This window comes from Arachis hypogaea, chromosome 16 (assembly GCF_003086295.3).
Source record: "Arachis hypogaea cultivar Tifrunner chromosome 16, arahy.Tifrunner.gnm2.J5K5, whole genome shotgun sequence".
Lineage (NCBI taxonomy): Eukaryota > Viridiplantae > Streptophyta > Magnoliopsida > Fabales > Fabaceae > Arachis > Arachis hypogaea.
The window spans coordinates 134,193,976-134,338,154 of NC_092051.1; the positions used below are offsets into that span (position 1 = coordinate 134,193,976).

General features: G+C 35.9%; 7 protein-coding genes, 2 long non-coding RNA genes and 1 other non-coding gene across 12 annotated transcripts in view; 7 read left to right on the forward strand and 3 right to left on the reverse strand.

Annotated features, from left to right (window-relative positions):
- The first annotated feature begins 2,696 nt into the window (after positions 1-2,696).
- Positions 2,697-4,236, forward strand: LOC112757615 (uncharacterized). Its single transcript, XR_011874567.1, has 2 exons — positions 2,697-3,155; positions 3,900-4,236. It is a non-coding gene; the product is annotated as an uncharacterized lncRNA (long non-coding RNA).
- A 4,222-nt stretch (positions 4,237-8,458) lies between these two features.
- Positions 8,459-10,114, forward strand: LOC112755098 (cytochrome P450 94B3-like). The gene has a single exon (XM_025803000.3). The coding sequence runs from the start codon at positions 8,550-8,552 to the stop codon at positions 9,990-9,992; it is 1,443 nt and encodes a 480-aa protein (XP_025658785.1). The 5' UTR covers positions 8,459-8,549; the 3' UTR covers positions 9,993-10,114.
- Positions 10,115-10,243: 129 nt separating this feature from the next.
- LOC112755097 (ATPase family AAA domain-containing protein FIGL1) lies at positions 10,244-15,895 on the reverse strand. Its single transcript, XM_025802999.3, has 13 exons — positions 15,471-15,895; positions 15,241-15,379; positions 14,772-15,155; positions 14,169-14,407; positions 13,719-13,846; positions 13,498-13,616; positions 13,323-13,415; positions 12,943-13,044; positions 12,502-12,604; positions 11,362-11,445; positions 11,179-11,274; positions 10,883-11,010; positions 10,244-10,792 (listed from the first exon to the last, which is right to left on the reverse strand). Exons 1-13 carry the CDS (start codon positions 15,803-15,805, stop codon positions 10,691-10,693), a joined length of 2,052 nt encoding a protein of 683 aa, XP_025658784.1. The 5' UTR covers positions 15,806-15,895; the 3' UTR covers positions 10,244-10,690.
- A 14,913-nt stretch (positions 15,896-30,808) lies between these two features.
- On the forward strand, positions 30,809-52,334 carry LOC112755099 (DNA replication ATP-dependent helicase/nuclease JHS1). Its single transcript, XM_025803001.3, has 34 exons — positions 30,809-31,538; positions 31,942-32,109; positions 32,182-32,406; positions 32,587-32,655; positions 33,245-33,454; positions 33,551-33,610; positions 33,690-33,751; positions 35,010-35,142; positions 35,847-35,957; positions 36,102-36,198; positions 36,362-36,444; positions 37,142-37,207; positions 37,582-37,737; positions 37,867-37,922; positions 38,022-38,079; positions 38,161-38,271; positions 38,358-38,414; positions 38,881-39,015; positions 39,139-39,375; positions 40,637-40,711; positions 40,912-41,027; positions 41,126-41,198; positions 41,403-41,507; positions 41,613-41,780; positions 42,302-42,371; positions 42,452-42,603; positions 47,628-47,705; positions 47,787-47,879; positions 47,976-48,113; positions 48,600-48,639; positions 48,719-48,792; positions 48,963-49,100; positions 49,237-49,356; positions 51,938-52,334. Exons 1-34 carry the CDS (start codon positions 31,080-31,082, stop codon positions 52,094-52,096), a joined length of 4,152 nt encoding a protein of 1,383 aa, XP_025658786.1. The 5' UTR covers positions 30,809-31,079; the 3' UTR covers positions 52,097-52,334.
- A 1,826-nt stretch (positions 52,335-54,160) lies between these two features.
- On the forward strand, positions 54,161-54,873 carry LOC140180253 (uncharacterized). Its single transcript, XM_072220707.1, has 2 exons — positions 54,161-54,168; positions 54,258-54,873. The coding sequence occupies exons 1-2, from the start codon at positions 54,161-54,163 to the stop codon at positions 54,871-54,873; spliced, it is 624 nt and encodes a 207-aa protein (XP_072076808.1).
- A 4,889-nt stretch (positions 54,874-59,762) lies between these two features.
- Positions 59,763-60,856, reverse strand: LOC112759150 (uncharacterized). Its single transcript, XR_003179968.3, has 3 exons — positions 60,676-60,856; positions 60,173-60,363; positions 59,763-60,050 (listed from the first exon to the last, which is right to left on the reverse strand). It is a non-coding gene; the product is annotated as an uncharacterized lncRNA (long non-coding RNA).
- Positions 60,857-90,933: 30,077 nt separating this feature from the next.
- On the forward strand, positions 90,934-97,848 carry LOC112755100 (uridine/cytidine kinase UKL1, chloroplastic). Its single transcript, XM_025803002.2, has 14 exons — positions 90,934-91,324; positions 91,431-91,522; positions 91,838-91,907; positions 92,537-92,655; positions 94,444-94,540; positions 94,828-94,907; positions 95,299-95,493; positions 95,767-95,850; positions 95,951-96,011; positions 96,156-96,216; positions 96,463-96,556; positions 96,657-96,729; positions 97,183-97,265; positions 97,356-97,848. Exons 1-14 carry the CDS (start codon positions 91,129-91,131, stop codon positions 97,500-97,502), a joined length of 1,452 nt encoding a protein of 483 aa, XP_025658787.1. The 5' UTR covers positions 90,934-91,128; the 3' UTR covers positions 97,503-97,848.
- A 10,947-nt stretch (positions 97,849-108,795) lies between these two features.
- On the forward strand, positions 108,796-108,903 carry LOC112761442 (small nucleolar RNA R71). The gene has a single exon (XR_003181837.1). It is a non-coding gene; the product is annotated as a small nucleolar RNA R71 (small nucleolar RNA).
- A 22,053-nt stretch (positions 108,904-130,956) lies between these two features.
- Positions 130,957-138,223, forward strand: LOC112755103 (uncharacterized). Of its 2 annotated transcripts, none has more exons than XM_025803004.3 (15): positions 130,957-131,308; positions 131,397-131,511; positions 131,585-131,696; positions 131,838-131,882; positions 131,979-132,046; positions 132,150-132,204; positions 132,300-132,379; positions 132,482-132,565; positions 133,053-133,166; positions 136,093-136,211; positions 136,299-136,416; positions 136,785-136,918; positions 137,000-137,159; positions 137,247-137,326; positions 137,925-138,223. In XM_025803004.3, the coding sequence occupies exons 1-15, from the start codon at positions 131,109-131,111 to the stop codon at positions 137,998-138,000; spliced, it is 1,560 nt and encodes a 519-aa protein (XP_025658789.1). In that variant the 5' UTR covers positions 130,957-131,108; the 3' UTR covers positions 138,001-138,223. The 2 variants fall into 2 exon arrangements, with proteins under 2 accessions (XP_025658789.1, XP_025658790.1); XM_025803005.3 differs by having other exon boundaries at positions 137,006-137,159.
- Positions 138,224-139,115: 892 nt separating this feature from the next.
- LOC112755102 (uncharacterized) overlaps positions 139,116-144,179 on the reverse strand; it is a 6,212-nt gene continuing 1,148 nt past the window's right edge. The window contains exons 4-15 of one of the 2 annotated variants that reach the window (XR_003178916.3): positions 144,009-144,171; positions 143,805-143,915; positions 142,308-143,324; positions 142,067-142,219; positions 141,892-141,991; positions 141,706-141,800; positions 140,936-141,124; positions 140,768-140,824; positions 140,586-140,657; positions 140,188-140,446; positions 139,952-140,083; positions 139,116-139,824 (exon numbers count right to left, since the gene is read on the reverse strand). Coding sequence is in view for 1 of the 2 variants with exons in the window: in XM_025803003.3 (XP_025658788.1) it covers positions 139,495-139,824; positions 139,952-140,083; positions 140,348-140,446; positions 140,586-140,657; positions 140,768-140,824; positions 140,936-141,124; positions 141,706-141,800; positions 141,892-141,991; positions 142,067-142,219; positions 142,308-143,324; positions 143,805-143,915; positions 144,009-144,171 (2,518 nt within the window). In the remaining variant the exon portion in view is untranslated. The remainder of the gene's footprint in view (positions 139,825-139,951; positions 140,084-140,187; positions 140,447-140,585; positions 140,658-140,767; positions 140,825-140,935; positions 141,125-141,705; positions 141,801-141,891; positions 141,992-142,066; positions 142,220-142,307; positions 143,325-143,804; positions 143,916-144,008; positions 144,172-144,179) is intronic. The other variant, XM_025803003.3, reaches the window with a different exon arrangement.

The following is a 144,179-nucleotide window of genomic DNA, read 5'->3' on the forward strand; positions in this document are numbered from 1 at the left end:
GTTTTAAAAAACTTGGTTTATGTTTATGTTTATTACATATTTATGATTATAAAGACTTTAATGTTTGTAATTTAGAAATTATAATTTTTTTATTCTTTAGAAATTATAAATTTATTGAAATAGTTAAATTTATTAAAAAACTTTAAATTTATTGAAGATGTTTAATTATATGTTTTGGATAATGTTAGTTTTATTATTTTATTTTTAAAAGCTTGATTTCTGATTATGTTTATTACATATTTATAATTATAAGTACTTTAATATTTGTAATTTAGAAATTATAATTTTTTTTATATCTTTAGAAATTATAAATTTATTGAAATAGTTGTAAAATTATATATATTTTTAATATTTAATAATTTATAAAAAAAATTGACAGGCTTAGCCCGCCAACCCGACATTAGGCGGAATGGGAGAGGAATTTAAGACTGCCTCATTAGGCGGGACGGGGTGGTCGGACTTTTTCGTTTGCCACCCCTAATGATATCCTAGCTTTAAATTTTATTTTATTTTTACAAAATTTCAACAAAGTTTTTCTTTAAATTAGTGATCTATACCAAATAATATTTTTACTTTCGGTAATGCTATGGAGATAAAAAAAACAGACAAAACTTATCTTATTTAGTATTTATTAATTGTTAAAATAATTAATAAATATTAGGATAAAGTATACTTTTGTCACTGAAATTTGACAAAAATTTTAAAAATACTCCTAAGTTTTATTTTATTTCAATTTTGTCCCACAAGTTTTCAATTTGCATCAAACATATTCCTAGAAGCTAATTTTTCAAAAAAATTTAGGATCAATTCAATAACAATTTCATAACAACCTTCAACATAAGCAAATCAAATATAATTGGCATGCATTATTATTGGATTAGTCATAAATTTTTTGAAAATTTAGCTATTGGGAGTATATTTGATGCAAATCGAAAACTTTTAGGACAAAATTAAAACAAAATAAAACTTAGAAATATTTTTGAAAAAGGTTAAGTACGATTTTGATCCCTAAAGTATAGGCCAAAAAAAATTTTTTGTCCCAACCTTTTTTTGTATACAAAGTCGTCCCTAAGGTCTAACTTGGTTTTAAAATCGTCCTTTTTACTTAAATTTTAAATTTTATTACCAAATTACCCCTACCAAAAAATTATAAAAGAAAAAAAGAAAAACAAAAGAAGAGAAAGAAAATGAGAACGGATGAGAGGGAGAAAGGGAATCATGCGAGGGGAGGGAAAAAGAAGGGGAAGGAAAGAAGGAAAAGGAAGGAAAAGGGAAAACCGGAAAAGGGGGACGGCGTCGACAAAGTTTGGAGTCGTCGTCGCTATTAGGAATCAGAACCAGAGGGAGAGAGAGCTCGCAAGGGAGAGAGGAGACGCGATTGCGCCGAACTCGCCAAGAAGGTCCAGCTCCTCTGTGACAACCTCCGCTCCGTCATCCGTGCCGCCACTGCCCAATCCCTCAACAAGCATCCACTCGACTGCACTCTCACCCTTTTACGTCGTTGCTGTCGCAAGGGTGGCGTCCTCCGCCAGGTCTTCTCTATCACCACCACCGCCGATTTCTACAAGGTTTAGGAAACTTATCCTCTTTAGGATTCCAATTCTACTTTTGTTTCTAATTTTGTTAATCAAATTATTAATCACATTGTTTCTGATTCTGATTTTGTTAATCCACCCATTTTGATTCTGCTTATGTTTATGTTTATGCTTCTATTTCTATTTCCAATTCTGCTTCTATTTCTATTTCCAATTATGCTTATGCTTCTGCCTCTTTTGATTTTGTTTTTATTTTTGTTTCTGTTTTTTATGTTTATTATATTGTTTTTGTTTCATTGTTATTGCTGAAGAAGAAGAAAAAGAAGAGATGCTGCTGTGACGGAGAAGAATAGAAACTGTATTTTAGTGAAGAAGGAGAAGGGTATTTTGGTCCGAATGACAATTTTAAAACCATGTTAAACTTTAGGGACGGGTTTCGTATTCAAAAAAATATTGGGGACGAAAAAAATTATTGGCCTATATCTTAGGAGACCAAAATCGTACTTAGCCCTTTTTAAAATTTTTGTCAAAATTTAAGGACAAAAAATATATTTTACCAGTTTACTCTAAATGTTAAATAAGGTAAGTTTTGACTGTTTTTTATTTTTATTTTTTTGTTACTAAACATTTTTATTTTATTTTTTACAAAATAAATAATTTCAGTAACAACCTAAACATTAATGATATCATAACTTCAAAAAATTATTTCAAAATTTTGGTAGAATTTTTTTCAAATTAGATACCTCCACCCAATATTATTTTTTTTCATAAAATAATCAATTTCAAACAAATATTTCATTAAACATGCACTCCTGACCTTCCTATTATGCCCCCTCCCTCCTCCGAGTGCGATGCTCAATTCTAGGAAGGCTCCTTGAGGACCGTCTTAAGGAGCGGACTCCTGAGCACAAGCGTTAATTCGAATGCAATAATCGTTAAGAACTATAAAAAACATGCATAAAGACCAATCCAATCGAAATTCCAATTTCGTAAGACCCTTTTGGATGTCATGGTATCTCTGCCACCTTTTTCAATTGGTAGCATAGTGGTAAGAATAAGATTGGACCGACCGGTTCGACTAGAAAATCTATAAACTAGTTATTTAGACGGTCCTGTTAAACAATATAATCAGATAAAGAACAGAATAAAAAAGAATTGATTGAACCGTTCCATTTTGATAAAAATCAGAAAACCAACGATTTTTTTATCACTCAATCGGTTCAAAACTTTTTTTTTTAATTTGACAAAACGACGTCGTTTTGGATTTTTAGGGAAAAAAAAAGAAACACTCGAATACCCAATACCCCATCCCCATTCCCCTTAACCTTAATCCCCTAAATGGTAACCCTCACCTCACCTCACTGCGACACCGCCGGCCGTGTCGTCTTCTTTGTCTCGCCGGACACAGTGCGTCTCTGACGACGTCACCTGCATTGCAGCTCCTTCATCTTCTTCGTCGCTTCTCCTTGCTCCGCTTCGTCGTCGCCGTCGTCGCGTTCTCTCCGTTGTCTGCGTCCTCTGCTCTCTCGGACAGGTTAGTGGTCTCTGTCGTCTGCGTCCTCTGCTCTCTCGAACAGGTTAGTGGTCTCTGTCGTCTGCGTCCTCTGCTCTCTCGAACAGGTTGGTGCTCTTCTTCTAATGCAGTTGAAATAGTTTAAATTTGAGCATGACTCTTGAGATTTGAAAAAAGATGGGAGTATGAGTATGCTTCATTGATAATTTAACCAACCATTCTAGTATACATGCCCTTCTTCTGTTTGATTGTAGTTTCGCTTCCCCATTAGTAGCACTGCCTTCATAGTCTTTTAATAAAGATCCAAATGTTTCTGGCTTTTTGCTCTTATCCACAGTCCCAAATTGCCTGTGGTCTCTCTTAATTTCTTGAATTTGTTGAATTTGTTTTTTGAATTTCTTGAATTTGTTGAATTTTTTAGTATGAATCTGTTTAGGTTAACTTTTTGAATTTCTGAATCTGTTGAGTATGAATCTGTTTGTTGAATTTTTTGGATTTCTTGAATTTGTTGAATTTTTTAGTATGAATCTGTTTAGGTTAATTTCTTGAATTTCTTCAATTTGTTGAGTATGAATTTGTTTGTTAAATTTTTTGAATTTGTTGAATTTTTTATGTCTTTTTTTCTGATTATTAGTGTCTATAGTTGTTTTTGTTGATGTTGCTGTGAATTTAGAAGTTGATGCTTTACAAAATAATCTTGCAAATATGTCTCTTCAATCACCTTTAGATGATTTAGGTATGCTTTCTTTAATTTATTTATAAATTATGTTCAACTATGATTTTGGCATGCTTTATAAGATGTTTTATATTATTTTTTATCTTGATTTGTGAAACATTATCTATAATGCTAGATCAATTGGATTTGGAAGATGATCGGGACGATGATGGAGCTAATAATTCTATGAAAAATGCAAATCAAAATGAAACCAATCAGGATATAACTCCACATTTGTCAGATAAAAAACGATTTTTCGACTTTGAAATCACTCTTTGGATATAGTTCATGGATTGTTATTCTTATTGTGTCTAATTAAGATACTATTGTAGTAGTATTAACTAATTTTATGTCTATCTTTGTATTAATTATCTTTAGAATTTGAGACTTGGTTATTTTTAAAATGTTGGCAAAGATATGTATTTTGAATTTTTTAAGTTTATGACTATTTTATATTTTTTATTTACGTGAAATCGATTTTACTGATTCAACCAGTAATTTATTGATTGAACCAATAAACCAATAACTTAATCGGTTTAATTATCGATTCGGTTCTTACAACTATACTTGATAGTTAGTGAGATACTAATGTCAATTGCTGTTTAGGGAAAAGTAGTAGCAACTGATAGGTGAGAAATTTATCTCGGCCTATAGATTTTCCAGGCTACTAATCTCAAACAAATAAAAAATATGATATTTATATTGCTCTTTCATTTTTATTTTATTTTTTTCATGTTCAATGAGTTGCTATATATAAAAAAAAATTTTAAATTCTCGACAATTGTTTAAGCGAAATGGTAAATTAACCACTCAATCAACTTAAATTGGTTACTATTAACTACAAAATTAGAAAAATTATCATTTTAGTTGAACTCATTAATATTAATTACTATCTAAAGCATTAATAACATAAATAAAAGACAAAAGTACTCTATAAAAAAGTGAATTAGTTGACATATTAATTTATACTTTATATGTACATAATATATATTTTATTCTAATGTAGTAACATGATAATAAGGTGAAATCATACTTAAAATATCATATCTAAAATAAATGAAAATATGTAAGTAAAAAATAAATGAGAATCAAATTCTAAGTAATAATTCTTTTTTTTTCGATTTATTTTCAAATTTTATACTTTTGCAATATTGTGAAATTTTTTGGTTGAACATGGTAATCTTGACAGATCAATGACTAATTCGTTGTGAATCTGAGCTCCATATAAGAGTCAGTTGTTGACCAATAAATTATTGTATGCACAAGGCGAGATTCAAATCTCTGACACTTAGTTAAGTAAACAAATAAGTTGATCACTCTAACCATCCAAATTGATTAATGCCATGAAATTATAATGATAACCATGGTTCTGAAAATGGCTCGAACCGATCGATCGGACTGGTTGAACCGTGAACCGACAAAAAAAACAATTCGGACAAATGGCATAACCGCCTATTTCAAAAACTGAAATTAGACTGTCGGACCGGTTAGAAACCGATCGATTGGACCGAACTGAATTAGACCAATTTTCACATTTCTGCCCATCGATTTGAATTTTAAATTGAAGAAAAAAGAAAATTGAAAAAAAAAAACCCTCACCATCACCCTCTCTGTCTCTCATTTATCTTCCCTCTCTCAAAAGAAAAATCCTAGCCTCCATCGCTACTCTCTTCTTCAAGTTGTCACCGTCGTCATCCTACCGCTGCCGTCGAATCTGATCCATCCGTCTCTCCACTGCTTTAGCATTGTCTCCGCTCATCTCTGTCGTTGCGTCGCATCGCATATGCTCGAAGCCGCCGTCCCACTGCAACTCATCTCGTGTCGTTTCTCTGTTGGGCAACCTCTGTTTCACCGCGTCGGTTCTGTTCCACCGCGCTCTAACCCTCCTCTGCTCCAGTTCCACCACGCTCCACCCTCCTTTGCTCCAGTTTTGCTGCGCTCCACCCTCCTCTATTCTAGTTTCGCCGCGTTCCACCTTTCGCGGCTCCAGTTATGCGACGGTCCAGCCACCCCTTCTCCAATTTCGCGACGGTCCAGCCACCTCTTCTTCAGGAATCCTATGTCTATACCTTCATCATATAATTGTTTCAATTTAGAAATGAATTCGTATGCTTCACCCTTTTACTTCTGTTATGTTGTTGTTTTGTTGTCTTTAATATTTTTGTTTTTATTGTGATTTTTTGTTCTTAAACTTGTTAAGTTAATAATTTGCTAAATTATTCGGCTGTTGTGTTAATTTGTTAAATTATTAGGTGGTTGTGATTTAATTTGTTGAATTTTTCTATTTAGATTTTGTTATTATTTATTTGATAAATGATTGTTATATACATATTATTGTTCTTGAGATTATTGGTTGTTGTGTTTTTTTTAATTGTTAATTTGTTAATTTTTTAAATTGTTATTGTCATTTTTGAGATATTGAGATTGAGATTGTTTTCGTTTTTTATTATTAGATTGTTAGATTTTTTATTAGAATCTTGCTCTTGTTAATTTATTAAATTATTGTTATTGTGAATCTTGCTATTGAAATTGTTCTTGCTGATCATTTTTATATATAAATCTAATAGTATTAATTTGGATGATATTTTAAAATTTATGTTGATCATTTTTATATATAAATCTAATAGTATTAATTTGGATGATATTTTAAAATTTATGTTAGACTATAACTATATTTTGGTGTGTTTATAACTATATTTTGATGTGTTTATAATAAAAGACTAGAGAAAATAATAACTAGTATAACAAACTCTAGCTAAAATAACAAATTTAAAACAGAAACAACAAACTTTCCTTAAATAACAATAAGTATATAAACAAGGAAGATATCTAAGAATTGGTATGGATGTTGTAAGCTCTCACTCTTCCCGTGAAATTACTCTTCCTCTGATATTCTTTTCTCTTGAATTATTCTGATAAATTCTCCGTAGCTCACCTTCTCACTAATTTACTCTTCTTTTTTTAATTGTTTTGAATTTACTTGTTTCATTGATTGTTGAATTATTTATACTACTATACCTCATACTTCTTCTTATTCAATATAATTGTTGAGTTTGTATATATTATTAGATGATATCAGTTTATTTGTATTTATTTATTATTTTATTATAAAATAATTTTTTCAATTAAATCATAATTGGATCATTGAATTAATAAATTAATAAATTAGTAGTTAAAACGATTTAATAATCCATTCGATTGTTAAAACTATGATGATAACAATGACACGTACAAAAGAAATTTTATATCCACTACAAAGAAATATTATATTTTTATTAAACGAGTATTCACGTTGAATTAGATTCACACTTCTTATTAATTTTTTTAAAGGGTAAAGTATACTTTTTGTTTTTGAAGTTTTGCAAAAGTTTTTAAAATATTCTTAAGTTTTATTTTGTTTCAATTTTGTTTTAAAAGTTTTCAATTTGCATCAAATATATTCCCGACGACTAAATTTTTAAAAAATTTAAGACCAATCTAACAATAATGTATGAAAACGATGTTTGATTTGTTTGTATTGAGGGTTGTTCTTATGAAATTGTTGTTGAATTGGTCTTAAATTTTTTGAAAAATTAGCCCTCAAGAATATATTTGACACAAATCAAAAACTTCTAGACAAAATTAAAACAAAATAAAATTTAGAGATATTTTTAAAATTTTTCTCAAACTTAAAAAACAAAAAATATATTTACCCTTTTTCAAATTTCGTTTAGTTTTTACGCTCATACAGTTTTCTTCTAATCTCACAACACCACAATTTTACTACTCGTAGTCGTCCGTGAATACTCGTCGATAGCCAATTGACACGGCTGCTACTAGCCAACGGCCACTCGCCACCAACAGTCTAACCAAAAATTTAAATAAAATAAAATATTTTTGTACTAAAATCCAACCATTCTTATGTTAACACGTTTTGTTTTTAATATTTACGATATTTTTTAAATATTCATAATATTTAATTACATTCAATTTGGTCTTCAACGTTTTTAATTTATATTAAAATTATTCTTAAATATTAATTCTATATAAAATGTTAAAAATAAAATTAAAAATATTTAAGAATGATTTTGATACAAATAAATAGAGTACTGCTAGAGAGTCAATGGCCTAAGCGTATAATGGGCTAAATTTTTTGTCTATTAATAAAATGAACATCACCCATACTAAAAAAGATCATGTCATGAAACCACTCATCCTAAAAGTATAATCTAATAGAACAATATAACACTAATGATCATATCTCTAATACTTTTTAAACCTTTATTGTACACATTGTAAGCTTATGCTATTGGCTCCCTATACTTTCTCAAATAAAAAACATTAGAGATAAAATTAAAAAAATTAAAAATATTAAAAACAAAATTAAATGAAATTAAATATTAAGGATAATTTTTAAAAAGATCACAAATATTAAAAACAAAAAATATAATTACCCAAAGAAAATAAAAATTTTTGTAAAAGAAATACATAAATTTTTGGATTAAAATTTTATATTTATAAAAAAAAACTCAAAAAAAATATTTAAAAGATCGCCCCAAATCAAATCCTACTCTAAATATTCCATCACCATCAAATGTTCAGACATTAACACGCAACCCGACAAATTGAATTCCTATAATAGTATAGCGATCATGCTTATATTATATATAAATTTAAGGATCATGGCAGAGTCAACCCAGAATAGCCAACCAATTTTCTCAGTGCTCTCCATTTATTATTAACTAGAACGGTAGTGCCCGAAGCCCCAAGGGGGCAAAAGGCAAATACTAATAATAATAGTAATAACATGGGAGTTCTCATTCCCTTCTTCCTCTTGTTCTTCTTCTTCCTCCTCCTCCTCACCCACTTCTTCTTTCAGTTCTGGCGAACAAAGAAGCTCTCACACCTCATTTCCTTCTATAGGAACCGTAACCGCTTACTCGAATGGTTCACGGAGCTTGTTGCTGAGTCACCAACCAACACCATCGTGGTTCACCGCTTAGGCTCACGTAGGACCATTGTAACAGCCAACCCTTCCAACGTTGAGTACATACTCAAGACCAACTTCTTCAACTTCCCCAAAGGCAAGCCTTTCACTCACGTACTGGGTGATTTTCTCGGAAATGGGATTTTCAACGTTGACGGTGACCGTTGGTTTAGTCAACGTAAGGTCGCAAGCCATGAGTTCTCAGCAAGGTCGCTAAGGAAGTTCTTAATGTACACTCTGGCGGAAGAGGTGTACGGGAGGCTCGTCCCTGCGCTAGAGGGAGTTTCGTACGGTGGAAGCGTTCTTGACTTGCAAGAGATTCTCGCGAGATTCTCGTTCAACGTGATCTGTAAGTTCGCCATGGGGAGTGGTAATGCGTGTTCTTTGGACCCTTGTGTCCCCGTTTCGTCGCTCTGGAGAGCGTTTGATGTGGCGGCGGCGATATCGGCGAGGCGAGGGGCGGCACCGTTGTTTGTGATATGGAAGGTGAAGAGATTGCTTGGAGTTGGATCTGAGCGGAGGCTTAAAGAATCGATTCTTGAGGTTCACACGCACGTGATGAAACTGATACATGAGAAGAAGAAGAAGACGATGAAAAATAATGAGGATTTCTTATCAAGGCTTATATGTGCTGGTTATGAAGATGATGTTGTTAGGGACATGGTGATAAGTTTTGTGATGGCTGGGAAGGACACAACTTCAGCGGCATTGACATGGTTCTTTTGGATATTGTCACATTATCCCGACGTGGAGGAAAAGATTTTGAAAGAGGCAGAGGCAAATGAACCATTAAATTATGAGTCACTTAAGAGGTTGAATTACTTGAAAGCGTGCCTATGCGAGTCAATGAGGCTTTTCCCACCAGTGGCATGGGACTCTAAGCATGCCTCATGTGATGATATGTTGCCAGATGGCACTGTGGTCAAAGCAGGAGATAGGGTCACTTATTTTCCATATGGAATGGGGAGACTGGAAGCATTATGGGGGTTGGATAGGTTTGAATTCAGGCCGGAGAGATGGTTTACTGGTGGAAAGTGGAGTGAGGTTTCTCCGTACAAGTTTCCAATTTTTCAGGCTGGTCCAAGGGTGTGTTTGGGCAAGGAAATGGCTTTTGTTCAAATGAAGTATCTTGTGGTTTCAATTCTCAAGAGGTTTAAGATCAGACTCGTTAGCACAAATAAGCCTACGTTTGTGCCACTTCTCACTGCACACATGGCCGGCGGCTTAAAGATATTCATTTCAAATAGGGAGAAAAGAAAATGAGTTAGAAGAGCACAATTTTTTATGTTCTTTTTTTTCTTTCTTAAGGTAGTGATTAGCTCAATTCTTTTAAGGTGGCAGATTAGCCCAATTTTTTAATATTAAAGTGTACTAGATTAAATATTTTAAGGGGACAATTTGGAGGCTCACCATTCTTCTTTTCCTTTTATGTTGGCGTTTCGAGACCACCGAGAATGAAAGGGAAATGGTTGGTGTACCATATTACATCGTATTGATTCTATTGAATAGATGGATATTTGCAACATGCATGTACATATTTATTTCTTGTATTACGAAAACGATTAGGAGCAAACAATTCTTACAGTTGTGTTTTGCACAAATAATTCAAATAGAGAAATTAGTTCCTGTAAAACGTGCTTTGTACATCTACGACTTAATTTTTAAAGATCTGGACGGAATAATGCTTTATGCCTGGCGCAATTGATTATTTATTTCATAACCCATGGTTGATCTACGTACGAAAGTGATTTAAATATAACTAACGTTTGGGACCTGCGTAGTTCATTTTTAATTCTTTTTCCCCATCAATGTGTTCCTTAAAGTATTTACCTATTATTAATTATTAACTATACAATACCCGGAGTATGCAGGGATTGCAATTGAAATTAATTTTGCTATCCATTGTCGAATTGATTTTTTCAAAGCCGTCTCCATAGAATGATAAGATGAACCTCTACAGTCTACCGTGATAGGCTTCCAAACTGGTTGTTCCATTCATCGTAGGTGCCAAGTTCGTTAGTGGAAACAGAAGGCCTCACTTCTTTTAGGGCATTCTCGAAGTCCTAGATGAAATTCAAATTAATCAAGATGAGATTTAAATTTTGGAAGAAGAAAAAAAAGTTTTCTTGGTTATTTGTGCTAATTGTGCATACCTGAAGGGTTACTGGCCTCATATCCTCCTTCTTCAACTTTGAAATTTCTATACCCTGTTTTAGGGCCTCTCTTAGGGGACCCATAGATGCATCCTTCACTAAGTTTTTCATGTCAGATCCTGAATAACCTAGTAAACGACATTATTAAGCAGAAACATAACCATTTGGTTAGTCAACACCCAACAGAAATTAAGGACAGAATTTTTTTCCCCCTACAAATTCAAATAGGAATTTTCAATTGACAATAAAAACATTATGCAGAAGATACTGTAGCCAACTTGGAAAAATGTTGATACCTTCGGTTATGTTACATATGATATCTATTTCCTCCCTTGATAGACTGAACAATCCATCTTTCTCTAGTAGGTTACGTATAATCCAAGCTCTAGCTTCTTTATGAACAAGACAAAAGCTTTGTCAGTCAAATGGTGCTAAAGAGTTTGAATAATTTAGAAAATGATAATATAAATAGATAGTACCTGAGGAGGGTAGGGGGATATATAGTCTTTTGGTAAGTCTCCTTCTTGCTGCTTCATCAAGCTCTTGGGGACGATTTGTTGCCCCTATATAATTAATATTATAACAGTACCAAAAAATAAATAATATAACATGACAACACAAGCTATATTTAGAAGCTTACTGCCATAAAGTTGAACATGTCCAAATTATTCTTGTCCTTAAAAGCTCAATTTACTTGCATTACAATTACAGCAGTAAATAAACAAACTCGGGATTATGACTGATATCTGAAAAAGGCGTAACAAGATAGTACTAAAATGAAGTGTTAGGTCCAACTTCCTTTTATTTTTTCTTGTGAACATGATCTTCCATTGCATTCCATAAATTCAAAAACCAACCCTCATATAATTCCCTAGATATTTGTGTAATGATAGACGTGATCTTCCATTCTAGGAAGAAACTAGTTTATTCAGGTATATCCTATAGGTACCATCCCTAATAATAGTAGAAGGAGTAAACTACTTTGATCTCCCCTAAAATTTGGCAAAATTGATAGTTGCTCTTTTATTTGTCCAAGTGATACTGCCTTCCTCAAACTTCTCTTTAAAGAAAGTTAGTTTCCATATGTTCACAGAACTGTTTAGTGTTATATTTCACAAAATACAAAGATACCAAGTGTATTATCAACTAATTCTCAGGGGGAAGATAAATATTTGTTATAGAAAAGTAGAGAGGAGTTGAGTTGAAATTTCCCCCCAAATCTGAAATAAAATGATTGTAATTAGTCCTAATAAAGAAAATCACCTTGCAGATTAAGCAGAGGAACCACTAAACAGGAAGCATGCAAAACTAGCCAGGTGTTACTTATTTTGAATACACAAACAAAATTATTCATAGATTAGGAATTATGACAATGACCACATTAGCCATATGTATGGTGCTTCATAACCCTTTATCTGGGTAATAATGCTTATGAGTTATGATGCTGGTGCACATTTCAACTTGCAAATATTAAATTAGCTTGTTCTTCGGTTCTATCCCCACAGAACTATATTTGAGCCATACCCATGCCATGCATAGATTATACATATTGAGCTAAAATGGGAATACTACCAAAGGAAAATGACAAAAAGGAATCTGAGCCCACTCTTAATAATTACCTATAAGTAGAATCTGTTCGCTGCCACTATCAAAGCCTTCCATTTCTATGAGAAATTGTGTCTTAAGCCTTCTACTTGATTCATGCTCACCATCTGACTTGCGCTGTGACAATACATATACAATAAAATAAATAAACAATGCAGCATATAGTGTGACAAGGCATACACAATAAAAGAATACGGGGAAAAATAATGCAGCATATAGTACAACTAAAAATATTATAAGCAAATTGTAAAAGTTTCAGGCGTTGTGCAGAAATAAAGTACAACTTTCCTAGTTTATTTTATTTTTCACTGCGATCCATAGGATTCCTGTCATGAACATCCATACATATTAGAATGCTACAGTTCAAATTTTTAAAAATACTAAAATGACTTTGGTCATAAACTTCCATATAGCATCAAAATGTTTGGATTTAGTGGAAAAATCTTATAGGTTACCTGAGAGAGGAGTGAATCTATCTCATCAACAAAAATTACTGCTGGCTGACGACAACTGGCAACTCCAAAAAGGGCTCTTACTAGCTTTTCGCCTTCACCAATCTATGATCATCAGTAGATATAACATGTATTCGAAATAGGCTCGTTAGGATATGAAGACTGTTAAAAATACAGTTAATGAGTGAAATAAGAAGAAAGACATTGTAAAACATTCTGGGGTTCAAGTTCAACAATCTAACTATGACTGCAGGAAAGTAGTTAAGATTGTGTTCCAAAATAAGGGAAAAAAAAGCATAAGATATTTAAGTTTTACGAGAAAAATATTAGCTAACCTTCTAAAGCATATAAACAGCTAAAACTCAGAAGAATTTCTAACTTACCCACTTGCTTGTCAATGAACTTGCAGATATGTAAAAGAAGGTTGCCTTTGCCTCCCCTGCTATTGCTTTGCCTATCATCGTTTTACCAGTTCCCTTGTATGCAAAGTAGTACATAAATTAAACAGTAACCAGAGTAATTTTAATCACATCATTAGGAAGAGAACGTTGCATTTACCGGAGGACCAAATAAGAGCAAACCTCTACCAGGTGACCGGCATCCCTTAAATATGTCTGGACGTAGCAGAGGCCATATAACCATTTCAGTTACACATTTCTTGGCATGCTCCAACCCAGCTGCATTATCATCAATGTATAAAGAGTATATTTAGTTTCACAGGGATGCAAATTGCAAGTTTGTGAACAAAGAGAGGAAAGATCAATAGCTAATTATATTACCAATGTCATCCCAACGGACATTAGGATCTCTATCCATAATCTCATTACTAACATGCTCGATGAGGCGAGGTTCCAAATTCCTCAATTTCTCAGGAAGCTCACCATCAGGCCCACACAGCATTTCCAAACTAGAAGCAAATTATGAAACACATTAAAAATTTAATGCATATATCTTGCCTACAACTTTAGATTAAAAAAAAGGGAATGGTGATAAAGGATAAACACTACATGTTTAGAATGTCAATATCGAGGCCTACAAAATAGCGTGCCAAGTTAAGGGTTGATCGCACCAAAATTAAATATTAAGATGCAATCTACGAAGAACTTATCAAGGAACAGTTCTCTTTACACTTTGGAGTGCCTAAAGTTAATGAATTTAGGAGGATGCGATAACTGGTGAACAAAAAGCTAGTAACCTAGTACGATTCATATGATGGTTGTACCACTAACCATCTTTTGGTAGAATCATCTAAAGAATCATCTCCCTTTCCAGCAATTCGTGAAGTCACATTTCCAACATTACTCCCATTGGATTTAATGGGTGGGACAAAATTACCACGGAAGCCACGTCGTGAAATGCCATAGGATCTCCCACTATATAACCTATTGGAAGGATTATTATCGCCTTGTGGGGATACAGGTGCATTGGGTGAACCAACTGCCCCTCTCTTTTGCCTTGCTTCCATTTCCTGTCCAAATTATGTGTCTTATCAGGATTTCTAGACGCAAATGTAATGCATATCACATAAACTCAGATACGTTACAGATTAATGAAAATTGAAAAGAGAATCGTGAATCAAAGAGTAGTTCCTTATGTTTCATCCAGAAATTAATATTACCTGCTTCTGTAGAATCATTTGCAAAAGCAGTGATCATAAATAAATCATTACTAAGAGTTGAAGGAAACGGAATTTAGCACCAAATCAGAGAGAATGCAATGAGAATTCATATGATCAATCATATGAATTAAAACAATTATCGTTCATGCCCCGGATTCAAAACTTGACAGCAGAAGGACAAAGCACCGCAAGCAATAAGGCTTAATAACATTACCAATTTGGCTCTAGCAGTAACAAATCCGTTGCCAGAAACTTCAGGGTTAACATCCTCTTTGCTTGAAGGTGACCTCGAATAACCAACTTTGGGACTATTATTAATTTCCATATGCACACGTTTCTTCCCAAACGAGTTCATTCTTTCTTCCTCTTCAACCTGCAAGAAAGAAGAAATAGTAGAACCCTTTGTATGGCTGTTCTGAAATTGAGGCCTCTCAACAACAACGCATTCCTCAGAACCATTATCCTTCAAATTGAAGAAGTTCTTCGTAGCATTATCATTCCTCAATGCACTCTTCCCATACGCTGACGTCAGCTTCGCTTGCACCATTTCCTTTGACGGCTTCTCGCACGATCCGTCTTGCTTCCCAATTTGTTCACCCTGCAAACAGAAAACACCATTTGTTCACAAAAAGCACAGTCAGATGAAAATAACAGTTCAAGTACTTCGTTATCAGGTCCATCACCAACTGATTCTCGTCAATTTCATTAGATTGCGCGAGAAGAGCTCGAAAGTACTTCGACTTGCGGATCTTGTCAATGTCAATTTCACCTGATGTGGCAAAAACGCGTCCCTGAGACTTCTTTGCTTGTTCAAAAGCTAGACTGAGGAAACAAAAAAAGCATTAAATTAAAAAAAAAATACATACACAGGGAGAGAGAACTACTTTAGAAATTGAAGAGTTGGAGGCAATACCGATCGGAATCAGGAGTGAGGGAACGGCGAGCGGAGGCAAGAGTGGAGAGGGTTTGGCGGCGAATAGGGTGGATGAAGGCTTCGTCGACGTCGGAATGGGAGTGGGAGTCGAGGAAGCCGAGGAGGCGGAGGCCGAGGACATAGGCGGAGGAAAAGTCCTGGGTGGTGAGGGCGTGGTCAGCGCCGAACTGAAGGGACTGGAGGCGCTTCAGATTCTCGTCGACTTCCATTCTCCAGCATTTTTCCTTTGTTGTTTCCTCCATTTTCGCTCTCATTGACGGAGAAGAAGACGGAACAGGAAGAGGCCTTTGCTTCATAGTGTTCTCTCCCGCCATTTTTCTTTTTGTCTGTTTTGCTTTCTTCTTCTCTCAAACTCAAATGTATTAACCGCGCCTCACTCCTATTGTGCAACATATGATTATTTTTGGGGGGGGGGGGGGAAGAAATGATTTTGACCTGAAATTGATAGTTGGGAAATCAAATCGATAATTTAATTAAATTTATTCAAGTCACCAAAAAAAATTAAATTTATTCAATTATTTTATATAAAAATATCTGTAGATTATTTTTATTTTATTTTTTTATGTTTTTAATATATTTGTTTTTGTCCGACTTGACTTTGGATAGCCCGTCTCTCGGGCTGACAATTCATATTCTACCCGCGGGTACCCAACCCGTTCGAATATGGTAGGCTACCCAATTCGCTACGGGTAGGGTAGGGTACGATTCGGGTATAAGGAGACGTCTAGCTGAAAACACCAAAGCCAGAGCGAGCTTCTCTATCTTCGGGTAACAAAGCTCGGCATGTTGTAGTGATTTGCTAATGAAGTACACAGGTTGTTGAATTTTATTCCTTTCTATAACAAGAATAGAGCCAATAGCCCAATCAATAACAGATAGATAAAGATAAAGTGCTTTTCATCATGTTCAGACTTTTGTAAAATAGGAGGTTTCAAAAGAATAACTTTAAGGTTTGTAAAAGTATTTTCACATGCATCATCTCAATTAAATTTTTTTTATTTTTCAATGATTGAAAAAAGTAGAAAGATTTAAAAGTTAAACAAGGTAAAAATCTAGATAAAGTTGCAAGTCTCCCTGTAAACTGTTGAACTTCTTTGACAGTTTGAGGACTCTTCAATTCCAAGACAGCTCAATATTTGTCCGGGTTGGCTTCTATACCTCAGCGTGTAAGTAAGAAACTAATAAATTTACCTCCTTGATCACCAAAGGCACATTTTTCTGGGTTTAGTTGTATGTTGTATTTTCTTATTTCAGCGAAGATTTCAGCAAGATCGGCAACGTGTGATTGACCGATCTTAGTCTTGGTCACCATGTCATCAACATATACCTCCATGTTTCGACCAATTTGCTTGGCAAATACTTTATTCATAAGTCTTTGATAGGTAGCACCTGCATTCTTAAGACCAAAAGGCATGACTTTATAACAAAAGTTACCATATTTGGTTATAAAAGCAGTTTTATCTTGGTCGGAAGAAAGCATTAAAATCTGAGTATAACCAGAATATGCGTCCATAAAACTTAAAGTACCAAACTTAGAAGCATTATCAACCAAAGTGTCAATAGGTGGTAAAGAATATGCATCATTTGGACAAGCTTTGTTCAAATCAGTAAAATCAACATACATGCGACATTTACCATTATGTTTCTTTACCATAATAACATTTTCTAACCAACTTGTAAACTTGATTTCTTGGAGGAAGCCAGCATCAATGAGTTTCTTAGTCAACTCTAAGGATGCTTGACGCTTATCCATGTCAAGGTTCTGCTTTTTCTGTGCTATAGGTCAGTGATAAACCACTATTTTGCGGTTTATTTTGTATTGAATTGAGTGGATTTTATCAATTATACATACACTTATTCATATAATTTGCATGTATTATATTTTCCTTCCTAATTTTGTGCTATGATTGAAAACATGCTTCTTTGGCCTTAAATTTGCTATTTTTAATTCTCTCTTATTACCATTCGATGCCGTGATATGTGTGTTAAGTGTTTTTAGGTTTTATAGGGCATGAATGACTTAGAGGATGAAACAGAAGCATACAAAAGTGGAAGGAACATAAGAAATGAAGTATTTCAGAATCTGGTAGCGACGCGCACGCGTGGCTGACGCCTACGCGTGACAGAGTGTCACGTGCTGCAATTTACAGAAAACGCTGGAGGCAATTTATGGGCTACTTTGGACCCACTTTCAGGCCCGAAAATACTGATTAGAGGCTGCAGAGTGGAGCTGGAAGGGGGAATCAATCATTCATACTTTCATTCACAATTATTAGGTTTATATGTAGTTTTCTAGAGAGAGAGGTTCTCTCCTCTCTCTAGGTTTTAGGGTTTTTAGGTTTAGCTTTTCTCAAATTCAGATTTCTACCTTGCTTTTATTTAGTTTTCTTATACTTTTGTTTGTTCTAGTACTTTGGTTTGTCTACTTCTATCATTGATTCCTTCATGTTGCCAATTTAGTTTATGAACTCTTTTGTTTCCTTTGATCCATATTAATGCAATTTATGTTTTTCATGTTTATTGTTACTCTCTTTAATTGTTAGTCATTAATGTTTGCAATTGGTTGTTTAGATTTAATATTCTCTTATTACTTTTCTATGCTTTTATTTTGTGCCTTCCAAGTGTTTGATAAAATGTTTGGTTGGACTTTAAATTAGATTTTTATGTTATTGACTTGGATTGATTAATTAGAGACTCTTGAGTTATCAAAAGTCTTTTGTTGAATGGTAATTGAGACTTGCTGGTTGCCTTAGGCTTCACTAAATCTAGTCTTTGATTAGGACTTGTGAACTTAAGTTGATTTTGCTCACTTGACTTTCCTTCATTGTTAGAGGTTAACTAAGTGAAAGTAAAAGGCAATTACCATCACAATTGATGATGATAATGAGGATAGGAATTCCAATTCTCAATCCTTGCTAGGACTTTTCTTAGTTGTTATTTTATTTCCTTGTTATTTACATTACTTGTCTCTTATCACAAAAACCCCAAAAATACTTTTCCATAACCAATTATAAGTACACTTCCCTGCAATTCCTTGAGAGACGACCCGAAGTTTAAATACTTCGGTTAATTTTATTGGGTTTGTGTTTGTGACAAACAATTTAAACATTGACTGAGGTTAAATTGTTGGTTTAGAACTATACTTGCAACGTGATATTTTTGTGAAATCTTTACCGACATTTTTCCTCCGTCAGTCGGGCAGAGGAACTTAGTGCCAGTTTCTGAGAAATGACAGAAAGGTCTATGCTAGGCATATCTCCAAGTATTCAAGCAAATGAATATGCATTTTGTTGAAGAAATTCTCGGAGCCTATCTTTCTCACCCCTTGCAAAGCTGCACCTACATAGGTAAACATGTTTGGATCGTTAGTGAAAAAAATCTTTTGTAATTCCTCCATTGGTGTAGGTCGATCTTGGAGTTCATCCCTCAGATCTAACTCGGATAATGCCGAAAGATCGACCGGGTTGTGAACAACATTGATATGGGCACCTATAGTTCTAGCCGACGTTCTTAGACTAGCATTATAACAGTGTCGAGCTTCACGGTGATCATTATGGATGGTAGCAATAAAATTGTCCTGCACATGAAACTTGACACATAGATGAATTATGGATACTATGGTACCAAATTTATTCAAAAAAGGTCACCCAAGTATTAAGTTATAAGGACTAAAACAATTAACAACAAGATATTGAATGTCTAAAGTTTTAGTTAGGGGATGCTCACCCAGTGTAGTTTGTAACTACACAGATCCTAAAACAGGTACACATTCACCTAAAAAACCTACTAAGTCTCCAGTGGATTATTGTAGTATGTGATTGCTTAATTTCATCTTCTGAAATGTAGAATAAAAAAGGACCTTTGCATTGCTTCCAGGATCCAAAAGTACTTTTTGAACAATTAAATCCCCTAATCGGATAGATTTCAACTGGATCATCTATGTTTATGAGAGTTGTGTTGAAATCGGATGGCTTGAATACCATTTTTGGAAAGGTGGAGGGAGGTTGGGGATTACTAACAGCATCTTCTACCGAAAGTCTAGCTCAGTACATACGTTTGCAGGTAGAGCTGGTAAATCCTCCACCAGCAAACCCCCGAGATATGCAGTTAATAACACCTTGGGGTTGATCAGCTTGAGTATGAGCAATTTTGTATTTTTCACAAAAAACTGTCTGGTAGAAGAGTGGTTAGTAGAATTCCTAGTGCGCTTTTGAATGTGGCCACCGATATATTTATCCAAATTCCCCTGCCGAGCTAATCGTTCTAGCAGGTCTTTGGCTACAACATACTCGTCAGTAGTGTGACCATATTTTTTATGAAAGGCATAGTACTTCGACTTATCCACATTCTTCAAATCTTGATCATTTCTAGCCTTCCAAGGATATTTTTATAAGTTTTGCGTTCAGGATCTCCTTGATTATTCTTCCCTTCTAGTATTGAATTGTGTATAAGAATCATAACATGGTGTTAACCGAAAAGGTTATTGCTTTCCTGAGCTTTATCGTCGTCTTTATTATTGTTGCTTTTCTCGGACCTTCGAGCTTATCGAAGCTCTTCAATCTCCATTTGACCTTTAACTTTCTCCCGAAACTCAGCTAAGGTTCATGGTTTAGCAACAGCTATAGTTTCTTGAAACTTTTTTGAGCGAAGTCCACTTTTAATAGCATGTAAATGTACTTCTAAATGGATATTCGGAATGCTCATGGGTCATGGCCACCTTAGTGAATCGAGTAACATAGTCCCGAAGACCTTCATGTTGTCCCTACTTGATCGTGCTTAAATAATTTGAATCATGCAAATAAATAGAAAATGCAGCAAACTGATCTTCAACAGCTTGGCTAGCTCCTGAAGACACGAAATAGATTCTATAGGCAGAGAAGAAAACCAATAAAGTGCAGGACCGTCTAAAAAAGTAGGAAAATAATGACATAAAATATGGTCAGAATCATCGTTTACTAACACCATGGAACGAAATTTTTTCACGTGTTTTTTTGGATCACCCAAGCTATCATAAGAAGTTAAAGTCATTGGTAATGCAAAGTTTCTAGACAATTGAAAATTCATGACATCTTCGGTAAATGGACTATGTTGTCTGATTCTGTTTCTTCATTGAATGGTTAATCCTCTCCTAGTTCTTGAGTTTCAGAAACATGAGTTGGATCGGAGTTTGCTTCCTCATCATCTGGTTGTTTGTGATGAACATCATTATGAGTTATCCATGCATTGGTAAGCTCAACTATCTGATTTGCCATTCTTTGATTTCTTCCGCCATACGTTGATTAGCCTATTGTAACTCCATTACCATCCGAAGAAGCTTGGATGGCGTTAGAGTAAGTTGGTCAACCATAGACACACCTAAAAATCCTGGAGCCCAAAGAAAAATTTTATATCTTTGGTCCCACGGTGGGCACCAATTGTTCTTGTATGACTTGAATTTGGGATTGCTCGTCCCCCGGTGGTTGTCTTCGAACTTTTCGTCAGGATGAGTTATACCTCGGAACTAAGAAAACAAGGAGGTGAGCACGTGCAAAAGGTACTCTGATGCTTAAGTCAGTGTGTGAATAATAAGCTCTGTCTAAAAAGTAATTCTCAAATCCATCTCTTACCCCTTCCTTTCCGCTTATTCTCCTTTTATAATAGGAATAAGCGTCAGTAGTTGTTTTTTCATTACCAGTTTGTATTAGTAACAGATAAAAGTATATCATAATATTTTAATATATTTTTTATATTTAATGGCCGAATTATCATGTATGTAGCTAAGTTATATTATGTAACTGATTTATAACGGACCTATCAATATCAAAAACCATATATCTAAAATAATATATATATATATATATATATATATATATATATATATATATGTGGTGAAGAGTTTATCAATTTAATAGTTGAAAATTGTTATATGATTTGATGAATTTGATTAAATTATTATCAAATAATTTTAAATTATTAATTTCACAGTAAAATAAATTGTACGTAAATTTTTACCATTAAATATATTCTAAAATTATACAAATATCTCTCAAATTTTATAGTACTATAAAAGTAAAAATGATATATTAAATTAATTATTTAGATTTTAATTCAAACATAATATTTTATATGATAAAACACGACTTCGAACTAAGTTAGGTTTATTCAAAATATGACTCAAACTCATACAAAAAATTATACCGAGTAGATTAACAAACTCAAACCTGACCCGACAAAAATGTCAAAATATGCTTTGAGGCCAGGCTAGATTTTGAACACTCCTAATATATTAGGGTTAACAAAAATGCTCGATATAAAAAAAAATACAAAAATACGAACCTAGATCTTTACATTGGACCATAAACCCAAATGGAGTGGGATCGTATCACTTGGGCCGAAGATAAATTTTACCTTTGAAGATGAGACCAAAATTTGTTTAACCAAACAATATTAGCTAAGGTACCAAACCAAAAAATTCTATACATGCTTCCATGGTTTCGGACCTCAAAGAAAGAAGGAAAGGAACGAAGGAAGTTTTGTCATACCAAAACCAGAAAGGAAGGGAAGGGTTGGGTGTCGTGGCTGTTGTGTACATTCCTGTTAGGTTCGTAAGTTGTAGCAAGCGTTAACATTGACAATTAAATAGCGGGGCCGGGGAGTGCTCACTCGTAAGTCAAATTTGATATTGTTTGTACCTGACTCGTGATACAGACTTACGACTCGAGATCTCGAGGATGATTGTTCACAGTCCAGGCCGGGGGGCAACCTGCGATGACACTCCGAAACTTAAGTTAGAAGTTTTCTCTTAGTGTAAAATGATCATGGTCTTACCTGCGTTGGAGCCCCCTGTTTTATGTGCTTCTTGGTTGTCCCTTGAGCATTTAATGTTGGATATACGTTTATATTGACTTTCAGCCATTTTTCTGACCTGAAGTTATAGTGGTATCCTGCGTTATCCGTGTTTCTTGCGTAACGTCGGTAACACATGATTTTGGCATAGTCGTTTCCTTGTTATCAGTTATTGTCCATAACAATGCCCCTAGCTTGGGCTTCTTGTCTTCCCGACTTTTCAAGTGTGCTCAAGCTAAATAGATCAGTCCCGCTCTAGTATTTTTGGAAGGTTTTTCTTTTTTGGGTGCCAAAAATCCTTTTGAAAAGACCGTTTAGTTCCTTTAAGCGATTTATCTTTCCCTTGGTTTTTGAACCGTCTCCTACTCTTTTTTTTTTCTCTTTCCATCAATCAATTGATTTAATGAAGCATTAATCTATCTAAGCTCATCTCTCTCTACTTCATTTACCCTCACCCTTCTTTCGCATTTGCTTCCTGAAAACCTCCCCTTTGCCTTCTAAAGAAAGGATAATAGAGAGATTTTTTCCTCTTCTTCTCTTGCTCTGCTAAAGGCTTTTTGGCTACTTATAGTCTTCGTTCTTTATTTCTTCCTTGTTGCAGCAACTATTGCATTCAGGTAAGAGTTTTTGGTTCTTTCTCACCCTTATTCTTATTCTAATATGTTGTAATTTTAGTGAGATGCATGTAATCACTTTTAGAATGTGATATTTCTTCTAGTGTTTGGTGTCTTTTTGCTACTCGTTGCCTGTTTTTAGATAGTTTTGAACTGTTGTGGTAGTTGTTGTAATATGAGTACCATTGTTAGGTTTTGATTTTTTCCTTTTGAGGTTTTGGATAGTGTAGAAGGTTCTTATTTGTGGGATTTTTTATGATTTAGGATAGAAAATCCTCTTTCTGTAAAATGGAGAAGAAATTTCCCCTTCGTGACATAATAGTGGTGGCCCTGTAGGTATTCCCGAGATGTCGAGGAAGAAGATGGTCACCTCTCGTGAACGGGTTGGGACGTCGTCTTCTAGAGCGACTTCCCGAACTCCTCAACGCGTAGGCCAACAATGCTTTGACCCATACTCATGGGTTTCTGCAGAAGTAAAATCTACTCCTTTTACCATTATGGAGGATGAGCTTGAGGCCATGTGTGTATCCGGGGTCATCTTCGATTCCAACATGGAGAATCTATATATGCTTTCTATTCCTCATCAAAATGATCGAATTTGCCACTTTAACCATCATGCAAGTTTCCGACCTAATTGGTTGTGGATGTACGAAGCATTAATTACTTGTATAGAAATTTGTCTCCCATTTTCTGATTTTCAACAAGATATTTTAGGATATACTGGTTGTGCGCCTTTATAGTTGAACCCCAACTCCTGGGCTACTATCCGGGGTTTCGAATTGTTGTGTTCATTCTTAAGACTGATAGCTACTTATAGGATTTTTTTTCTATTTTTTCACTTTGACAGTGCCTTTTAGTTTCCAGGCTCGCAAGTTTATCTCCTTTCGAGGTATCCCGAATAAGAAGATTTTTACTCTTTTTGAAGAGTCGTATTATGATTTAAAAAAAAAAGTTTTTTAAGATTGAGAGAGTATATGGTTTAGGGTTATTTTGAGTATTTTGAAAACTTGGGACTTATATATACTTATGTAAATATTCTCTGGCCAGTCTTAGTTTCGCAGGTTGAGCTTGGAGTTTGAATATTTGTATCCTTGACACTCTATTCTTATCATATATATATCTATCTTTACCTTTTTCATACGCAAGTAATCATTAACCTAAGCATTGCGCTTTTTTTTTCACGTTTTTTCTTAACCAAACTTCAAAACTCCATGAATATTATATTCGTTCAATTATATTATGTATGTATATTTTATTTTAGAGGTCGTAATACCACACCACCTCTGTTTTACGACTTAAGCGTAAAGCTCTATGTGGTAGGGTGTTACACACCGCCGTCGAGCAAACGCTGCCGCGGAGTTGCCAGAGGCTGCAGCCACTATTATCTGGGTCACGGTGGTCAAGGCAGCCACTGTTGGGGTCTGCCAAAACTGCTTGGAGCTCGTCGCCGTGGCTGTGGCCATCGGAACCACCGTTGGAGCTACTGTTGTTCGATTTAGTAGTTCCTCCTTGGTTACGATAAGCGTTTTCATTTCGAAACCTTTGAAATCAGTATTCTATTATATATGTTAAAGATTCTGAGATTTTGATAACGTAGGGTCGAGTTCTGGTTATTGCATGTTGCGATTAAAGTTGTCGTTGTTGTTGCAGAAGTGGAATGGAACTGTGGATGCAATTGGCGCTATTGTGGGCTGGGAGAAAAGGAATTTTGACGCGTTTTATAGCCTTCGGGTTTCGACTATTCGAGGTAGGGGCTTTACTTAAAACGTTTTTATTTTCAAGAATTGCATGAAAAATATAATTTTATGATTTGGTAAGTTTTATGGATTGAACTGAGTTGTGTGGGATGGATGTAATTGTTTGCTTGATTGATTTATTAATTGATTGAGAATGTTTAGTTTGTGGTTGCTTAATAACGCGATATTTGCATGAAATTGAAATATGAAAAGTAATTGTTGATGTTGGGGTTTGATGGTTAAAGTGGTTTCTTGATTGAGTTAGTGGTTGTTGAAATGGTTTTGCTTGAATTATCGAAAGTGATGGGTTGCTGTACTTTTTTTGTTACATTAATTTTTTTGATTTGGGCATTGGATTAAACTTTGTTTGATGAAGTGTATTTTTGTAAGTTGATTGGATATTATTTAATGCTGGAAATTCTAATTGATTTGGTTCATTTTGGATTACTTTGGGTCAAGATAAATTGAGAAATTATGAAAATAAGGGAACCCGTAAAGGTGGTAAAGTTCGAGTTTTAAAGGAGATATTGCTAAAAATTTTATAAGAATTTGAGTAAAAATTGAGTTATACCAATAATGGCTATGTGCATGATAATAACGGATCTATATTGACGTTTGGATTTAATATGAATTATCACGCTTTGGTTATTCAAAAATTTGAAAAGCAATTTGGATATTGGTTGATATTGTTTTTAGTTGAAAATTAGGAGACCAAGTAAAGCTCCTCTATAAATCTAATAAGTTATCAGAACTTAGTTCCTTATTTTGATGATGAAAATTTGAATGTTTTGATTATATTAATGCATTTCATTGTTTAAGGTTATGTTTACGAGACTTTGGAAGTTTTAAAACTTATTTTGAAGTTTTATCTGGAAAATTTGGATTAAAGAGTTAAATTTTGAGAAGTTTTATTGAATTAACTTATTTTTGGTTAGCAACGAAGAGAAAGAATGAATAATGAAAGATTTCTTGAAAATGGGTTAGCTAAAGTAAAGTTTTAAAAGTTAATTAATTAATTACCTAAAGGTTTTGAGAATAAGAGTGAGTTGGAGGTTTTAATGGAATCAAATATAAGAGTCGAGGAAGTTATTCAAAGAATATGAATTTCAAGTCGGGAATTCTAAGAATGAAATATGAGATTATGATTATATTAATAACGAATTTGATGGAGATGATGATTATAACTGATTTTTGTGGGGATGTTGGTTTCCCACAGTGAGGACGGTGGTGATGTCCCGCTCATGAGATATACAGGGCACTCGACCCTGCGAGGTGCATAGGACACTCAACCCTGCGAGATATACAGGGCACTCAACCATGCGAGGTGTACAGGGCACTCAACCATGCGAGGTGCACATGGCACTCTCCCTGTGATGTGTCGGGTTTTGGCAATTTAACCGACGTGTGAGCTCATGGTCAGTAGGATAGGCATGCATTATATGCATCTATGTGACATTGTTTGGGTGTGCATATTGTATTTGGTTTGTCTATGTGAATATTTCTGATTAACTGCTAATTGCTATACTTGCTGTAATTACTCTTGATTGTGTTTGAACTTCATTATTTGTGATTGTGACTGGTTGATTTGGATTATGGTGGTTGATTTTTGATTGATTGTGTTTGATTATATGTTGGGCCAGAGGTCAAGATTTGATTATATGTTAGACCGGAGGCCAAGATTTGATTATATGTCGGGTCGAAGGCCGTGATTGGCTATGCTTGGGCCGGAGGCCATTATTGGTAAGTTTGGATTGATTGATCCTTTGGTATATATTGAAATATTATGTGATTTATCGAGATTGGAACTTTTTATAAATAAATATATGAAGTTGAATTTTCGGATTATTTATATGCTGATGTTTGAATAGATTCATAAGATGAAGGATAATCGCTGTGGTTGAAATGCATACTCTTCTTTATACGTATCCTCGCTCTTATAATAATTTTGAACTTCTCTGGTGAGACCGTGTGATTAGATTCTCACTCCTCTACAGACTTTTCCTTTCAAGACGGATGAGGAAGCTTATGAAGTTTTCGCTAAATCTTTAGCTATGCTGTTTCTGTTTGTATATATTAGTTATAGTTTCCCTTCGCCATTGATATTATATTTTTATAAAAAAGGATAGGAGTCGTGATTGTTATGTTTGTAAGTTATATGTATAAAGAATTCTCATTATTATATATATATGAAGTGTTGTGATTGGTTCGTATGTATGTATGTACATTTTCACGAAAAAGTATTTCTATTTTTTTCAAAGAAAACAACGACACAGTTTCGAGTTAAAAAGGCTCCTATTTTATTATTAAGTATATGGAAGTCGTCGTAATATCCTCGCTATCAGAGTGGTGTAGCTGGAAGCGTGACATTCTGATAGTAAGGGTGTTACACAAGCTGCTGTGGATGGCACTTTTGATATCGAGAAGAATATGCTGGACCAAATCAAACTTATAACTCCCGACCTGGACATCTCCAATGTCGGGGTCTTTAAGAAAGTGGCAGATGGAAAGATCGTTGACATAATATAACTTTGTAAAGAATTTTTTAAATGTCCTTTTGTAGTTAGGTCAGAACTTCCCTAAGTAACATTTTATTTATGCTTGCATTGTTGTAAGCAACTTTAGGTAGCGTTTGGTGGAGAGACAGAGACGGAAAGACTGAAACTGAGAGACAGAGACTAAGAGATAGAGATTGAAATAAATCTCAGTATTCTGTTTGGTGCAAAGTGGGAGACAGAAACTAAAATAAAAATAAAACTCTAATTTAATTTGCACAAAGGGTAAAATTAGAATTAATTAATTGAAATGAGGATATTTAAATATAAAATGTTATTAAAGTTTCAGTCTCTATCTCTAAAAATTTTAGTCTCCTGTGTCCCTACTTTTTGGAGGTACTGAAATACTGAAATTTTAGGGACAGAGACAGAAATTTTAGTACCAGTCTCTGAACCAACAAACATGATACTGAGTCTCAGTCTCTCAATCTCTGTCTCAGTACCTCAAAACAAACGCTACCTTAGTGTTTGTTTCTTTTTGATGCTGTCAAGCTGGCGCTAAACGCCACTATTCGACATTTAGCGCCAAACGTCTTGTACTTCGTGCAAGCTTTCTATGAAGCTGGCGCTAAAGTGTGCTAAGATTTTGCGAAGGTGGCGCTAAACGCCACTACCTGGCATTTAGCACCAGGTGCCCATAAAAGAAGAGAAACATTTTGTTTTAGTGGCGCTAAACGCCATTGCTCGGCGTTTAGTGCCAGGTCCGTGTTTTTAGGTGGGGACCACATACGCAGCTACTCTCCACGGAAGGGTCACTTAGGTTTTTAATTATTTTTTGAATTGGAAAAATATATTATTAGGTTTTTAGAATTTTAATTTCAAATCCGTTAGGATTAGATATAAAAGGAGAAAAGATTGAGTCCTACGGGCTCTCTTCTCTTCTTTTCCCTCATTCTGCATTTTTGCACTTTTTATTCTAGGTTTTTCTCTGAGTCATAAGAAACTAAATCTCCACTGTTAAGGTTAGGAGCTCTGTTTAATTTAATGGATTAATACTATTGTCATTCTACTCTTAATCAGTGCACTGATTTGAATTCAAGGAATGGTTTCGTTCTTCATCCTAGGAATTAGAGTATAATTGAAGATAACTCTTTTTCTAATTGAATTCTTGTTGAATATTGGAAAAGTTAAATCACCTGAATAATAGCTTGAAATCAATTCCTGATAATTCTCTTATTATCTGGATTTAACGTGATACATGACATATAATCATTTTATCTTTAGGTACTTAGAGTTTGTGTGGCTCATAAACTAGAATTGAACTTAATCTTCTAATTTAAATTAAGTGACCAAGAAATTAGCAGTTGATTGAATTTGAGGAGATTAAAATACTAAGGAATTAGGGTTTAATCACTTAAGGTTTGCCATGAATTGAATCTTTACTTGATTAAAGTAGTTGATAAGAATTGTTAATCCGAAAATTTAAATATCTCCGAACCCTTCTGTTTGCTTTCTTGCATTCTCCAGTTTACTATTTTATACTATTTGAACTTGAAACCACTCAATTTAACTTGTCTAACTAGCCTAATCACTCAATTATTGTTACTTAGTCCATTAATCCTCATGGGATCGACACTTACTCACCTGAGTTATTATTTGGTACAACCCAGTACATTTGCCGGTTAGTTTATGGTATTCGAAATTCCGCATCAAGTTTGCACCGTTGCCTGGGATTAACTGTGATTGACAACTACCCGTTATTTAATTATCTAGAATAGATGTTTTCTTGCTTTAATTTACTTATTTTTATTCTTTAAATTTTTTAAAAAATTGCTTTCTTTATTTTCAAAAAATTTTCCTCTTTTATTTATCTTATTTTATTTTATTTTATTTTATTTACTTAGTTTGCCTCACTGGAAATTTTTTTCATTCTGACGTAGAGATTTCCACTTTTTCCTATTTTCAATTTGTTTATGAGTAGAAACAAGGACAAATAACATTTTCTTGATCTTGATCCTAAGATTGAAAGGATCGTTAGAAGACACCAACAACAGGCTAGAGCTTATAGAGGTGCTGAAAGTCTCAAGGACAATTTTGAAGAGAAAGTTGAAGAAATCACTATGTAGCCAAATAACAACAACAACAATGTTGTTATTCCTAATGCTTCTAGTGCTCCTGAGCAACCAAGAAGGACTCTTGGTTCTTACACTACTCCAAATTCCACTTTCTATGGTAGTAGCATTGTTGTGCCCCCTGTAAATGCCAACAATTTTGAGTTGAAGCCTCAACTCATTACTTTGGTGCCACAAAACTGTCAGTTTTATGGACTATTGCAGGAAGACCCAAACTTGTTCATCTCTAATTTTTTGCAGATTTGTGATACAATGAAGACTAATGGAGCTCATCCTGATGTTTATCGGTTGCTGCTCTTTCTGTTTGCTGTACGAGACTGAGCCAAGTAATGGCTTGATACACAACCCAAGGAGAGCCTAAATATATAGGATAATATGGTCAGCAGGTTCTTGACCAAATTCTTTCCACCTCAGAGGTTGATCAAGTTAAAAACTGATGTTCATACCTTTAGACAACAAAAGGGTGAATCTCTCTATGAAGCTTGGGAGATGTACAAGGTTATGCTCAGAAAATGTCTTTTCGACATGTTTTCGGACTTGGTACAATTGTAGATCTTTTATAATGTGATTACTCAGGTCGCCAGAATTTCTTTGGATAATTTTGCAGGAGGATCTCTTCATATGAAGAAAACTATTGAAGAGATAATATACTAATTGCTCATGAATTCATGCATTTTCTAAAGAACAAAAATTATGATAGCTATGATTTAGCTTTGAAGATAGATTTGTAAGACTTACGATATAGTTGAATGATTTTTTGTTTGAGCAATGATGAGAAAAATGGAATTTTGCAATAGATGGATGGCTTGGATCAAGGAGGGTATGATTACAGTTTGGTACTCTATTACTGTAAATGGTCAATCTCATAATTTTTTTATTTTTTATTCCGCTTGTAGTCATTGTTGGCAAGCTTTCCTTTTTTTCTGTGGGTAAAATTTTTTTATTATGAAAAAGTCTAGAGAACTAACTACAATCTGAGCAAACTCAAACTAATCTTTTGTATTTTTAGTTTGAAAATTCAAAAAATTAGGATAGTGGAAAGTTATTTTTTCTTTTTTGTAAAAGATCTCATATTTTTCAACTAGTTAACTCTAGTTGACTATTCTCTTAGTTAGTTGTTAACGGAACCGATCTATTATTACCCTTATGCTTGTTAGGACCACTCATTTTATTATTCAATAAAATATATATCTTAGAGAAAAAATAATGAAGCAACACAAGATTGAAAGAGATGAAAACCAGATTCGGAGATTCTGCATTTTATTTGAAAGAGATTTTTAAAAAATTGAAAAATTATTGAGATGACGAAGAAGAACAAAGAATCTAAAAACGATTTTGATAAAATCTGATAGATCGAAGTGCATGACTTTTTGCAAATAATAGTATAGACGATTTTTGTTGATTTTGGTTTTAGACCAATAAATTATTGGATCAATTTAGCTGCACTTAACTCCTAAAAAAGGTCTATTAATTTAGAATCAATAAATAATTAAATAAATAAAAAACACCACAAAAACCATTCCCGCCCTGTGGTACCCAGATGGTATACTCCCGCCTAGTCGCTTAACTCAAGACTCAGATTTTTTTCCACACCCTACCAACCGAAAAATCTCCTCCATTTCCTTGTATCATTCAATCACAACCCACACACTCCTTATATCAGAACCCAATTGCTTCTGTTGGGAGCAATGTCTTCCGTTGCTTAATTCTGCAGAACCCGCAACTGGAACAAAGGAAGTACCCTTAATATCGACGCAGCCAGAAGCTATTAACAAAAGGATTTCGGAAAATGCCTCCAAAGAAGAAGAAGAACAACACTTCTTCTTCTTCTTCTGCGTCCAAGAAGCATAACCCTCAACCTTCCAAGTTCGGCATCCAGCACTTCTTCGATCGCCACACACAGAACAACGCTCTCCTCGCCTCCCAAAAGCTCCAAACTAACAATGCTTCCGATTCCGCCGCTAAACCAGTTTCTGATCCTCTCCCTGCCCGAACCAGAGACCCGATTTTCAGCACCGTTGTGCAGGTGACTCCCCAACCGTCGCCGCAAAAACCTAGCGACGACAAGGGTAATACCAATTATATTAGTAATAATGATAATAGAAGTAACAATGGACCGTCCCAGAATACTCCTACTGAGAATTCGGTGGTGCCGGTTGATAATGTGATGGAAGATATTGTGTCTGAGGTGTCCCCAGATATTTCTAAAGCTATGCCGCTTAAGCGCTTCAAATTCTCACCTGGAATGGTAATTGCATTTACTCTTTGGTTTCATTAAATTACTCTTTCAACGTTTAAATTGGTTCATTTTTGATGCCAAAGATCAAAAGTCATGAGCTGTATATCACTATCAATTCGGATGAGTATTCGCTAGTCAATGCTCAAACTTGAGCGTTTTAGGAGTTTTCTAGCACAAGTTACATTGGTTTATTTTTCCCCGGCCTGTGCTTTCGTAAAATCATTAAGTGCGTTCTCTTGACCAAGTTTAGTGTGTGTTTTGGTTGCCGGCAATTCCAAATATTAGTATCTTTGTATTTTGCAACTGGCTGTTGTGTTCAAGTGCAGTAGTTGATTATGGTTCTTTATGCATCATGTTATGTTTGTTCTTCGTGTCTTAATGTTGAAATTTCCGCAATATGTTGTGAGGATAGTTTATAAAGCAGACTCAAGATTATGGGGTTGATGAGGTCACATGGAAGATATCTCCAGTGAACGAAAGACTCCAAGCTGTTTCTAAACATGTGCCGAATGTTATTAAAGCGTTGGCCGACTCTTCAAGACTCAACTTATTGCCATTTCGTAGCTGCTCAGAAGATAAGGCATGTTTATGAGAAGCATTTTCTTTTAATTAAATACCAAGTGAGGTTGTATCATAACAATGAAGTTTGCAGACTTTTCGGGATAAAGATGACAAGGTTGACGAATTGCTTACTTCACCAACTCCCAAGGCTTCTGCAAAAGCTCTACCTTCAATGAGTAAATTAGGCTTGAAAAGGATAAACCCAGAACAAAGTGTGGATTTTGACACCAATCCAACTACTCTGAGCTACACTGGAGTATCTAGCAGACAGAGTCCCTTCAGGACTCCACCCTCTTTGTCTCATTGTCCCGATAAGGTGATTTACTTTCTTTGTCTATTGGTTCTTAGGACCTGATAAATCTTCCATGAGGTTTCCACTATTTGTCTTGTAGGAAAAAAAAGGTCCTCTTCAATGTTTATTTTTATTGGTTGAGTTGATTTTTACTCATATCTAAATGATAAGTTTGACTACCTTTCTTTCATATTGCTTCTGTAGGTGCATCCTATTAATGACATTCAATGCACTGGACCATCTGATCAACTTTATCTCAGACAGCACAAAAAGGTATGGTCCTCTGTTTGATCTTTGTGATAGATATTCTTTCAGATCTAGCTTAACTATTGATTGTTCCATAACTAACTTGCAATTTACTACACCTTTAAAGAACAAGGACCTTTGCAAATTATGAAAATTGTGTGTGTATGTGTGTATAAAATAGATATTAGAAACAGTTGGATGGGGAAGGACCAGAAACTGAATAAACTTTGAATTTATAAATTATTTAACATAAGTGAAACTTAAGTTAAAGGATGCCATCTCAAATGTGACACATCCAAACCATATCTGGAGGGTAAAAATTTGAATCTGAAACAATGGAGCATGACTGTCATAAACATCTGGAATCAATTACTTTGTTTTCTTTGTGTTTATGTGCGTAGGTTTTAACTTGTCATGTGTTAATCAATTTTTCTGTGTCTCTACTCTCCAGTTCCACAGAAAAATTACTATGTATATAATCAATGAATAAAAGGCAGTTTAACTCATAACCATAGCGAAACCATTTTTCTTATTTGATAAAGTTGCTTGTGAGTTACCATGATAAGAGGATTATCAGAGGAAGACACGTATATTGATATGAAATTTTTTTCTCTAGACTTTGCTTGAACTGTTAGATCAAGTTGAAGATGCCATTGCTGTTGATGACGCTACTGTTTGTAACAAGGGAACTGATTCTTTAAAATGTTGTGACGGCATTGCTGATGAGCTCCCTGTTAGAGCCAACCATGCTGAAGAAAGAACAAGATCACATAGTTCTAAAGAGGATATGGTTGCTGTCTCTAGTTCTAGCTATCTGGTTTTGCAGGTATGCTCATGGCATTGTATTCTGTTTTTTAACTAATTTTCTGGTTGAAACATCATGAATTATCATGGGCTTCCTTATATTTACTTTCTATTTTAGGTGTCTGAAAATTCTAGGTCTGCTGATTCATCTGCTGCTGATGCTCGATCCCCATACAAGGTGTAGTAAGGCTTATTTGGCAACTACTTATGGATTCTAAGCATCAGACTAATGTTTTAGTTGATCCACTGCTTTCCAGGTGCTTCGCTTACTAAATGAGCAAACTGGAGAGGAGCGGGCTGTAAACTTGAGGGATGAGTGGTAAGCTAATGTGCTTTAGTGTACTTGAACTTATATCATTGTGTTAAGCTAATGTGCTTTAGTGTACTTGAACTTATATCATTGACTATGTCTCATATTTTTGGCATTTCAACCTTTTAGTATTTGGAATATTATTGTACTGTTGAAAGAGAAGCTGTCGGGTAATTATAGTTTAGTTATTTGTTGGAGTTATTGAGTATAAGTGTTATACATATAGATGCTTAATTCATGCATGGTGCTAGAAATTTATGTGACTCCAATTGTTTGATTTACTACTAAAAGAAAATAAATTACTACTTAACCTTGTCAAATCTTATGCCTTTTTAGTTATTTTACTTGATATACTTGATGGAGTTCTGTTGAAAAATTTTGGAGTTAATATATATTGAAAATTGGATAAGTATCTATTTGGTCCTTGTTTTTTCACCTGATAATTAATTTGGTACTTGTGTTTTAAATTTAGATGTGCTTAGTTTGGTCCCTGAGTTTCATAACTATGAATCAAGTTAGCTATTTCATCGGCTCATCGCCAATCTAATTAACAGGGTATTTAGCACCAAAGGAGTGAGACTCAATTTGGCTTTTCAATGGACTAAATTGAGCCATCTACCTCTATAAAGTTAGCTCATTGAATGGCCAAGTTAAGTCCCTTAAGAAACTAAATTCAGTTCGACACCTTCATCGTCATGTGATTTAGCTGTTAAACTGCCACCGTGGCAACAATTGCACACATAAGCCTTCTGGTGTCTAGATTGGTGATAGAAGGATCAACTTGATTCACTGTTATAAAACTCAGGGACTAAATTGATTACAGGCAAAATCTCAGAGACCAAATTGGGCCTTGTCTCACTGAAAATTGTATTCATCTCATGGTTTTATTTCTTTGTTTATGGTGTTATTCCTATATAATGTATCCTCCGCAATCCCTACCCTATTTTTTGGAACTATTGTTAAACTATACACCCTACCTGCCCCTGTACCGTACAACTCATGCTCATATTCGTGCAATTTACAGTGCCATTAAGTTAAATTGCTGCTAGGCACTATGGAACTCCATTCCTCAATAACTAGGTTTTCTCTATATATCTTTTGTTTATCTATTTTTTCAGTTATTTACTCCGGTTATAGTTAAACACATAGCTGAGTTCTTCGATGAGAATAGTCACAAGTTTTAGTTCTTCGTTTTACATTTGTTCTTCCTGCCAGTCATTCTTCATCAAACTATTATATTTCTAATTTTCTTTCTCCATGATCTCAGGTTTTTCAGTGTAATTGCACCTGGAGATACTGTAAACATAATCGGTCAATTTGATGAAGGAGGAAGTTGTGATATAGGCCATGAAAATAATTTCTTGATTGTGCACCCAGACATTCTGCTGTCTGGAACAAGGGTAGTTATCTTTTGATTTTCTCCTAAATTTACTATATCATATTATTGTTTAGTCAAAATTTAGCAGCTCTCATGTTAAGCAGCTCTCATGTTACAAGATTTTCCTTCATATAAGAAATTATTGATCCTTATATTCTGGGTCTACAGTGAATTATGGTGGATTTATATGATAAATTGATAATCACTAGTCGGTGATGTGGTTATCGTAAACTTCATGACTTTGTTTAGTTTGCTAGTCATTGGTTAATTTAGTTCTTAGTAAGAAATGTAATAGTCTACAAGGTTCGTTTGTTTATACTTTTCCAAACTTAGGAGCAGGGTTTGTTGTTAACTTAACCTGGTGATTCTGGGTTCATCTCCAATTTTAAAGAGAGTAAAGGATGTCCGGTTGTCTTGTTGTTCACGTTATAGTCTCTCTTTCCTAATCTAATAATAATAATAATAATAATAATAATAATAATAATTTTTCTATACAAATTCTTTGAAGTTGTTTGTTGAAGCAGATATCTCCATTGCACTTCATTTAATCTTACAAAATTCTATCAATTTATTTTCATGTTCAATTTGTTTGGTGTATTTATTTATTTATTTTATCCTATGGTGTATTTAAAGCCCTTTCAGCTTTAATTATCTGAGGTGAATGCCCCTATATTCAGAGAAATATTTGTGTGCTTGCTCATATTTGTGTTTATTGCTAACTTCCAGGTTGCTGGCAGTTTTGGTTGCCTTAGGAGAACTGTCTTAGATGAGAGGCTAAAATGCAACGAGTACTCTACTGCAGCATTGACTGGAACCTTGCTTCACCAAATTTTTCAGGTCTCTAAAATTCATGTTGTATCATTTTTATCCATCTATTTTCTCATCCTAATGATTAAGTTATAAAGATTCTGGTTCTTTTTTTTTTTCTTCTTCACATTTAAATTTCTTCTTTGGGTAATGCTTTTTGGTTCATTGGTGTAGGCTGGGCTCACAGAAGACAATCCATCCATTGACTTCTTGGAAGGTTACACAGAAGTGGTATTACTTAGGAACATTGAGAGTCTGTATGCTTGTGGAGGTGTGGATTTGTAGTATTGTGTCTATATATGTATCATGTATTACATTATGCACCTCAAGTGTGGAATTTATCAGGAGGAAATTTTATTTGATGTAATTGTTGAGATTTTGCCACTCGAATACTTCGTGGGGAGTATTAATTTCTCTGCATGTGAACATTGCAGTAAATGAAAGTGATGTTCGGAAAACCTTGATTGATGCTGTCCCGAGAATATTGAGTTGGATTTTACGGTTCACAAATAAGGAGGTATGTCAAAAGAGTGAGTGCTTTCTTTTGAAACTTTCTGCTGCCAAATGTTTCTGACTTAGTATGCCTATGATCAATGTAAGAGAGTGGTTATGCTATGGTGGTCAAAGGAGGTAGAAGCTAGAAAAGAAGTTTTAGGATATTTTGAAAGTGGATTCCCTAAGATGTATTTGGAAGTAAAGTTCATATTGAAGATCCCATTTCATTTTGTATTATTAGATGGATAACAATTAATTACTTGTCGTAAAATTTGTAGCTGTGAATGTAATTGGTTGGATATTATGGCAGAGTATTGAAAGAATATCTGCAAGTATATTAGCAGAATATTTGCTCATTCAAATCTGCAAATTCTAAGGGGTTGTGCATATTTCATTATATAATCAAATTCTGTGTGATTGTGCAGATGTAATTATGTAATTATATCCTACATTAGCTTATCCCGGCTGTAGGTTAGCATCTGAAATTACTGTGTTTACTCTCCCTATGTAGTATATATATCAGAATTCTCCAGCAGGAGAACACAGCTTTACCTACAAATTTTCAAAGTTCTAACCATGTGTAACTCTTCTTTTTCTGCAATAATTCTTTTTATATATTAATTATCTATTTATTTATTTTCTTAGTAAAGTGTTTAATTTCTTTTACTCTCTTTGTTTTTTGGTTAAATGTTGTGACTGATGACATGGAGTTTTGGCAGGAAAATGAAGATCCTAATGTTTGTTTTGGATTTCACAATAGGCCTAACAAAGTTGCCATATCTGAGGCAAGCTCTAATCTAACCGATTTGTTTATTGTGTATTATTATGCAGGCATAGATATGCATGCTGTAGTGGAAGGACCTTGCTAAGTCTCTTGAAGTTCTTATTTTACCATAAATATGCATCTGCTTGTTCAGTTTGTTTATTGTGGAGATTGCCTTATTGTACTATTTTATCTTGTCTATTTGATACACTTTTATCTTGTTGAAATAAAATGTGTGAAAGATGATGTTATTTGACTGAGCATTCTCTTAATCTAAGCATGAACATCAACAGTGTAATGTATTGCATATCAATGATATGCTCATAACTGCCTATTAATTGATATTGCTCATTTCTGGATTCTGAATATTATTTGTAACATATAAGTATAATGTAGGTAATTGATATTGAAGAGATGGCATGGGCTCCTAAATATGGTTTGAAAGGGATGATTGATGCTTCAGTCAGAGTCACAGTACAATCAGTAAAAGATGAACTTGAGGAGAAGATTATGCCAGTAGAGTTCAAAACCGGGAAATCACCAGCTGGCCAGGCACGACTGTTATTAATTTATAATCAACCACAAAACAAAAAACATCAATAGACATGCTTAAGACACTAGTAACATTACAGTAGATTAATGATATTTTTTATTTACAACTCCTGCATATTGTACCTGCAGTCATCAGCAGAACACAATGCTCAAGTAATCTTATACACTCTTCTGATGTCTGAAAGGTGCAAATGATTCATCACTAACAGCATATATGATGAAGAAGTTTTCGGGAAGACGTTTTACTTTTTGTTTTATTTACGTCGTTCTGATCATGTTATTAGGTATCAAAACACCATTGATTCTGGTCTTCTATATTATCTTCAATCAGATCAGACACAGGTAAGACTATATTGGATTTACATACTACATTATCTGCGTCTGTTAAGAAAGCTAACATTGTTTTAACTGTTATGTACAAAGGGTATTGTGGCTCAAAGATCTGACTTAGTTGGCCTAATAATGCGACGGAACGAGCTAGCAAGTGATATTCTTAAGGCATTAACCTCGCAACAACTTCCACCAATGTTAAAGGTACGGCTTTTCCATTTTGTTATATAACGTCATAGCGTGCTAAACAACTCAGGATTCTGATTTCACACTTTATGCTTGAATTGTAGAGTCCTGGCATTTGCAAAGGTTGTCGCCATCTTAATGTTTGTAGCATTTATCACAAGGTACTTCTTTTACCCATGGAGAATAGCCATTTGGTTAATAATAAGTACTTTTGATGCGGATTCTATTACGGCTGTATCTCCTGATTCTTTTTAATTTTCATGATCGACTTAACATGTTCAAAACATAGACGACTAAAAAAAGATTCATTCTTAAATTTATATATATAAATGTTCATTTGGGAATTGCATTTGTAATTCTAAAGATAGTGACATTTTATCCATTAAGTAATGTCTATAGCTCCTCAATTCCAAATCATGATTACCAAACTTAATACCCTTGTCTAATCTAGTAATATCATTTAGCACAGACGTGCATTGTTCACGTGTTTTTGGACACCATGTTAGATAATGTAAGAGAACTACAAATGGAACATGTCACAGTTATTGCACAATGTGTAAGAATTTATTGGTAATACGTTTATTCATTTTTTTTAATTGTTTTATTTGTGGTACTTTACTGCTTTAGTTACATGGTGGAAGCACAAAAAGCAGTGGATTGGAAGATGTATTTGATTCTCTTACTGACCACCTTACATCTTCCCATTCCAAGTTCCTCTGCCATTGGGATCGGCTGATTGACTTGGAAGCTAAGGAGACTGAGGTACAATCTAAATCTGTTTTATAGGCTTTACAATCTGAGATTTAGACTTGATCAAATTTGACATGGTTTAAAGTGTCTTATCTCACTGAATTCCTCTATTTCTCTCTTCATTCATTGCTTCAGCTTTTAAGGAAAGAGATGTGGCGATCACATAGTTTAAAAGCTCCAAACTGTGGTAGCCTTTCTTCTATTGTTCTCGATGCTTCATATGGAATTCCTCATCAGAAATCTGTCAAAGATAATCGCTTTGTTTATCGTTTTGTAAGACAAGATAATTGTCCCTCTGGAGTTTCTGACGGTGATCATTGTAGTACCTATTCAACAAATTTAGATCTTACACTTGGAAGTGGAGACTATGTGGTACGGATAATCTCCTTTTTATTGTTTAAAACAAGTGAATTTAGTTATATGATAACCTTGTATTTGACAAAATCAACATAGTTGTCGAATGCAAGGTGGGGTGACCACATTCAAAATTGCTATAGAAGCATGGTTAATAGAGCAAGTTAAGAACAGCTCAGTAGATCTAAGTTACAAGAGTAGATCTAGGCTTAGTGTAACTGCCTCTGCGAGATATGACACAGACAGACCTATAACTAACTTCCAAGTATATTTCCTGAATTACCCTCACAAGCGACTCTCAGATTTTACATAAGCTGAAAGTGATTCTGTTATGAGTCATTTAATCATAATCACATTTTCATAGAAACCTCTCTCTCTCTCTCTCTCTCTCTCTCTCTCTCTCTCCATTAGTATATGTGCATCACATGAAAGTTAATGATAGAAGGTAGTTTAGGCAAGTTAGAATTCTGTTAGAAAGGAGTTAGTTAGAGTAGGAATTAATAGAATTAGTAAGCAGGCTACACACTTGTATAAATATGAAAACCTCTATCCGCCACAATGATAAGAGTGTGCAATTCACAATGATCAATGAATAAGTAACAACCTCTCCCTCCATCATTCTCTTCTCTCTTTCCCTCTCTGTCCCCTTTCACCATTCTTCTTCAGATTCAGGTTTTTTTACACACTTTTTTTTTCCTGTTTGTTTTCTGTTAATGAATTGGGAGGGACTGCGATAGTGAAGAACATATATATAATAGTTCTTGACTTCTTGGTGACAGTAGAGCTTTCTGCTACGGCCCTTCTCTTGCATCAATATACATATGAAAAAATAAAAATCAAGCTCTTTGAAATTTTCTTTAGTTCTGAATTTTCAGAAACGCTGCCTACAGCTTGATATGTATAAGTTTATGTTGCTAAAGATGTGTTATGCTGACATCTTTGTTGCTTGTGTGTTGTAAAATTTTGCCAAATTGAATAATTTAAATTCAGAATCAATAACTCCACATGTTGCTTGAATTTCTGATTGCATGTTCTTTGTCACCGAGTTATTTCATTTTCATGAAGATTAGCACTGTTTCCTTTAATGGAATTTTAACTGACGGAGGTCATAATGAAGGTGGATTATTGTTTTCTAGCCAGGAAGGGACATTTTTAATATTGCTTTAAATAAAGGGTTGTGTTGTGCAATTTTATTGCTTATTCTCTCTCTCTCTCTCTCTCTCTCTCTCTCTCTCTCTCTCTCTCTCTCTCTATCTAATTTACCTCTTCTTCATTTTAGATATTGAGTAATGACTCTAGTGGGCAAACTATTGCAAAAGGGGTGATCTCTGATATTAGCCAGATTCATGTATCTGTAAGTGATAGTATTTTAATAACTTGTAATAATTGCTCCTCTTTTATTATATGTTGGCCACTTTTGACAAAATATTAGTATTACACTTGATCAGTCTGTCTTTGCAACAAATATTAGCTGAAGACAAGGTAGCATAATCCTTGATTAAACTGTCTTGTACAATGATATGACTAATTACATCTACTTCTTAAAATTTGTAGGTTTCCTTTTCAAAACGCTTACGAATTCCTGGAAGATGTTCCACTACACATGATCTCCTTCAACAGGTTTGGAGAATTGACAAGGATGAATTTGTGACTTCGTTTGCATCTATGAGGTGCTTGTCTGACCACTGATTTTTTTTCGAACTTTAATTTGTATGTTGTTTGCTGGTGTTCAAAGTTGTATGATTGCTTTCTAGCATTTTCCCTGAAGGTTTAATCTTGCACAACTTTTTCTACAAAATGATCGGAGTACTCATCTGCGGAGGATGATTGTTGATCTTGAGGTTAATCATTTACTGCTTCTACATGAATCACTCCCCCCCCCCCCCCCCCCCCCCCCGGCCCTCCCAAGCGCACAAAACAACAACGCGTGCACACACTCCCACCATAAAAGTTACTTTTAATGCTAATGACTTACTTCTTTTCTCTGTCCTGATGGCAATGCTGATTACTTCTTTTCTCTGTCCTTATGGCAATGCTGAATATAGGCTCCTAGGTTTGACTGTGAATCTATAGTCAGTCAGGATCCAGCAATATCATATGTTCGGTCGAAGAAATCTTTGAATGATGATCAATGTAAAGCAATTCTCAAGGTTTGCAATGAAGCTCAAATTTGTTCAATTTTTCCTATGTAGCTGCTTATTTTATGTCAAGTTGAATAATCTTTCTTGTGGCTCTCCTTTATTTCTTGTTGTCAGATACTTGCAGCAAAAGATTATGCGCTTATATTAGGAATGCCTGGAACAGGAAAGACTTCTACTTTGGTTCATGCTGTGAAAGCCTTGCTGGAAAGGGATTCTTCCATTTTGCTGACAGCCTATACAAACTCCGCAGTTGATAATTTACTCATGAAATTAAAAGCACAGGTATTTTATAAAAGAAGACCTAATATTGCACATGCAAAGAGCCATAAACGATACAATTGTTTGCAAAATATGAAAGTAGGTTAAAATTGAACAACAGATTTAGTCGTTTGACATTTTGGTCTAAAATATACTTAACAGCCTAAACTGCTTCAAAAGGAACATGGCATAACCTAAATGCAGCCAATGACTCCCTTCTTTATTTTTAGCTTTTAGTCTCAGTGGTTGTTGTTTACTTTGTATGCTTTATGAAGCGCACAACAGACATCTCCAAGAGTAAAGAATATAGAAGCATTTTTCTTCTCCATTCTGTATCATGATAGCTTCCACCATGCATCCTCCTTTTAATTTCATTTCATCTGTTCTCTCATTGTTCTGCTAAAGTTGGGTGAGAGCTCATGGTATTGCTAGCTCAATCTTTAAGAATAATTGATGCATGCCTCTCCATTATTGAATTGTCTATAATATACAACATTTCCTCGAAGCGTTAACTTTATAGCGCCGTTTTATACAAATGGATTTAGGACATTGATTTTGTTCGGATTGGAAGACCAGAAGCAGTGCATGAGGTGGTCAGAGGACACTGCCTTTCAGGTTTGCCAATATATTCCTAGTGCTTCTCATTTCAATTTATCATTCTGTATAACATCTTATGAAATAAGTTTCCATCTCAGCAACAAGTATACAAAATGTTGAAGATATCAAAATAAGGTTAGGTCAAGTCAGAGTTGTTGCAGTTACTTGTCTTGGCATTTCCAGTCCCTTGCTTGCCAACATGAGATTCGATGTATGCATTATGGATGAAGCTGGACAGACAACCCTACCTGTATGTTTTTTAACTCTTTCATCATGATTCTCATTATTGACATATATGCAGTTATATGAATGTATGATTGAAATATAAAAGATGCTGTAGAACCTTGTAGTTGTCACATGTTGCATGTAGTTTTCAAGGATTTTTTGTTTTTTGTTTCCTTAAGAATTTTTCTGAGAAAGCTAACTGATAAAGCATAACTAATTGAGTCATGCAACTAGGGATATCAACGTTGTAACATATCTAGCAGAGAAACCTCAAAGGAGAAGATGAGTAAAATACTAGAGAAGCAAAATTCATAAGCCTGTCCCAGCTGTTGTCTGAAAACAAATAACTTCTTTTGATATCTTATAGTCCTAGGCTTCAAGGTGCTTTCTGCTTGTATTTGATAGTTGTTGTTCCTTTGGCCCTGTATCTGGTAGTCCGCATTTAGTCCTGACTGCTTAAGCTTGGACTATGTCTTAGTCTCAAAACTAGTAAGTCATTTAGGGATACATGCCTGATCCATACGAAGCTTCAATTCTGTATTAAATCAATATTAATTTCTCAATCTCACCAGGGTCTGCTTCTTTGACCCCCGCCCCCCAATATAGAAGGTTTGGCATCCCAAGAAAGACAAAGCTCCTGATGTGGAGCTGTGAGCTGTGGTCATCCACATCAGCAGCCCAGTCTGCACCACAAAAACCTTGAAGTCCCAAAGATTGAACAGGCCAAACTAGGTGAAGACCATGACTTGAAGTGTTTGAATATTATGTATATTCAAATGTACAGGAAATCATCCTCTTTATAGAGGAATTACAGAAATAGAAATAAGAAAATGAAAAAAATACTAGCCTAAAATAAGGAAAGATTTCTAATCATAAAATTCCTAAAATTAAGCTAAACTAAAAATAGAAAGGATATTATAATTAATTCTATTTATAGAAAAGATTCATGAAAGAAATTAGGAATCTGATTTTGATTTGATCTAAGTCAACACTCCCCCTCAGGCTGGCTTGAAGATATCCTTCATTGACAGCTTGCTTATTATGCTATCAAAGGTCTTCTTGGGTAATCCTTTAGTTAGAACATCTGCTAATTGTTCCGTGGTCTGGTCGGAACATATGGGATACAAATCTGTCCTCTTTCAATCTTTTCCTTTATAAAATGCTTGTCAACTTCAACATGTTTAGTTCTGTCATGTAGAATTGGATTATGGGCAATAGAAATTGCAGATTTGTTGTCACAATACAACCTTATTGATGGATAAATGAGAACCTTTAGTTCTTGTAGGATTTTCTCTACCCATAGTACTTCACATATCCCATGAGCCACTTCTCTAAACTCAGCTTCTGCACTACTTCGTGCTACAACACTGTTTTTTACTCCTCCAACTAACCAGGTTTCCTCCAACAAAGGTACAATACCCAGATGTTGACATTCTATCCATGAGATTCCCAGCCCAATCTGCATATGTATAGGCTTCTACATGAAGATGTCCATAGTTTTTCTAGAGTAACCCTTTCCCAGGCGACCCCTTCAAATATCTTAGGATTCTAAAGACAGCATCCATGTGTTCTCGGCTAGGTGAATGCATAAACTGGCTTACCATGCTCACAGCAAAGGCTATATCCGGGCATGTATGAGATAAATAGATTAGCCGCCCCACCAACCGCTGATATCTCCCTTTGTTCATTACATTTTCTGGTTCAGCTGGCTTCAATTTTAAGTTAGGCTCTATAGGTGTTTCAGCAGCTTTACAACCAAGTAATCCCGTCTCTTTTAAAAGATCTAGAATGTACTTTCGTTGGTTCATAAAAAGCCTTCTTTAGACCTTGCAAATTCAATTCCAAGAAAGTATTTTAATGAGCCAAGTTCTTTGATTTCAAAAGTTTTGACAAGCTTCTCCTTCAAGTCTTTTAGCTCCAAGATAGCACTTGTCAGAATAATGTCATTCACATATACAATTAAGATGACAGTTTTATTAGCTGCTGAATGTTTATAGAAAAGTGTATGGTCAGCTTGGCTTTGAGTATAACCAAGTCCCTTCATCACCATTCCAAGTCGTTCAAACCAAGTTCTTGGGGATTGTTTCAATCCATAGAGAAATTTCTTTAGTTTGCACACTTTATTCCTCCCTAGTTCAGCCTCAAATCCAGGTGGAAGTTTCATGAACACCTCTTCCTCTAGCTCCCCATTCAGGAAAGCATTCTTTACATCCAATTGATGTAAAGGCCAATTGTAATTCGCAGCAAGAGATAAGAGAATCCGCACAGAGCTGAGTTTAGCAACTGGAGCAACGGTCTCTCGATAGTCTACTCCATAGGTTTGCATAAATCCCCTAACTACTAACCTAGCCTTATACTTCTATGCTTCCATCAGCATTGCACTTGATGGTGAAAACCCACCTACAGCCAACCAATTTTGTATTCTGTGGCAGATCTACAATCTCCCAAGTTTCATTCTTCTTGAGTGCATGCCACTCTTCCATCACTGCTAATTTTCAGTTGGGATCATCTAGTGCTTCCTCTATGTTCCTAGGAGTACTAGATATAGAATTGGAATTTAACAGCTTTATGAGCTGCTCAACCTGTTCCTTACTCAAGGATGATTTTTCAGCTTCATGAGCAGTTGGGGTAGCACGTATTTTGGGACCAGATTTGCTGCCGATGTGCTGGTTTTTCATGAATCTTCCAGCAGGTTTCTTGGGTGTGACGAGGTTTATTGCAGTGGTCACACCAAATATTGGAGGGGTGCTTCTGATTTGATGAACTTTTAAGTGCAGCAAGTGCCACTAAGAGTGCGTTAGACTCCAAAGAAGTCTGTTCAGTCTTGCCTTTCCCCATCATCACAGCTCTACGAGTTTCCTCTCTTCTAACCTCAGCAAATACGTCTCCAATTGAGGGTAGGATTGCTCTTCCAATAATTCTGTCACGAACTTCATCTAGCTCCACATTGAGGCCTGCAAGAAATTGAAATATCCTCCCTTCTTCCACTGTTTGTTGGTGGTGTTTGGCATTAGCGGCTGAATTCCACTTGTAGTTATTGAAGTGGTCAAGGTCCTGCCACACCCACTTCAATGTGTGGAAATATTTGGTGACATTGTCACTCCCTTGTTGAATTTCTCTAGCTTTTAGAGTAAGTTCATAAATCTGGGATTTATTCCCAAGATCAGAATACATCTCCTTGACACTATTCCACCATTCTTTGGCAATGGTATAGTACATATAGTTACTACTGATATCTTCCTCCATTGAGTTCACTAGCAATGTCATCACCATGGAATTTTCGGTTTCCCACACATTATATTGTGGGTCAGTGGCGTTAGGCTGACTTCGTTCACCGGTGAGATATCTAATCTTCCCTCTTCCACGAATGTACATCTGAACTTATTGAGACCACCTAAGATATGTTGACCCATTGAGTCGAAATGTGGTGATCTGAACTGAATGGGAGTCACCACTAACTAGTATCCGTTGCTCAGATTTTAAATTTGATGGAGTAGGAGTGGTGTTCTCCTTTTGTTCATGATTGATGACTGAGGAACTGTCAGCCATAGCTATAAATATGAGGCACAATGCAGAGATCTTGCTCTGATACCAACTTGAAGTGTTTGAATATTATGTATATTCAAATGTACAGGAAATCATCATCTTTATAGAAGAATTACAGAAATAGAAATAACTAGAAAATGGAAAAAATACTAGCCTAAAATAAGGAAATATTTCTAATCATAAAATCCCTAAAATTAAGCTAAACTAAAAATGGAAAGGATACAACAACAACAACAACAAAGCCTTGTCCCACTAAGTGGGGTTGGCTACATGAATCAAACGACGCCATTGTGCTCTGTCATGTATCATGTCTACAGAGAGACCGTTTACATGTAGATCTCGTTTGACCACCTCATGGATGGTCTTCTTAGGTCTTCCTCTGTCTTTCGCCCTTTGTCCATCTTCCATCTCATCCACCCTCCTGACTGGATGTTCTATCGGTCTTCTTCTCACATGTCCAAACCACCTGAGACGCGATTCAACCATCTTTTCCACAATAGGTGCTACTCCAACTCTTTCCCTTATATCTTCATTCCTTATTTTATCCAATCGCGTATGACCACTCATCCATCTCAACATCTTCATCTCTGCCACACTCAGCTTATGTTCGTGCTCCCCTTTAGCCGCCCAACACTCCGTACCATACAGCATAGCCGGTCTTATAGCGGTGCGATAGAATTTACCTTTAAGTTTTAAAGGCACTTTTTTGTCGCATATAAAACCAGATGCACTCCGCCATTTTGACCAACCTGCTTGGATCCTATGATAATTAATTCATTTACTAAAAAGATTCATGAAAGAAATTAGGAATCTGATTTTGATTTGATCTAAGTCAACACCATGCTTCATTGTTCCTCCTAGATGATGCAAAATTTGTTTGGCAGCCTTCTAGTGTAATACAAGAGGATTAGCCATGAATTGACAAGCTTTATTCATGCTAAAGGAGATTTCTGGCGTGTAGCAATAGCATATTGTGGAGGTTCTACCACTGAGCTATAGAGTATATGATATAGTCACTCCCATGTTTGGGAATAAGGAATTTATTGGGCATAGCCTCGCACATGCACAACTTAGCTTCCCCGTGAAATTAGGTTTTGTTGAGTTACCATCTCTTGGAACACCCTCAGTTCTTCCAAGACTCCAACAAATCCATTCGTAGGTCCACATTAGTCCCTCCTAACTTAAGTAGAAAAATTCATAACAAACATCTACCCTTTGAATGTGAAGCCTCAAAAGTTCACACTCCGTTACATTTTTCTTGCTTGCCATTTTATGCTTCAAAATAAGAATGAGCTTCGCAGTTTCCAGCAACTTGCGAGAAATAAAATTACTAGAGGTCCCACATCAACTAACAGCATCACTTTCTTACCTTGGGTGTGAAAACACATGTTCAAAGTTTTGGTGACAGCCCCAAAGTTTGCCTATTGTCCTTGCATTGGCACGAGTTAAGAAAATGAACAATTATTGTGTAGGAAAATTATATTGCAAATGTTGCCGTTTCAGGTGTCCTTGGGCCCCCTAGCATTTGCCTCAGTGTTTGTACTTGTTGGGGATCATTATCAATTGCCTCCACTTGTCCAGGTAGGTGATTACTCATGTTTCTTGTGTATAACTCTTACTAGGGTAAACTCTATTAGGAAATTCATACCTGATTATTCTCAGAGCATAGAGGCCCGAGAGAATGGCATGGGGATAAGTTTGTTCTGTAGGCTCTCCGAAACACATCCAGAGGCAATTGCGGAATTACGGAGCCAGGTATGCTCAACCACACATCACATTAGATCACAAAGTTCATTTTTATTCATTTTCCATTTTCCATTTACATCACGTGCGATTTTTGAATATATGCAGTACCGGATGCGTCAAGGCATTATGGACTTGTCAAATGCCTTGATATATGGTGACAGGTTGAGGTGTGGTTCATCTGAAATAGCTAATGTAACACTTGAGTTTTCTAATTTAAACTGTGGCTTGCCTTGGCTAGAAGATGTAAGGCTTTTGATTTCCACATTTTCATTGGCTTAATTGTTTAGGATTTATCTCAACCTTGATGTTAAGTGACATTCAGATCTTGTTGGTAGAGTAAATATGTGGGCTGTGCTAGCAAACCAAAACTATGCTACACGGTTCAATTGCTCTAAAATATCTTGATGATCTTGTTTCACATTTTCATTAAATCTACTATCTTGTATATGAATAAGGTTTCAGATTTAATAAATGGTCATCTAAATGAATGAATCTGATTGGATAAGATGGTGTAGGGCACTAGTTTTGATTTAATTTCTATAGATTGTTAGTGTAAAAGACATTTTCATAGATTCCCAGTCATGCATGATGTATCATCACATCAGCAATATTAACATTTTTCATACCCACTATAGATGGTCATCCATATGAATCAATATTATCTGTTTGTAACTTTGTATTCTATTAAATTATTAAATAAAGGTCTTATGGATTTGTATACCTATGCAGGTTTTAAATCCAAGCAGGCCAGTGATTTTTATTGATACTGGTTTGTAAATATCATTTTTCTTTTTCATCCTTTATTCTAAAATTCACAGCATTGATAGATCTATATTTCTTTTCTTTAGACATGTTACCCGCTTTGGAGGTAAGAGATCAGAAGACTGTCAATAATCCAGTTGAAGCTCACATAATTGCCGAGGTATGCCATTTTCCCTATGAACAGTGAGTGCTAGATCTTGGTCATTTCGAGGTGATTCAGTGATTCTCAATACACGAGTCGAGTGGCAACATATGCAACGTGAATTCTGAAATCCTGTTTTCACTACCCATGCCACTAAATTTTTTTTTTCATTCACTTTATGATGCAAGGTTGCAACGGAATTGGTTAGAAATGGAATTGTAGGAGAGCAGATTGGTGTTATTACCCCCTATAATTCACAGGCAAACCTCATCCGGAAAGCAGCTTCCGAGACTTCCATGGAGATACATACCATTGACAAATATCAGGTAAATGAACAAATGGAATTGTCATGCATTACAAAGGTTTTACAGGGTTAAGCTTCTGATTCAATAGTTTACTACTTAAAAGCTCACTTTTGTTTTTTGATATGTATCTCCATATATTGGTCATTTGTTCGTCCAGGGTAGAGATAAGGATTGCATATTAGTCTCTTTCGTAAGATCTAGTGAAAACCCAACGAACCTTGCTGCTTCTCTTCTCGGAGACTGGCACAGGATAAATGTGGCTCTCACTCGCGCTAGGGTAAGTTCAATCTGCTCCAATGCTTATATATATCTTTCCACCTAACATTTTTCACTATACTACATAATTTGTTAAGCTTTACTTGTCGTGCTATGGTTATTGTTTAAATAAATGCATGGGTAAACTACTAAAATGACACCTAAAAATTTATATCCTGATAAAAATAATTCTAAAAAAAATAAACAGCAAATAAATTTCCAAAAATTTAAAAGTATAACAAAAATAAATAAAATTATCTTTTTTTGCAAGTAACAAACAAATTTTGTATTTGACAAACGTTTATATATTTGATCTAAATTATTGTGGGAATATTTAGTATAAGTATTTAGGAGGTACATGCAAAAAACCGAAGCAAAATCCAATTACCAAACATCTTTTCATTTTTTTTTAAATTTCTGTCCACAAAAAATATAAAAAAAAAGAAATATATAAAATTATCAAATTTTAATGATGAAAATTTTTTTTTAATTATACTTGTAAAAAATTACATCAAAAATTTATTTTTAAAATCTTTTTTGAGAATATATTTTTAATATCTGATTATTTTTATCATATTTTTTTACATCAAAATCTTATTTTTAAAATCTTTTTTGAGAATGCATTTTTAATATCTGATTATTTTTATCATATTTTTAGATCTTTAGAAGTTTTATTTGTCATTAATATCTTTTAGAATTATTTTTTTGTTAATAATATAAACTTTCAAATACCATTTTAATAGTATATATCCTGCATATGCGTTGCATAACTTTAAGCTATCATAATATTTCTTGCTCTGGCAATTTATTTCATACTGAAACTATACTTAACTAGATTTTGACCTGCACATTGCGCAAAAATAAAATGGATATATATTAATAAAATGTATAAATTAATTTAAAATTTAATAATTATATAATTAAAAATTTATATATAAATTTGACTTTAAGTAAAATTAAAAAAATATTCGATTTAAATTTATTTATTTGATTTCATATTATTATCTTTATTTTGTTCTTCTAAAAAGTCATTTTTATTTATTTATTTTTTTAGATTATATTTAAATATTATAGTATAAATATAAAACTGTTAGATGAAATACAATTTTGAATATAATGTTTCAATAGTCGAAATTAAAATTTAATTTTTTAATTTTATTTTTCATGACTCATGATAATACTATATATTTTCAATAATATTACAACTAAATAATATTAAAAAATATAAATGATTGAAAGAAAAAAGAAGTTGGATGATATAATTAATGAATATAATTAGACTAAAAATAGAAAAAAACTAAAAAGACCTTGTAAAAGGACAGGATATATAATTGAAATTAATATCTAATTTTCTAATTTTATTTTCATGACTTACGATAGTAGTTAGTACAATTTTCAACATATTACAACTAAATCATACTAAAAAAATATAAATTGTTGAAAGAAAAAAATATAATATATGAATGATATAACAAATGAATACAATTAGATAAAAAATAAATAAAAAACTAAAAAATTTAAAGGTCTAGTGATTTAAGAATTTATTATCTAATACATATGTTTAGCAAACTAAAAAAAAAAGTTGTGATCATCAACCGAATTTTTTAAATACTTGTGCACAAAATATTAGTAAGAATGGAGGGAAAAGAATAAGAGGCATGATATTATGTGAAAAGAGAAGATAAAGAAGAGGTGTGAAGTGAATGTTGATTTATATAAAAAAAAAAACATAAGAAGGAATAAATATGAAAGAAGAGGATGAATTATATTTTATTACTCAATTTATACCTATTAAAGAGAAATAATATTAACATTAAAACTATATAGTATTCTATATAAAAGTAAAGAGTAAGAGAATATAAAAAGTATAGAGTAATCTAAAGAAAAATAAATGACATAAAAGTGAGAAGAAAAATGAACAAGAATCCTAAGTTACAATTTTATGTAATAATCATAAGAAAGAGTGTGTATAAAAGAGTATGAATTATGTTTATACCTAATAAAGAGAAATAATATTAATATTGAAGGCATATAATATCCTATATAAAATAAAGAGTAAGAGAATATGAAAATTATAGAATAACTTAAAGAAAAATAAATATTATGAAAGTGAGAAGAAAAATGAAAAAGAATCCTATACTATAATAATGATGTAAGTGAGAGGAAAAATAAAAAAAATCTTATACTATAATTAAAAATAATTCAATTAAACACAAAAAATTTAAAAGTAATTTAATTAGATAAATAATAAATAAATTGTGCCAATTAACTACTTATGTTGATATAACATAATATTAAAAAATTAAAAGACTAAAAATGTATTAGAACACTTGGTTCAGCTCTGTTTTAATAAATAGATAACTAGATTCGTGTTTTGGTATGACAAACATTTCGATTGCACTCTTCGGACCTCTAATTTATCTCCTATTCTCTCAAAAGCTGTTGGTGTTGGGTATGGCATTATTGTCATTTTGCATTTTGGAGCATTTGCAATTGTGTTTCTCTAACAATTATCGAAGCCATCGTTTTCTTCGTTTACGCAAAGCATTAATTAAACGTTATTAAGATGATTATAACCAATGATTTATGTTTTGTGCTTGTAGAAAAAGTTGATCATGGTGGGGTCTCGTAGAACTCTTTCAAAGGTTCTGCTACTGAAACTTCTCATTAAGAACGTTGAGGAACAATGTGGAATTATAAGTGTTTCGAAGAAGGATATCGTTCCAAAAGGTCAGCTCCGAAAATGTTCTCAAATGGGTTGAACTAAGAACATTTCCCTCGCATTGGAGGGAAGTTTTGTGAGAATCGAATGTAAATATGCATTCATTTTGTTTTGTTTGAACAGAAAAAAAATTGGCTTATGCAATTTTGGTTCAGGATAGTTCTATAAAGTCTTCCTTATTGTAATATCTCCAAGGTTTAATATGTAAAGACCACAATTTCCTCATTAATTACTGTTATTGAGACAATAATATATAAATATAAATTCGATAAAAACATGTCACAAATATAATTTGATTTGGCTCCTAGATAACATTTCTGGTTTGGTGTAAGTATGTTCTTGATCAATGATAAATTGCTCAAACCAATATCAATGGAGAGATATCATAGAAAGTAGAAACAAAGAAGTTTTCTGTTTTACACGCATGGTTTTGAAAGTCTAATCAAATTGGCCAATTTAATCGCATTAATCAAAACTCATCACCTGACTTGTATGGTTAGACTGAAAATTCATTTGCAAAAATTGGTAAAATAAGGAATAAATTGGTAAATTGTTGAATTGATTTGGTTTTTTGTTTTATAAAAAATTGATTTAAAATTAGTTAAAAAAAATCTTTTTAGAAAATATATATTCTATATATGATATATTAATTTTATTGTATCTAGTTTTTTTTTTTTTCCCAAAGTGAAGGTAATTGTATTATTTTTAAAAGGTTTAATTACTTTGTTGGTCCCTATAGTTTTGCGAAATTTTCAATTAGGTCCCTATATTTTTTTTTAATTAGGTCCCTACCATGACCAAACAGTTAGATTTAACGGAATATTTCGTTCCTGAATTAAAGATTCTCTAACTTTTTCTTAAATCTCTAATTCTCTTTCACTCCTATTTTCTGAAATACCAAAATAACCCTCCCACACTTAGAAGAAAACTGTTCGTTCTCCCAAACTTAGAGAAAAGTCTCATTCACGTTCCTCCCCTTATTCGTTCATTGGTTGCACAGTCTGTCAACTACCGAGATCAACTCCACTGGAATATTGCTGGAGGGTTTCGCTTCTCCGGTGTCACTGCCGTCGTCGTAGGCGCTGGTGCTGCTTCTAAGAAAGACAACTCTTAACCTTGTCCGTCGTTGAAAGGTTTTTCCTTTTTTCACCTGAGAAAATTTGCCACATTGTTTATTAGAGCTTCCTTTTGTTTCTGAAAATAGTTGAAGAGAGATTTATGGTATTGTATTTTCTTGTTTTTGGTATGCAGTTATGGGTGATTCGGATTTCACTATTGAAGTCCACCATGGTGGCAAATTTGTTGACAGTGGACACTGATTAGAGTATTTAGGAGGAATGGTTGTGGAGGATTTACATTTTGACGTTGATAAATGGTCATTGCAAGAGATTGTCAGTAAGCTAAAGCAACTAGGGTATAAGGGTTTCGCCAGGGTATGGTACAAGGAACCTAGGATGGATTTGAAGTCAGGTCTTAGAGAGATGAAGTCCGATGGGGATGCGATGAGAATGGCTAGGTCACTGGTGTCAAGTTCCTGCAAACATTGCGAGGTATATGTTGTCGATGGAGCCAGAGAAGGTAACGGGATTGAAATCACTTCAAGTGATGCTGATTATGTGCCAGAGGAAGGTGAAGACAGTGGCTCTGACTCTGGGTTGATAGAGGTTGAAGTGGATGCTGAGTCAAAGCCTTCTACTGATGAAGAGGTATTTGATGACAGTGTTGATGATGGTGACCATGAGGATCACTTTGGGTTTGAGGTGGAGGATAATGATCCACAATCAAATGTATTTGGTGGATTTACTGGCCCACTAAATGACGAGGGAACTGCAGCAGCTGAAACAGCTGAAGGTGATGAAGGTTTAAGGGAGGGTGATGAGCAAGTTGGAGGTATATCTGATGGATATGAGACTAATGATATACAGTTATGAGGGAGACTCTGATGATATGATAAAAAAGAGGAGGTTTCCCAAATACAATGAGGCAGAGATGAACATAGAGTATGAATTTCAGGTGGGGATGGAATTTAAATCACTAATTCAATTTAAAGATGCTGTTAAGGAGCATAACCTATTGAATGGTAGGGACATTAGATTTCGAAAAAATGATAAGGTAATGTGTAGAGTTGTTTGCAAAGGAAGAAAGGGAAAGTGCAAGTGGGTTTGTTTTGCAAGTAAGGTTGGGGGTTCTGACTGTTTCAGGATCAAGACTTTGAATGGAAAGCATACTTGTGGAAGGAACTATAGCGGAAGACTTGCATCAAGTAGTTGGATCTCAAAGAAGATTGCCAACAACATCAGTAGAGGCGAGGAAATGAAGCTTGCGACAGTTATTCAGACCATCCAAGACAAATATATGGCCAATATCTTTGTTGGTAAGGCTTACTGGGCAAGGAGGAAGGCAAGAGAAGAGGTACATGGGCGGGCAATCCAACAGTATGCTAAGCTAAGGGATTACTGTGCAGAGATACTTAGGGCAAATTCAGGATCTAGTTTGAGCATATTGGTTGATAGGCCTTCTCTTACGCACCAGCCCCGATTTATGAGAATGTATTTGTGCCTTGATGCAGTCAAGAAAGGCTTCTTGGCGGGTTGTAGACCTATTATTGACGTGGATGGTTGTCACTTGAAGGGCGACCATGGACAGCAGCTGCTAGTTGCTGTTGGCAGAGATCCGAATGACAATTACTTTCCGATTGTCGTGGCTGCAGTAGAGGCAGAGACTAAGGACAGCTGGGGGTGGTTCCTGGAGATGCTGTTAAATGACATTGGAAAATCAAGAAAGTGGGTTTTCATGACTGACCAACAAAAGGTATAACAAATGGATTAATTAATTTGTTTGCACTTAATTTTTTTGCAATTAATTTGATTGGAATATAAATCTGCTATGTATATGATCATATATGCAATTGCTATGTTTGTGAATATAAATCTGCAATGTTTGTGAACATAAATCTGCAATGTTTGTGAATATTAATCTGCTACATAAATTTTCTATGTTTGTGAACATTAATCTGCTATGTTTAGATGCCATATTAATATGTTACATGGGTATATTGTCTTCTGCACTGAAACTATAAATCAGGGGCTGCTGTTGTTGAAGCAAATATCAAAATGGATCTGCAGCTGCTCCTACTACTAGATCCAGGATGGTTAGAGGGAAAGGCAGAGGAAGAGCAGTAGTAGGGATGGGCAGAGGAAGGGGTAGAGGGAGGGCTGCACCTATGGCTGCACCACCATCAGGACCTTCAAACACCCCTGCACCACCTTCACAGCCTCCACACACCCCTGCACCACCATCACAGCCTTCAAACACCCCTGCACCACCATCACAGTCTCCAAACACCCCTGCACCACCATCACTGCCGGCCACCTTGCCTACACCAGCATCACTGCCCATTGCACCAGCATCTCAACCTTTACCCAAGACCAAAATCTTTGGTGTGAGAAGAAGTGGAAGACTAAAGATTGGAGTTAGGAAGGCAACAAGTCAGACGCCTGAACATGTTGACCTCACACTTGATTGAGGCTGAAGATAGTTTAGGGTTTCCTTTTGATATCTATTGTGTTATGTAGGATTTTTAGTGTTCACCTGTGACTCTGCTCTCTTTATGGTTTGGACCACTTTTATTATGTGCTGTGAACCACTTTTGTTATGTGGGTAAAAAACTGTTATGAGAGGGTGTCACATTTATTTTGTGGCTATCTAGGTATCCTACATTATATAATGTAAAAAATAATGGTATCTATTATAATTCAATGCATCTTTTGTTTTACCTACTTTTTTCTTTGTATCATACTTCTATGCATATAAAACAGCAAAGGAACAACTTTCATTTAGAGAAATTAAACAACATTTCATATATCTAAATTGCACTCAAAATAAACAATACACTTTTGACTTATATAGACTATTACATTATCATAACAGCCATATTTTTTACATCTTTACATATAACACTTCAACAATCAAAACACCAAATATCAAAATCAGCATAATTAGCATCTTGTTTTGCTTTTTCATACTATCTTCCATTTTAGCAAATTGCTCTTGCACTAAACTCAGCTCATCACATAACCTTTCTACACAGGCATCTATTTCTCCAACCTCTGCAATTAATCTCTAACCCTTCCAAGTTCTTGCTGTGAACTGTTTACTCCATCTTCCCCAAATAACTTTTTTCTTTTCCATCAACCCACTCAAAAACCTTGCATCTCCTATTAGGGCAAGAAATGAATCTTCTGTTTGGATTTTTTGACGTACTTGAACTCCGAAGAATCAGAGTGTCTCCACAAAAGCAATGAACCCTCCTTTCCTTTTGCTACAACCATCCACTCTTCTCATCTTCTTCATCATCAATCCACTCGAAGAACTTGCAGTTCGGCATTCTCCCACAACCAACATACCTTCTTCCATGGCTTGCTACTGCCGAAGAAGACATCACAACAATTGCCTCACCATAAAAACAAAGATGTCTCTTCTTCACGAGGGTTCTGGAACTAGAGACTCCTGAAGATAATTGACTTTGATCCATAAGTATTGACAGAGTAAGAGAAGCAAACGGAGGAGGAGAAGTTTGAGGAAGAGGTGAAGAGAAGAGAATGAGAACTCAGAACCCTACTGATTCTCGTTATTTGTAAGGGGTAGACGAGGGTTATAATGGTCAAATTACCCATTCTTAACGTTTTTTGTAACATTTACTATCAATAAAGACCTAATTGAAAAAAAAATTGGTGCAGGGACCCAATTAAAAGGGAAAAAAAGTATAGAGACCTAATTAAAAATTTTGCGAAACTATAGAGACCAATAGAGTAATTAAACCTTTTAAAAAAGTGACACAAAGTCTAATGTGGGACTAAAGAAATAACAGTGGAGTTATCTCAATTGAAGCTATAAGTGGCTATAGTAATAACTAATAATTAAAGAAAGGAAAATATATTAGGAAATTAAAAAATTTGTCTTCTACTCATTTTCTTGCGAATCTTTTTTGTTGAGTTCAAGATTTGTTGGACAGGGGTCTTCCCTTTTCAAACACTTTTTTATTATGTGTGTTCCACAATGCCCAACAAAAGAGCAGCGAAGATGTTGAGAGCGTCGTCACCTTCTCTCCCACTTCCAGTACCTAATAGTACCTGGGTCCACCACTCCACAAAGGAGGAAACACTTTGTAATGGTGGCACCAGTTTCAAATCAACTGTTCCCCATATCTCCTGAGCAGGACCGCACCATCGAAGGCAGTAAATGATGGTTTCTGGGGCTAATTTATATCTGGGACACAAAGGTAGAGTCGACTGAAAATGCTGGTGGATGAGGCTCAGTACAGGTAAACTTTCATGCACAACTCGCCAAAAAAAAGTTTTTATCTTTGTTGGTAACTGTAAGCCCCAAATTTTTCTCCAGCTTCTTTGGTTTTGCATGATTGCAGGAAGTTGATTGATCGGCTCATGCGCAAAGCTATATGAAATCACATATCCAAACGTTGTATCATATTGCTTCTTGGAGTTCAAGCCCCAAATCAGAGAGTCCTTGCCGTTATTATTCAGCTCTATAGAGAGGATGCGGATACCTATTTCAGGAAGAAAGATTAATTCGATAAGTTTTCTATTTCATCTTCTTCCCGCGGTTAATAAGTCCTTTACTCTAGTTTAGAATCTTAGTTTTATGTTTAATTAATCTCTTGAAAATATATTCATGTGTTTTTTAGATGGTATAAGCTAAGATACATCTAATTTAAAAAAAAATTATTAAAATTTATTATTTTTAACCATCACTTTTAATCATTAACTCGATTTTCTTTAGTTTAGTAATTTAACAAGGCCAATTCTATGGTGCCTATGACTTGGTGCCTAAATTTTGCCTAACTTTTTTTTGTAGTAAGTTTTAAATTTTTAAAAATTATTTATTTTATATCTTTTAAATTAAATATTAATTTTTAACTCTTTTTAGTAAATAAACACCACATTTTAGACACCATAACATTCACCATTTAACAAATACTTTAATCTAAATTTTTAAATATTAACTAATTAATGACAAAAATAATAAATTCTAATAACTCCTAACATTCTTCTTAATTCAAATAACTTGTCGCATCGAAGTTAAATACACAGCATGATATAACAAAATATACATGTTTGCAATATGCTAATATTAAAAACCTTTTAAATAAAGCGTTTGAAATTAAACTATACTACTCGTATAGTAATTGTTAGCTTTAACGTTATCAAAAAAATTAAACTCTCACTTTTAATTTTTAAACTTCTTTCATCCTCCAAAAATCAACCAATTAGATGATTTCATAATCAATCATTATTCCTGAATGAAAAAAAATATTATAAAAATATGAGTCTCTTAATATTAAAATTTATAATCTATCTTAATTATAATAAAATTTTTATTATTATTGTAGTAGAAATTAAACGTAAATTACATTATACTTCATGATTAAACTAAAATATATTGAAGTATCAACCTTCATCTTCTCTATTTTTTACACTTTTTATTCTGTATATTCAAAAGAAACAAAATCATAAATAATTTCTTAAAACCAAAAATTCTGCACAATTTATTTATAAGCATTAAAAATAATTTTTTGATTTAATCTTCCTTTTCTCAATTCTCTTGAAACCTTCAATTATGTTTAAACATTTTTGAGAAAAGGACAAATACGTCATTGACCTTTTATTCCGTAGACATTTGAGTCTTTAAAGATTGAAAAATACATATACGTCCCTGACCTTGTCAAGACTAGAACATTTAGATCCCTCCGTTAGATTGAGCTTTTGAGATCTAACGAAAATGTCTGACGTAGACTTCGTTCTGCTGACGTGACTGTTACGGTGTATCACGTGGAGGTGTGAAATGGTCAAGGAACAAAATAGTCCCTCACACCAAAAACGACGCCGTTCGAGATGTAGCCCTAATCCTGCAAAAGGGTGAATAAAAATGGGGTCGCTGAAGTTGTTCATGGCCGCTGATGGTGTATCCTCGAGTTCAAGGAGAAGTGGAGGAGGATGAAGATAGAAACTGTCTGTAACAACTAACAAGTTCAAGGACGCTTGCATTGCATGGCAGAGATGAGAAAGATGGCGACATCTTCCCGAAGTGCTTTTGTGGAGTTTATGCAATCATGTTCATGTCGAAGACTAATAAAAATCTCCTAACAAAATCTTCTTTGGGTGTCCATTCTATAAGGTAAGTAAAAAAATTTATTGGTTGTGCATAATTCTTTCCCTGAAATACTATATGATTTTTGAACTTAGGTACACTGTGTAGGTAAGAGAATCGCATTGCAAATTTTTTGTCTAGTTTGATGAACACATTGCGAGATTTGGGAGCTCTGATACAAAGACCTTGGGAGAAAAGGATATAAAAATTGTTGAAGAGCATCACAAGACACATGAGGTGGAAAACATAATCAATAGTTTAGAGAAGAAGATTGTTGCTTTGGAGATGAAAAAAAACCAATTAAATGGTACATTTATGTTGTTATAGTTGCTCTCTGTGTTGTTGTTATAAAATGTAGAAATTGAGTAGTGTTTGAAATGAAAAAATGGCAGTACAGTGTAGTTCTTTTTTTACTAATATATGTACTGTAATGATTAATGCCATTTAAGATATTCATAGTTCTTGCATTTTGTAGTGTTTGTGAAAAATGCAATGAAATTACTGTTAAAAATAGACTCTCAATTGTTCAGGAACTGAAATTAAAATTGTCAAATTTAAAGAATAAGGTCTATAATTTCAAAAGAACAAACAAGTTTGCTAATAACGTAATTTGCTAAATTACATGGTACCATCTAACAAGTTTACTTTGACCAAAATAAAACAACACAAAACAAATACCATAAAAGGCAATTCTCAAGTTTGCCCTAAACCATTACAAGAAAACACATTAAACCTAAACAGAATGAGAGACACAATTCTTCACTCTGCATTGTTGGATGATGGATTGGGAATAAACTTCAACAGCCTTGTTGTAGTAGGAATGGCTACTGCCAATATAAAATTCAAATCACAATTATATACAAATTGCAAATAGAATAATATAGAATACCTCTTTAACAATCAATATAAAATTTAGATCACAATTACATACAAATTGAAAATAAAATACCAGTAGACAGTCTTGTATGATTGATATCCTAGGCCCTTGAATAAGGTTATCAAGTCTTCGAAGTTAATAAAATCAATGTCCATCTTCAAAAACTTCTCTACCTTACCATGCACATAAACAAGCTCACTTCCACCTCTTCTAATAAAATTACCCCTATGATAGAAAACTGGCACCACATAGTGATCATCCATCTAAAAAAAATAAACCAACCATTTTTATCATTCTGAATTATTCAAATGTGTATTTCACTACTCTGTAAAACTTAGTTCTATTCGCATGCAATTTTACTCATGATTAGAGATAACAATTACACAAAACAACTTTACCATAACACAGATTTCACTATTATTCATGTAATAAGTTGCAGTTTGTGAATCAAACCCTAATTAACCAATAACAAAATAAACCCACATTACAATATGCATCATGCATCTATTCCCAAACCTCTGTGCCAATTAAAATCTTTTTACATAAAAGGAATTAACGAGGTGAACGAAGCTCACCTTTGTAGACGAAGAGAGATGACAACCAAACAATGCAATCCCTTCACCTTCTCCTTCAAGGACTTCACCACCACGCAACAAGGAAGAAACTGGGACTTTCTTTTTGAAGGAAGAACAAAGTATTACTGTGACTTTTCAGTAAGAAAATGTAGAAAAGCAAAAAGAAGATCGTGGGAGGGAGACGCGAAAGGTGTCGTTTTTGGCGTAGGGACTATTTTGTCCCTTAACTATTTCGCACCATCACGTGGCATACCGTAACGGTCACATCAGCAGAACGGTCAGACATCTCCGTTAGGTCTTAAAAGGTCAATGTAACGAAAGGATTTAAATGTTCTGGTTTTGAGGAGGTGAAGGATGTATATGTATTTTTTAATCTTCAAATATTTAAATGTCTACGAAATAGAAAGTGAAGGACCTATTTATTTTTTTCTCTTTTATTATATTTTCATATTTTATTGTATTTTTTGAAGGTTTTTAAGTGAGTTGACAAAGAAGTCAATAATCATTTTTAAAACTTAATAAAACTAATAAAACAATTTGTACAATACATTAAATTCAGGAGATTATTTAAAATTTTGTTTCGTCCCATAGTGTAGAATAGAGAATGAAAGAAAGTGTAGAGAATAGAAAAAGAACATAGTGGTGTCTCGATATATTTTAGTTCGGCCACGAAATACAATGTGTCTTATATTTAGTCTCCACCATAACAATAATAGAATTTTTACTATAATCAATAGGATTTACAAACACCAATTCTAAGAGACTTACACTATTGTAAATCACCTAAACTATTCAAAACTTAATAAATCATCTATGTGCTAACCAAATTTAATTAAGAAAAATCAGGTGCACTCTAAACCCAACATATTTTTAGAATCAAACTCTCAAATAAAAAATTAAATTGTGTTTGTATATATTACTTTTTTTGCTTTTTATATCTCTTAAAATAAACTTAAATCTAAATAAAAAAAATATAAACATATTCAAAAATAAAAAGTCAAAGACGGTTTGTATGATCTGCAATATATGCAAATTAATTATTTTTTCTTTGAATAAAATATTTTTTTATAAAATTTGATTATTTTTTTCAATGTTAGAGTCATTCCTAATTTGATCAAGTTAGCCGTATGTATATTCAATGGCACATTGAAAAAAAATCTTTTTCTTGTTTAATTCGACTGTGTGCAGCGTCTTTCCTGTTGCATAAAGATCATATTCTTGCATGTGATTTACTCAATTATGTATTCTCTTTATTTGAATTATGGATTGCTTAATTTTAAACTTTAATTGTCAATTTATAAATATATACAATACTTATAAAAAAAATATAATAAAAATTATTAATTACATTTATCATTACAAGATATCATATCAAATTTTGACTTAACATTTTTATATACATATCCCATCAAAACTTTTATCCTTAAAATCTATAATTTTTTTTGGTCGGATAAATCTATATTTTTAATCAAAGCATGTACAAGTAGACATGCATTATAACAATCTTCCAAAATTGATGAGGTGAAGACAAATAAGTTTGACATTTTTTTTGTGGACATTTTTATTTCTAACTATTGAAAAATACTTTTAAATTCTTGACGTCTTTAAAAATTGGACGGATCGGTCCCTCCATCCAAATGTCTCTAAAACTGTCAAACGGACTAGTCTGATCTATTTAGGCCCGGCCCGTTAAGCTCGTGGGTTAAATGGGTTGACCCGTTTAAGTCCGCTTTATTCGCGGGCCAGAATTTTCTAGCCTGGACTATTTATGGTCAGTCCGATGGGTTAAACAGGCCAGTCCATTTATCATTTAATTTTATTTTTTGAAAAATATTTTGACAAAAAGTACCATTTTTAGGTCAAAAATCTTTAAAAATAATAATTTTTTTAGTTGGTGGGTCGAATTTTCGGGTCGGATCAGAAAAAATATCAGCTAAAAGTATTGTTTTTTTGGAAAAAAATGTAAAAAAAAAATAAGTGGGCCACCCGTTTAGACCGCGGGCTAGCCCATTTAACTCGTCATTTTTTTCGGGTTAATTGAGCTCAACCCGTTTAGCCCGAAATTTAAACGGGCTTAATTTTAGAGGCAAAGTCCGCCCATTTAAATGGACAAACGGGCTGGCCCAATGGGTTTAGCTCATTTTGACCGCCCTAAATGCCTCTGTCACCAACGCAAGTTGGCACGGATGGATGAGGGTCTGTGTCCCTTAACCATCTCTCCCGGGTTCGATACTTACTGGAGGATGGGAATGGAGCTTGCTTGCTTGGGAGGGTCGCCCACTTTGCCTCTGCAGTACCCGAGGGATTAGTCATTGGGCTTCCGGCCTGATGGATACCCTAGTGCAAACCAAAAAATGCCTCTGTCATACCCAACAGAAAGTGCTAGTCACGCGTATGCGTCGCCATGAATTCTCCACCTTGCATGCTTTTTTTTTTTCATTTCTTTCAAATTATTCTTACCTTCAAAATTTTAAATCACTTAAACAAACATATCAAGGCATCGAATGAGAGAAAAATAAATTAAATTTAGTAATTTAGGGTGTGTTTGGGATTTACGTTGGGAAGAGAGAAGTCCGTTTGAGTGTCTTGAACGTCCCAATTTTATGTGTGGCAACTTTGTGAAACTCTGAACCCAGCATTGCTTTCACCTCTGAAGGTACGTTCATGTGAAGCAAAAAATTCTAACTTCTGCCGTTTACGTTGGGAAAGGTTGATTACAGTTGAGAAATTAGATGAGAAATTCATTCCTTTTCTACTAACTCTACCCTTCATTTTCTTCTATAAAAAGGATGCAAGTAATCATATAACTTTTACAGTAAATCTTTGTCATTCCATTTTTTTTTTCATCAAAATTTTTTAGATTTGTTTCAATCACGCTAAGGTAAATATTTTAATTTTTTTATTATTTTTAGTACTCTTTTTCATATTTTGATTTTTATGTTTTTTATTGTATTTTTTTATTTATATGATAAATATTTTAATATTATTTTTTTAGTGTTCTAATATTATATTTTTATTACATTTTTTTATTCATATGACAACTAACTGTTAATATAAATTCTTATTTTTATTAATTTTTATGATATTTTTATTATTTTTTGTTTATATAAATTTTTTTATCCTTTATTATACTATATTTATGTTGTATATAATTTTTTTTATTTTTTTATTTATTTTATTTATATAAATTTTATTTAGTTATTAATTTTTTTTATATGATATATGTTGTTGGTTGTAATTATTATATATTATGTTTGTATGAAAATTTTTTCGTTTTTTTGTTGTTTTTATTATACTTCTCACTGTACTTTATTTTCGTTTTTATTATATACAATGATAAGTAACAAAATAGTCATAAATAATAAAAATTTATAGTCTAAAATGATCCTAAATTAATGAGTACTAAATTAAGGAGTACTAACGGTACTAAAAAAATTATAGAACATTTTTTTGTTTAAGTGATTTAATGTTTTGAAGGTAAGAATGGTTCGAAAGAAATGGGAAAAAAAAAAAGCATACAAATGGAGAATTCATGGAGATGTGGAGACATGACGACCAATACACACACGCGTACGCGTGAGAGGGAAGTCTGCCAAGTGATATTTTTCGTTGGGTTCGACGAAAAAAATATCCACATAAAAAAATTAGAGACCTATTTATTTTTTACTCAAAATTTATTGTATATAACAACAACGCATATCAATTTTCCTTATGCTAAATAAAAGATACATCTCAATATGATAAATACAATGGCAAAATAAGTTGAAATAAACAATCTGTTGTCAAATTGGTCGTCTTCTCAGATTATAGGAACATCATATAATTATACAAAAATATTATAATCTTCATGTGATGCAAATCTAAAAATACGAGGCATGTATGTTACTTATACATTTTATAATAAAATTACGATAATAAACAATATAAGGTGGCGAAAAATATTCGAATGTTTTTGTTTAGGTGAAAACTCATATATATAATTATTTTTATATAAAATTAATAATTAAAATTATTATATAATTTAATATATTTAACTAAATTATTATTTAATGACTATTAAATTACACATATTAAAATATTTTTTATTGTATTTTTTTAACCGTTAGCCATAATAAATATGCAACAAGTTACTCTTCCAACACCTCTTATAATTTATCAAATTTTCATCTTAAAAAAGATCCTTCAAAAAAAGAAAAATAAAAAGGTAAAAATATTGTGTTGGGGTGGTGGTGTTCAATTTTTATTTAGTAAACTAATAGTATATAGTGTAGTTAATCATTATAATAATATATAAAGAACTTGATTTACGCATGAAAACTCAAGACAAAATTGATTAATTTTAAAATTCAACGACCAAATTTAGTATCTGCTACTTTATACCTGAATCTATTAAATTGAATTCAATGAATATTTAATATAAAATTTAACAAGAGAGTCTTTTTAAATTCGATAATCAAAGTTAATCTGATCCATTAAATAAAGTCAGATCAACTATCAGATCATAATATCCGATCAACAATAAATTTAAACTTTAAGACTACATTTGAAAAGGAGACAGATTAAAAAATAGAGACGAAAGGACAAAAATAAAAAAAATTGAGATTAAATTAAATCTATATATTATATTTGGTGTAAAATATACTAAATTGAGTTATATCTAAATATTATATGTTATTTAAGATAAATATAAAAATTAAAGAATAAATTTAAAATTTAAAAAATTAAATAAAAATATTTTTTTAAAAAAATATTATTAAAATTTTAGTATCTAATCTAAAACTTTTTAGTTTTTTCTATTACTATTTTTTATAAATACTGAAAAGACTAAAATTTTATATTTTAAAATTAAAATTTTAATTTTAATATCTACATTAAATATAATACTAAATCTCATTTTTCTGTCTAATTCTATTTTTCTAAAAAAAACACTATTTACGACTCAAGTTCAACTCGAGGAGTAATTAAGAACTTTCTTTTCTATTACTTCAATTACTGATTATACAGGTTTATGAAGAAATTAGTCTCTAAAAATTTTAAAAATAGACATTTTAGTTTCTATAAAAAATTAATATACAAATCAATCTCTAAAGTTTTACTCTGATAGATAAATCAATCTCTAATTTATTTTCTGACAAAAAATAATTATTATAACAACCTGACTTTTTGAAAATTAAACAATGAGTGGTCTACGATTTATTATATTTATTGAGAATTTTATTTAAAAAAAATTATTTTTTTAAAAATAATTAAATTAAATTTTATGATACTTTAAATTTAAAATTCATTAAACTTTTAAAATAATTTTTATTATAAAAAGATATTTAAAAGAAAAGATAAAAGAATTTTAATTATTATTATTATTATTATTATTATTATTATTATTATTATTATTATTGTTATTATTATAGCTTTTCTTTTTTCTTTTCCTTGACCTTCATATACATATATGCTATTATATATTCATTATATATATACATAATAAAGAAAGAAAGACAAGCCACAACATGGCTTATATATATATATATGAATTGAAATTGAAACTCGTTATATTACTTAACCTTATGGAAGTAAAGTAAAGCCAAACGTGGCATACATGTATATATTAATATATAAACAAGACACATAATTCATTTCATTCAATCATCAAAACATCTTTATTCCATATTTATTCCTTTTATCACCGAACTCATAAGAAAAGAAACAAGGAAAGGGAAGGCCGAAGCTTGCAAGAAAGAAAACCGTAACTCCCCTAAAATTTTTGGCTTCGATTTCTTGGTATCCGTAACTCTAATTGAGAATCTAATTCGATAAAAGTGTTTATATCTTTCTTTTTTATACGTTAACGCCATTTTTGATCGGTAGAAGTTGACGGTGACGTAGCTCCTCTACCCTTTGAGTTCGACAAACTGGAGTTCTAGGTGGCATAGACAATTTCTGACATTTTCTTCTTCGGCAACTCGGTCAAAGAGCTTCTCAGTAGCCTCGAGTATTTTGATTTCATACGGAAATAAGATTTCGGTAAATTCTCACCAATTAAATTTGTGTTGGATGAGTGAATGGTTGTTGTGATTGATTATTGATGGAGTTTGATTGACTTTATATTGAATTTTGTTGATATATATGATTAAGCTTGTGATTTGGTCATGTTTGTGTTGCCCAAACTGTGATAATAAGGCTGATTTGGGACTGTCATTGTGTTAGTTTTTGAATAAAATGGATGAGGTTTAATGGCCGAAGAATTAAATTAAAAGCTGTGAAAATAAGGAGGGTTTCGGTTCTTGGTGAAAAGAAGAATCAGCCAAGAAGAATTATTTTTGAGGAAATATACTTGTATTTTTATGAAAAGATTGAGGAAAACCTAAGAAGACCATTCATGAAGTGGTCAAACGAGATTTACATGTAAACGGTCTCTCTGTAGACATGATACATGACAGAGCACAATAGCGTGGTTTGATTCATGTAGTCGACCCCACTTAGTGGGACAAGGCTTTGTTGTTATTTGTTTGTTTGTTTGTTATGAAAATATTGAGTTTAATATTATAATTATATAAGTTTTTTGGGTATTTTGGGTAATAAATAAAGTTCAAGAGTAAAACGGGTATTTTATAAAAGTTTAGGGTGATTTATAAAAATATGAAACAAACTGAAGGTTTAAATATAATTTTATAAAATATTGAAGTCAAAAATAAAATATTAAAGAATTCGTGGTTTAGAAAGTAATTAATAAAATTTGAAAATAAGGTTTTATAAAATAAGTTTTAAGAGTATTATAAATATTATTTTAAATATTTATTTAAAATTACTCATTTATATTAGAGTAAATTATTATTAAAAATTATTATTTATTAAGATATTATTTTATAAGAATATTATTGTATGTATTATGAAAAATAAAATAGACAAATTTTTCTAAAAGTTTTAGAAAGACAAATCTAAGTTAAGGATCTCATGATCCTCTCTTCATAAAATATTTAGGAAAAGATGAGGGAATAGTGTGAAGATAGTTTTTGATGTGAAAAGTAAGGAATTAAAAGAATGATGAGAAAAAAAAAGAAAAGATAAGAAAAGAAAAGAATATATTAGTTAAAGGGATCTTTGCCACAGGAGAGCAGAGAGCAAAAGATTAAAAGAATCTAAAGAACCTCTGCTACAAGAGAGCAGAGAATAGAAAAGAAAAGAAAGAAAAAACGAAAAGAAAAATGATTGTTTACCTGCTGAAACGAGCAGAGATATGATGGTGAGTCCACCGAGATTTGCTTTCCAGAGATACATTGGCCAATCAAGGGGATGGTCGTACCTGTAAGACAGAGGTTGCTTATAGAAGTTATCACTACATACATTGGCTAGAGAAAGCCTCACCTATAAGACAGATGTTGCTTACAGAGGTTATGATTGCATACATCGACTCAAGAGAGTCGTATCTGTAAGACAGAGGTTGCTAAACAGAGGTTATGACACTGGAAACCAAACTCAGACAAAGGTTGCTAAGTTACATCGGGAGCGGGTCGAAACCGACAGATGAGCTCATTACCTGCACTAGGGATAGACATGCATCATACTTATTTGCGCATATTTGTTTGTGAGTGTATTTTCTGTGATTGTGGGTGTGCTAAATGACTGTTTGAATTCTGTGTTCTTTAATTATTGAATTAGATGATACCTTGTTGATTGTTATTGTTGATCAAGTATATATAAAATGAACATAACTCCTAACCTTGACCCTACTAAGAACTCCCCAGTTCTTACCCTCTATCTCCACCCCTTTCAGCTACATGTGCGAAGGCTTATTGCGAACCTGCGGGAGCACAGAGGAATATGTTTACGAGTTAAGTTGTTAGAATTTATTTTCTCCTCGCCTTGTTAGTTAGAGTTTTATTCAGAGGGGTAGGTTGTGTAATTGTTTTTGTATGTAACACTACAACATATTATTAATATTAAGTATGTGAATATGTGTTGTTTGTACTTGTTGGAAAAGTTATAGTTTTAGTAAAACCATTGATAGATTTACGCATAAAGGCTCAATAGCAAATAGATAATAAAAGGAATTAGGTTAGTAATGCCTTACTTTTGGTACGATCATGAGCTACTAAAAGTTAGGGTGTTACATTATAGTATCAAAGCAGTTCATTCCCGTTAGAGCCTTGAGAATGGACTGACTATGCTTTACTGCAACCTCTGAGTGTCTGTCATGTAGTATGACTTGTCCTAATGACAAGAGTTTGAGTTTCAAATGCATGATTGTTTATTTATTAATGCTGTTAGTCGACCGTTGCATCTCTCATGGTATTAGGTCTGGCCAACTTAATACTGATGATTTGTGCATACGGAAACTGTTCATACCCTGGGTCGAACTGTCCGACCCGGGATGTTTAAACGACAAAGTCAACCGACCTCTTCAGGTCAGGGCTATCCGACCTCTTCTTAAAGAGCTCGGCCAAATCGCCAAGAAAGCCCAAAAAGGGCCCAAACAGAGGAACACGACCCAAATCCAAAGGTAGTCCCAGCCTATAGAGATAAGGGCGGTTCCCTTAAAGATAAGATGACTTCACTCAAAGATAAGATAAGATAAGATAAGATAACTATCTTATCCTCCGAAAGATCACTCTACAACCATTATAAATACACTGGAGCACCCAGGTATAACTCATACTCTGATTCTACTAAAAAACCTGCTTAATACCCTTTCTAACTTAAGCATCGGAGTCCCTTGCAGGTACCCCCACCCTCCGGTGACAGATGATCAGCAGCATAGCTAGTCCAACAAGTCGGACACGACAACTCCGGTCACCGCTCACCAGCCGGACGCGTCAGCTCTGACCAGTACTGAAGATCTCGTCCGAGATCGACCTACAGTTTCAGGTAACCCTCGGAACATTGGCGCCGTTGCCGGGGAACCTGGAAGTTATCCCAACATCATGATGGACAACCTTGACAATGACCACAACTCTGATTTGGAGAACAGAATGCCACATAAGAATGCAGAGGTCACAATAGACGACACTTCTCAACCTAACAAAGACAAGAATTCACTGAACACGAGAGCCATGGAGGCACTTCAGGATCGCATGAAACAACTCAAAAAAGAGGTTGTGTATCAACGGGAAGCCAAAAGAGACCTACGAAGGGAAGCTAGGCGACGCCACGAGTTGGAGGACAAGCTCCGAAAGATCGAAGTCGATCTTAAAACTAAAACTGCCAGACCCAGCCACGAAGATAGCTCCCGCAAAGACCAAGACTCGTTCATCAAAGAGATCATGAAGGCCAAAATCCCAAAAGACTTCAAACCTCTCGACATGACTCTATACGATGGCACGACAGACCCCGGCCATCATCTTAGCAACTTCCGAAATAGAATGTATCTCACCGACGCCTCAGACTCAACTCGGTGCAAAGCCTTCCCAACTACTCTGACAAAAACGGAAATTAAGTGGTTCGACAACCTGCCCCCCAGGTCCATATCAAGCTTTGATGACTTGGCCAAAAAATTTCTAGCCAAATTCTCTATCCAGAAGGATAAAACTAAATATGCCCCAAGTCTACTAGGAATCAAACAAGGAGATCGGGAAAGCCTTCGCAATTACATGGAAAGATTCAACAAGGCATGTTTGGACATACAAAATCTACCAACAGAAGCGGCCATTATGGGCCTCATCAATGGCTTACGAGAAGGATCCTTTAGTCACTTCATATCGAAAAAACATCCCACATGTCTAAATAAAGTACAAGAACAAGCAGAAAAGTACATCAACATGGAGGAAAACTCCCGATTAGGAGAGACCTCAAAATCTGGATTCTCCTATAAAGATAAAGAGACCAAGAAAAAAGAAGATCAGCACGGAGAGAAGATCGAAAAATACCACAATTATACCCCTCTTCGGCTGTCTCTTGTGGACGTCTATCGAGAAGTATGCCACACTGAAAAGATCCCCCCACCTCGCCCACTCAAAAGTAAGAAAGGAGGAGGAAATCAGACATAATACTGTGAATACCATCGAATCTATAGACAACCCACCAACGAGTGCTTCGATTTAAAGAATATCATAGAAAAATTGGTAAGAGAAGGAAGACTAAATCGGTACTTAGCCAACAAATCAGATGAGCTAAGAAAAAGAAAAAGGGACGAAGAGGTCGGATGACCTGAACGACCACCTCGTACCCCAGAGCGACATGTCCACATGATACATGGAGGATTTGCGGGAGGAGAAATCTCCAAATCATCTCGCAAAAGACATCTGAGGGAGGTATATCATGTCGAAGGAGGAGAAGGAGCACCCGAACTCCCCACTATCACCTTCACCAAAGAGGACGCAGCTGGCGTCATCTCAGGACATGACGATCCCATGGTCATCACTATCATATTAGCCAACACTAATCTCCACCGCACGTTGGTGGACCAGGGAAGCTCAGCTGACATACTGTTCAAAACCGCCTTCGACAAACTCGGCCTAGAAGAAAAAGAGCTCAGAGCTTATCCAAACAACCTATTCGGGCTGGAAGACACTCCAATTCAACCACTTGGATACATCTCCCTGCACACCACCTTTGGAAAAGGAAATCGGTCAAAGACAATCAACATAGACTACATAGTGATCGACGTAAGTACAGCCTACAATGCCCTGATAGGTCGGACAACGCTGAATCAACTCGGCGCAGTAGTCTCGACTCCACATCTGTGCATGAAGTTCCCAACCACAGAAGGAATTGCTACAATAAGAGAAGACCAGAAGACAGCGCGCCGCTGTTACAACAAAAGTCTAAACCTAAGGGACAAAGGAGCAGAGATCCACAACACTGAACTCGGGAGAGTTCGAGGGCGGGAAGAACTTCGTCCACAGCCTGAAGGCGAGACAGAAAAAGTCCAAATCGAAGATACTTCAGAAAAAACAACTAATATTGGCACAATCCTAAAAGGAGACATAAAGGAGTCCCTCATACAGTTCTTAAAGGACAATGTCGACCTCTTTGCATGGAAGGCCGCAGACATGCCGGGTATAGACCCTAAGTTAATGTGCCACAAATTAGCAGTTTACCCAGGATCTCGACCAGTACAGCAGAAACGTAGAAAGCTCGGACCTGAACGATCCCAAGCTGTGGAAGAGCAAGTACAAGCTCTACTAGAGGCAGGATTCATCAGAGAAGTCAAATACGCACTATGGCTAGCTAACATCGTCTTGGTGAAAAAATCAAATGGGAAGTGGCGGATGTGCACCAACTACACTGATCTCAACAAAGTCTGCCCAAAAGATCCTTATCCACTCCTAAGTATCGACGCTCTGGTGGATGCCTCCTCCGGATACAAATACCTCTCGTTTATGGACGCCTATTTGGGATACAATCAAATCCCAATGTACCCTCCTGATCAAGAAAAAACCTCATTTTTAACCCCGAAAGCAAACTACTGCTACATCGTCATGCCATTCGGACTCAAAAACGCAGGAGTTACTTATCAAAGATTAATGAATAAGGTCTTCACAGACCACATTGGAAAAGTCATAGAAGTCTACGTGGACGACATGTTAATAAAGACACAAACTGAAGAGTCGTTACTATCCGACCTCACTCAAGTGTTCAACACTATAAGAAGGTATGGCATACGACTTAATCCTGCAAAATGCACCTTCGCAGTAGAAGCTGGCAAATTCTTGGGTTTTATGCTCACACAAAGAGAAATTGAGGCAGATCCGGATAAATGCCGAGCCATACTCAACATGAAAAGCCCGACTTGTGTCATAGAGGTACAACAACTCAATAGAAGATTGGCAGCCTTGTCTAGATTTTTAGCTGGATCGGCGATAAGATCTCTCCCCTTCTATGCCACTCTAAGGAAGGGAAAGAGGTTTGAATGGATGATGGAGTGCGAGCAGGCCTTCCAAGATTTCAAAAGATTCCTGGGACAACCACCTATTCTAACTCGGCCACAAGAAGGAGAACCACTTATATTGTACCTCGCAGTAGGAAATCGGGCAGTAGCCTCAGCACTGGTCCGAGAAGACGACAGTGGACAACAACCTATATACTTCATCAGCAAAGCACTACAAGGGTCCGAACGGAACTATAAAAAAATAGAAAAATTCGCCTATACTCTCATACTAACATCTCGACGACTTCGCCCATATTTCCAAGCCCACATCATCAGGGTTCGGACCAACCAGCCCATAAAAGGTATTTTATAGAAAACAGACTTAGCAGGAAGAATCTTGCAATGGGTAGTCGAGTTGTCCAAATTCGACCTTCAGTATGAAGCTCGGACAGCCATCAAATCATAGTATCTGGCCGACTTCATTGCAAAGTTTACGGACACCCCAGAAATCCCTACAAAATGAAATCTCTACGTAGATGGTTCCTCAAACAAAATCGAAAGTGGCGCAGGCGTGATAATAGAAAGCGATCAGGGAACCCAAATCGAACTTTCCCTCAAACTCGGGTTCCCTGCTTCAAACAACCAGGCCGAATATAAGGCACTACTAGCTGGTTTAAAGCTGGCTAAAGAGGTGGGAACTCAAAAGCTTATCATCTTCAGCGACTCACAAGTAGTCACCTCACAAATAACAAGGAACTACCAAGCCAAGGATCTCACCATGAAAAAGTACTCGGACAAAACCAGGAAACAACTCGGATAACCTGGGGAATACGAGGTCCGCCACATACCTCGGAAACAGAATGCTCGAGTTGATGCACTCTCAAAACTGGCCAGCACCAAACCAGGGGGCAACAATAGAAGCCTCATCCAGGAAATGTTGCAGAACCCGTCAATCTCGGAAGAAGAAAAGGTTCTAGCCATAACAGGTCTGGATCAAGGATGGATGACTCCCATAATTAACTACCTCAAAACAGAAACACTTCCTATGGATAAGAAGGAGGCGAAAAGGTTAAAACGGGAGGCGCAATACTACACCATCATAAATAATACTCTATACAAGAGAGGGATTTCAACACCACTGTTAAAATGTGTGCCAACTTCCAACACAAAGGAAATTTTAGAAGAAGTACACTGTGGCATCTGTGGCAACCATCTCGGAGCACAGGCTCTTACCAAAAAGTACTCCGGGCCGGATTCTATTGGCCGACTCTACAAAAAGAAGCAACAGAATTTGTAAAGACATGTCCACCATGTCAGAAACATGCAAACTTTCACATCACCCCACCAGAGGAGCTTATCAGCGTAACCTCACCTTGGCCATTCACAAAATGGGGACTCGACCTTCTCGGTCTTTTCCCTCAAGGATCTGGACAAGTCAAATTCCTCATCGTGGGGGTAGACTATTTCACAAAATGGATTGAGGCAGAACCCCTAGCTAATGCCACTACTCAAAAAAGTCGAAAATTCCTATATAGAAACATTGTCACAAGGTTTGGGGTTCCATACTCCATCACCACAGACAATGGCACTCAATTTACAGATGCAGACTTCAGAAAATTGGTGGTTGATCTGAACATAAAACACCAATTCACATCCATAGAACACCCCAGGCCAACGGACAAGCAGAAGCTGCTAACAAAGTCATATTAGTTAAAACGAAGATTACAGGATGCAAAGGGAGCCTGGGCTGAAGAGCTCCCATAAGTCCTATGGGCATATCGGACAACTCCACACTCCACCACAAGGGAATCACCTTTCCGATTAGCTTATGGAATGGAGGCAATGCTCCCAGTGGAGGTCGAAGACGGATCGCCCAGAGTGATCCACTACAGTGAAGAGGCCAACTCCCAACTTCAAAGGAAAGAACTCGACCTACTTCCAAAAATCCAAGAAAGAGCTCGGATCAGGGAAGAGGCATTAAAATGTCGAATGGCTTCAAGATACAATCAAAAGGTAGTGCCGCGAGGTTTTGCCGAGAACGACCTCGTCCTAATCCGAAATGACATCAGAACAACTCGACTTGGAGAAGGAAAGCTGGCAGCAAACTAGAAGGGACCCTACTGAGTCATAGAAGTACTCGGAAAAGGCTACTACAAGCTATCCGAACTCGAATGGCGAGAGCTCCTAAGGTCATGACATGCCTGCAACTTAAGGAAGTACTACAGTTACGAGGTAACAAAGATCTTAGAATGAGGTGCACTCTTTTTCCTTAAAAAGTTTTTTTAATGAGGCACCAAACCAAGATCTATGAAATACCTAACTTAGAGGGGGTAAAACTCCCACATGTATATATTTGCATATTTTCTATCTTGAATAAATTTTTTTCAGATTTTCTACAAATCCTTTATCAAGATGCATTAATCTGAAACGCAAAATTTCATCGCCCGATTATAAAGCTACAGATTGGCAAAAGTGAAAATCAAATTCGCTGCCCGATCACGACAAAGACCAACAAAGATGAAAATTGAATTCATCAAAGGTCCACTAACCGAGGATCGAACCCAGTCTCTACAAAATCGGCAAAGATGAAAAGCGACAAAAATAGATTAAATGCAAGAAGTTATCGAAAGTAACCCATAGAAAAGGACCCAACGAGGTCTTAAATAAAATGGATTGCTAAAAAATAACTTAAAAAGACGGACCGATATGAAGAAGTCGGACCAGTCGACCACAACAATAAAGTTATAAAAAGCAATCCATAAAAAGGATCTGACAAAAGATCCCAAAATGGATGACTAGAAATAACTTAGAAGGGACCGACATGATGAAGTCGGCCTCCCGCAAGACAAAGTTATAAAAAGCAATCCATAAGAAGAGACCTAACAAAGGTCCAAATAATTGAATTCGTAAAAATAACTTAGAAGGAACCGATATGGTGAAGTTGTCCCAACGAAATCACACAAGCTAAGAAAGTAATCCATAGAAAAGGCCTAACAAAGGTCCAAATAATATGGATTACTAGAAATAGCTTTAGGCCGAGATAAAGAAGTCGGCCGACAAAAGGCACACAAGTTGGACTCAGAAATCTACGAGCTCAAAAGAATCAAACTACAATTATGAAAATACGAAGGCAATCGAAAGAGGCCGGAAAACAAGATTCTAACACCCTGAAGATGCCTGAGAAAATATTAAGCAAAGCAACCAATAAGCAGGAGCAAAGTTGCTATAATAAACAAGACCTAAGAGGCCACCTGAAGTCGACCTCAAAAGGCTTAACCTTGTATTTTTCAAATTAAAGTTGCTAAAAAAAGCAACTAAAAAGTATTCGGAAGTCAGAACCACAAAACTACAAAATAAAAAGAGTTCAAAGCCCACAAGTCGGGCTATACACAAAACACCAAAATAATCATAGAGGACCAAAGATTTCTCAGTGGCAGCATCACGGGGTGAAGGAGGACGAGGCTGAAGAGGCACCGCATCTACTGTCCCATCGTCCCGGTTCAGGACCTGAACATCAGGATCTGACTCGGGATGACCGACCTCAGCTGCAGAAGTTGGAGAAGTCGACGCAACAGAGACTTTGGCAGCAGGCACAGGAGGAGGCTCGACATTGTCATCATCATCAGGGTCATCAGGGACAATTTTACCATCCTTCACAATGTTGTCCAAGATGAAGAGAGTAAGGTCAAGCTCGGGCACAAGAACTCGAACCTGCTCCTTCAAATTCTCATAAGCAGCATTGACACTACCTACAAGATGACCTTGGAGTTCGGCATAATCAGCTCGGACAAACTCCAAGCTCTCCCTGAGACCCATCATCTCCCTATAAGTGGTGACATAGCTCTCCTTATGCTTCAACGCCGTATCCTCAGCCAACTTTGCAGAGGCCGCCAAAGCAATAGCTCTAGTCTTTTTACCCCCCAACTCATTCTCCAACCTGGTCACTTTCACCTCGAGCTCCTCCTTCAAACCCTTAATCCGGTCAAACTCTGATTTAGCCTCCTCCATAAAGGCCTTCGTGGCATGGATAGAAAGATCTTAGGCGGTTCGATACAGAGCTGCCCCCATATGTGCCATCTTGATGCTACTCCGAGTAATAAAATCCAAATGACGAAGAAGAGAGACATCGTCAGTAGGAATGACACCATAAGGAGCAATCTACTAGTCAACAAACCCAACATCATCAAAATCAGGAGCATCTAAATTAAAGGGCTCAACAGTCCGAGGTCTTTTTGAAAGGGGAACGGTCGTAGGAGAAGAGACAGCAGCAGAAGCCTGGGGAGGATCGAGCACATGGACCCGAGGGGTAGGGATCATCCTTCTCGGTCCAGGAGAGCTCGACACAGGCTGTTTGATTGGAACACGAGAAGACCCTTCCCCCAGCCATTTTGGCCGAGATGTTTTGGGCCGCAGTAGCCTTCCTCGCCTTTTTAAAGGCTTTCATAGAGTCATTATTCTTGGCTATCTCTGAAAAACAAAATCAACCATAGAAGTAAGTTACAAACTGGAAAAAGAAGGAAGCAAAGTAAAAACAGAGCAAAACATATTGATTAATACCCAACGCAGTTCGGACAAGGGATGGGTCCCCCAAAAATTTCTTGGTGTCAAGATAGGGAGGTTTCCCCCAAATATCCTCCAAAACATTTACAAAGGCTTGCTTGACTTCTTCAAGCATCTCCCACGTGTATCGAGACACCACCACATTCTTTTGCCAACACAAGGGGAAGGCAGGTTCATTATTCGCTTCTAAGAAAAACGGTCGAGCTCCCTCAACAACTTGAACCTTAAAAAAGTAATTCTTAAAGTCCCTAAAGGACTCGTCATACATAGCAAAAACTTTATGTCCCTGGGCAGATCTAAAGGAAATCCAAGAGGCTTTCTTTTTCGAAGAAATCCCAGGCTTAGTTAAAACAAAAAGGTAAAGAAAGAGAGTCTGAGAAGGTGTGACGTCCAACTCTTGGCAAAGCAGCTGAAAGATCTTGATAAAACTCCAGGAGTTCGGATGGAGCTGGGATGGAGCTACATTACACGACCACAACAAATCGGTCTCAAAGAAAGTGAAAGGAAAAGTAATATTCAACTGGCTGAAAAAATAGTCATAAGCATAAAAGAAAGGGCGTTCCCCCCCGGTCAGAGCAGGAAATCAAACCCTCTCCTCAGAATCAGGCGCTACCAATTCATAGTTCGTTTCCTTATCTCTATTCTTACAGAGTTGGTGATGCTTTCTAAGCTCTGCACAGAATTCAGAATTAACTACAGAGACGCACATCAAGACAAGGGAGTCCAGCCAACCAGACATGCCCTCGGGGACTTTGGAGGAAGTCTCGACAATATTTTTGCGAGAAGACATGGTCAACTAATCCTACAGCAAATAAAAGAGAGAGGAATTACTAAACAAACAGCTCGGGCATAACAAAGAAAATAGCTCAGACAAAACAGATATAACTCGATTTAGGGCACACATGACAAAAGAAAATCTTAGGACACAACCCACTGGTCCAGGGGCATCCTTTGGAGGCAATAACAGAGCAAGGACTTAAGGAAATCATCAAGAAAAACCTTTTTTCAATCAACACTCCGAGAAGAAAATTACAAACCAAATAAGTCATCAATAACCACCTCTCAAACTACAGCTTCAATCTATCAGCAAAAGGAACTACCAAAGAAATAAAAACATGCCAAGTGGAAATCATCAAAGACACAACCTTTCTTCAGAATCAAACAAGCCATTGTCCCAAAAAGCTACAAAATCAGAAAATGCAAAAATAGGAAACAACATGCAAAGCTCTAAAAAGCCTTAACCATCAGGAAAAATGCCAAGAGTATACATAAGGTTGAAAGAAAGCCAGAAAAAATACATCACAGTGACAAACAAGCATAAGAATACAAAAATGTTCAAGCTTTCCAACATACACTCAAGCAAAATCAAAACTCTACCAAGAAATAAGAACAATGCAAGCACAAGGGAAGAACGACGAAAAAAGTAAAGAAACGGAAAGAAGAGCCAAACCTGAAAAAGGAGAAAGCTCCAAAGAAATTGAAGACGGAGAGGTGGAATCCGGAATTGCCTTCGAGCAAAGAAAGCACCAACAATCACCAATGGTATCACAGAAAGAAGCGTGAAGACGCGAAAACGAAAATCCCAAAGGAACAGGAAAGCACAAACGAAACGGAAGAATAAGAGAGAAAAGGGGGAAGTTACAGCGAGCAACAGTGAAGAGAAACAGAAAAGAGAAAGTTTTTGATGCAATTCAAAAATAAAACGAGAAAGCGGGAGATAAAGAAACGGAACGTTAAGAAATTAATGGGGCATTAAAAACCCTTGCACATTCCCAAGACAGGGAACACCTATTTTCAAAATCAAAGAAGAAGAAGAAATGCTCCATATTCAGAAGGGGTCTCTACACAAAAAAAGTCGACAAATGCTCGAGTTCGGCTTCTCCAGAGAAGGTTCGAAGTCCTAAAACTAAGGACTCAACCTCAAAAGGAAGACCACGCTCGAGCAGGGGCACTGTTCATACCATGGGTCGAACTGTCCGACCTGGAATGTTTAAACGACAAAGTCAACCGACCTCTTCAGATCAGGGCTAACCGACCTCTTCTTAAAGAGCTTGGCCAAATCGCCAAGAAAGCCCAAAAAGGGCCCAAACAGAGGAACACGACCAAAATCCAAAGGCAGTCCCAGCCTATAGAGATAAGAGCGGTTCCCTTGAAGATAAGATGACTTCACTCAAAGATAAGATAAGATAAGATAACTATCTTATCCTCCGAAAGATCACTCTACAACCATTATAAATACACTAGAGCACCCATGTATAACTCATACTCTGATTCTACTAAAAAACCTGCTTAATACCGTTGCTAACTTAAGCATCGGAGTCCCTTGCAGGTACCCCCACCCTCCGGTGGCAGAGGATCAGCAGCATAGCCAGTCTAACAAGTCGGACACCGCTCACCAGCCGGACGCGTCAACTCCGACCAGTACTGAAGATCTCATCCGAGATCGACCTATAGTTTTAGGTAACCCTCAGAACAGAAATACTAATAGATTATCATAGACGAAATAGAATTAATAGGTGATGCGAATTATGGGTTTTGGGAACTTTAGAAGATGCATCTCGGGGTTGCTCGGTCATGTATCTTGTTCTTTGATGGTTTATCTTGAAGTTTTGTTTCGTGTTTCTTTCTTGGAAAGTGAACTAATTATTCCCCAATCTTGTTCCTTGTTCATATGCTATTTTCATTTGATCTTAACTGCATATATTTACTTGAATTCCCTGAGATATCTACTTTTCTTAAGATGCGGTGTGGTTCTTTTGCTTCATGTCTTGCATCTTATGTATATCTCATTCCGATTAAATTTGGTTCTTTTGAAGTTTTTGTTTCGAACCTTATATTCTGAATTATTCCCTACCTGTTAGTGTTCTTAAACATTCTATTGAATTTTTGTGAACCCCGTCCATAAATTTTGTTCTTCTCTTCCTAAGTTTGATATCTTTTTAGGTAACTCAAGTTTGTTTTAGAGTCACGTGTGATTCTTTGGATATCTGCCTTGCGCTGTTTAAACTCCTTTTCTTGGCTCATGTATTCTCTGATGTAACTTTGGACTTGTTGATGCATCAAAGAGAAATGTAGAAATCTTTGTGAACATTGTCCTTGTTGCTTGTCCTTTCTCTGAGGTCTTGTATCATTTTGAGTGACTTGAGACTTGTTTTGATGACACATGCGATCGTTAGATATAGCAAGCGATATGTTAGTTCTTTAGGATATGTTGTGCGGACGCGGAAGGCGGAGTTTGTAAATGTGCGACATCACAGGATGTTGAGGAGCTTGATTCTTGCGTAGCAGTTTTGTTGATGTTAGACTTGTTCCTGTTAGTGGGTTGCAGAGTGTTTGATGAGGTTGAGAATTTGCGGAGAATCTGTTTAATATGGTATGGTTGGGAATTGTGAAGTTACGTCATGTTGAAGTTTAGGCAGCTGAAACTCTAAAGTTGGTATGAGTTCAGTATGCAAACTATATACCCGTCGCTTTAATACCAGCCTGCCTTGTAACCTTTCTGCATTGAGCCTATCTTGTATCTTCCGCTTTGCGCAAGATTTTTTTCCTATATTTTTAAGCCATAAGAATATCCTGGATTTAAAAACTGTATAAGTATATATAAACGTTGAGACCTTAAAGCTTCTTCTTTATATGTTACTTCTTATATATGCCAAAATATTTTGTTTTTTCCTAATGTGTTCAAAAGTAAAGCTAGTTTGAACTTCTTTCATCTTGTATCAATTTTCGAGGGGCGAACATTTTTATAAAATGGGTAAGATATAACAACCTAACTTTTTGAAAATTAAATATTGAGTGATTTACGATTTATTATATTTATTAAAAATTTTATTTTAAAAAATTATTTTTCTAAAAGTAATTAAATTAAATTTTATAGTATTTTGAATTTAAAACCCATTAGACTTTCTAAACAATTTTTATTATAAAAAATATTTAAAAAAAATAAAAAAATTATTATTATTATTATTATTATTATTATTATTATTATTATTATTATTATTATTATTATTATTATTATTATTATTATTATTATTATTATTATTATTATTATTATAGCTTTTTTTTTCTTTTCCTTGGCCTTCGTATACATATATGCTCAGGGACGGATCTATGTGTTTAGTTGTGGGGGCAACCGTCCCCACTACAATTTAAAATTTTTTTGAGTAGTATATGATAATAATATTTATTTGCCCCCACTAAATTATTAAATTTGATCCCACAATAATTTTTTATTCAATTTTTGATACTTCATAATCAATTTAAAAATTTCATATTAGATGTTATTAGAATGATCAATTATCAATTTAAATGAAATTTATATTTTTTTTAGAAATCGACTTAAAAGAGTATTATTTATCTTTTTTTATATTAGTTTTAATTTTTTTTGTAACAACTGCATTAATTGAAAGAACTTTTTCAACTATGAATCTCAATAAGAGTTGGCTTCTAATTGTATGAGAAGTAAATTTCTAAATAAGCATTTACTGATATATATATATATATATATATATATATTTACTGATATATATATATATATAAGAGTAATACTACACATTCAAGTTTTTTTATGAACTAAGTCTAACCAAGTTAAATAATAAGACTTAGAATAATGTTAGTCATAATTGATTTTTGTTATCTTAGATTAATTTGGTTGGACTTATTTAACAAAAAAATACTTGAATGTGTAGTATTATTCTATATAAAAAGAGAGATATTTCGATTGTATTGTTAAGAAAAAGATTGCTCAATTTTTTTAAAATATAAAACCTAAATAATAAAATTCTAAATTATGTGTTATTATTTAAATTATTATTTTAATATTTTAATTTATAAATTAAATATTTTAAAGACTAATCATATTATATGTACATAGAAAATAACTACCTATATACATATTGAAATAAAAAATATACATTAAAAATAATTAAATAATACATGTATTTATATATAAATATATAATGATTAATGAATATTTTGATAGTTGATTTTTATGTATATATAATATTTTTATTATAAAAATTATTATTATATTATATATATTTTACTCCCACTGTCAAAATTTTCTGGATCCGTCACTGTATATGCTATTATATATTTATTATATATATATATATAATAAAGAAAGAAAGACAAGTCACAACATGGCTTTTATATATATATAAAAGCCATATATATATATATATATATATATACACGAAATGATACTCCAGTGTATTTTATTGAAGTATTGATATGTCATATACAAAATGATAGCTTAAAAAAGTTTGTCTGCACTCTGGCAATGACGATTATATCCTTGAGATAAGAAAGAAAAAGATTGTAAAAAGCGGCTGAAAGATAGGAGAATATAAAGGTAATAGAATTGAGCTATTTTTACAGAGGTATATGCAAGTCGGCTTTAGTTGAACATTTCTACTAAATTTAATTAAGTTAATTTAACATAATAAAAATTAATTATAACTCATATTATTTTAAATCTTATTGTTTAACTTAGTTGAACTTTGTTCCTAAAAAAATTTAAATGTGTAACATTACTCATAATAAAATATTGTAATCTAAAAAATATAATTAAGAAAAAAATTTATTTATTTTGTGCTCTTAAAACACATATTAATTAAGATTATAAAATTAAAATTTTTATATTAAAAATATAAAAAATTTAAGTTTTTAATGCATTTATTTTATATTTATTAAATAAAAATATTAAAAATTTTTTACTAATAATAAACTTATCGTGTCTTTATAACACGTATTAACTAAACCCATAAATAAAATATATTATTTTGGTACGTCTAACTTAATAATTCCACTTCTTTTTTCATGTCATTCTTTATTTCTAATAATTTTATATTTTTTTCATAATTTCTGAAATTAAAATTATTTGACATTATTCTTTCTTACCATCAATATATTTTTCAAAAAAAATATTATTACTGTTCTGAACTTGGTTTACTTATAGTCTCTTAAATATTAGAATTAATATTTATTTTTCTCAATAAATACTATTTCTATTTTGAATTCATACTAGTAGAATCACTAAATTTTATAATTATTAATATTCATTCTATTATATCTATTTTTTTAAATTTCTTACCGAAATACATAAAAATAAATATTTTTTTGTGTTCTTAATTACTATATATTACAACATTACAAACAATGTTATACTTAAATATTAATATTTTTATCTCTCAAAAAATAATTTAACTGCATTTTTTTAAAATTTTGGTCTACTTCGACAAAAAGAGTATAAACTAAAAACTTTAGTTGATCAATTAAATAACTCTTTTAAAAAAAATATTCTCAAACTAATAATATATTTTATTGATCTCAACTTAGTTCGTAAAATAATTTTATTCTTATATCATATTTGTAAATTTTTACTATGATATAATAATTGATAATATATACCTAATGATCATCATAGACGATCTTACTGTTATCAGTAATATTTTTTTTTGTTAGTGTTAAAATAAATAATAAATTTAAAAGAACATTTTTAGTTCTTTTTTCTTTGTATGGGCCAAAAAAATGCATTCTCAATCGATAATATTATTGGCTGGCTCACTCTTTTAAAGTCACACATGCACATTATGCCAATCTATTAAACAAAGGAACACAGTGATATGCTTACCTCTACAAAATCTGCTACATCACGTTGCGGTTGCAACTCTTCCATGTAACTGTTTTTGTGCATATCCACATAATGCATATTTTCTTACATCTGAACTGATAACTTTTTTTTTATATTAAATCTAAATGACTCTAAATCATAGCATTTTAAACTTCTAAAAAAAGACAGGGGTATACTTAAAATGCTTCTTATAAACATATATTAACATATAAACAAGACACATAATCTATTTCATTCAATCATCAAAACATCTTTATTTCATATTTGTTCTTTTCATCACCGAACTCATAAGAAAAGAAATAAGGAAAGGGAAGGCCGAAGCTTGCAAGAAAGAAAACCGTAACCCCACTAAAATTTTCGGTTTCGATTTCTTGAGATCCGTAACTCTAATCAAGAATCTAATCCGATAAAAGTGTTCGTATCTTCTTCCTCTACACGTTGGCGCCACTTTTGATCGGTGAAAGTTGACGATGACGTAGCTCCCCTACCCTTTGAGTTCGGCCAACTGGAGTTTTAGGAGGTACAGACGATTTCTGATATTTTTTTCTTTGGCAGCTCGGTCAGAAAGCTTCTCAGTAGCCTCGAGTATTTTGATTTCGTACGGAGGTAGGATTTCGATAAATTCTCACCAATTAAATTTCTGTTGGATAAGTGAATGGTTGTTGTGATTGATTATTGATGGAGTTTGATTGACTTTATATTGAATTTTGTTATATGTGATTAAGCTTGTGATTTGGTCATGTTTGTGCTTCCCAAACTGTGATAATGATGCTGATTTGGGGCTGTCATTGTGTTAGTTTTTGAATAAAATGGGTGAGGTTTAATGGCTGAGGAATTAAACTAAAAGCTGTGAAAAATCGGTAACTGTAAAATTCAAAAACGGGTTAAGATTTAAATGTATATTTTAAAAATAAAATAAAGAGGTTTTCGGTTCTTGGTGAAGAGAAGAATCAGCCAAGAAGAATTATTTTTGAGAAAATATACTTGTAGTTTTATGAAAAGATTGAGTTTAATATTATAATTATATAAGTTTTTCGGGTATTTTGGGTAATAAATAATGTTCAAGAGTAAAATGGGTATTTTATAAAAGTTCAGGGTTATTTATATAAATATGAAACAAAGTGAAGGTTTAAATATAATTTTATAAAATATTAAAGTCAAAAATAAAATATTAAAGAATTCGTGGTTTAGAAAGTAATTAATAAAAGTTTGAAAATAAGATTTTATAAAATAAGTTTTAAGAGTATTATAAATATTATTTTAAATATTTGTTTAAAATTACTCATTTACATTAGAGTAAATTATTATTACAAATTATTATTTATCAAGATATTATTTTATAAGAATATTATTGTATGTATTATGAAAAATAAAACAGAGAGTGGTAAACAAACAAATTTTTCTAAAAGCTTTAGAAAGACAAATTTAAGCTAAGGATCTCATGATTCCCTTTTCATAAAACATTTAGGGAAAGATGAGGGAAGAGTGTGAAGATAGTTTTTGCTGTGAAAAGTAAGGAATTAAAAGAATGATGAGAAAAGAAAAGAAAAGAAAAGAATATATTAGTTAAAGGGATCTTTACCACAGGAGAGTAGAGAGCAAAAGATTAAAAGAATCTAAAGAACCTCTGCTACAGGAGAGCAGAGAATAGAAAAGAAAAGAAAGAAAGAATGAAAAGAAAATGAGTGAAGTAGAGATGATTGTTTACTTGCTGAAAACGAGCAGAGATATGATGGTGAGTCCACCGAGATTTGCTTTCCAGAAATACATCGGCCAATCTAGGGGATGGTCGCACCTGTAAGACAGATGTTGCTTACAGAGGTTATTGTTACATACATTGGCTAGAGAGAGCCTCACCTGTAAGACAGAGGTTGCTTACAGAAGTTATATTTGCATACATCGGCTCAAGAGAGTCGTACCTGTAAGACAAATGTTGCTTACAGAGGTTATAACACTAGAAACCAAACTTAGACAAAGGTTGCTAAGTTACGTTGGGAGCAGGTCAAAATCAACAGATGAGCTCATTACTTGCACTGGGATAGACATGCATCATACTTGTTTGCGCATATTTGTTTGTGAGTGTATTTTCTGTGATTGTGGGTGTGCTAAATGACTGTTTGAATTTTGTGTTTAATTATTGAATTTGATGATACCTTGTTGATTGTTATTGTTGACCAAGTATATATAAAATGAACATAACTCCAAACCTTGACCCTACTAAGAACTCCCCGGTTCTTACCCCTATCTCCACCCCCCTTTCAGCTACAGGTGCGAAGGCTTATTGTGAAGCTGCGGGAGCATAGAGGAATATGTTTACGAGTTGAGTTGTTAGAATTTATTTTCCCCTCGCCTTGTTAGTTAGAGTTTTATTCAGAGGGGTAGGTTCTATAATTGTTTTTGTATGTAATACTACAACGTATTATTAATATTAAGTATGTGAATATGTGTTGTTTGTACTTGTTGAAAAAGTTATAGTTTTAGTAAAATCATTGATAGATTTATGCGTAAAGGCTCAATAGTAAATAGATAATAAAAGGAATTAGGTTAGTAACGCCTTATTTTTGGTACGATCATGAGGTATTAAAAGTTAGGGTATTACAATTACCCAAATTAGTCCCCAAGAATTAAAAAAAAACGGATATTTTAGTCCCCAATAAAAATTAATACACAGATCAATCCCCAACGTTTCTCTCTGTTAGACATAATAGTCATCCGTCCAAAAAAATAAAATAAAATAATAATTATTATTAATTGCATAATAATACTGTATCCTAATTTTTGTATTTTTTTAGACAAAAATAATGATAAAATAAAATAATTTTTTCATTAAATTCTTATGTATGTAGTTATAATAATAATAATAATAATAATAATAATAATAATAATAATAATAATAATAATAATAATAATAATAATAATAATCAATAAAATTATTAGAGATTATTTTATAAGAAATTTAAAGTTAAAATTATTTGATATTTTTGTATTTAATATAATCAAATGATATCCTATTTTAAAAGGAATTAATCTTCACGTACAAGTCTTTTTGCTATACAAGTTTTACAAGTTATGAAATTTGCTTATCCCAAAAACGTGCCTCTGATGTTACGTATGTTTCACGCGTCTCCTTAACAGATTTTTCAATCAACGCGCGCACGTTCTTCTTGTACCTTCTTCATGTTTTTCGTTATCGTCGTCATCAACATCATCTCTTCCTCCTCCTCCTCCTCTTCCTCCTTCTTTTTTCATTGGATTTTCTTCTCTTCCTTTCTTTTTCTCTTTCTCCTCCACCATCAGTTATCTCGTTGTTGAATATAATGAATAATTCAAGTTTAGATTGTCGATTGAACAAGAACGAAATTGATTATTATTTTTGAATCCAATCAAGTGGCTGAGGTGTGGTTCAATTCAGAAGAAAAAATACAAAATTAGAGAAAATATTTTTCTATATTTGTAGCAAATTTGGGTGTAACACGAAGATATTTGGGTGTAAAATGAAGATATTTAGGTGTATTTTTATTTTGATAAGTTCTGCATAATTCAAAACTCTTCCTCTTCCTCATCCTCATCTTCTGCTGCTTTTTTTTCATCATCATCACCATCTTCTTCTTCTTTTTTTCTTATTCATCTTTTCCTTTTTGTTTTACCTTCTCAAGTTTCTTCTTGTTTTACTCATTTAACAAAGAAGAAGAAACATATAATGCTGTAAAATTACTTGGAAGAGGATGAACTTACATTCATTTAACTAAAAGAAAGAAAGAAATAAGGAAAAGAAGAAGAAGAAAAAAAAATGCAGCATTAGAAGAAATATTTTTCTGTACAAAAATACTATTTGTACACTAAAATCATGCACTAAAATCAGCCACCAATGTATTTGTGTATAAATACATGTATGCTTTAATTTATTTTCAATGTATATTTGTATTCTAGTATGTATTTTATACTGGTGGCTGATTTTAATGTACACGTAGCATAACTCATTTCTGTATTTGCAGCAAATTTGGGTGTAACACGAGGATATTTGGGTGTAAAACGAAGATATTTGGGTGTATTTTTATTCTGATAAGTTCTGCATAATTCAGAACTCTTCCTCTTCCTCTTCCTCCTCCTCATCTTTTGCTGATGCTTCTTTTTTTTTCATCATCATCACCATCTTCTTCTTTTTTTCTTATTCATCTTTTTCTTTTTGTTTTACCTTCTCAAGTTTCTTCTTGTTTTACTTTCTTAACAAAAATAAAAACAAAAAAATTAAACAAAGAAGAAGAAGAAACACATAATGCTGTAAAATTACTTGGAAGAGGATGAACTTACATTCATTTAACTAAAAGAAAGAAAGAAATAAGGAAAAGAAGAAGAAAAAAATGCAACATTAGGAAATATTTTTCTGTACAAAAATGCTATTTGTACACTAAAATCAGCCACTAAAATCAGTCACCAATGTATTTGTGTATAAATACATGTGTGTTTTAATTTATTTTTAATGTATATTTGTATTTCAGTATATATTTTATACTGGTGCCTGACTTTGGTGGTTGATTTTATTGTATACGTAGCACAACTCATTTCTGTATTTGCAGCAAATTTGGGTGTAAAACGAAGATATTTGGGTGTAAAACGAAAATATTTGGGTGTATTTTTATTCTGATAAATTCTGTATAATTCAAAACTCTTCCTCTTCCTCATTTTCTGCTGCTTCTTCTTCATCATCTTCTTATTTCATGTTCTCATATTTTTTTTTGGGAGAAAAAATCAAACAAAGAAGAAAAAATATATAATGTTGCAAAACAAAAAGAAGGAGGAGAAACACGACAATGAAGATGAAACACGCGAAGAAAAAGGAGGAGAAACACAAAGAAGAAGGAGAAGAAGAAGGAAGAAGAAGAGGAGGAGAACGCAAAGTAAAAATGACAGTTGTGGTTTTCATCGAAGAAGAAGAAGAAGAGTCGTTCATAATGGTGAAGAAGCGCTTTGGAAACGTAATGCGCGTGTTAACACCAGTGTTCTGAAAACCGAACCAGACCGGCCAGTTCGACCGAATTAACCGGGAACCGGTCCTCTAGCCGGTTCGGTTGATGTGGAAAATCGTCGGGTAAAAAACGGTGAAAAAACCGGTCGAACCGATGGTTAACTGGTGAACCGATAAAACCGATCGGTTTTTTAACGGTTTTTAAAATTATAATTAAAAAAGAAAAAAGAAAATGGATAATATAAAAAGCCCAATTTCCCAGTTCCCCTCCATCAGAAAAAACTGCCCTCGCCGTCGTCGAACTCTTCTTGTCAGCAAGAGGGTGCCTCGCCGCCAGTAGTGACAAACAGAGGGTTAGCTCAAAGCTCTTGGCCATCCATTCTCTTCTCCTCCACGTCGTGGCCTTTACCCTTGCAGATCGAAGCTCGTGGCCTCTTCACTACATCGTCTTCGTCTTCTTCGTTGTGGACTTGCAGATCGAAGTGTGGTCAGTTGGATTCCTCCATCGTCTTCGTCTTCTTCGTCGTGGACTTGCTCGATCCTTGTCTCTGTCTCGTCGTTCCTCCCTTGCCGGTAGTTGAGTTTTGTTCTTTCCTCGCCGCCTGTTTCGCTCTTCCTTCGAAGTCAGATTGATTCCTCTGTCGTCTGTAAATCTGCTTCATTTTTTCTTTTGTTAATTTCTATGAATTTGAGTTTCTGTATTTTAATGATTCAAACCTATGTTTGCTTCAATTTATGGTTGCTTATTTTATTAGTTTTATTGAGGTACTGAATTCTGATTCTTGGTTGCTGTTTCTTTTACTTCTGAGTTAGTGTTGATGGTGGTATGAAGGCCAAATTTGGATTAATGGTGTAATTTTTGTCTCTGAATTCTCTGATTTTTTCTATTTTTGAATTATAAAAAATTATTTTGAAAGATTTTCTTGTTTTATACTTTTGTTGCTGATTGATGAGGATTGCTGATTACTTACAAGAACTTAGGGGAGAATACTGTTGTTGGCTTGTTGCTTAAGTGTTAACTGATAAGTGTGTTAAGTTTTTTATTTTTATAATTTTTATGAAATTGGAATAATTGTTGATGGTTGATTTCAGGAAATCTGGCATAATTTTGTTATGGTGTTTTACTGCTCTCTTGAATTTTGAAAAATTTTAATGGTAGTTGTTGGTGTTATGTTAAATTTTCTAAAATAATTTTATTGATGATTGATGATATTTTTTTTTTAAATATTTGAAATTATATATTTAAATTTTAATAATTTTATTTAATATTTAATTAAACCGGTTGAACCTCGGTCGAACCATTAAACCAGTGAACCAGTCACTCTACCGGTTCATTGACCGGTCCGATTCTCGCAACCATGGTTAACACGCTTTTGTGGGTGAACGTAGCTTTTGTTGGGTTTGACCCAACTTGTAAGACTTGTAAGTCAAAAAAACTTATATGTGTAGCATAACTGTTTTAAAAAACATGTTTATATTAAAAGAAAATATTTTAGTTTGGATTTCAAAATATCATTATTCACCTTACTTGTTTCTAATAAAAAGAGTGTATTAATTTACTAGTATCATGGTCCACATGTATAAAGTTATGTTGTTAATAATAAAGGTTGACATATAGTAAAAATAAAATAAACAGAAATTATTATGTCTGATAGAGAAAATGCTAAAGATTGATTTGTATATTATTTTTTTTGAGGATTAAAATATATACTTTTAAAATTTTTAAGAATTGATCTGAGTAATTACTGTATTAAAAAATAAATTAATAACTGAAATACTGTTAGAATAAAATCTTGAGGATTGTTCTTTATATAAATTTTTTTAAAAATTAAAATATTTACTTTTAAAATCTTTGAAAACAGATAATTAATCGTAAAATTATATCCAATTAAGACTAGATCTTATCGTGTAACTCATCTATAAATCTAGATCGTTAAGTAAATAATTTATCTAATTTTTACTTAAACATAGATATCGGAGTCTTTTTCTTTATCTCCCAACCGTTGTTCTAAAATTGACGTGAAGAACCATCACCTCAGATACACTTGGGTCCAGTATCCAAATTAATTGCTATTTTCTTGCCGTAAATGTATTTTTAAATAAATTTAATTTTAATACACTAACATATATTTATATAATTATATTTATTTTTTTAAATAATTATTCACATAATTAATATAAAAAATAATTTTTTTAAAAATAACATTATGTAATTAAATGTGTCAAAATTAAATTTTTCTTTTAATTTAGTCATTATTTTGAATAAAAGGAAATATAATTAAAAAAAAAAAAGACACAAGGGCTCTCATAACACGAGGTATATTCGAGTGGCTCACTTAATTAATTGGCACAATACAAACACCAACCTTGACCAAATTCAACTTCACTCCACCACCACTGCCTTCTCCACAAATATCAAAACACAAGAAGCAGCATCTCAAGTCTCAACATAACATAACATTTCCATTCACCGACTCAGAGAGAGAGCGAGAGATGCCGGAGGAAACGACGTCGATCGACTATGTCATGGAGGCAGCCTCGGGGCCACACTTCTCCGGTCTCCGCCTCGACGGCCTCCTCTCCTCCCCGCCCTCCTCCTCTACCTCCTCTCCCGCCCATCGCTTCTCCTCCGCACCCGATCTTTCCTCCGCCCTATCCCCCGATTCTCTCAACCAGCCCTTCGTTATTGGTCACTCCTCCTTTCTTACTTCCATTTTCCCCTATACTTTATATCTTTTAATTGTTTGAGTTAATTATTGAATGGAACTGAAACAAAGCTAAACATGCGTGCGCAGGTGTTTCTGGAGGTACTGCTTCTGGGAAGACCACTGTCTGTGACATGATCATTCAGCAGCTTCATGATCACCGCGTTGTTCTTGTCAATCAGGTACCGATTTTTTAAATAATAATAATATTTGTTAAGAGTATATTTTAGATGTTATATAATAATATAGTATCATATTTTGCCTTGTATTTATATTGTTTTAGTTTGATTGTAGTTTAATTTTCTTGATATAATTATATTGTATTTTTAGCCTATGAATAGACATTCATCATTGTACATTTACACACAACATCTAGGTTATTTTTGAGTTATTATCGGGAATAATAATAATAATAATAATAATAATAATAATAATAATAATAATAAGTTTTGAAATTGTTGCATTAGGTGTATTTGGTTTTGTGTTTGTGTTTGTAGGATTCATTTTACCGTGGTTTGAGACCTGAAGAGTTGGAAAGAGTTCACGAGTACAATTTTGATCATCCAGGTACTTTTTTGAAAAATTATTTTATGTATTTATTTATACAAGCATGGCATCTTAGCTTGCAACTTCATAGAATGCAAATCAAGTTTAAAGAAACATTTTGATTTTTTCCCTTCTTGGATTGATTTTGTAACAATAGAATCTACTCAAATTTGGTTACATTTGTTTATATGAGTGCTTAATTTGATTCTAGCTTTGTTTGTTGAAATTGACCTGTGTTCAGTAGTTAACCTTTATAACCGATTTTCTTTCAGGTAAGCTGGTAGTGTAAATTACAACTATAAAATCAATTTAATTCATATTTAATGTGTTACAACTTCCGAACATGGAAAGCGGAACTTTTTATCCAAAAATAAAAGAAAGAAGAAATCGATTCATAAATCAATTTGATGACATGTTTTGGTTATGAGTTTCAAAGATGGGAAGTGGTTTTTGAAATCCAATTCAATTAAAATCATTTTCAGTTTTAAATAATTCCAAAATATCCTTTTTCTGATAGTGAGTTCCAACATATCCTTAAATGATTCTATTGTTTTGCACACCAAAAAAAGGAAGAAAAGAAAAGTTGTTTTATTGCCTTTTTGTTTTATCTTATTTCCATTGCCATATGTTGGATCTTTATTTCCTTGTAGATGCCTTCGACACCGAACAGCTATTAGAGTGCATGAGAAAGCTTATTGCTGGCCAGAGTGTGCAGGTGCCAATTTATGACTTTAAGAAGCACCAACGGTGTTCAGATAGTTTTCGGCAGGTATCATTTCCCAGAATGTTCAAGAATATTTATATATGTAGTTGATGGATAAGGTTTACAAGTGGTCTTAGCAGGTGGTGCTTTAAGCATGACATTAACCATTTTTTTTGCAAGTGAAGATGCAATGCAACCTTGAATTAATAACATGATAATTGAATTTGGTTATTGGACATTTCGAGCTGCCTTTGGATTTGCATTATTCATTTGTTTTCCGCATGTTCTGATTTGTTTCAGTCATTGATGTTGCCAGTTATACCCAGTATGCCCTTCAGTTACTTTAGTCTTCTAGATACAACAAAAATAGTCTTATCCAGGATTTACTAATGTGGTTAATGCATATATTTTATGATTGAAAGAATAAATACAATTAGATGGAGGAGTGCAAAGCAGAATTAAGTTATATGAACTATAATTAGAAGAGAGAACAATCATGTAGGCCCATTGGTTTTTTAAGTTGATATCTGCATAAAAGTTAATTGTATACCAGATCTATAAGTAAAATCTTGTTTTAAGTTTGGCCTATATACTCTCACCCTGGAAAAATGGAGGAGGTCATCATGTTATTAGGGAGAAAAGAAAAACAAGGAGAGATGTAATGAAACAGAGGAAGTCTTCCATTCCTCTTATATTAATCTATGGAGCTTTCTTCCAAAATCATTGTGCTGACACCAATAAGAGGTCAAAAGAATGGTACACATGGCAGAAGTTTTCCTTTTTACTCTTTCCAAAACCTTGAAACCTTAAAACTTACTGGGTTTTAACTCAGTACAAACTCAAGTTCCCTGTGCACACCAAAAGCCTTTTCCATGCAAATGACTGTTGTTCAATTCAGAAACATTTGTGTTGCTGTCTAATTAAAATCTTTCATATGATGCATTTTAGTGGGAAAAAGAAATTTGTTCAATTCCCACCAAATATAAATAGTGTATTTTGCACATGCAAAATCTAGTTGGTTTTTACATAGAAGAAAATTTATTTTATACAGTATTAAGTGGAGAATATACAAAGAGAATGGAAGATAAGAGGTCCTTGTTAAACTGAAAACAAGAACCAACAAACGAAATCATGAAAAGAACAAATCTTCCCAATTTCTTAGGCTCATTATATTCGAGTGAGAAACCTCTACAAAATCTTGCACCAAGTAAAAGCCGACCACGTAATCCTATACCACAAGACCTGCTTGTCTGTATATTATTTGTCATTAAAGCAGCGTAGTTATTTTCCAGAAAACTACATCAAACCTTTGAGCATAACGCTACAAGAAAAGTGATCAGCATTCTTACATAATTGAAGCAAAGACAAACAAAGTTAGATTTAACAAAGCAGAGGACCTCTCTAATCCTCTGCATTGTCAATGACTTGGATGGCTTTTCTTTCAAAACCTTCTGTTGAAAACAATGATTGACCATAAGAGTGTAAACATGGCGAAAGTTGTCCTCCTTTCTCTTTCCAAAACCTTGAAAAATCTTGTAATAATTATATCTGAATTTAGTCCAAACCATTTCTGAAAAAGCTCCAACATGAACCCTAAAATTTTCTTTAATGGAAAACACTGATGGTCAATGTAAAAACATTTCTGTTGTTTCCTTGATAGTCTTACTTCATGCAAACATCAGTAGATGAACTTAGTTCATGAGGTCCTACAAAATATAAGTACATTTTGCACCTGTTGAAGTATTTACCATATTTTATATTTTATGAGCATTCAAATGTATCAGACAATTGCTGTGGCAATAAATTTTGTACTTTTTTATGGTTTTTGATTTGCCATCTCTAATTTCTGCTCAGGTCAATGCTTCTGATGTCATTATATTGGAGGGAATTCTTGTATTCCATGATCAGGATGTCCGGGATTTAATGAACATGAAGATCTTTGTTGACACAGGTTTGCTTGATATGTCCCATCGCATGTCATGTATTTTTATAAAATACTGGGAATTTATTGGGAAAATTTTCCATCTCTATCTCTAACGTCCTCTTGTTTTGATCGCATTTACGCAAGTGCTTTTAAAAAATAAATTGAAATGGAAACTTTCCCTATTAGATTGGCTGCCAGCTTAGGTTTAAATATCACTATGCATTATACACAATCTATTATTCTTACACTATATGAAAGCTTTCCCTTGTTCCTTATTAACTCTAGTTTTATCTTTAACTGTCAATTGTTTGCAGATGCTGATGTGAGACTAGCTCGTAGGATTAGACGTGACACAGTGGAGCGAGGGAGGGACATAAACTCTGTTCTTGAACAGGTATTGCCAACAATATTCTCAGTAACCACAGTTTAATTGCACCTAGGCTAATAATGAGTATGAATTCTTATATATATTTTTTAATAAGTTTGAAGCATGAGATTTGGATTGATAAGTTATATGCTAGACTATGTCAGTTGATATGTATGAAGAGTAGATCTAAGAGGGGAAGCTGAGTAAGGTATAGAATTAATGGGATATGCATGTATTAATGTGAAACAGGCTAAAGGAATTAGTGAAATGATATGGTTGTATTAGCTGTAATGCTGTGAGAATTTATTGAGATTAGTTGGACAAGCCTATGGATGTTAGGATATCCTTGTTTTCAAATGAAATGTGAACAATCACTTCTAAGATTTATATCTTACTGCCTACAATGCTGATTTTGCAGTACGCAAAGTTTGTTAAGCCTGCCTTTGATGATTTTGTTCTACCGTCAAAGAAGTATGCTGATGTGATCATTCCTCGGGGAGGTGATAATCATGTTGCCATTGATTTGATCGTGCAACATATCCGCACAAAGCTTGGTCAGCATGATCTGTGCAAAATATATCCAAATGTTTATGTTATTCAATCAACATTCCAGGTATATATAAGCATCTTCTGTGATCTTTTTACCCCCCCCCCCCCCCCCTCTCTTTCTTTTTTTAAATTTTCATTTTTAGAATTCAAAATTCTGGAAGATCATGTGGCATAGTCATGTTTCTGATAGAAACAGACCAGATAACTTTCCTCAATGAAGCATTTTACAGACCTGGATAATTTTTGCAGTTATTATTTCTGTTTATAGGGTACAAGCTGGTATAATTTTACTTGTTCCTTTTTTTATTTGGTTGTTTATTGATTGTGCTTGTCTCAGATAAGGGGGATGCATACATTGATTCGTGACAAAGACATATCAAAGCATGATTTCGTATTTTATTCTGATCGGCTTATTCGTCTGGTACTGTATGCGCTACTGCTCTCTTGAACTACTTTATTGCGGGTTTTTTGTTTCCTTAGTGTTCTGGTATATCAGAGATAACTTCGTTTTTTTATCATAGGTTGTTGAGCATGGTCTTGGTCATCTCCCATTCACCGAAAAGCAAGTCGTTACTCCAACAGGTAATTTTCTGCCCTAGTTTATCACAACCGCTGTTCTTGGTTTGGACCAAGAGTTGTGTTTTGGGAACTGTTTCATATATGCTTACTACATGAATTTTGGCTTGTGTTGGTTATACTGATTCACTGAGATGATGTTTCAAACAGGATCTGTCTACACTGGTGTTGATTTCTGCAAGAAACTATGTGGTGTTTCAATTGTTCGAAGGTGAGCTTTGAGCCAGGTATTGGTTTTGGCAGGTCCAGTCTAATTAGGATAGTGCTACTATAAATGCATTGATTGAAGCTTTAACATTACTTCTCTTTTTTGGTTAGACTAGTAGTCTAAGTTTGCGTTTACCATATAGTTATCAACTTATCGTTCAGTCCTTATTCTAAAATTAGAATTATTCACCATGATATTCTGTCTAGGCCATTTGCCTTAAGCTGGATATTTGTCATTTTTGTATAACAGTGGTGAGAGCATGGAGAATGCACTTCGTGCATGTTGTAAGGGCATTAAAATAGGGAAAATTCTGATTCATCGGGATGGAGACGATGGACAACAGGTATATAAAACTTTTCAGAACAGACGTGACTTATCGGAGAGACCTCATCTATAGGATGGATGTTGTGTTTAATGGTAGAATCCTTTGCTTTTTTGAGCAGCTTATATATGAGAAGCTTCCCAAGGATATTTCAGAACGGCATGTCTTGCTTCTCGATCCTGTCCTTGCTACAGGTGATTTCTTTATATGCTCTTGAAGATTTGCTATGTTTTCAGCTCTTTAACTATTTAGTGTTCTAATATATCTATATTAATGTTTTTCATGTTACAGTGGGATATATTTACTGAAACCGTTTATGCGATCAATTCATGCTTGCCCTTCTATTATATTCTTTAATTCATGTGGGAGAAATCCTATTTCATATATGTAGGAAGTGTTAGCCTAGGAAGGGAAAGAAGTAGCTATTTACTTCAAGTTGTTCACTCTAACGGTGTAGCACAGTGGTTGTTACTGATTCGCATCATATTTGTGAACATGGAATACTATTGTATTTTCTTTTTTTGTTTTGGGAGCGATGACCATTAAATATTTTCATTATTATTCTGGTCGTCTAGCATTGATTTGTGTTGCTAATTCATTTTGTTTCGATGCTGATAAAATGTTGACATCAATAACTTACATTGTAGGTAACTCCGCCAACCAAGCAATTGAGTTACTCATTCAGAAAGGAGTTCCAGAGTCCCACATTATATTCCTGAATCTCATTTCTGTGAGTTAAAATTTGGATGCCTTCACTGCATATATAATCGCAAGTATTTGTTTTTTATTTCTCACTCAATGTACACACTTTTGAATTCAGGCTCCTGAGGGGATCCATTGTGTGTGTAAACGGTTTCCCTCACTGAAAATTGTCACATCTGAGATTGATGCCGCCTTAAACGATGAGTTTCGGGTTATCCCTGGATTGGGCGAGTTTGGGGATCGCTACTTTGGTACAGATGATTGATCCTACAGGCTAAGTGTAACCTGATCTATTTGGGTAGGCTGCGTAGCCATAAGAAATGAAAAGGAGAACAATGCATTGTAATGAGATATACAAGATTCAGAAGCCGACTTTGTCTATGATTTGGTGCAACCAGATTAAAATAAGAACGAGCGTAACTCACTGTTATATTGATAAGGCATGAGTGGTTTTCATCATGTTAGTTTGCAGTAAAGATGGTGTCATACAAAAAATGCGAGTAGAAAATTCAACCTATGTATCTGTTTGGTGATTATGTGCAAAAAAGTTGTTTGCTATGCATAATACATAAATACATAAATAGGTCTAAAATATGGAGGACCTTGTTAAATTATGAAGCCTCATAATCTAAAGCCTCTTTAAACTATGCTACTCCACTCACAGTATAATTTCCATATCAGTAGATAGGCGAATATTAATGTGTTTCGGTAAAAAGTACATAAAAAGTGTATCAATGATTGAACATTGAAGTAACAAATGAATTAGCAGGTTTTACTAAGTATTTCTTTTGAAGTACATACAACCCTAAAAACGCAAATTAATTTTATTATGGAGGCAACGTTAGTGTAGGACATGGATATGGAGAGTTGGGGAGCTTTATCGGACTGTGGTGTAAGGAAGACAGTAATCGGACCCTGCGAGTTGCTGAAGGGAACTCGGACCTTCTGATTTCCTGTAACTTAAAAAAAAAAAATTTTTCATGCACAAGTCGGATCCAGCAATTAGTAGATCCAAATTCAAACAAAAAACCAACAAAGAAAACGGACCATCCGTGTTAGGAGATATCGCACGGTCTGATTTCTTCTATGTGAATTTTGTATGCTACAAGCAAAACGGACCCTCTGATTTGCTTACAAAATTTTTAAAACAAAGAACTCGGAGGGTCCGATTTCTTCCTATCAAATATGAGCTAAAAACTATCCCACAATTCTGTGTAGCACCCCCATCTTCCATAGCCCAGCACAACACCTGTCCCTCCTCCATAACGAAAAAAATCAGCCAAAATATGACAAAATATTCACATTATAATATTTAGGAGTGAATTTTTATTTTCAACTCTAACAACTAATTGTTAACTTCTAATTCTAGACCTGCAGCGACAATAATAATGCCTAATTATATAGCATGGTCCAACAATGCCATTGCGTTTTGTTATAAATTTGGAGTTAATTTATTTATGTGTTGATCTCTTTTGAAAACATTTTCTGGTTTTTCAGTTGATTTTCACAATTTTAAATTATGAATCTAGTTAGTTCCTCTCTCAATTAATACTGTTAACGGAAATTTGAAATAGAATGTTAACAGCCACTATGACATGTTATTAGGTGAGATGATAAGGCGAGACATGTGTTGTTTTCCTGCTTGTACGGGATAATGAAATTGGCCATTCAATATCCAATCTTAAACGGTGACTCTATCAACAATGTCAATGGAAAAATAGTGTGGAAGTTAGCTGCCAGTAAAGATGAAATTGTACCCATGGCGGGTGCTTTGCGAATTGCGAGGCGAAATTGTTATCAAATTTTGATAATTTTTATACAAATCTAATTAAAAAATTAAGATATTTTCATTCTTAGAAACTGATGAACATACACAAATTTTTTTTTTTTATGATTTTGGTTGTAAATGACCCAATTTTTTTAAAGAATAAAAAAAGTTTAAAAATTAAACTTTATTTTGACTTTTATTATAATTTTTTAAATAATTATCTAAATATTTTTATAAAATTCATATACTATACTAGTATGACACTTATAAAAATTATGTCAAATTTTTAAATATTTAAAAACATATTTATAGTTTTAGTTTTTCAATAATATTTTCGTCAATGTCCAACTCTTTCAGGATATTTTTTTTTTATAATTTTCTCTATTTAGAAAACTGTTCCAAGAGTTACTTGAAATGGTAATTTGGGGTTGAACGTGAGGTTCAAACTCCTTCTAAGACAGCGTCTAACTTGTGCTGGTGTTGAGGTGCCGCCGTCTGAGTTCCTCGTGAGGAGGTGGGGATGGTACTTGCAAGAGACTCCAATACTTAAGTTAGCAAGGACTTTTAGCAGATTTTTAATAGATTGGGACTTGACTATATATGAGGGGTGTCAGTGTATTTATAGTAGAGTAGATAATCACTTTTTGGAGTAGTTCTACCTTTGTTGGTGGATAGCCGTTCCCTTTGTCTTGGAAGTTTGTTGAGATCTACTTTCTAGATGAGATAGAGATAGTAGAAGATATTTAGGGAGGTAGTTATAGGGGTGTTCAAATCCAAACCGATCTAAATTAAACAGCACATCCAATCCGATCCAAACCAAAAACCGATTAAAACCGCACTAATTCGGATTTGATTGGATTCTATTTTTTGTAAACCGCTGGATTGGATCGGATTTCGGATCTACTTTTCATAACCGATCCAATCCAATCCAAACTGCACAATGTGCTATAATATTATTATTTTATTATTATATTTACAATTATACTTATAATATGTTCAATTTGTTATACATTTTTCTATTATTCATGTATTATTATTATTATTTAATAAATATTTTATGTTGAAAATGTTATTTATTTATTTATTTATTTTAACTAACCTATAATTTTATTTCTATTATTATGTTATCGTTAGTTTTTTAAGATATTGTTAAGACTTGTTATGTCATTTTTTATTATTTAAAATTTGATGTTGAGACTTGTTATATGTATTTAATTTTTTTATTTAAAAAATCGCAAATCCAAACCGATCCAAACCGCTTGTAATCGGATCGGATCGGATCGGATTTCCAAAAAAAAATTCATCCAATCCAAACCGCACCGCACATAAATTAAGCGTTCGGATCGGATGACTTTTTCCCTTAAAACCGAACCAAACCGCACCGCGAACACCCCTAGATAGTTATTTATTTAGATAAGTAGGGTTAGACCTCCCTTGTCGCGCCCGACTTCTTATGAGGTCGGGCAAGTAGAAGAGGCCACCATTTTTTGGGTGGGCCTTTATCTTATTGGACATGGCTTTATGTTTTTGAGTCAGGGTATGAACAATGCCCTTCCTTAAGTCTGAGCTTTTACAAGGTCGGGTTCAAGCATTTGTGGCTTTAATTTTCTTTGGGGTATCCGCCTTCAGGAGGTTGGTTATTTCTTGGGATTCATGCGCGTCATTAAAAAGGGGTGCGAAATGTCTCTTTTGCCCTTTCGTTCCTTATAAATACTTTATTTCTTCCTTTTTTCTTCCTTTTTTCGTTTTCCTCATCTGTTTACTTTTTCGTATTCTCCTTATTCCATTTCATTTTTTCGTCTTCTCTTTCTTCCATTTTTTGTTTGTGTGAAGAGAGGACCGTTCATGTTTCTGCAGTTTGACGTGCCCTTTTATTTTTGCACTTCTTTAAAATTGGTGCTCTTATCTATTTTTTTTTTTGTTTTTCTACATTCTAGTATATAGAATGAATGGTAGTTGCAAAATATTACTTGTGATTGTTACTCTAACTCTGGGACTTTGCATTCTTGAGAATCTGAATTTTTTATTTATTTTTTTTAAAGATTTGAAAAGATTTCATTGTTGTTACTGGTGATGTGGTCCTAATTATGGGGTTTTATATTGCCCCAAATGATGCCATTTTCATGTGTAAGAGGCATTACATAGTTATTTTGGTGTTTTGGGAGGGTTTCACAATGTTGGCTCGACTTCTTTTGGATTTTATGAATGCATGTGTTACTGTTGTTTACGTCCGGAAAGTTAATGTCGACTTGTGATGTTGACTCAACCTTCTAATTGCTTTAGTTTGCTTTGCTTTGCTTGATTTGTAGTGATTTTTTTTTTTATTTTATTGTGTTGTAAGTGTAGTTTGTATGTCTCATTCAGTAATTTACAGCATGTCGACTAAGGTTCCGTCCGATTTGAATTGGGTAGATTTATCTGTTCTTACCCCTGTCCCTATTATTGATAATGAATATGTCGAGACCTTTCGTAGGCATCATAGGCTATGCTTAAGTCGGGAGGATGAGAGGAACTATTAGATTGTTGTTGCCGACCCTGAGGACAGAGTCTGCTTTTTCCGACTTGATAGGTCAGAACGACATTTCATATATATCTATGATTGTTTTTTCACAAAGTTAGAGGTTACCTTCCCTTTTTTGAGTTTGAGTCCGAGGTCCTTAGATGCTGCAACGTTGCCCCTACTCAATTACATCCTAATTCTTGGGGTTTCTTGAAAATATATCAATTTCTTTGTCGAGAGCTAGATATTCGACCTTCTCTCAATGTCTTCTTTTATCTCTTTGTGCTCACCAAACCCTTTAGTTCTAAAACACTAGGTTGACTGTCTTTCCGTGCTATCTAGGGTAGAAAAGTCTTTGCTATCTATGATGAATCCTTTCATGACTTCAAAAATTACTTTTTAAGGTTTGAACTGTTGAGGATGTCCGACCATTTTTCTTGAATGATGAGGATGAACTGGTCTTCCTTTTGTATTGGGAAGACAACCATGTGATAGTTAAGTACAACTCAGATGATTTAGATGAGGTAGAGTCGAGTGTGTTCGGGGTGTTTCAGGAGTTCTGAGGTCGAGCTCCTTATCTAGACACAAAGAGGTATTTAGGGAACCCGAGCCATCTTCAGTCAGAGTTAGATAGTTTCCTCTTCCCTTTATAGATTCTGCTGATGACTAATGTTCCTTTGTTTGGATGTTGCAGAAAGGATGGCTCCTAAGTCAGTTGCCATGAAGACGCTTCGTTCTACCAGAAAAACGTTGTTACGTGAAACATTCAATTGAAAGAAGTTGGTGACCCCGACGTCCTGTCCTCGCCTTCGAAGTCAGACTTAGGCCCTTCATCTTCTCAGAAGATTATTCCAGACCTGACCTCTCAATCTATTCCTCCTCTCGGCCCGACCAAACAAGTAACTCGGCCTCCCCCTATTATTGACGAACCAAATCCTAAGAGGTGCAAGACCTCAGAGTCAGGGAGCATATACGAGCAGGGCTTTCATGGCCTTGCGTGGAATAAAAAGCACATCCTTCCTCATAGCTATATTAGCATGGATGATGTGGCCATTAAAAGTCACATTCAGCTCTTAGCATGAGGTGGAGTTCGGACAGCGGATATATGTGTAGCCTTGGCCAGAGAGTTGGAGAAGACTCCCCTTAATGCCACACATAGTTCTTTGGTGGCATCTCAGGCCGAGGTATCCTTGTTGAAGGAGACAAAAAAGGAGCTCGATGAGGAGAGAGACGCATTGCTTTTCGACCTTGGTAAAGCTCGGGCCAAAATCAAACATGCGGAGGCTGCTTTGACTATGTCGGAGGGGTTGAAGAAGAAATCTGAAGAGAGTTATACTCGTGTTTTTGGGGAGAAGCTCGATCTTGTGGATGAAATTACTAAATCCCGAGACAAATATACGGAGCTCGATGAGTCTGTGACCGAAGGTATGGACGAGATGGTTGTAAATCTGAAAGCCCAGTTCCGAGTTATTGCTTCCGAAGTGGACCTTTCCCTGATCAGTCCGAACAACATAATGGTAAATAGGATGATCATTCCTGCTCCAGATGATGATGAGAATGATATCCCTTCGCTTGACCCAAAGGCTTCGGGGGCATAGGTCGGTCAGACTTCCCAGGATCCTGAGCTTCAACACAGAGGCAAGCTTGTTGGTGGCAAACTCCTTCCTCGTCCAAATCCTGCCGTGCTTGTCTCTGAATACGATCCGACTTCCTCCATTCACGCCGAGGATCCTGTCACAAGGAAATAACTTAATCCTTTGTAAACTTTATTTTTCGTAGCTCTTGAATGGCCTGATCCGTGGATCTTTGTAGTGGTTGATTTTGAACAATTTTATTTTGTCTTAGTTGTAGTTTTAAACAACTTTAGAAACTTGTTAAAAAAAACCTTTCTTCACTACTTTAATAGTGATTCTTTGGTATAAGTGATTGAGTCTTTTGAAATATGTTTTAGCTTGTACAGCTGTTTAGTTGAAAGATTTTGTTTCGACAACCTTTGTTGTTGTTTTTCACTAAGTTGGAAATGATGTCGGCGCAGTAAATCGGTCTTTTCCAGACCTTTCATATATAAATATTATATTTCCCATTATATGTTCTGACTTCATGTAATCAGACTTTTGCCAAGTTACTTTTTCATTTCGTTTTTGTTCTGACCTGTTTTTGAGGTCGGTTTACAATTTGTTTACATAACTTCTTACCTTAATTTATATCTCGTTGCTTCATCCTGCCGACCATATAGGTTGGTCAACGATTTTTGCGATTTTTTTAGTTTGAATTAATGAGTTTGAGAATAAGAAATCTGGTAGAAGAAATATCTTATTATTAAAGAAAGAAAAGGGTTTACAGAAATTTGCTGCTAAAGATTTTCTAACAATTCCTAGGCCTTGCTGTGATGCCTCATTAAAACCCCCTTCTGGAACTTTTCGAGAAAAAAACCATGAAGTCGAAAAGAGTACATTAGGGAGCAAGGTTTGCTTCCCTAACTATAATACCTTTTTAAGTTACATGCCTGCCACGACTTCAGGAGCTCGTTCCCTTATAAGTCAGACACCTTATAGTAACCATTTCTTAAGACCTTGGCGACCTTGTAAGTCCCCTTCTAGTTTGCTGTGAGCTTTTTCTCGCCCGACTTTTGAGCTCTGATGTAATTTCGAATCAGTATAAGGTCGTTGGGGGCAAGGTTTCTCTTGATTACTTTCTGGTTGTACCTTAAACCTATCCTTTACTTTAATGTTTCTTCTTTGATCCGAGCTTGTTCTCGGACTTCTGAGAGGAGGTCAAGTTCTTCCTTTTGTTCTTGGATATTGACCACTTCATTATAGAATGTAACTCTTGGAGATTCTTCAACGATCTCTACAGGAATCATGGCTTCTATGCCATAATCAAGTTGAAAGGTGACTCTCCTGTTGTTAAATGAGGAGTTATCTGATATGCCCACAGAACTTGAGGAAGCTCGTCTGCCCATGCTCTGTTTGCATTTTGTAGTCAGCGTTTCAACCCAGCCAATATTACTTTATTTGCCGCTTCAGCTTGACCATTGGCTTGAGGGTGTTCTACCGATGTGATTGGTACTTGATCTTCAGGCTAGTTACCAAATTCCTAATGGTTGAGTCAGTGATATACCAGACCTTGTGGAACTATTCTTATAAAGAAATTTCAGACTTTGTTGGGTTGTGATGGTCACTAATGATTCTGCCTCAATCCATTTAGTAAAATAGTCAACTCCTACTATGACGTATTTTACGTGTCTTGGAGCTTAAGGGAATGGTTCGAAGAGATCGAGACCGCACTTTACGAATGGCCATGGTAAGGTGACGCTGATGAGCCCTTTAGGAGGTGTGACATGGAAGTTGGCATGCCTTTGGCAAGGAGGGCATTTTTTGACAAACTTAGCTGCTTCCCTTTGCAAGGTCGGCCAAAAGAAGCCAACTCGGATCACCTTCTTGGCTAGTGAGCGGGCTTCTAAGTGGTTTTCACATATGCCATTGTGTACTTCCTCTAGGACCTCTTTGGTGTTAGAGGTTGGGACGCACTTTAATAGAGGCATTGATATCCCTCTCTTGTATAGAATATTTTGGACCAGAGTGTAATTTTGTGCTTCCCTTATGGTTTTCGTGCCTCATTTTCATCTTCATGAATGATATCAAATTTAAGATAGTTGACTATGTGAGTCATCCATCCTAAATTTTGGTTGAATATGGCCATTACTTCCAAGTTGTCATCTCCTTTTGACATTGATGGTGCATGGAGAGTTTCCTAGATGAGACTTCTATTGTTGCCCCTCGCCTTGGTACTGGCTAACTTGGAGAGGGCATCTGCTTGAGCATTGGATTTCCAAGCTATATGTCATACCTCTCTTTTTGAGAACTGTGCTAGTTGTTCCCGTGCTTCTTCTAGGTACTTTTTCATATTGGGGTCTTTGGCTTGATAAGTACCATTAACTTGGGAGGTTATTACTTGAGAATCATTAAACACTATCAACCTTTCTACCCCAACTTCTTTAACTAGTTTTAAGCCAGCAAGTAAGGCTTCATACTCTGCTTGGTTGTTAGAAGCAGAAAACTCAAATTTGAGTGGTAGTTCGATCTGAGTTCCTTGCTCATTTTCTAAGATGACTCCGGCTCTGCTTCTGGATTTGTTGGATGATCCATCTACATATAGGTCCCAAGTCGTAGGACTTCCTCGACCTTCAGTATACTCGGCCACAAAGTCGGCCAGATACTGGGACTTAATTGCTATCCGAGCTTCATATCTCAAATCAAATTTGGACAGTTCCACAGCCTATTATAGCATCCTTCCTGCAAGGTTCGTCTTTTGTAGAATGTGCTTCATGAGTTGTGGTATGAGCCTGAACGTAAGGTCGGAGCCATATGGAGGTGAGGATAAGAGCATACGCAAACTTTTCTATCTTTTGATAGTTTAGTTATGCTCTTTGTAGGGCTTTGCTCACGAAGTAAATAGGCTGCTGTCCATTTTCAACTTCTTGGACCAGGGCTAAGGCTATAGTTCAGCTTGCAACTTCCGAGTAGAGGGCATGCTCTTCTCCAGTAATAGGTTGGGTTAGTATTGGCGGTTGACCCAAAAATGCTTTAAAATTCTAAAAGCCCTATTCGCTTTCATGGGTTCATTCAAATTGGTTCCTGTTCCGTGGGGTTACCTGAAACTGAAAGTCGATCTCGAATGAGATATTTGAGTGTGATCGGAGCTGTTAGATCCGACTTGCTGAATCTTGAGATACTGCTTGATCCTTGGTCACCGGAGGGTGGTGGTCCCTGCAAGAGACTCCGATGCTTAAGTTAGCACGGGCTTTAAGCAGGTTTTTTGTGTAGAATCAGAGGGTGAGTTATACCTGGGTGCTCCAGTGTATTAATAGTAGTGTGGAGTGACCTCCCCTGAGATAAGTTAGTTATCTTATCTTATCTTTTTGTGGGTGAGTCCACTTTATCTTTGGCCAGCCGCCTTCAGGTGGGCTGTGATCTTCTGCTTTGGGTCTGCTCAGGCCCTTATAGCGATTTGGCCGATCTCTTTGAGGAAGAGGTCGGTGACGAGCCAACCTTATAAGAGGTCGGTCGTTTTTGTCTTCGTGCAATCCGGATCGCCTAGCTCGACCCAGGGTATGAACAGTGCCCCTGTTTGAGCTTGGACCTTTCCATGAGGTCATGCTTTCTGAGCTTTGATCTCTTTGGGGAAGTCGTGCTCAAGCATCTAGGTCCAATCTGTTCTTCTGTTCGCGAGTTGTGTTTGAATGCGAAGCATTTTTTGCTTTCGCTCCTTTATTGCTGCGTCTGTTTCTTGAAGGGGTTACTTTCTTGGGAATACGCACGCGCCTTTAATGCCTATTAATTGGGCTTTCATTTTGTTTTGCCGTTTCTTTTTCCTCTTTAAGCTTTTGTTTTGAAATCAAAGAGGAGGTTTTGCTCTTAGTTTCAGCTTCCTTCTCCTTTCTGTTTCGTTTCATCCTTCGATCTTGCCCCTAAGCTCATTTCTTTCCTAAAATTTGCTTTTGGTTTGTTCGTGCATTTCTCTTGCTCAGCAAAAGAAGCTTCCTTTCCTTCATCCTCAAGATCGTTCCTTTCTTGGTTTTTTGGAACTTCCATTATCTTTGGTGAAGATTGTTTCGTGGCTTCTTTTCAGAGATGGTTAAATCTTCGAATTCTATGAAGTCCTTTCGGAAGGCCAAGAAAGCGATGGCGGCCCAAAATCTGACACATAAGACGTCAGGGGAGGGGTCTTCGGCACAGCTGCCTCCGAAGAAGCCGGCAGCTGAGTCTCAGGGTCCGAGGAAGATTATCCCGACCCCGAGAGTTCAGCCAATTCTGTCCGACCCGTCTCAGACGACCTCTGGTGCTGCCTCCTCTCCTACCGCTGCTGGTCCTCCTCCCAAGAAGCAAAAGACTGTTGGGACTTATAACCTTAATGACAAAGAATTTGATGGTGTAGCTTTTGCCAAAGAATTGATTGCTCCCCATGGGAAAGTCCCTATGGACGACATTTCGATCCTTCACCACCTTGACTTCATAACGAGCAATAGCATTCGGATGTCTAATATTGGTGCGGCCTTATCCCGAGTTGTCCAGGAGTCTCCACTTCATGCTACCAGAGCTTTTATGGAAGATGCTAAGTGTGAATATGATAGGATTAAGACTTTGAAAGACGAGCTGGATGCCAAGGTGGCTAAATTGGAGCTTGAGGTAATTTCTGTTGAACCAAGGTATTCAGTTGATTGATGAGCAATGGAGGTTCATCCTCCCAAGTCTCATTACCAAATAATTTGGCATTCAGCTTCACGATTGCTCCTAGATACTGAGCAACTTGCTCTTCAACAATATCTTCATCCTCTTCAGAGGAAGAATACTCATCAGAGCTCATGAATGACAACAGTAAGTTCAGTGGAATCTCTATGGTCTCTGTATGAGCCTTAAATTCCTTTGGTTCCTCAATAGGGAACTCTTTAGTGGCCAGTGAATGTCCATTGAGGTCTTCCTCACTGGAATTCACTGCCTTTCCCTCCTCCATAGGTTCGGCCATGTTGGCTATATTGATGGCCTTGCACTCTCTTTTTGGATTCTCTTCTGTATTGCTTGGGAGAGTACTAGGAGGAGTTTCGGCCACTCTTTTACTCAGCTGACCCACTTGTGCCTCCAAATTTCTGATGGAGGACCTTGTTTCAGTCATAAAACTGAGAGTGGTCTTAGATAGATCAGAGACTATGGTTGCTAAGTCAGAGAGGCTCTGCTTAGAATTCTCTGTCTGTTGCTCAGAAGATGATGGAAAAGGCTTGCTATTGCCAAACCTATTTCTCCCACCATTATTATTGAAGCCTTGATTAGGCTTCTGCTGATCCTTCCATGAGAAATTAGGATGATTCCTCCATGAAGGATTATAGGTGTCTCCATAGGATTCTCCCATGTAATTCACCTCTTCCGTTGCAGGATTCTCAGGGTCATAAGCTTCTTCTTCAGAGGAAGCTTCCTTAATACTGCCGGATGCAGCTTGCATTCCAGTCAGACTCTGAGAAATCATGTTGACTTGCTGAGTCAATATTTTATTCTGAGCCAATATTGCATTCAGAGTATTAATCTCAAGAACTCCTTTCTTCTGAGTTGTCCCATTATTCACAGGATTTCGTTCAGAAGTATGCATGAACTGGTTATTTGCAACCATTTCAATGAGTTCCTGGGCTTCTGCAGGCGTCTTCTTCAGATGAAGAGATCCACTAGCAGAGTGATCCAATGACATCTTGGACAATTCAGACAGACCATCATAGAATATACATAAGATGCTCCATTCTGAAAGCATGTCAGAAGGACACCTTCTGATCAATTGCTTGTATCTTTCCCAAGCTTCATAGAGGGATTCACCTTCCTTCTGTCTGAAGGTTTGGACTTCCACTCTAAGCTTGCTCAACTTTTGAGGTGGAAAGAATTTGGCCAAGAAAGCATTGACTAACTTTTTCCAAGAGTTCAGCCTTTCTCTAGGTTGTGAGTCCAACCATATCCTAGCTCTGTCTCTTACAGTAAAAGGGAAAAGCATAAGTCTGTAGACCTTAGGATTAATCCCATTGGTCTTAATAGTATCACAGATTTGCAAGAATTCAGCTAAGAACTAATGAGGATCTTCCAATAGAAGTCCATGAAACTTGCAATTCTGTTGTATTAGAGAAACTAATTGAGGCTTAAGCTTAAAGTTGTTTGCTCCAATTGCAGGAATTGAGATGCTCCTTCCATAGAAGTCAAAAGATGGTGCAGTAAAGTCACCAAGAATCTTCCTTGCATCTCCACCATTGTTATTGGGTTCGGCCATGTCTTCTTCTTTTTCGAAAATTTCTGTAAAGTCCTCTCCAGAGTGTAGTGCTTTAGCTTCTCTCAGCTTCCTCTTCAGAGTCCTTTCAGGTTCAGGATCAGCTTCAACAAGAATGTCCTTATCCTTGTTCCTGCTCATATGAAAAAGAAGAGAACAGAAAAGAAGAGAAATCCTCTATGTTACAGTATAGAGATTCCTTTATGTGAGTAGAAGAAGAGAAAATAAAAGAATGAGGTAGAGAGAAAATAAAGAGAATTCGAACACAGAGAGAGGGAGAGGGTTCAAATTTTAAGAAGAAGAGAAGTGTTAGTAATTAAATAAAATAAATAGAAAGAGATGAGGGAGAGAGTATTCGAATATTAATTTAAAAGAAAAAATTTTGTTTTTATTTAATAAATTAAGTTAGAATTCGAAATTATTAAAAGAATAAGATTAAAATTTAAAACAATTAGTTAATTAAAAAGAATTTTGAAAAAGTTATTAGTGGTTTTTGAAAATTAGAGAAAGAAAAGTAGTTAGGTGGTTATGAAAAAGATAAGAAATAGTAAACTTTTAAAATCAAACAAAAAGTCAAGTAGTTAATTGAAAAAGGTTTGAAAATCAATTTTTTGAAAGGATAAGAAGTTAGAAAAGGATTTTGAAATTAAATTTTGAAAAAGATATGATTGAAATTCATTTTGAAAAAGATTTGAAAAGGAAATTAAAAAGATTTGATTTTTGAAATTAAAGTTGATTACTTGACTAACAAGAAACTAAAAGATATGATTCTAGAATTTAAAGATTGATCCCTTCTTAATAGGCAAGTAACAACTTGAAAATTTTTGACTCAAAATATTAAATGTTAGTAATAATTTTGAAAATATGAAATAAAAATAAGAAAAAGATTTTGAAAATTAATTTTGGAATTTTCAAAAAACACGAAGGAAAAATGATAAAAGATTTGATTTTGAAAAAGATTTGAAAAAGATAGAATTTTTAATTTGAAATTTTGACTTAACTAACAAGAAACAACTAAAATTTAAAACTTTTGACTAAATCAACCCAAAATTTCGAAATTTATGAGTAAAATAAGGGAAATATATTATTTTTTATTTTTGAATTTTTAATGAGGAGAGAGAAAAACAACAAAATGACACAAAACATAAAAATTTAAGATTAAAACAAATAATGCATGCAAGAACAATTTGAATGTCAAGATGAACACCAAGAATACTTTGAAGATCATGATGAACATCAAGAACATATTTTTGAAAATTTTTAAGAAAAAAAAGATATGCAAGACACCAAACTTAAAAATTTTTAAACTTTAGACACTAGTAATTAAAAAATGCATATGAAAAATAAGAAAAGACACAAAACAAGAAAATTTAAAGATCAAACAAGGAAAAACATCAAGAACAACTTGAAGATCAATGAAGAACACAATGCATATATTTTCGAAAATTTAAGAAAGATTAAAAAGATGCAATTGACACCAAACTTAAAATTTGACACTAGACTCAAACAAGAAACACAATTTTTTTTTTGTTTTTATGGTTTTATTTTTTATTTTTTGTATTTTTTGAATTTTTTTTTGGAAAAAGAAATAAAGAGATACAAAATTTTTAATAAGAGTTCCAGGAATCATGCAATGTTAGTCTAAAGCTTCGGTCCAAAAGAATTAGACATGGCCAAATGGCCAGCCAAGCTTTAGCAGAGCATTACATACAACAGCCAAATTGATGGGAACCAAAAGGCTCCTGTAAAGATAAGTGGAAACCTCAGTCCAAAAGATTAGACATGGCTTAACAGCCAGCCAGGTTTCAACATATCTTATGAAACTCTAGAATTCATTCTTAAAAATTCTGAAGAATATATTTTTTTGAATTTTTCGAAAACTAAATTTTTTTTTGTATATTTTTTTCGAAAATAAAAAATAAAAATAAAAATAAAAAGCTTAAACATAAAATAAAATTACCTAATCTAAGCAACAAGATGAACCGTCAGTTGTCCAAACTCGAACAATCCCCGGCAACGGCGCCAAAAACTTGGTGTGGAAAATCGTGATTCACACTTTTCACATCTCTGCACAACTAACCAGCAAGTGCACTGGGTCGTCCAAGTAATAAACCTTACGTGATTAAGGGTCGATTCCACGGAGATTGTCGGCTTGAAGCAAGCTATGGTCATCTTGTAAATCTCAGTCAGGCGGATTCAAGTGGTTATGAGGTTTTGATAATTAAAAGATAAATAAAACATAAAATAAGATAAAGATACTTATGTGATTCATTGGTGGGAGTTTTAGATAAGCTTCTGGAGATGCTTTGTTGCTTCTGAACCTCTGCTTTCCTATTGCCTTCTTTCAACCATGCGTGCTCCCTTCCATGGCAAGCTGTAAGATCCTCTCAGTGAAAATGGTCTTCTACAGTTTCTGCACGGCTAATCAACTGTCGAATTTCTCGTCTCGGATGAAAAATACCAGGCACAGCTACCGCATGGCTAATCATCTGTCGGTTCCCGCTAGCGTCGGAATAGGATCCATTGATCCTTTGGCACACTGTCACTGCGCCCAACATTCGCAGGTTTGAAGCTCGTCACAGTCATCCCTTCCCGGATCCTACTCGGAATACCATAGACAAGGTTTAGACTTTTTGTATCCCAGGAATGCTGCCAATTAGTTCTAGCCTATACCACGAAGATACTAATCTCACGGACTCAGTCCGTGTATTAGATATCCAAGAGAATATACTCCGGATGTCGTCCAATGACTACGTTGAACATCATGTAGACCGCTTTGTGGTTGTTAGGTGCGCGGATCTTGGCTAAGCGAGTAACGAAGATTGGGTAATTGTCACGGGTCACTCCTTCATTCTGACTTAACTGAATTAAGTACGAGAGTATATCTTGGAGAAGAAGTAGGCATGAATTGAATAGAAAACAGTAGTAATTGCATTAATTCATGAAGAACAGCAGAGCTCCACACCTTAATCTATGGGGTGTAGAAACTTCACCGTTGAAAATACATAAGAGAAGGAGGTCTAGGCATGGCCGAATGGCCAGCCCCCAAAACGTGAACAATGTGTTCCAAAACTGATCAAAGATATAAAATAAATCTCTAAAAGTAGTTTTTTTACTAGACTAGTAACCTAGGGTTACAGAAAATGAGTAACTAAGTGCAGATAGTGCAGAAATCCACTTCCAGGGCCCACTTGGTGTGTGCTTGGGCTGAGCATTGAAGCTTTCATGTGCATAGGCTGTTTCTGGAGTTAAACGCCAGCTTGGGTGCCAGTTTGGACGTTTAACTCTAATTTTGGTGCCAGTTTGGGCGTTTTACGCCAAGAAGTTTTAGGCTGGCTTTGAATGCCAGTTTGGGCTATCAAATCTCGGGCAAAGTATGGACTGTTATATATTGCTGGAAAGCCCAGGATGTCTACTTTCCAACGCAATTGAGAGAGCGCCAACTGGGCTTCTGTAGCTCCAGAAAATCTATTTTGAGTGCAGGAGGGTCAGAATCCAACAGCATCTGCAGTCCTTTTTCAGCCTCTGAATCAGATTTTTGTTCAGGTCTCTCAATTTCAGCCAGAAAATACCTGAAATCACAAAAAAATACACAAACTCATAGTAAAGTCCAGAAATGTGACGTTTGAATAAAAACTAATAAAAATATAATAAAAAGTAATTAAAACACACTAAAAACTATGCCAAAATAATGCCAAAAAGGGTATAAATTATCCACTCATCAGGTGCCGCTGCTGACGCGACTTCGGATCCTTGATGATTCCTTATTATAGCTTTGTTTTGTATTTTGGTATAGTCAGACTTGTGGATTTTGTTGAACCTTTTTGTATATTTCTGTGGCTGACTCTTTGGCATTTAGGTGCTTCCTAGCAACTTTATTTCAAAAACAACACTTTAAACTCTTGGGCTGCCGTTTAGGCAGCTTTTGAGTCTTTAATGCTTTAATTTGTGTTTGAATGATATATTAACTCTGCTTGTGACGATATGCTTTATATTTGTTTTTCAACCCTTGTTTGGAGGGGATTGCTCTTCAACCCTTATATAGGCACTTTGGGTTTCCTTGGTTTGGCACCCCTTGAGGTGGGGTTTGCCTTGGTTTCCCTTGTGGTGGCTACCTCATCTGTATCGTCTTTGCGACTTGTCGTCCAAACTCTTTAGTCGAATTCCAAATAACTTTTTAGGTAGTGTACTCGTGTGGATGACTTTTTATGCTTTTTCCTTTTGAGTAATATCTCCTTTCAGGAGTTTTGTACCCTTTTTGGCTAGGCGTTTTGACCCTTGGGCTTTCTGACCTCTTGGACTCCTATCTATTCTCTTTTTGTACTTGTCTCTTTAGGTCGTCCCTTTTTGGTGTCGACCTGTATGCCTTTACTGTCCTGGCTTTCAATCGTATTCCAACCAACATTTTAGGTAGTGTTCCTATGGGGAACCTTTTCTTTATAGTTTGTTTGGACGACTTTTTAGCCTTCTTCTGACTTGTGCTTTTGCTTTTTAAGTAATGTCTTTTTCGAGACTTTGTACCTTTCAGCTAAGCACTTGGCTTTTTAACCTTTCTTTGGCCTTTTTTTGTCCCTTTTCAGTGATCCTTTCATTGGTCTGACTTCTCTGTCGGGTCTTCTTAAGTTATTTTTAGTAATCTCATTTTTAGTTAGACCTCGTCAGGTCACTTTTTATGGGTTACTTTTTATAACTTCTTGCATTAACTTGCTTCTATCGCTTCACCTTGCCGACCTTTTTGTAATCGAGCGATGAATTTTTGCGTTTTATGAGCTTAGATTAATGCGTCTTGGTAGAAAACTTTTAGAAAATTGATAACTTTCATTCAATTAATAATGAGAAAAATAAATAAAAGTGTGTACATATGAGTGCTCGGGCAGTTTTTAGATCTCGGCTTGGCGCCTCTTTAAAAAATCTTTTTTAGGAAAAAGAGTGCGCCTTGACCTAAGATCTTTACTATTTTCTAGCTATAGTACCTTCTTAGGTTACAGGCATGCCATGACCTCGGTAGCTCTCGCCCTTCGAGGTCGGACACCTTATAGTAGCCTTTTCCTAGTACTTTTGTAACTGAGTATGGCCTTTTCCAGTTAGCTGCTAGCTTCCCTTCTCCTGACCGACCTGCTCCGATGTCATTTCGGATTAAGATGAGATCGTTAGTGGCGAAGCTTCGCTGGATTACCTTCCGATTATACCTTAGAGCCATTCGACGCTTTAAGGCTTCCTCTCTGATCCAACTCTTTCTCGGACTTCTGGAAGTAGGTCGAGCTCTTCCCTTTGAGCTTGGGAGTTGGTGTCTTCGTTGTAGAGGATCACTCTAGGGGATCCTTCTTCTATTTCCACGGGAATCATTGCCTCCATTCTGTAAGCAAGTCAGAATGATGATTCTCTGGTGGTTGAGAGTGGAGTTGTCTGATATGCTCATAGGACTTGCGGGAGCTCTTCGGCCCAAGCTCCCATGGCGTCCTGTAGTCTCCATTTTAACCCAGCCAGTATGACTTTGTTGGTGGCTTCCGCTTGTCCATTGGCTTGTGGATGCTCTACAGAGGTGAACTGGTGCTTGATTTTCAAATCGGCTACCAGGTTTCTGAAGCCCGTGTCAGTGAACTGAGTGCCATTGTCAGTGGTAATGGAGTATGGGACCCCAAACCTTGTGACAATGTTTCTGTACAAGAACTTCTGACTTTTTTAGGCGGTGGCAGTGGCTAAAGGTTCAGCCTCAATCCATTTTGTGAAACAGTCTATTCCTACAATGAGAAACTTGACTTGCCCTGATCCCTGAGGGAAAGGTCCGAGGAGGTCGAACCCCCCACTTTGCGAATGGCCAGGGTGAAGTGAAACAAATGAGTTTTTCGGGTGGTGCAATGTGAAAGTTGGCGTGCTTCTGACATGGGGGGCATGTTTTGACGAACTCTATTGCTTCCTTTTGTAGGGTTGGCCAATAAAAACCAGCTCGGAGTACCTTTTTGGAAAGAGCTCGCGCTCTGAGGTGGTTGCCGCACATGCCACTGTGGACTTCCTCAAGAACTTCTCTCGTAGCGGAGGTCGGGATGCATTTTAGGAGGAGTGTAGAGATTCCTCTCCTATATAGGACGTCGTGCATTATGGTGTAGTACTGTGCTTCTCGTGCTAGCATTTTTGCCTCCTTTTTATTCGCGGGAAGTGTTTCAGACTTGAGATAGCTGACTATGGGAGTTATCCACCCTTGGTCCTGGTCTGATATGCTTAAGACCTTCTTTTCTTCCGAGGTTGATGGATTTTGTAGTGTTTCCTGGATGAGGCTTCTATTATTACCCATTGGTTTGGTGCTGGCTAGTTTTGAAAGGGCATCAGCTCTGGCATTTTGTTCCCAAGGTATATGTCGGACCTCATATCCCTTAAATTGTCCAAGCTGTTCTGTAGTTTTGTCTAGGTATTTCTTCATGGTGGGATCCTTAACTTGGTAACTCCATTCTATTTGCGAGGTGACTACTTGTAAATCGCTGAAAATGGTAAGCTTCTAAGCTCCTACCTCCCTAGCCAGCTTCAAACCAGCTAGTAGGGCCTCGTATTTAGCTTGGTTATTTGAGGCGGGGAATTCGAACTTTAATGAGAGCTCGATTTGGGTTTCCTGATCGCTTTCTAAAATGACGCCTGCGCCACTCCCGGTTTTGTTCGAGGAGCCATCTACGTAAAGGCTCCACTTTATGGGGGTACCCAGGGTGTCAGTGTACTCAGCGATGAAGTCGGCCAGGTACTGAGACTTGATAGTTGTCCGCGCTTCATATTTGAGGTTGAATTCGGATAACTCGACCGCCCATTGTAGGATTCTTTCAGCTATGTCTATTTTCTGTAAGATACCTTTTATGGGCTAGTTGGTCCGTACTCTAATGGTGTGAGTTTGGAAGTATGGTCAGAGCCATCGAGTAGTGAGTATAAGGGCGTAGGCAAATTTTTCAATCTTTTCATAGTTTAGTTCGGCCCCTTGTAAAGCCTTACTGATGAAGTAAATGGGCTGTTGCCCATTTTCGTCTTCTCTGACTAGTGCTGAAGCTATTGCCTGACTTCCTACGGCAAGGTATAGGATTAGCTCTTCACCTTCCCTGGGTCGGGTCAGGATGGTGGTTACCCCAGGATTGTCTTGAAGTCTTGGAAGGCTTGTTCACATTCTGGGGTCCATTCAAACCTCTTTCCTTTCCTTAGTGTTGTGGAAAAAAGGAGAGATCTTAATGTCGATCCATCTAGGAATCTGGACAGAGCCGCTAGTCTTCCGTTGAGCTGCTGGACTTCTTTGACACAGGTCGGACTTTTCATGCTAAGTATGGCCTGGCATTTATCCGGGTTTGCTTCGATCCCTCTTTGAGTGAGCATGAAGCCTAGGAATTTGCCGGCTTCTACTGCGAAGGTGCACTTTGTGGGGTTAAGTCTCATTCCATGCTTTCTTATGGTGTTGAACACTTCAGTGAGGTCGGATAGCAATGTTTCCTCTCTTTCTGTCTTTACCAGCATGTCATCTACATAAACCTCCATCAGCTTTCCGATGTGATTGGTGAACACTTTGTTCATCAATCTTTGATATGTAGCCCCTGCGTTCTTGAGTCTGAAAGGCATGACTACGTAGCAGTAGTTTGCTCTTGGGGTTAGGAATGAGGTTTTCTCCTGGTCGGGTTGATATATCGGGATTTGGTTGTATCCCAAGTAAACATCCATGAAGGAGAGGTACTTGTATCCCGATGAAGCGTCGACTAGTGTGTCTATATTCGGGAGTGGGTAAGGATCTTTTGGGCAGGCTTTGTTGAGGTCGGTGTAATAAGTGCACATCCGCCACTTCTCATTTGACTTGTTAACCAATACTACATTGGCTAGCCATAATGGATATTTTACCTCCCTTATGAACCCTGCTTCCAACAAGGCCTGTACCTGCTCCTCTACGGCTTGCGACCTCTTTGGACCAAGCTTTCTATGCCTCTGTTGTACTGGCCGAGACCCAGGATATACGGCTAACTTATGACACATTAATCTGGGATCAATACCGGGCGTGTCAGCAGCCTTCCATGCAAAAAGGTCAGAATTATCCTTTAGGAGCTTTGTTAGCAGCTCCTTTAGGTCTTCATTTAGATTCGCCCCTATGTTTGTTATTTTGTCTTGAGTGTCTCCAATTTGAACTTCTTTGGTCTCTTCTTCCGGTTGAGGGCGGAGTTCTTCGCGAGGTCAGATTCCCCCGAGTTCTATAGTATTGGTTTCTTTTCCTCTGGGATCGCCTTTAAGGTTTAGGCTTTCATTGTAGCAGCGTCGCGCGAGCTTTTGGTCTCCCTTTGTGGTAACAATCCCTTCTGGCATCGGGAATTTCATGCATAGGTGCGGAGTGGAGACCACCGCGGTGAGCTGATTTAGCGTTGTCCGACCTATGAGAGCATTGTAGGCAGAGTTCACATTGACTACAATGTAGTCTATACTTAGCGTTCTAGATCGTGTTCCTTTTTTGAAGGTAGTGTATAGCGAGATGTACCCAAGTGGTTGAATTGGGGTATCCCCAAGCCCGAACAGACTATTAAGGTATGCTCTGAGTTCCTTTTCCTGTAGGCCGAGCTTGTCGAAGGCAAATTTGAACAGGATATCCGCAGAGCTTCCTTGGTCGACTAATGTTCGATGAAGGTTGGCATTGGCTAGTATGATGGTAATGACCACGGGGTCATCATGCCCCGGGATGATGCCTACGGCGTCTTCTTGAGTGAAGGTGATAGTGGGGAGGTCGACCGACCTGTCCCCTCCTTCGACATGGTACACCTCTTTAAGGTGTCTTTTGCGGGATGACTTAGAGATCCCTCCTCCTGCGAATCCTCCATTTATCATATGGACATGTCTCTCAAGGGTGTGAGGGGGACGTTCAGCTCGTCCGACCTCTTTATCCCTTATTCTTTTTTTTGGTTCGTCTGCTCTGTTGGCTAAGAACCAATCTAATCTCCCTTCTCATGCCAATTTTTCTATGACATCCTTTAGGTTGTAGCACTCATTGGTAAAATGCCCGTAGATTCGGTGGTATTCACAATACTCTGTCCGACTTTCTCCTCTCTTGTGTTTAATCGGGTGAGGTGGTGGAGTCTTCTCAGTGTTGCATATCTCCCGATAAACGTCCACGAGAGACACCCGAAGAGGGGTGTAGTTGTGGTACTTTCTGAATTTCTCAGTAGGTTGGTCTTCTTTCTTCCTGGATTCTTTATCTTTGTCCCGAGGTGGGTAGGAGAATCCAGTCTTGGAGGTTTCTCTTAATAAGGAGTTCTCCTCCATATTAATGTATTTTTTCGCCCGTTCTTGAACCTCGTTGAGAGATGTTGGATGCTTTTTGGATATGAAGTGACTAAAGGGTCCTTCTCATAGGCCATTGATGAGACCCATGATGGCTGCTTCTGTTGGAAGATTTTGTATGTCCAGACATGCTTTGTTGAATCTTTTCATGTAGTTGCGGAGGCTTTTCCGATCTCCTTGCTTAATCCCTAGCAGGCTTGGAGCATGCTTAGCTTTGTCTTTCTGGATGGAGAATCTAGCTAAGAATTTCTTGGTGAGGTCATCGAAGCTTGCTATTGATCTTGGCGGCAAGCTGTCGAATCACTTTATCGCGTCTTGGTTAAAGTGGTTGGGAAGGCTTTACAACGGATTGCATCTGAGGAATCCGTAAGATATATCCGACTTCTGAAATTGCTGAGATGATGGCTTGGATCAGACGTACCATCATACAGGGTCATGTCGGGGCTTTGAAGTCCTTTGGAACTTTAGCTCTCATGATCTCCTTTGTGAACGGGCCTTGGTCCTTGTGGGGGCTATCTTCGCGGCTGGATCGGATGGTCTTAGTTTTGAGGTCGGCTTCGAGCTTTAAAAGCTTGTCCTCCAACTCTCGACGTCGTCTTGTTTCTCTTCGGAGGTCTCTCTCGGCCTCTCGCTGCCGTTCAGCTTTCTGTTCGAGCTGTTTAAGGCGATCCTGTTGTTCACGGATTGCATCTAAGATCTCTGTGTTTGGGGTTTGCTTGTCTCCCTTGGATTGAGGTGTTTCCTTGGATGCAGCATCCGTGTTCTTATGCGGCGTTTTTTCTTCTAAACCGGAGTCATGATCATTGTCAGGATTGTCTGCCATGACGGTGGGATGACTTCCAGGTCCCCGGCAATGACGCCAATGTTCCGTGGAGCTACCTGAAACTGAAGGTCGATCTCGGATGAGATCTTTGAGTGTGATCGGAGCTATTGGGTCTGACTTGCTGAATCTTGAGATACTGCTTGATCCTTGGTCACCAGAGGGTGGTGGTACCTGCAAGAGACTCCGATGCTTAAGTTAGCACGGGCTTTAAGCAGGTTTTTTGTGTAGAATCAGAGGGTGAGTTATACCTACGTGCTCCAATGTATTTATAGTAGTAGTGTGGAGTGACCTCCCCTGAGATAAGTTAGTTATCTTATCTTATCTTTTTGTGGGTGAGTCCACTTTATCTTTGACCAGCCGCCTTCAGGTGGGTTGTGATCTTCTACTTTGGGCCTGCTCAGACCCTTATAGCGATTTGGCCGAGCTCTTTGAGGAAGAGGTCGGTGACGAGCCAACCTTATAAGAGGTCGGTCGTTTTTGTCTTCGTGCAACCCGGATCGCCTAGCTCAACTCAGGGTATGAACAGTTCCCTTTTTTGAGTATTGAGTATAAAAGTAGAGACTTCAATGCCGATCCTACCATAAACCTAGACAACACTGCCAACCTTCCATTTAGCTATTGGACTTCTTTGAAACAAGTCGGGCTTTTCATCTCCAATATCGCTATGCATTTGTCTAGGTTGGCTTCTATGCCTCTTTGAGTGAGCATCAAGGTTAGAAATTTTTCATCCCCCACTGCGAAGGTGCATTTTGAAAGGTTCAATCTCATTCCATGCTTTCTTATTGTGGAGAATACCTCAAAGAGATTGTACAGAAGAGTGAGAGGATCCTTGATCTTGACGAGTATGTCATCCAGATACACTTCCATGAGTTTTTCTAAGTGGGGAAAAATACCTTATTCATCATTCGTTTGTATGTGGCTCCAGTGTTTTTCAACCCGAAATGCATTACCACGTAACAATAGTTAGCCTTGAGAGTGATGAAAGATGTCTTTTTCTGGTCTAACTTATGCATCAAGATTTGATTGTATCCCAAGTATGCGTCCATAAAGGACAAATACTGATATCTTGAGGCCGAATCAACCAGGATATTGATGCTTGGTATAGGGTATGGATCATTGGGACATGCTTTGTTGAAGTCGGTGTAATCGACACACATTCTCCATTTTTCATTCTACTATTTTACCAGAATCACGTTAACCAGCCACAATGGATACTTTACCTCTCTTATGAATCCAGCTTCTAATAGTGCCTGCACCTGTTCCTCCATGACATGTGCCCTTTTGAGAATGGGTTTTCAACACTTTTATTGAATAGGTCAAAAACCTGGGTAGACAGCAAGTTTGTGAGACATGAGGTCGGGATTTATACTAGGCATGTCGGAGGCTTTCTAGGCAAAGAGGTTAGAATTTCTTCGTAAGAGGTCAACGAGATGTGCTTTCAAACCTTCCTCTAGGTTCGCTCCTACACTCGTTGTCTTTTCAGCATGATATCCAATTTGCACTTTTTCTATCTTCCTTTCAAGTCAGAGACGCAGTTCTTTTCGAGTTCGGACACTGCTGAGTTCAATAGTGTTGACCTCTTTTCCACCTGTACTGCCCCTTAAATTGAGGCTTTCATTGTAACACTTTTTACCCAACTTCTGATATCCCTTTATGGTGGCAGTTGCTTCTGCAGTTGGAAATTTTATGCATAGATGAGGTGTAGAGACAACTACCGCTAGTCAGTTTAAAGTAGCCCGACCTATTAAGGCATTATAAGAAGACATGACGTCGATCACAATGTAGTCGATGCTTAACGCCGTTGACCTCGAGCCTTTATGAAAGGTGGTGTATAACGAGATGAACCTCAGAGGATGGATCAGAGTGTCTCCCAACGTGAAAAGGTTGACTGAATACACCTTTAGATAATTTTTCTTTAGCCCGAACATGTCGAAATCAGGCTTAAACAGTATGTCCGCCGAACTCCCCTGGTCTACCACAGTTTTATGGAGATGTGCTTTGGCAAGGATCATGGTTATCACTAATGGATCGTCGTGGCCAGGAGTTACCCCTTATGCATCCTCTTTGGTGAAAGAGATGTTGGTAAATCGGGAATTCTATTGTATTTCCCAACTTGGTATACTTCCTTGAGATGCCTTCTACGTGAGGATTTTGAGATTCCTCCTCCAATAAACCCCCTATTTATCATATGTATATTGTTCCGAGGGTTACCTGAAACTATAGGTCGATCTCGGACGAGATCTTCTGCACTGGTCGGAGCTGTTGTGTCCGACTTGTTGATGGTGGCCGGAGCCGCCGCGTCCGACTTGTTGATGGTGGCCGGAGCCGCCGCGTCCGACTTGTTGGACTGGCTGCACTACTAATCCTTGGTCACCGGAGGGTGGGGGTACCTACAAGAGACTCCGATGCTTAAGTTAGCATGGGTATTAAACAGGTTTTTAGTAGAATCAGAGTATGAGTTATACCTAGGTGCTCCAGTATATTTATAGTGTTGAGATGTGACCTTCGTTGGATAAGATAAGTTAGTTATCTCATCTTATCTTTATCTTTAGAGTTGAGGTCAGCGTATCTTCATTGGAACCGCCCTTATCTCTATAGGCTTAGGCCGCCTTAGGATTTGGGTCGTGTTCCTCTATTTGGGCCTTTTTCTGGGCTCTCTTGTTGATTTGGCCGAGCTCTCTGAGAAGAGGTCGGATAGTCTGACCTGAAGAGGTCGGTCGCTTTATCTCCAATCATCCCAGGTCGGATAACTTGACCCAGGGTATGAACAGTGCCCCTGCTTGAGTTCGATCTTTCCGTGAGATTGTGCTTTTCAGAGCTTCGATCTCTTTGGAAGTCGTGCTCAAGCATCTGTCTGGCTTGTTTCTTCATTGCTTTGCAATCTTTTGTAGATTTTAGAGCTTTGGTACTTCACAGTCCGTCCTCTTTTGAGTGGTAGTGTGGGTTTTCTACCCTTGCCTTCTGGATCACGCCTTGCTTTTGTATTGACAACCCTCTGCTTTGGCGAAATTATCCTTGCGGCTTGATATCCGGGCTTTTAGTGACTTGTCCAATGACTTTTTAGTGTTCTTTATATAGAACCTTTTTTAGTCTCGGATGACGTTCGTAGCCCTGTTTTGAGATTGTGCCTTCTTTGAGTGGAGTTGTATCCCTTTTAGCTAAGCACATTTGAGCCTTAAGTTGTTTCCCAACCTTTTGGCTTGTTCTTTTTTGAGATCGTACTTGCGCCTCTTCTTAGCTGACGTCGACCTGTCCGACTTTGCCCCTGCTTGAATTTGGATCTTTCCGTGAGATCGTGCTTTCGGAGCTTCGATCTCTTTGAGGAAGTCGTGCTCAAGCATCCTGACTTTGGTCGATCTTGAGTAGTTTTTCCTTTGTGCCAGTCTGGTATTGCCTTTTTTAGTTTGTTGAGAGGTATTTTCAGCTTTCTTCCGACTTGTTTGTCTTCACTGTTCGGGCTTTTTAGTCATAATCCAAGAACTTTTTAGGTATAGTTTGTTTGGACGACTTTTTAGCTCCGTCTTTGAGGCCGTGCTTTTCACTTTTTAAGTAGTGTCTTTTTTCAAGACTTCGTACCTTTCAGCGAAGCATTCCTGGCCTTCCTTTGGCCGTTTATGAGATGTCTTTGTCCCCTTTGTGGATCTTTGTAGAGTGTCGGTACTTTGTTGTCCGACCTCTTTTGATCACTTCTGGTTTTGTCCACTTTCTGTTTGGTCGAGGTGGTCCTTGGGGCTAACTTGTCCGACGACTTTTTAGTGTTCTCGTAGAACACTTTTTAGTCATTCTAAACAATTTTGATAGCCTTGTCGTGGAGCCGTGGCTTTTTGGGTGGAGCTATGTCCGTTTTATCGCACGTTTTTCGTTGGTCCGACTTCTTCTTGTCGGTCCAAGCTGTAGCTTTCGTTGGTCCGACTTCTTCTCGTCGGTCCAATCTGTAGCTTTTGCTGGTCCGACTTCTTCTCATCGGTCCAATCTGTAGCTTTTGTTGGTCTGACTTCTTCTCGTCGGTCCAATCTGTCGCTTTAATTGGCTCGGGCTGACTTCTTCATGTCGGGCCCTTCTAAGTTATTTTTGTAATCCTCTTTCTTGGACCTTTGTTCAGGTCTCTTTTAGGGATTACTTTTATAACTTTTTGTTTTGGGGGGCCGACTTCTTTACGTCGTCCTTTACTAAGTTGTTTTGTAATCCTCTTTCTTGGACCATTGTCGGGTCTCTTTCAGGGATTACTTTTATAACTTGTTTTTTGTAGGAGACTGACTTCGTCATGTCGATCTCTTCTAAGTTATTTTGTAATCCTCTTTCTTGGACCTTTGTCAGATCTCTTTCAGGGATCACTTTTCATAACTTTTACGCTTTGTAGGCGACCGACTTCGTCATGCCGATCTCTTCTAAGTTATTTTTGTAATCCTCTTTCTTGGACCTTTGTCAGGTCTCTTTTAGGGATTACTTTTATAACTTGTTTGTAGGAGATCGACTTCTTTCCGTCGTCCTCTTTCTAAGTTATTTTTGTAGTCCTCTTTTTTGGACCTTTGTCAGGTCTCTTTCAGGGACTACTTTTATAACTTTTCATTTTGGGCTGACTTTGTCATGTCGGGCCCTTCTAAGTTAAAGTAATCCTTTTTAATAGGGTTGGCCAGACCTCTTTCCAAGGTTTACTTATAACTTGGGTTGACTTGGTCCGACTTCTTAACGTCGGCCAGTCTTTAAGTTATTATTTTAGCAATCCGTAAGACCTCGTCAGGTTCTTTTTTAGATCACTTTCGATAACTTCTTACATTATTCTGTGTTCATCTTTGCCGATTTGTAGAAAGTGGTTGTCATCTCTAGATCGTCCTTTGGGTGAATCGCGTTTTCACCTTTATCGGACGGTTGTCTTTATCATGATCGTGCAGTGAAATTGTTTTTCACTTTATGCCGATCTGTTGCTTTATAATCGGACGATGAATGCGTCTTGATATAGCAGTGAATTTTGTTTTCACTTTGTCGACCTTTTTCGAAATCGAACGATGAATTCGGTTTTCATCGTGGTCGGGTGGTGAAGTTGGTTTTCACCTTGCCGACTTGTCGCTTTGTAATCGAACGATGAATTTGGTTTTCATCTTGCCGACTTTGTCGTGATCGGGTGGTGAATTTGGTTTTCACCTTGCCGATCTGCCGTAATCGGGCGTCTTGGCAGGAAACTTTTTAGGGAATCTGCAATCTTTTAAACAATAAAATGAGGATAAGAGTGTGTACATGTTAGTACTTACCTTTCTAAGTCGGGCAATCTTTTTTGGATCTCGGCCTGGCACCCTTTTTAGATTGCAGGCATGCCATGACCTTGGTAGCTCTTGCCCCTCGAGGTTGGACACTTTGTAGCAACCTTTCCCCAGTTCTTCTGAACAACTTGGTATGGTCCTTTCCAGTTAGCTGCTAGCTTCCCCTCTCCCAGTCGACTTGTTCTGATATCATTTCGGATTTAGGATGAGGTCGTTACTAGCAAAGCTTCACTGTACTACCTTCTGATTGTATCTTGAGGCCATTCGACGTTTTAACATCTCTTCCTTGATCCGAGCTCTTTCTCGGATTTCTGGAAGTAGGTCGAGCTCTTCCCTTTGAAGTTGGGAGTGGGCCGCTTCACTGTAGTGGATCATTCTGGGCGATCCTTCTTTGACCTCCACTGGGATCATTGCCTCCATTCTGTAAGCTAATCGGAAAGGTGATTCCTTCGTGGCGGAGTGTGGAGTTGTCCGATATGCCCATAGGACTTGTGGGAGCTCTTCAGCCCAAGCTCCCTTTGCGTCCTGTAGTCTCCGTTTTATCCTAGCTAGTATGACTTTGTTGGCAGCTTCTGCTTGTCCATTGGCTTGTGGATGTTCTACGGATGTGAATTGGTACTTTATTTTTGAGTCAGCCACTAACTTCTTGAAACCTGTGTCTGTGAATTGAGTGCCATTATTTGTGGTGATGGAGTAATGAACCCCAAACCTTGTAACAATGTTGCTGTACAAGAATTTCCGACTTCTTTGAGTAGTGGCATTAGCTAGCGGCTCTGCCTCAATCCATTTTGTGAAGTAATCCAAATTGACTTGTCCCGATCCTTGGGGGAATAGTCCGAGGAGGTCGAGTCCCCACTTTGTGAATGGCCAAGGTGATGTTACACTGATGAGCTCCTCTGGTGGGACAATGTGGAAGTTGGCATGCTTTTTGATGTAAAGCTTTGACTTTGTATTTGGGTTTTTGCTCTGTTGTTGCCTCCAAAGGGTGCCCCTGGACCTTCGTGTGAGTCCTGGGGTTTCCCTTTTACTGCTGTATCTGACACCTGATGTTTTGCTATTATTGTCCGAGTTGTTTCCTTATTTCCTGAGTTGTTTGGTAGTAACCCCATAGTTGACCTATGTCTTTGAGGTGTATACTAAGATCCCAGATGGCATGTCTGATTAGCTGGATTTCATAGTTTTAATGCGTGTTACTGTGGCTGACCCTGAGTACATCCCTTATACCGCCTTCGAGATTGACTCGTTGTGGTCTTGCAATGTAGCCTGGATGAGGCTTCTGTTATTGCCCCCTGGTTTGGTATTGGCTAGTTTTAAAAATGCATCAGCTCGGGCATTCTGCTCCTGAGGTATGTGTCGGACTTCATTTTCCCCGATTTGTCTGAGCTGTTTTCTGTTTTTGTCCAGGGTCCCCCGAATTATCCGAGATGTTCTCTGGTTTTGTCCAGGGTCCCCCGAATTATCCGAGCTGTCCTCTGTAGGATTATTCCAGCTAAGTTTATTTTCCGTAGGATGTCTTTTATGGGTTGGTTGGTCCGAACTCTGATAGTGTGAGCTTGAAAGTATGGGTGCAGTCGTTGAGAGGTGAGTACGAGGGCGTAGGCGAACTTTTTCTATCTTTTGATAGTTTAGTTCGGCCCCTTGTAGAGCTTTGCTGATGAAGTAGATGGGTTGTTGCCCACTTTCGTCTTCTCTGACTAGTGCTGAGGCTATTGACTGACTTTCCACTGCGAGGTATAATACGAGTTCTTCACTTTCCCATGGTCTGGAAAGAATGGGTGGTTGCCCCCAAGAATTTTGAAATCTCGGAAGGCTTGTTCGCACTCCGTTGTCCTTTTCAACTCGTCCGACTTCTTTGGTGTGAGGTGGACGTTCAACTCGTCCGACCTCTTTGGTGTGAGGTGGACGTTCAACTCGTCCGACCTCTTTGGTGTGAGGTAGACCTTCAACTTGTCCGACCTCTTTGTTGTGAGGTGGACCTTCAACTTGTCCGACCTCTTTGGTGTGAGGTAGACCTTCAACTTGTCCGACCTCTTTGGTGTGAGGTGGACCTTCAACTCGTCCGACCTCTTTGGTCTGAGGGGGACCTTCATCTCGTCCGACCTCTTTGGTGTGAGGTGGACCTTCAACTCGCCCGACCTCTTTGTTGTGAGGTGGACCTTCAACTCGCCCGACCTCTTTGGTGTGAGGTGGACCTTCAACTCGTCCGACCTCTTTGTTGTGAGGTGGATCTTCAACTCGTCCGACCTCTTTGTTGTGAGGTGGACCTTCAACTCGTCCGACCTCTTTGTTTTGAGGTGGACCTTCAACTCGTCCGACCTCTTTGTTGTGAGGTGGATCTTCAACTCGTCCGACCTCTTTCTCCTTTTTGCTTTTGATTGGGCAAGGTGGTGAGATCTTCTCAGTGTTGCGTATTTCTCATTAAACATCCACAAGAGATAGGTTTCTCAGTGGGTTGGTCTTATTTCTTTCTGGACTCTTTATCCTTGTCCTGTGTTAGGAGAATTCGGTTTCTGAGCTCTCTCCTAGCCGAGAGTTCTCCTCTATGTTGATGTATTTTTTCGTCCTTTCTTGAACCTCGTTTTAGAGATGTTGGGTACTTCTTGGATATTGAGTGGCTGAAAGATCCTTCTCTTAGGCCATTGATGAGTCCTATGATGGCTGCTTCTGTTGGAAGACTTTGTGTGTCAAGGCATGCTTTGTCGAATCTTTTCATGTAGCTACGGAGATTTTTCCGATCTCCTTGCTTGATTCCTAGCAAGCTTGGAGCGTGTTTGGCCTTATCTTTTTGGATGGAGAATAACGGATTGCATCTGGGGCCTTCGTGAGATACATCCTTGGTGAAGGGGTCTTGATCTTTGTGGGGGCTGTCTTCGTGACCGGATCGAGTTGTTTTGGCTTTGAGATCTGCTTCGAGTTTTAGGAGCTTGTCCTTTAACTCACAGCGTCGCCTAACTTCCCTTTGTAGGTTTTTCTCAGCCTCTCATTGATGTAGGACTTCTTTTTCAAGTTGTTTTAAACGGTCTTGAAGCGCCTCCATGGCTTCCGCGTTTGGAGAATTCTTCTCGTTGTTAAGTTGAGGAGTATCCTTAGGTGTAGTGTCCGCGTTTTTTGTGCGGTGTTCTATCCTCTAGATCTGAGTCGTGGTCGTTGTCCTATTCATTCGCCATGGTGATGGGATGACTTCCAGGTTCCCCGACAACGGCGCCAATGTTCCGAGGGTTACCTGAAACTATAGGTCGATCTCAGACGAGATCTTCTGCACTGGTCGGAGCTGTTGTGTCTGACTTGTTGATGGTGGCCGGAGCCGCCGCGTCCGACTTGTTGATGGTGGCCGGAGCCGCCACGTCCGACTTGTTGGACTGGCTGCACTGCTGATCCTTGGTCACCGGAGGGTGGGGGTACCTGCAAGAGACTCCGATGCTTAAGTTAGCATGGATATTAAACAGGTTTTTAGTAGAATCAGAGTATGAGTTATACCTGGGTGCTCCAATGTATTTATAGTGTTGAGATGTGACCTTCGTTAGATAAGATAAGTTAGTTATCTCATCTTATCTTTATCTTTAGAGTTGAGGTCAGTGTATCTTCATTGGAACCGCCCTTATCTCTATAGGCTTAGGCCGCCTTAGGATTTGGGTCGTGTTCCTCTATTTGGGCCTTTTTCTGGGCTCTCTTGTTGATTTGGCCGAGCTCTCTGAGAAGAGGTCGGATAGTCTGACCTGAAGAGGTCGGTCGCTTTATCTCCAATCATCCCAGGTCGGATAACTCGACCCAGGGTATGAACATATATGTCTCTCAAGAGTTTGCGAGGGTCAATTTCATCGTCCTTCGTCATCGTCATCTCGTTTCCTCTTTCCTTGATCGTTTGATCTCTCGGCTAGTACCTATCTAGTCGATTTTTCTTAACCAACTTTTCTATGACATTCTTTAAATCATAACAATCATTAGTAGAATGCCCATACAGTTTGTGGTACTCGCAGTATTCTGTCCGACTTTCTGCTTTTTTATTTTCGATAGGGCGAGGAGGTGAAACCTTTTTAGTGTGGCATATCTACCTGTAGATATCTACAAAAGAAACTCTAAGTGGGTGTAGTTATGGTATCTTCGAGACTTTTCTGAGTTGTACTCTTCCTTTTTTTTAGCTTCCTTCTCTTTGTCCCGAGTTTGGTAGGACAGGTTGGGCTTCGGGGGAGGTTCTCTAAGTCAGAAATTTCCTCCATGTAAATGTACTTTTCTACCCGCTCTTGTACTTCGTACAAGGAAGTCGGGTATCATTTGGATATGGATTGGGAGAACGACCATTCTTTAAGGTCATTAACCAACCCTATTATTACTATTTCAGTAGGTAAGTTTTGTGTTACCAAGTAGGCTTTGTTGATTCTCTCCATATAGTCTCGGAGTGTCTCTCCGACTTCTTGTTTGATCCATAGCAGACTTGGAGTATGCTTCACTTTGTCTTTCTGGATTGAAAATCTGATAAGGAACTTCTTTTCCAGGTCATCAAAGCATGTCACCAACCTGGGTGGTAAGTTGTCAAACCATTTCATTGCAGCTTTAGTCAAAGTTGACGGGATGGCTTTACAACGAGTTGCATCAAAGGCATCAGCTAGGTACATCCGACTTTTGAAATTGCTGAGATGATGCCTCGGATTGATCGTTCCGTCATAGAGATCCATGTCGAGAGTTTTGAAGTTTCAGAGAACTCGAACTCGCATGATCTCTTCAACAAATGGATCTTCACCTCCAAGAGGGCTTTCTTCCCGATCTGTCCAATTACTCCATGTTCGGAGGTTGGCTTCTAACCTCAAGAGCTTTTTCTCCAACTCTTTTTGTCGTCGTATTTCTTTTTGTAATTCTCGTTTTACTTTTTGTTGTCGTTCGCCTCCAACTCGAGCTGTTCTAATCGTCTACGGTGGCCGCGAACTAACTCTAGTATCTCCGTCGGGCATCTTCAGGCAGGTGGACCTTCGAATGAATCTGCCATGGATGAGGGTTTCCTGACGTTCCTTCCCCGTGGGGGGTATTTGTTCTCTCTCGAGGTGGAGGTAATGCTAGCGTCATGTTTTAATGGTGGGGATCTGGTTTCGACTCAAACGCTGTATGACCGTCTTTATACTGGTTGTTTGCCATACGCGAATGTAGACTTTCAGGTTCTCCGGCAACGACACCAATGTCCCGAAGGTTACCTGAAATGGTGATTTGGGTCTGAACGTGAGGTCCAAGCTCCTTCTAAGGCAGCGTCTGATTTGTTATGGTGCCGAGGTGCCGCCGTCCAAGTTCCTCGTGAGGAGGTAGGGGTACCTACAAGAGACTCTAATACTTAAGTTAGCAAAAGCTTTTAGCAGATTTTTAGTAGATTGAGACTTGACTATACTTGAGGGGTGTTGGTGTATTTATATTAGAGTAGATAACCACCTTTTGAAATAGTTCTACCTTTGTTGGTGAATAGCCGTTCTCTTTCTCTTAAAAATTTGTTGAGATCTACCTTTTAGATGAGGTAGAGATAATATGAGATATTTAGGGAGACAGTTACTTATTTAAATAAGTAACGCTAGACCTCCCTTGTTGCGTCCGACTTCTTATAAAGTCGGACAAATAAAAAAGACCACCTTTTTTAGGTGGACTTTTATCCTTATTAGACTTGGTTTCATGTTTTTGGAGCAGGATATGAACAAAAATTATATAGTAACTAAGAATTCGAATTTCGAAGTTAGTGGGTCGAGAAAGTAAGAAAAACTGGAAAGTATGCCGTTAAAGTATTGGGGGTTCCTTTTGTACACTATGTTTGGTTTGATAGAAAATGAGTGAAAAGAAAATGGATGAAAAGAAAATGGATGGAAAATGATATTTTCTTTTGTTTGGTTATCAAAGAAAATGGGAAGGAAAAAAAATTTTAGTATGAATTCCACTAAAAAAATTTTTTTTCCATCACAAGTAAAAAAAAAAAAAAACAGAAAAAAAGGTGTTATATTTTTATATTTTCAATACTACCTTAGTTATATTATTATTAACAATTACCAATATAAATGTAATTTTAATATATTATTATAATAATATTTATATTTAAACATTATATATATTAAATAAATAATTTAAATCAAATATATAAAATTATAATATTTTATAATATTTATAAAATATAATAAAATATAAATAAATAAAAATACATATACTTTATTTTATGATAAAAATATTGATGTAATTTTATACTATTATGATTTTTTTTATTTTTTTTATTTAAATAATTCTTTTATTTATTTTTTCTCTATCTAAATAACATACAAATAATTTATTTTTTTCTTCCATTTTCTCTCCTTTTATTTTTTTTTTCAACATCCAAACAAAGTGTTAATTTTTCTTAGCATAATGACCGACATGGGCATGGCCGTGGGATATTTTGCCTCGTTCGTTATCCATTCTCAAAACACAGCAAGCTCCTCCCTCAAACAATGACCCTCCGTCTTCTCTCAGCTCCACCTTCCTTCCCTCTCTTCACCTGCCATGCTTCCTCCACCACCGCCGCCGCTGCCCGTCCCCTCTCTTTGCCTCCGCCTCCGCCTCCGCTTCCTCAACTCTCGTCGTCACCCCCTACTTCTTCCACTCCTCAGTCCCCGCTAACTTGCGCACTTCACTGCCCTCACTTCCAGTCGTAAGAACCACCCTCTCCTCTCTTTCAGTGTTTCTTTATCTTTTGTAACGTTTGTTTTCTTCACTCTGTATATATAATTTTTTGGCAGGTGCTCTGGGTGCACACACGAGTTCAATCTCCACCGTCCGGATATACTGGAAGATGCTACCGATTTCTTTCGGAAACATGGCGTCTCCGATTTCACTTTCGATACCTGCAAATTGGTACTTTTCGATTTCGTTTTCAACTCCGAATTGTAATTAATTAATTCATTTTTATTTGGATTGGTTTTGTTAGTGGGGTTGGAGGTGCCGTGCGAAATTGGCTGTGCGTGGCTCTTCATCGGACCCTCTCATTGGTCTCTATGAAGAGGGTACTCATAACGTAGTTGACATTCCACAGTGCAAAGGTCTTCGCTTGGCTCTGTTTTATTAATGCGTCTGTGTTTTTTCTTTATTATTAGCAATAATAAATTTCATATTAGTGTTCTTATTTGTTAACATGAAATTATGCTAAGTAAGCTTTCTGGGTGCTGTGATCTCTTGGGCAGCTCATCATCCTAATATTAATGCTGCTGTTGAGCTGCTTAGACAGGGTAATTTTTTGTCATTTTTGTTAACTATTTGCTTATTTTATTTTCTAATGCAGTTTTTTGTTAAGTTCTTTTGGGCCATTTCTGAATTTCGTCTAGGTATTGCTGAATTGGATATTGAACCATATGTTGAAGATGAGGGTACTGGCGAGTTGCGATATGTTCAGGTAAACGGTATGTAATAATATCGAATATGTTAGTTTTTTAGTTCAATTGACAATTGAAGTTCTGGATCTGGAAAGTTTTTTGATGTCGAGTGGGTGTATGCAGATGGCTGTAACAACACACAACACGTCTCTTCCAGCAGCAGAAAGATATATGAATGGTTCCTTGTTGCTATTGAATTTTGTGAATAAAATTGAATTGATATTGTTTTGCTGATGGAGTTAATTAAATTGAATTGAATTTATACTGTTTCAGGAAAGGTTCAGGTTACTTTAGTTTGGAATTCAAGAAATGAAAATTCACCTAGTTCAGATAAATTGAATGAATTGGCAAATGTGAGGTTGCTGCTTCCTTTACTTTTTTTAAATGACATAAGTTACTGTGTCAATGCCCTTTTAATCATATAATAAAGTGATCATTTATATGATTGGCTGCAGTTTCTATGGAAAAACGGTGGGCCCAAGAGCAAGCTTCATTTACTCCATTCTGTGTGGGTCAACTTTCAGACTTCGACAAACAATGTGAGTTAATATTTTTTTTTTTCATATGAAACAAATGAATGACGTGTTTGGCTAAATGGAAAATTGTATTGTGAATGTCATTTGGCAATGATGGACGTATAGTTTCAGTTGTGAAGGAAAGAGGGCGCTCGTTTCTTTACTGCTTTTGAATATAAATCGTATGACATTGTTATACAAGTTCTTGCTTAACACTAAGATGGGGGAAATTGGCCACATGATAGCATTGTATCTTGAATTATTTTTTTAATTGTAAGTGATGCTGGACTATGCATCTTTGCAAATGGTCAAAATGGAACTGGAGTCTGACAGGAATGATTTCATTAATACAAATTTGATGAAGTTTTTGGATATTGAAATTTCATATTTATGTCACTTAAGCTATTCTTTTCTGGGATACCTTCTATGCAGATCTTGCAATCATTTTTTTGTTTTGGCAAGATATTTTTATATATAGTCATGCCTTTAAAATGTTTACTTCATGGCCCAGATAATTTTTGGGAATAGATGGAGACATCTTCTTGGAGAAAGAGATTTTTGGGAACATGTTGGTGGAATTGATGTGTCCTTGGCTCCTTCTAGTTTTGGCCAGGCAAACACTAGGGTAAAGACTCTAATCCTGTGAATTATCATAATCTATTTGGCAATTCTGGAATTTTTTCAATTGATAGTTTCATTCAGTTACCATTGAAGCATGGACAAGAAACAAAATATAAACACTACACATTTATATAGAGATAAAATCATGGTATAGACGTACATAGCCGGTAGATAACAAGTGAAATGAATGGATTTATAAATCCATTCTAATAATGTATTTTATCAAATCTTATCATTTTTGAAAGGTTTGTACTGAAATGAATTGATTTGGGTTTCTTAAGTTTTAAAAGACCTTTTTGTGAGTAATGAAGCACAGGGTAGAAGAGAGAGAGAGAGTTTTGAAGCATATAACTAGCGCAAAGGGTAGAAGAGCCTTTACATGCTTAAGTTAGTTGGGGGGTTATCCTAGCTGGCACTTGCTCTAGCTATCTAACGGATCAGTGATTCACTCGGAAACTGTCTCTCAACAAGTTCCTACCGGCAAGTGCACCGGATTGTCGTCAAGTAAAAATTCACTGTAGAGTGAGGTCGAATCCCACAGGGATTGGTTGGTTGATCAATGTTAATTGGAGAATTATGCTAGTTGAGCGAAATCAAAATTGGGTTGAGATTGCAAAATGTAAATTTGGCGGGAAACTTAAATTGTAAGAAATTAAATGACAAAAATTAAAGTGCGAGAAATTAAATGACAGAAGCTTAAATTGCATGAAATTAAATGGGAATGGGGATTAAGCATGAAATTAAAGAGCAGAAAGTAAATAGAATGGGTAGATCAGAGATGGGGATTCATTGGGTTTCAGGAGATATTGAATTCTCTGGATCAAATCATTTTCATCTCTTCCTCAATCAATGCATTCATTGACATTGCTTGGCAATCTTAGATGATTGGATCCCAATGTTTTGGCTCACCAATCTCTCTAAGCATGAACAATTGTCCAATGTCTTGATTTAATTGCTCATGGGAAGAGTTGAAGTTCGGTCACTGACTATACCACACAAATTCATAGATCAAAGTATTGGTAGGATTAAATGTCACAATATCCATCCAACCTCCAATCTAATCCAATATGAGAAATCAATTCTAGCATGAATTCTTCATTCCTCTCTCAAGGATCCGAAGAATTCCAATTATGGATAGCTTCTCTGTCAAGACAACTATCCAATTGAATTAAGATCGAAAGCTTTCTAACAAAAATCAAGAGAAAAGAAAGAAGATGAAAACTACTTTTGATCCATTGAATTACAATAGAGCTCCCTAACCCAATGAAAGGGGTTTAGTTGTTCATAGCTCTCAAAATGGAAAATGGAATTGAAAGATACATTGCAGAATTCAAAGATTTGCAGAAAAGTAAAATTGGCCGAGTGTCAGTATCCTCCGCCCTGCTAAGTGTCAAAAAAAAAAAAGGTGCTTCTAACTTAAATTCTAAGTTATTTATACACTTTCTCCTATTGATCTTCAATCTCTGAATTGGGCTTTTGGCCTTGATTGAATTGGATTGAGGTTGCGCCAATTGATTTCTGTTGCTGTTGAGAAGAGATCTGTTTGAATTGCCAACTTCTGCTGCTCACGTTGGAGTCAACGTTTGATGGCCAACGTTGACTCAAACGCCCCTCTAAGAAATCAGTTCTGCTTGCTGTCATTGGCGTTTGGTTCAACGTTGGAGTGCCAACGTTCTTCTACCCACGCGTACGCGTGCCTCGCGCGTTTGCGCCCTTGGGGTCAGAATGCGCATCCACGCGTGCGCGTACGCTACGCGTGCGCGTGGATGCAAAAATCCCATTTCCAGTTTTAAAATCACATAGAAGAACGTTGGCCTCAGCGTTGGACTGGCAACGTTCCCTCCAACGTTGGCCTTTCCACGCGTGCGCGTCAGCTACGCGTGCGCGTGGATTGTCAGAATTTCCAATCCACGTGTGGGCGTACAGCACGCGTGCGCGTCGCTACAGATTTCCAAATTCTCCAGAAAGCTCATTTTATCACAACGTTTGGGGTAACGTTGGCTTGCCAACGTTCCCTCCAACGTGGGCACCAGCAGTTTATGCAGAATCTTGCTCTGCTTTCTTCCCAATGTTTGAGGCAACGTTGGTGGTCCAACTTGGCTACCAACGTTGCTTCTTGTGCATCCTTTCCATGCTCCTTCTTCAACTTCCTCCCATGCTTTCCTTCACCTATCATCCACCAATTCATGCATCAAAGCCTTGCTAAAGTCATGAGAATTCTCATCATTCTTAGCACACAAGTAATTATAGCACAATTCTCATAAAATTGCATCAAATTAACCATGGTTGGATGAATCTAGGCATACATGAATTTCTAACCCAATTGCTTACTTATAACTCAAGAAAGTGCATAAAACCTATTAAAAACAAAGAAAATGGCTAGTGAAAGTAGCCTAAGATGCCCTGGCATCAATCATCTTAACTTTTTCTACTTCTTCTAGACTCTTCTAGACTTCTACTCAGCTTACTCTATTATGCCCCCTAAAACTGGCTTTCTACAACTCTGAAAATCTGTTACAAGTAAGTTCTCTCTTAGGCTCAGAAACTTTTCTTTAGATACTGTGTTAGTGAAGATGTCTGCTTGGCTGCTCATCATTGTGGGAATATGAACAACTAGTAGCCCTACTTTTAAGTGTTCGCGCTTTGTAAGAATTAAACCAAAGAGCAAAATTAAATTGATGAGATGGAGGAGCGACATTCATAAAATACATTCTCCTTTTGTGCAAATGTTTTTATTCAGTATTCTTATATCACAAAGGTCCACTTCTAATAACAGGACTAGTATCTTTCTTGCTTTCACATGTGATTTTCCAGCTATTGAATCATTCACTGATGAGCATTCTATAATATAATTGATATTTGATATGTACAAAACCTGTTTATATTGCATGAGATGATAATAACCAATATTGTGATATTCCTTCATCCAGGCTTTTGATGTCTTGCTTCGGAAGTTACAGAAATATGTTCCACATAGGGCATCTGTTGCAGATTTGTATGCTGGAGCTGGGGTAATTGGGTTGTCATTAGCTGCCACTAGAAAGTGCAGGCAAGAGTTTGTGGTTCTATGCCTCTAAATTGTTACTTTTTGTTACATCGCGGAGTTCGAGAATTTATGTTTCTAGTTGTCTTTCAGGTCCGTTAAATGCATCGAGATTAACAAAGAGTCAAAGGCATCTTTTGAGAAGACTATTGGTCGGTTGCCTGCCACAGTTGACAGCAGTATCACGTGGCATCATGCCGATGCTTCCAGAGTTAGTAGTGAATATTTGAAGCCTCATCATACATTCATGTTTTACCTCTATTATTTTTCTGATTTATGTAACTTTTATTGCTACAGCTTAAATTTCGGTGTGCATGTTTCATCAGAAGCATAAAGTAAATGCATTAGAATGATGAAAATTAATGTTGATTCAAAATATCAAGACTAAATTGCAGTCAAATTCCGAAGTGTTAAATTAAACTGATTTCAAAAAATTCAGCACTAAATTGATGGCTTTTACATGTCAGGAGGACTAAAAATGATTTTTTTAAAAATTTTTTTATCAGTCTATGTGATGATTTTATTTAAAAGAATAGAAAGATGAACTTTGGAATTGATTGCTATTATCCTTGTCGCCAGGAACCTTTTTTATGGCTTGTGGGTTCAGATGTTGTTGTTGTTGATCCTCCCAGAAAAGGACTAGATGTATCACTAAAAGATGCATTGCAGAATATATCATCAATGGAGCGAAAAGTCTTTTCATCATTTGAGAGGTTGTTCCTTTTGTTAACAGATGAATTTTGGTAAATTTGAAAATATCTCCCTTCGCAAATTTCTGATTCATTGCAAGTTAGTTGCAGCTCAAACTCAGTCAAGGAAGAGAAACGACCGTGGGTTTTACGTGCTAAAGAAGATTCAGTCCAGGTTGGAAGAAAACCGCCTCCTGAGAACATTCCTCAATCAGTGCCCCAAACCCTGATATACATAAGTTGTGGATGGGAAAGCTTTAAGGAGGTATTCCCATGATTTATGTTTTATGATTGTGCTTCGACTTTTTAAAACTTGAATTATCCATATGTTAATTTGATGAATTGTTGACAGGACTGTAAGTCATTGTTGTCCAGTAAGGCTTGGCATTTGGATAAAGCTCATGGGTTTAATTTCTTTCCTGGTACCCAAAGGTATTTATGTCATTTCTATAACTTAGTATTTGTTTAATTATGTGTCTCTAGTATTTATTCTTGTCACTATATTTTTTATCAACAAGGGGAAAAACATATTTGTGTAGTTAATAAATCTTCATCTTCCATTTTCTCAATTTGAATTACATCCAATTTTCAATCCAGTTCTTGTTATGATTTATCTAGAAACCTGAACCTTATTATTTTTTCGTTTCATTTGTTCATATTTCTCTGTAGTAAGAAATTAGCCCTTGTAGTTCTACTTAAGAGGTATGGATATGTGAAGCACCTGAGAGTTTCAAGTGATGCTAATTTTTCTTCTTTAGTTGAGCCAAAGTAGGAAATAAGAATCAAACCTTATATTCATTTCCACTTAGCCCTAAATGCTATATTCTAAAATAAAAATGAACCAGCTTAATAAATATTTATATAACCTTTATTCTTATAGTTCTCATATACATATCTATATATGGTAGGATACATTGTTTGGTTGATTCCCCCTTCCCCCTTCCCCCTTCCCCCTCTCCCCCCCCCCCCCAAAAAAAAAAAAAGAAAAATGAAAAAAAAAATTGATTTGTCATCTTCCATTTGGTTGCAGCATTGAAATTCTAGCAGTGTTCAAGAGGGGACCTCAGAAAAAGAAACCTGGAAAGAAAAAGAAAAAACACTTGTAATTGTCTGAGAGACTGAGACCTTAAGTCCTTAACTAACATACTGATCAAAATCGAGGAAGTTTCATTTGCACCTGCAACATGGATGGAGCAGATAAATTTAGTAGAAGTCTATATAATTTCCATTTTCTGGGAGGGTTTTTGTGCTGTTGTTAAAAGGAGTTTTGTATAAAAACAATTTTGATTAATTTTTGTAGAAATAATATTAAATTAAATTTTGAGTGTAGTTTTGTTTTTTTTTTTTTGTTTGGTCAAGTGGATTGGACAATCCCTAATCCTAGGTATCACAACACACCCACACTACACACTCACCTACACAACATTTAAAGGTTCATATTCAACACTTGGTGCACTCAATCACAAGGTTTGAATCCGGGTATAGCATATTAAGAGGCATATGGTTTAACCAGTTGAGCTAAGTCTCAATTGCAGTGCGGTTTTGTTTGTGCATCTTGTTTGTCTTCATGCTGTCAATCCAAGTAACACAATCCAGATGAGAAACTGCTGGCACAAGAGGAAAACGTAGCTATGGGTTGTCCCAATGTTTTCTTCAACCATGCTAGATTTTGTTTTACATGTTTAGTTTAGCTTTTCAATTTTATGTAAAATCATGAATTTTGCTAGGTTGGTGATGATTTAAATGACCAAGAACTAACTTTTTGATGAGCCTTTTATTCTTAAAACTAAATTTTATCTGACCAAAAAAAAAAAAGCTCCATACGCAAACATCTTGTGTTAATGCAAGGTCCAAAAAAGGGCCGAACCTAAAGGGTGTAATGTATGCCGTCTAATTTGATAACTACACTACAGTTTGAATCTGTGACTTTGAGATCAAAGGAAGACAACTCAACCAAATCAAGAACAAAAATAAAAAGGCCTTTAATCTCACAAAACAAGTAACAACTTGGGAGATCTCACAAAACAAGTAACAACCGGGGAGATCTATATTCGCTTAAGAGATTGCGGGTTCGAGTCATTATCTTCGATAAAAAAAAAAGGTGAAAACTCAAGTGCAGTTGATAACAACTCAATTATCAACTTCATGTGAAGCCGACTGCACCTGAGTTTCCAAAAAAAAAAAAAAAAAGTAAGTGGGGAGGCATACAAGTAAGCGTATATGGACCAACTTAAAGGACTGTGTGCTGTGCAGCAGTGCAGACATGAAGCAGCACGGCACACGCTATAGACATTATGTTACACAAATTATCTGATGCAAGACATAAAACAAAACGCACCAGCATTCTCTTTACAGTTACTCGTCAACTTAGCTATGCACTCGTGCAAGACATAACCAACACTACTAGATACAACGTGGTTCCTGCTATGCATTCAAGCAACCTTCCATTTTTACAGCAACGTTGCTAACAAAATTTCCGAACAAGTAAATGGAAGAGAGGACACAAGAACGCCTGCCTATTTAACTGTACAACAAAAAAGCAGGCGAAGATTCATCTTTGTATTCAGATACAGATACATGCTGTGATGAGCCACGTTTGATCAGACATTTCTACCCAATCTTGAAGTGACGCTACCAGAGCTGGAGCCAGTCATCAAATTTCCATTAGCAGTCATGTAGAAGTAATTGTAGTTAATTCTGGTGACCAAATCCGCCAAATGTGGGAAATGCCCAACATTCAGTTTGAAAGATAAGACCCTGAGTAAGAAAGCAATGCAATCATCAAACTGTTTCTCTATCCGGTCCACTTCCATCTCGCACCTTGCGTTGATTGCCGAAACAGCTCCACCACTGCTTAACGTTTGCTGAATGGTATAGAAGTCTAAGGCTAAGCCAAGGATGCTGTTAATGCGACTAGCAATCAAAGCCCCCTAAACACAATCAAGAATACTGAAATTAGTCGGGCTTTGCTACAGTGTAATTTATAGATGCACCAATCTAGATTCAAAACAGTGTATTTATGAAGAACACAGAGACCCAAAGAGAATGATAAATCACCAGCTTATCAGGAACCACAAAGCACTGTCGTTGAATGGATAACATGTACGCCTCATGGACTTCAATGACTTCGTCCAGAGATTTAGCTGCTTTCATCCCTTCACATAGTTCACGCCATGCACTGTGATATACCTGCATATAGTATTGACAGCTAAAATTCTCATCTTCCATTAAAAAAATGCAGAATCACATAATCAATATGGATAGAAAGATAATATACTGTGATTGGTTAATACCATAAAAGGAATCAGAAGGCATCAAAAGCCATCACAACCAGCCATTCTATTAGTAAGTAGGTTTCATTCTTTATTATTTATATTCTTCCTTTTCCCTCCAAAATCTAGTGAACAGACTTTGCAAGGTAATTCTTGTGCTTATCTTGATGCATGTACATACCCTATCCATTACATATTGGTGAAAAGCGTCCACAAAATGAAGGAGTTTCTGCTCCACTATCCAATGATGTTTTCTGTCGTTTGTTGAAGATCCTCTACCCTGCAAAGAGTGATCGATCATTTTTATGAATTTCGTAAAATGTAAAAGTATATTGTTGAGTTTATTAACGTTCAAGAAAGATTTAGCCAAGGGAGAACATGCTCCACTGCAGAGAAAGGGAGGTAATCTGTGAAGGCACCTTCCACATCCATCTTCGCACTTTATCTAGTACAGATTTCGCACGCTTGACCTTCAACAAGAACCGCATCACCTAAGAATTGAAAACCAACAAAAGAAATATGATAATCAGAATGTTTAAAATAAAAGAACTAAAAACCTAAGAAAATGAAACAGAAATCCAAAAACAATCCTGATTGATACCTGGTCATATTTCCTAATTGCATCTGCATTGACAATAAGTTCAAGAGGCCAAGGGACCTGCCAACACCGAATTTTCAAATTTACTGTTACTTATAAATCTCTGGAAACTAATATTTGAGATAAACAGTATTTAGTAAGAAACACACAATAAACCAACCAAACAATGACCTTATATGTGAATTTCAGCATATCAAGGCCATCAATTCCAAAGCTATTGATGTGACTTTTATGAGGAGTACTTGAAAGAACACCAGCTGTCAAAGCATGCTCATCCTGGTCAACATTTTTTGTTATTGATACTACCAATGAATCTGGAGTACTTAACAGCATACAATCAGCAGAATTACTGATTGATTCCTGCAGCACACATACATTAAAAAGATTATGATAGCAAACATAAACGTGTTCAACAGAGTAACACAAACAAAAAACAACCATTAAAAGTCATTTCATAGACAAAGAATGGGAAAAATGTGTGAAATACAATATAACCATGTTATGATGTGATCAATCATAAAAAATATTTACCGTAAAATATACTTTTTACCTCTAACGTTTAATTTGTTTCAATTTCACCCCTAACATTTGAAATAAGTTTCAATTCTATTCCTATCATTAATTTTTTACAGTCAACTATTTTTTTCCAAATTCACCCATTAAATTTTGACCATAACATTTGGATTTGGTTGGAGTTTAGGATTAGGGTTGGAATGGGTGGTTAAGCTAAATTTGGAAAAATATTTACTTACTGTTAACTGTAAAAATAAATTAACAATAAAGGATATAATTGAAACTTATTTCAAACATTAGGAACAAAACTGAATGAATAATTTTGAAGAATTTTGAAAACGTTAGGGACAAAAAAACATATTTTACACTAATATTTATTTAGGTAAAACAAATGGGATACTGAGTTCAATAAGATCAAGTAAATCTACCTGTAATATTGAGTTCAATTCAAAATCATCTTCCCATGTTTCACCCTTGTCCAACTTATTGAAAATTAAAGTCAGAAAGTGTTGCAACAAATCACCTGCAAAAGACAAGAACCAAGATGACCAATTGCCCATACCAAGATAGAACAAAATAGTGATGCCCAATATGAAAATCATTTAAGCAGACACCTGAACCCAGCAAGTATATAGCACGCAACACTGCAAGCTCATCCATCAACCTCCATTCATTCATCAACTTCAATAACATATTCCTCCCAATATAATCCACCTGTTCAATTCAAAATTCAATTTTAAATACTAATAGTATGAATCCAGATATTTGATATTGTTTAATGTAATTTACCTGTTTCTGAATGTACATAGATAGACAGTACTGCATAATAACAAGAGGGAGTGGGGTAGTCCTTAGGTCAACATTTTGCATCCAGTGAAGAACCCTTGAAGGAAGAGTGCTGTTTCTCTGGAAAGGCAAAAGCTCTGACACAGGAAGATCATCCTGTTTCAAATTGTATATATATTTTGTTTAGGGCGCCAAACTACTGCAACCTACATCTAATGCTTGCTAGACTAGGAAAAAGAAATACCTGAAATGAAGGCAGAAGTGTCGGAAAAGGAAGCAACATTTCCAGTAGCTTTCTGTCATCCTGTGAGCGAAGATACTCAGGCTCACCATACTGAAAACCGAAAGTATAGTTCGTTCCCTTAACATCAGAAAAAGTTGTACTTCCTCCACCAAATACAGCCGTTCTTAAAACCTCATCATTTAAAGAAGGCAAGCAGAACTTTCGTGATATATTCAATTTTCTCAACACATCACTGTTTTTCCTAAGGTCCATTTGACATACAGCAATAACTGGATTGTTTACATATGATCTCATTAAGAGTTGGAATTCATCTTCAACCACTTTAGCTTCTTTCACTTCTCCTGCATCATTACTAATGCCTTCATATTTTTGCTTCAAATCAGCTGAGCTTTTCTGAGATAAAGCATCATTCAAGAACTTATACCAAATCTTTTCTGAGTGTGGCAGAGCAGTTAGATTTTCATTGCCCTTACTCTCTGTTTTTTCATCCTTTACACAGGAAAGTGTGTATTCAGATTCATACCAGTCATCTTGCCAAAAGTACTTGTGCACATGGTCACCATCACCTATAAGCCCAGCTAGTGACACAGAAAAAACTTCTGCCAATGTTAACCCAGCTTTGTTTTGAGCAGGATACACACCATAGTTAAAATATTTAGTAGTTCCAATCTCATAATTACTTCCTTTGCTACAAACTGCTAATGAATTAGGGGCATAGCGCATCAGCTGCAAAGATTTCCCAGCTGAAACTATTGACTTGGCTAAATCCTTAATAAAAAAGGGACAAGCTGGACAGTCTATTGTGCTCTGTTCTTTCCCTTTAATTGTTCCAGATAAAGAGGTGGATTCCCTACCACGCATTTGCTTGTCATTTGATGCTGGTAGAGGATCATTAACATAATTTTTGGAAGAGAACTCACCATGTAATTTACTATGATGTAACTTCCTTAATAAATAACTCTTCTCCCAAAACTCAGCCTCATCAACTGATACTTCTTTATTAGCAAAAAAGAACATCTGAAAAGGGAGATGATATGATCAATGCCACATGAAAGGATGTTTGGAGTATCTGATTCTGTGTTTAGAAAAATATTACAATAAGAAATATACAGAAAGTGCTTTCAGTTGAAAAGCTACTTTTGTCCAAAATTAAGTCAACCAAGCATGTTCTAACCAGTACATGGCAACAAAAACCATAAATGATTGAACTTGCAGCATAATGTAACAGATTTAAATATTAAATTCATTATAGATCATATATATTGTTAAAATGTATAAAATGATGCCTTAGAACTTTTCAAGAATATTACATAAAAATTGAATAATTGATTGTAACCATTTCAAAAATGCAGCTCATGGTCAGAAAGACTTCATCAATTTGAACCAAGAGAAAATTCCTTAACTACACAACATAGTATACGAGTAACTTATATGACACTCTTTGGTACCAAAGCGAGGAAGAACATTTCCCATGAGATGAGATTCAACAACAATTACCTCGTTAGAAGGATCATCAAGTATTCCTTCAAAAAGCCAAGAATCTAGACCCTGAATATATGGCAATAAGCTTCCAATATACATACACAGCACCATTTGATAAGCTTCATCCTGCAATTGTGAGAGATTCTAAAGTTTGAAAACATGAACCAGGAAAGTTCTCTAAAAAGAATTACAAATGTAACACAGGAAAATAGACACAACCTCACCACCTTGTACAAGACACATCTCATCAAGCTTCTTATGCAGATAGTCAAGCACGTGAACTGCTAGATCTGCTGTTGGTATAGATGCACCAAGCTCAAAGTATGCCCTGGGTATCGCTTCATGGACTATTCGGAATAGGAACTCAGCACCTGAGCAAAGACTACAATC

Coding starts and splice junctions, on each gene's coding strand:
- LOC112755097 (XM_025802999.3), bottom strand. CDS start 15,805: ATGGCGGGAGAGAACACTATGAAGCAAAGGCCTCTTCCTGTTCCGTCT. Junction 15,380..15,470: donor CTCACTCCTGATTCCGATCG/GTATTGCCTCCA, acceptor TTGTTTCCTCAG/TCTAGCTTTTGAACAAGCAA. Junction 13,617..13,718: donor TGTCCGTTGGGATGACATTG/GTAATATAATTA, acceptor ATGATAATGCAG/CTGGGTTGGAGCATGCCAAG.
- LOC112755103 (XM_025803004.3), top strand. CDS start 131,109: ATGACCCTCCGTCTTCTCTCAGCTCCACCTTCCTTCCCTCTCTTCACC. Junction 131,309..131,396: donor CACTGCCCTCACTTCCAGTC/GTAAGAACCACC, acceptor ATTTTTTGGCAG/GTGCTCTGGGTGCACACACG. Junction 137,327..137,924: donor TTCTTTCCTGGTACCCAAAG/GTATTTATGTCA, acceptor ATTTGGTTGCAG/CATTGAAATTCTAGCAGTGT.
- LOC112755099 (XM_025803001.3), top strand. CDS start 31,080: ATGCCTCCAAAGAAGAAGAAGAACAACACTTCTTCTTCTTCTTCTGCG. Junction 41,028..41,125: donor ACTTCGTTTGCATCTATGAG/GTGCTTGTCTGA, acceptor TTTTCCCTGAAG/GTTTAATCTTGCACAACTTT. Junction 41,508..41,612: donor AATGTAAAGCAATTCTCAAG/GTTTGCAATGAA, acceptor TCTTGTTGTCAG/ATACTTGCAGCAAAAGATTA.
- LOC112755100 (XM_025803002.2), top strand. CDS start 91,129: ATGCCGGAGGAAACGACGTCGATCGACTATGTCATGGAGGCAGCCTCG. Junction 91,325..91,430: donor CAACCAGCCCTTCGTTATTG/GTCACTCCTCCT, acceptor ATGCGTGCGCAG/GTGTTTCTGGAGGTACTGCT. Junction 97,266..97,355: donor TATTCCTGAATCTCATTTCT/GTGAGTTAAAAT, acceptor TTTTGAATTCAG/GCTCCTGAGGGGATCCATTG.
- LOC112755098 (XM_025803000.3), top strand. CDS start 8,550: ATGGGAGTTCTCATTCCCTTCTTCCTCTTGTTCTTCTTCTTCCTCCTC.